Below are 124,141 nucleotides of genomic sequence, written 5' to 3' on the forward strand. Positions count from 1 at the left end.
CGTTCCACTCCTTGTGTTTTTCTTAGTTACTTTTCAACACAAAGTGCCTATATTTGTCTTGATCTGTCCATTTCTAAAACATATATTTCTCGTCATGTCAAATTTCTTGAAAACTCTTTTCCCTTTACCACTCACCAATCCCATCTAGCTCGTCCCACCTCAAATATCATTTCCAACTGGCTTTTCCCAGTCCAAACTCTACCCATGTCAACTGGCTCACTCAATACACCTCCACAAAGGGATTCCTCATGTCAACATTCGTCACAAAATGCCCAATCGGTCGACTACCCCTCCTCACCAATCGACCATTTACCACCAGAACCATAGAGTTTTGAGACCTCTTCTACTTCAACCACAACTCTATCCACCCATCCCATGACCACTAGAGCCAAAAACAACATTCATAGACCCCTAACCAAGATGAATCTCACTATTGTCCTTTCTCAACCATCAGACATTGAGTCTCATACTGTTAACCAAGCCCTAACCGATCCTAAATGGAGACAAGCTATGAATGATGAATTTGATGCTCTTGTTCGAAATGGAACTTGGGAGCTTGTTTCATCTACTTCTATGCAGAATCTTGTTGGATGTAAGTGGGTTTTTTTCGTATTAAACGGCTTCCTGATGGTTCTGTTGACAAGTACAAGTACGGCTTCCTGATGAATTTATACCATTCACTTATCTCACATTTTCTTATTTGTTTGGGTTTAGGTGAAAAATCTTGTGTAGATTCAAGAAGAGATCAAGATCGAGCTTAGTATAGACTCTAAGTACAAGCCATAAGATGAAGACATATTACTAAAATGAAAAGGTGTTAGTCAAGTAGTTTGTGAAGATTAGTGGACTTGAACTTAGTAAATCTTTGTATATATTAATTATTTTTCATAATGAAAACTTTTGATCATTGGCAAGCTTATAGTTTTTTTTTTTTAAGAGATTTTCCACATAAAAATCTAGTGTTATCGTCTCTCTTTTATTCTCCTCATTTGTTCATTTACATTTATTGATCTCAATTTTATGCTTAGGCATATATGTCAAATGGTGAAAAATGAGTTAAAATGAGTTTGATCATCCTTTAAAAATCTTATATAATTTTTTTGTTCAAGTTGATCATGATATCAAGTAATAATTGAAAATGCGTTAAAGAGTTTATTATTTTTGTGAATTTAGGTTGGGGAGTGTTGATTTATGTGTATGTGAAGTACATTTATAAATTATTAAAAGAGTATTATTGCATTCATGTTTGTGATTTTTATTTTTTATTGAAAAGTTGTTAGAAAATAAATAAATAAATAAATCTTGGAAAACGGTAAAAAATGATCGATTGTATGTGTCATAAGTAGTCTTAAAATTTGTTTGAAAACATCTCTTCAATGCCCTCTAAATATAACACATCATTGAGATTCAACGACGGGGTTCAATAAAATTAGTCAAAAATTAAGTAAAAATATATGAAATTTTAAGAAGTATTTTCAAAAACTGATCCACACGGGAGATATGGGCCATGACACATGCTAACTTTTTTTCCGTTTCACAGCATTAGACACCTCGATATTACGAACAATGGACCACCTGATTTTTGGGCCCGTTACTTTTTGTTTGATGGATTCCGATTCGGACCAATCTCCTAAATCCAAACCCGGCCGGTGGGTCCAAGAATTTGTGATTTAATCAAGCGGCCACTGCCTAAGGGGCCGGCCACAAAGAAGTATCAGACCACATCCCCTGCCGTGTATCAGATGGAATTGGCCGATTCTATCCTTCAAAAGTCGAGAATCTATGCTCTATTCAATTTGATGAGAAGAGAGCTCACCACCCAAAAAGTGGAAGTACTTTTTTTTGGTTGTAGTCCTCCAAAAGCTCCATGATAATCCCATATGCTGTTCTACGTCTAAAAGCTAGAAGAAAGAACTTTAACAGAAAAATGCTTGGAACCCTTAAACAACAAGACACTTCCATGATTCCATCGAAGATAATTTGGAATCATAAAATGGTCCACAGTAGAGTCCATATGGAGGAATACCCAAAAGCGAGGTCTATATATATACATACATATCCTTGTTTCCTGATCACACGCACTTCCTCAGATAGCTAGGTAGTTCTCCAAAGTAGTCCCTTGAAAAACATGCCTCGTAATTGGAACCCTTTTCCCAAAGATGAATGCAAGTGCACAGATATTCCCTACACTAAGCAGCAGTTACATGAATTCTTCAAACAACATGACAAAAACGGCAACAATTTGCTGAGCAAGGAAGAGCTGAAAAAGGCCTTCGACGATCTGCAGTCACGTAATCCTGGGTTTAGAGCATGGAGAGCAATGGGCAAAGCTGATGCGGATGGAGATCAGCACATCAGCCAGCAGGAGATGGAGGCTCTTCTGGATTACGCTGTGGGAATAAAATATCAGATCAAGGCATAACAACCTTTCACTTACGTGCTTTATAACAAGGGGTCAACTATATATGTATGATGCCCCATCTTATGAATGTTCTCTTTACTCGACTGGGAGCATATGTACTTTAGCTTTCTCTATTTACTAGATCAGTGTAAAAATGGGAGATGAAGCTCCGTACGTGCCTAGATTAAAGAATTTCCATTTGGGGATGCTTGGACTAAAATGAATCCTTCATCAGTGCTTGTTTTGATTTAATTTATAACCGTTACTTGACATTCAGAAACGAAACCTGTAGACCTTGTCCCGAAAGAACCTCCTCCTTTCTTTAGTCATTCCTCCCATCCATTATTGTCTTATAATAAAAAATATTTTTCAAAGGATGAAATAGTTTTCATATTTAAATAATAATAATATATTAAAAATTATATATATAATCTCATTTCCAAGATTTTTATTTTTAAACTTTTTATTTAAAAATTGTTTGGTAAGAAATAAAGATGAAAAAATTGTCAAAAGATGAAAGTTATTTTTTAATATAAGGATGACGATTATTCTTTGAAATTAGCATTTTCAATATAAAAATCATAACACATTTTAAACAATACAATACCGATGACATTTTTCCTTTTGGATGAATCTCAACCCTTCAATTTTAGATTAATAAGATTTTTTTTTAAAATATCATATTCATATTTTAAATGTTTGTCCGTTTTAAATTCAATTTTTGAGGATATGTTGAAATATATTTTTAAACTTGGTTTCTATTTTTGTAGAAATAACTTATGTATTTAGTAGTTCGCAATCACATCGAAATGAGGACTTTAGTGGATGACTATCATAAAAGAAGGAAACCAACACAAGAAATCAAGTACCCAGAGATTAAGAAGAGCCAATCTAAATGATCAAAACTATGACGGTTACATCGATGATAAAAAGTTTACTTCTATTTTTAATGATGGTCGGATGAGATGCATCATGGAAAAGTGTCAAGCAAACACAATAGCTTCAACTATGCCAAGATAGCTGGATTTTGCAACTTCAATTATGCAAGCAACATGGATTATTTATATATTGTTTGCTTATGATGGATCATTTTCATTATATTTGTAATATTGTGTGTATACATTTCCTCGTCTAAAGGATATCGTGTGGATTTGAGACATTTGGTTGAATATTATGTATGTACATTTCCTCATTTGAATGATATCGTGTGGATTTGAAACATTTGATTTGTTTCAAAAAATATTGTTATTGATTCATAAGTGTTTGATAAATCACGAACACCTAATTATGCGGTTTAATGTATCATGTTAGTCTATTTCTATGCATGATGGGTTTTTGGCTCTATGTTTTTTGTATGAGATTTTAAATTATTTGAAATTGTGTGATTGAGTGAGTATTCACGTGTGATTATGCACTCCAAGTAAGAGAATTGTTAAAATTTTGTATTAAGGTTCATCGGCTCAAATAAAATAGGATTTTCAGGAAAAATAATTAAAATGATTTTGTTAAAAATCAGAGGCAGTAATTAATTTCTTTCAATAAAATTGTTTATTTAAAAAGCCGGCAATTTTTTATATATATTATGACACGGGTCTTGGTAAATCCATCCAGACATCAAAGCCCAACCTCCAAACATGGGCTGGTGGAAGCAAAGGGCCCAAGGTGGAAAGGCCGTTGATGTCCGTAGTATCACGCCACACAAATGTGGCCACTCGCCACAGGAGGGTCCATCCTAAGATCTGATGAACAAATTTGAATTTGGAATTTTGGATCAGATCGGCCCCTTCCCCAAATCATATTATTTTTCAAACCAATCATTTAGAAGTCATATTTCAAAAATGAAATTTAGAGAAATAAATTTAGAAACCACAGATTTAAAATGCTACTAAAATTGTAATTTCAAAAATAGTTTCTAAATTTATACTGAAGTAGTTGCAATTTTGCAGAAGGCCTCCTGCTAAAAAGGCCCTTTATTTTTCTTTTCTTTTCTTTTCTTTAAAAAAAAAAAATATTGTTATAGATTTCCTTTTTAATTGATGACGTATTAATTTATGGCAAAATTAGATGATGTATTTATTTATTAGAAAATTGGGATAAGGTGTAATCAAATAAAAAAAACATGAAAAAAATTATGACTAAATTTTCTCTTTTTTTTTTTCTTTTTTCTTCTTTTTTGTTTAAAAGAATGTGTAAGTTGCTCTCCACATTCTTTTTTATCATGATTTTTTTTAAGGATGAAAGCATCCTTTAAAAAGACTAAAATACCCCTAAATTTTAATTCATATCCATTTTTCTCTTGTTTAATTTCTTTTCTTTAAACAACACAAGATCAACTGAAATGATTCAAACAATATGGTTACTCACCAAAACTACAAAAGAACGATGCGTACACAAAATGATGGTTTACCGCAAGTCCCTACACAAGAGCTTGTTGCTTGTAACACGGATGGTCATATTATACTGGTTGACTAGTGGCATAGTACACACAGAGCATCCTAAAAGAATTTAACACTCCAAAATGGTTCAAAGTCAAAGTCTTATAAAGTGTGAAGTCATCTTAAGATATAAGAATCAAGTACATAAATGGTATTTAGCCAATAAAAAATGGAATAAAATTACCAATAATCTAAGTCATCAATAGAGTTGATAAAAATGGTTTTCATATTTGAATTCTCAAATTAGATTTTATTTTATTTTTAAATAATTGATATTGTTCTTAAGAACCATTTTCAAAAACTTATTTTTAAAAATATTGTTAGACCCCTTGAGGACTTTTTTTTGAGATTGATAATAATACTCATATTAAAATTGTTTTATGGAATAAAATAATATATATTTTATCTCTTTAAAAATATTTATAATTTTATTTACAATTTTATGTTTTTCTTTTATTCAATTGTTATACGAAGAAAAATTACCATAACGGTTTTATATTTTTAATAATTAATTAAATCAAAATTTAAAATAAAATAATTAATAAAATTTTATTTAAAAATAAATTTAATTTTGCACATAAATATATAACAATGTTAGATTAAATTTTTATTTTAATATTTAGTTATTCATAAATATATTAAAGTGTTACTTAAAGATAACATGTACAAATATAAATAATAAGAATGAGTAGTCCAAATGATAAATTAGCTATCATTTTTTCTGTTAAAAAAATCAACAAAAATATGTATCATAATATCCTATACACACCCTGAGACATGAAAATATCAGCTAAAATTCGAAAAAACTGAAGTCAGTCAACTATCAAAGAGAGAATATGTCTTTGCATGGCATTGCTCCTTGTTAAAAGATGCGTCTTTTTTTCTTTGGATCCTCTCTACATTACTTTTCTTCTCCCTTGTTTCTGTTTCCCTCCACATAGCGCCTGTCTGATGAAATCGCATGGCAGCTTTAGTTGATGCCATCACCGGCCTTTTATCCTTCACCATTCAAGAGTTAGTGCATCTTTGACTGGCTTCCATGCTTTCCTCTGAACTACATTTCTAAAAGGCAAACCCACTTGTGATTTTGGAGCTTCTAAAACAGCTGAACTAAAAATGTTCGCTTCTCCGAGTCGATTTGATGGTAAATTTAAGGATGATATTTAATATTATTATAATGTTTCATTTTTTTATTACTGAACTTTGCGAGAACCCATTTCGAAGAATATGACAGGTGTACGAGGCAGAACAGGAAAATTTTATTTTAAGTATGTTTTTATGCACCAAAACTTTACCATCCTACGAATCCTTTGCATCCCCATTTTCTGTCCACGTAAGTTTTTGCCACCCGCTGTTGGGTTAGGATAATCATATTCAATGTTTTTCTCATGGTATCTTTTGACTGTGATATGTGGGGTGGGGAGGCATTCGACCCTCTTGTGACGACAGATCAATGACCTCATTAATTGTTGCTTCCATCTCGAACCTCGTGGCCTATTCAACCAGGTTCGAGTTTCTGATTGGGTTTTGCTGATCTTGTTTTGATTTGGTGAATTTGGAATTGTGTAGATCTATTTGGCCTGCCCAGGCTTATCAGGGAGGGTGGGATGGTGGGGCCTTACATAATTGAGATGGAATCTAAAAACGCTGTAGGATAATAATTCTATATAAACTCTATCATTCCCGTGTTGAAAATGAAGTGCAAGAGACTGAAGGACTAGCGTTTCCAAGCAACCCAAAATGTGTGCCGTGGTGCCAAGGGGTAAGATCACTGTACTACTAACGGAAGAGCAGATAAGGGGCATTTTCCGAAAATATGACAGAGATGGTGACCGTCGCCTCAGCAAGGCGGAGCTGAAGGAAGCCTTCAAGCATCTTGGTTCGCATTTCCCATGTTGGCGAGCCGCCCGGGCACTCAGCCGTGCTGATGCTAACAAAGATGGGTACATCAGCGAGGAGGAGTTGACCAGTCTCGTTAATTACGCTCTGAAATTTGGTTATAAAGTGTAAATTAGTGGGCGGAGCTTCTGTATATGTGTAAGTTTAATTAAGGACTGTGATATTGGGGTCATAAAACCTATCACCTCGTATCTTGTCTGATTTTCCTCCGTCTTCCTTTTTGGTTCTATAAAGTCTTGTTCTGAGCTTGTGGATAGTAAATGGAGGATATATTTTTAAGATTCCCAAAAGATAATTGCCAATTGACCTCAGTAAGTTCATCAAGGTCCACGCATTATATTGGATTTTTTTTTTCTTTGGTCATTTTCTCAAGTCAAGATTTACAAAACGAAGTGAAGAAATAGACTACCGCGGCATGATTCGATCACAGTTTTATTCGATTTCATGGGGGAGTGGACGGGATCGATGTGGGGTTTAACATAGACATGATCCGTAAGAATGGTTGGTCACTTTTCCCATTTCACAAAGGGGGCATACTAGTAGAATTTGGTTGAACCTTTTGAGTTTTGGCTCAACCCACTACGATCCAGCTCCTGTGTAAAGTATTTTGCCCACCTTTCGGGAAAGCAAAAAGAGATTCGCCTAACCTTCTAAGTTTTCCTTCCATGGTGTCATATATCTCTTTGTTGTCACCTTCAACCCATTACCCTGTTTGCTTTGAAAGAAAAAAAAAACAACAATTTAGAGAAAAAAAACACACAACAACAATATTTGCATAGCAAATATTAGGTTCACATGTTAAGAGAAAATGGAAGAATTAAATCTGAATAGAATTTAATATAACTTTAAATATAATTTAACATTATTAAATATTGAGTTATTTTTTTTTTTTTTTTATTTCTATTGGATATTAGGCGAATAAGGTGATATTGAAATTTTATTTTGATTGTTTGAAAAAAATTATTTTTAGAATTTAATAAAAAATTAAAATTTTTTTAAAAAAATTTAGTGAAATTTTTTTAGAAAATAAGTAATAACTAAAATAAAATTTTAAAATTTGAAATCAAATTACATTTAAGATTAAGTTAAAATAAAAAAGTAAACACTATGAACCAACCATTTGAAACTAGCTTGCTAAATTTTTCTTCGCATAAGAGTTGATGCAAAGAATTGAACATTTTTTAAATGCAATTTTCCTCCGTTTTCTTTGAAAATACAAATAAAGAAAATATCTTGCCTCTTAAATGAATTACCAAATCTAAAAAAAAAATTCTTGTTATGTTCTCAAGAGGCTTGTTAAAATAACTTCTTGAGTAGTTTTATAAAAAAGTTATTGTGTTCATTAATCCAATATTTGGTTCAGAAAAGATAAAAAAAAAAAAAAAAAAAAAAAGACAAAAAATAAAAATAAATAAATTTAAAGTTAATAGATTATTTTTATATTTCTTTTTTTATAAAAAGATTGAATAATATAAAATATATAAAATTTTAATTTTATTTTATATTTTTTATGGTCAATCATATATAAAAAATAAAATTTAATATTTTTTCCTTTTTTTACTTTCCTAAACCAAAAATTACCTAAAAGCAAAATTTCAACTAAGAAAAGGGCATGCAAAGATTTTGGTACTGGGGTCTACTTAAAAATGATAAACTGAGAGTTGGAAAGGAATATGTAGCTTTATGCTGTACGCTGCTTCTGCTTTTGTGGATTCGCATCGACTTTCTCCTGTGTTTATCCCAATTTTTTAAGCTCTGCAAGCAAGATATCATTCCACATACACTTGTAGATATCCAGACAAAATCTCTTGTATCTATTAAACTAAAGCCCTCCACACTTGGCTTCTTTTAGCATAGCTGATAATGGACGTTAAAGTGATGAATCATTAGAGAATTAAAAACAAAACAAGAACAATATTTTACTAGTCGCCAGCTCCACCTAACTAATGAAAAAAAGCTGGTCTTGATCTTCTTTAAGAAGCTTTGCCCTTTTAAATTTTTTTTTCTTTGATCTTTCTAGAGAATGATTGAACTGAAAAATAGTGGTGCTGCATTACAATTCAGAGAGAGACAGAGAGAAAAGGGAAGGAGCTTTAGTGAGGTTACGTAAGTTGTGTATGTGTCTCTGACTGAAAGCAAAAGTAGGGAGAAGATGATGGATTAGTTTTCTCTCAAAACCATCAATTTTGATCTATTAAATAATTGAGCTTTTAAGAATCATTGTCATCTTTGGGCTCTCAACAATGACAGCCCTCAGCCAAAAATAACTCACTTCATGATGGAAGATCTTTGGCCTTTGACTGATGATTAATCCAATCTCCACTGACCCTTGGTTTGTTTTTTTTGTATGACTAGACCGTTATCTTTATTTCGTTTTTGTGGATTGGCTAAGATAGGATCATCATGTTAACTTTTTCTAACGCACAATATCTATGGATTCTAATTTGTGGGAGTCATGGGACCCTCCAGTGACGGCACACATGTGACGTCATGCCATTGACATCATTGGTTCCTTCTATCTTGAGCCTTTCGCACCAGCCCCAAGTTGCCGACCTTTGGCACTTGGATGAATTTGGCCTGATAAATCAACTTTTTTACCTTAATTTGTACACAGATCCACATGCACCACTAACTTCTTTTAGAATATTAATTCTTTTGTTTTTATCTTTCATTCTTGATCCATTTGTCGCCTCTTGATTGCTTGGGATGATAATTGTTTGTAATGAAAGAATAATTTTTGAGGTTGTGACCATGTTATCGAAAACAAAACTATGTGATTGTGTTCTCAAGAATATAACTGTATGATCATGTTCTTAATAATATGGGTTTTATAAAGTCAATTTGTATTAGTGTCTCAAAACGGTTAACTAATGGTTCGATATACTTATTTTTGGTGTCCACTTCAATCATTGTGTCAATTTATCTTAATATTAATTATTCTAATGACATCAATGTTTCTTTTGAAAATGATTCTTCAATTAGAGAAATCATCTCTTCTTTTTTTTTTCTTTTTTGAAAAATTCAAAAGTGATACCCTTGTGTCTGTTAAAAAAAGGGCAAAAAGAGAAGTTAGTTTGAATAATCTAGTACTCCATTTTTCCATATTGTTTCTCTTTCTATTTAAGATCATAGGCAAGGAATAAAGAAATAGAGATTGGTATGGTTCCGCTGCAGTTGAATTTTGTCCTCATCGTGGGGTATTTCCATCAGACGTGGCCTCTTTTCGCAGAAAGGGCTGGACATGTACTTTGATGCATCCATAGGGGCCGAATATTCATAGAATTTGGTTCTATACAGTCTTGTACCTAGTGGAAAGTAAATGGAGATTTATTTTTAACATCCCCCAAAGACAGCCACCAATTGATGTCAGCAAGATCATCAAGACCCACGCATTAATTTGGATTGTTTTTTCTTTAGTCATTTTCTCTATTCAAGATTTACAAAACTAAGTAAAGAAATAGACGGCCACTGCAAGATTCGATTACAGTGACGTGGCGGAGTGGACTTGCTCGATGTGGGCTTGAACATAGATATGATCCGTAGAATGGTTGATCCAAACGCGGGTACTAGTGGAATTTGGTTGAACCTTCTGGCTCAACTCAGGACGATGGAATGGAGCTCGTGTTTCAAGTACTTTGGCCCAACCTTTTACAAAAGAAAAAGGACATTCAGCTAACCTTCTAAGTTTTTCTTCCATGGTGTCATATTTCCGGTTTCTTAGTACTTTAGGCATCTTTATCAACTTTGTTAATCAAATCATGTACACACATGAGTAGAAAATAAAAAAATATTAAAATATTAAAAAAAAAAGATAAGATTTTTAATGTGGTTCGATGATTAATGTAATCCTTATATTCACAGAATGCATCAATACTCAACAATCTACTAATAAAAAAGAAAGAGAAAAGTTATACCTGTGAAGTTTTCAAAAAAACCATCAACAATCCACTAATAAAAAAGAATGAGAAGAGTTATATTTGTGAAGTTCTTGAAAAACCCTCTTAATTGCGGTCCTACTCTCTAAAATTAAAACTTTAAACATAAAATGGTTAAATATATAATAAAAGCAAACTCGTCAATCATTACATAAAAAGAATTTCTAGAGGACATTGCTTCCTTCAACTCCCGACATCTTAAACAAAGTGCAATAAAATTAATTAAGACTTCACAATCATCCATTACCCTATTTGCTTTGAGAGAAAAAAGAATGACAATTTACAGAAAAAAAAAAAAAAATGCTCGCACAACATCGAGAACACAATAAATATTTGTTTCACATAGAAGTGGAGAAAGCTGTCTAGAATTAACTTATTAAAATTGTAGTTGGTAGTAATTTTAGGAAACATTTATAACATTTTTATTATATAAAAAAAATTATTAAAAGAAAAACACTTAGAATTATTGTCAAACAAATACTAAATTTTCCTTCGCATGAAAGTTTATAGATATGTATAAGAAGTTATAAAAAGTAATTAAAACATAGTCATGAGTTTTTTATTGTTATTTTCCTTCCTTTTCTTTCAATAAACGAATAAAGAAAATATCCCACTCTTCCTCAAATAAACAAATTTTAAAAACTTTAGAATACAATCAATAAAAATATTGTTACGTTTTTCAACAGCCTTATTAAAATACCTTCTTTTTAACTTTATGAAAACTACATAAATCTCAATTAATAAGAATTCAAAATTTTATTGTTTTCATTGATCATATTTTTCTTGTTCTTAAAATTTAAAAAAAAAAATAGGGAAAGAAAATACATTAAAAAATAAAATAAAAAAGAATTAAAAAAATAGATTTAAAATTGATAAATTATTTTTACATATTTCTTAAAATTTATTTTACTTTTTTATATAAAAAATAAATAATATTTCATTTATAAGTATATTCAATTAATTTTAATTATATTTAATTTCATTTCATAAATCATACATGAAATATAAAATTTAATAACTTTTTCCCACTTTTTAGGACTTTCCTAAATAAAAAATCACCTTACAGCAAAATTTCAAGCAAGAAAAGGGCAGACAACGAACTTTGGTACTGGGGTCTACTGAAAATTTGTAAACTGTGAGTTGATTAGAAATATGCAGCTTTATGCTCGACTGCTTTTGTGGATTCGATCACTTGGACTTTCTCCTGTGTTTATCCCAATTTTTTAAGCTCCTTAAGCAAGATATCATTCCAGGCAAACTTGTAGGTATCCAGATGAAACCTCCTGTATCTATTAAACTAAAGCCCACCACACTTCTTGTTTTAGCATAGCAGATAATGGACGTTAAAGTGATGAATCATTAGAGAATTAAAAACTAAACAAGATCAACATTTCACTGGTTGCCAACTCCACCTGACTAATGAAAATAAGTTGCTCTTGATCTTCTTTAAGAAGCTTTGCCTTTCTAATTTTTTTTTTCTCTTTCTTTGATCTTTCTAGAGAATGATTGAACTGAAAATACTGGTGCTGCATTAAGATTCAGAGAGAGAAAAGGGAAGGAGCTTTAGTGAGGTTGCCTAAGTTGTGTATGCGTTTCTCTTAGTGAAAGGCGCAATAGTAGTATTCATTGTGGGGAGAAGATTGATGGATTAGTTTTTTCTCAAAACCATCAATTTTGGTCTATTAAATAATTGAGCTTTTAAGAATCATTGTCATCTTTGGGCTCTCAACAATGACCACCGTACCCTCAGCCTAAACATGGCAGGCGACACCTTGACCGCTTAACTTTTAGATTAAGGAGAACACAGTCAATATCATGCTAATTCGTTTCCCATTACTTTCAACTTCTTTCGGAGTCAACCACTTCAGACTGTTATTTTTTATGAAACAGTTGAAAGTAATAAAAATAAATAAAAAATCATTTGAAAATAACTTCACTAGGATGCCGAAGGTCAAGCTCCCCATTGAGCTCCCGGTCCAAGGTTGAAGAAAGCAACGCCCCTTGATTTTTATTTTTATTTTATTTGATGAATGATGAGTTTGCCCTGGTTGTATATATAACCCTTTTATGATTTAGAATTTTGTTTTTTTAGAGAGCTTGATTGTAACCGTGTGGAAAGTGATTTTTATTATTAATCCCTTCTCTTTCATTTGATTAGTGAATTTTGGAATATTAATACATTTCATAAATGTAAGATCACATTCATTATTAAACCACAATAAACCTTATTTTTTTAAAAAAAATTCTTTTGGTTAATAACATTGAAACAGGAACAATTAAATACCAAGATGAATTGACACAATGATAGGTGTTAATCTTTTGGTAATGTTATAAACAAATCTGTCATTCTTTTTACATAAGTTCAAAACAAGGATAATGTTAAGAAAAATGAGAAAATAAAAATAAGAACACACTTAGATACCCTAGCTTTCTCTTAAAATACCAATAGAAAGTTGGAGCTAACTAGCAAGCCCTCAATCCATACACGTTACCATGTACTTCCATATATACTGAAAGTGCATGCTAAATGACACGTTTTTAATACATATGGTTACATATATAATTAGATATAGGGAACTCTACTTTACTTTGTATCCTTGTTTGAAAGCATATTTAACGAGATCATCCAACTCGCCTTCGCCGATGTATCCATCTCCATTAGCATCAGCGCGATGGAGTGCCCACCAGGCTCGCCAGCATGGGAGATGTGAATCCAGGCGTTGGAAGCCTGCGTTGAGCTCTTCCTTGCTCAGGCGACCGTCTCTGTCCCTATCACATCCTCTAAACGTTGCCTTTATTTGCTCTTTCGTGAAGGGCACATTTACCCTACACCTAGGCACGATATCAGGCATGCTTTCCTTAACAATTCTGTTTTTACGCTCTCTTTCACTCTATAATAGGGGGTTATAAAAACGTAGATTTATATATATAGTAATTTTCTTATGATGCCAACTCAGAAGATCTGTAAGGCCCCACAACTTGTGCTTAGCAGTTGAAGGCCTCCATTTTCACACGTCTGAATTCCTTTTCTGTTAAAAAGGTGTGCGTGGTGCATGTGGGTCTGGGTACAAATTGAAGTCAAAAGGTCGAAGATTTATCGGGCCAAATCCATCTAAGTGCCAAGGGTCGGCAAATTAGGGCTACTGCGAAAGGCTCAAGATAGAAGGGAACAATGACGTCAATGACATAGCGTCACATGTGTGTCGTTACTGGAGGGCCCCATGACTCCCACATCAGAATCCGCAAATGTTAGGCGTCAAGAAAAGGATACCAAAAAAAATGGGTCATTTGTTCACACTTCACAATCCAAGAGATGAGTTTTTGAAAATTCTTCAATTAGAGAGATCATATCTTTCCTTTTTTTTCATTGAAAAATTCGAAAGTGGTTTCCTTGTGTCTGTCAAAAATAAGGGGCAAAATGAGGGTGATTTTGAATCATCTAGGATTCCCCTTTTCCATTTTACATTTCTTTCTATTCAAGGCCTTGGGCAAGAAATAAATAAATTGAGTATGGTGTTGAATCTGTCCTCATCGTGGGGTATTTCTATCAGATGTGGCCTAGTGGCCTCTTTTTGCAGAATGTTGGACGGTACTTTGATGCGTCCATATTTGGGGCAGAATAAGCATAGAATTTGGGTCTGAACCAGTTTTTAAAATTAGCCACAGCAACCGAGCTATTCCAAAGAGAGTCGTGCTCCCGTGTTAGGTATTTTGGGCCAAGGGGACTCGGAGAAGCACCCATGAGTCCGTGACTGACCATCATACTTGTGTGGCTGTGCCTTGTTCAAACTCTGTAAACTTCGTTTCTTCACAATTTTTAAAAGAGGTTCGGCATAACCCTCCTTTTGACATTTATAATTTATTTATAATATGGTAGCAGGAATAAACCTATTCCTTTTTGTAAAGGAGGATTCGGCCTAACCCTCTTCTCATATGTTCTTATCTTCTTGCGAAAGAAATTGTGGATAAGACTTTTTCTTAGCACGGGAAAGCTCTACTTGGTTCACCTTGAGATGAGAAAACCCAAGTGTAGGGACAACACATGTAGCATTGGGACCGCATGTCGATTCATAACTGATCCTCGACCACCAAATGATCCAACCGGTTGGACCGGCCAGTCCGTCCAGTTCTGTAAGAATAGGATGAGTATTAGTTTGGCCCAAAATGCTAGAGGGTTTCCACTTAGGGCCAATGAGCAATTGGATCATCCAGATTGTAGCCCATTCCAACACTTTTGTTGCTTGCTGAGTTTCATTAGCTATTTATAGCAAATCACTAGGGCCTAATGGGCAATCGGGTCATCCAGACTGTAGCTTGTAGCCCATTCCACCAACCACTTGTTGCTTGTTGAGTTTCATTAGCTATTTATACACACAACTTTCCAATGTGGGATTAATTTTGAGAGACAAGGAAAGAGACATGTAGCAGGGGGAGGTATTTGAACCATGGACGTGCAAATGAAAAAAGAAAAGTTGAACCACTTACCTATACATCCCTTTGAAAATCATATCGTACAATAACATATATAAAAATACCATGTGTTTTTCAAATTTTTGCCATTAAGCAAATGCAAATATCTAGATTCATGTTTATTTTTATAATAAATATTAAATTATAAATATGTAAATAATATAAATTAATTTTTAAAATTTTAAATAATAAAATACATAGATATATTTAGGAGAATGTTATGATAGCTAGGCAACAACTTACACTTGTACATGTGATAGTTGAACCGTTGTGTTATCATGTGATGTAATTATTGAAGTGGGCACTATAGTAAATACAAACAACTAAAGGTTACTCATCTTTAGATACCAACACGAGTTCACTTGTTATAACTTATAACCGTGTTGTTTAGAATACGACTAATAGACTATGTTTTTAAGAACACAAACTCCTAATTGTGCCCTTGAGAACACAAACATTAGATCGTATTCATAAAAACACGGATCTAAGGTTGTACTCTTATAAATACAACAATATAGTTCTAGATAATGTTTTTCTATTAGGAATAATTACATCTTTAACTAATTAACATATGACACATAGACATATGGTTAAAGATAAAAACTAAGAAATGTTTTCAAACAATCTAAGAGAAAATTCAGTGTGACAACAATTATAACAAGAAGAAATATCATCTTGCTTATGTGTTTTGGCACCAAATTAAATCTTCATTTCTACCTTTATATATCCTTGTCCTAAACTTGTGTAAAGGAAAGAAGGTTTTATTTACAACATTCCCAAAATATTAGTACCTAACATTATTGTCACACTAAACTTTCACTTGAACTTCTTTTAGAATATTCTTTTGTTTTTATCTTTCATTGTTGATCCATGTGTCACCTCTTAATTGTTTGGGATGATAATTGTTTGTAACAGAAGAATAATTTTCGAGGTTATGTAACCGTGTTATCGAAAACACGGCTATGTGTGGTTGTGTTCTCAAGAATATAATTATATGACCATGTTCCTAATAACACGGCCTCCATAAAGTTAACTTGTGTTAATGTCTCAAGACGATTAATTAATGGTTCGATATACTTATTTTTGGTGTCCACTTCAATCATTGTGTCAATTTATCTTAGTATTAATTGTTCCAATAACATCAATGTTTCTTTTGAAAATGATTCTTCAATTAGAGAAATCATCTTTTTTTCTTTTTTTTTGAAAAATTCAAAAGTGATACACTTGTGCCCGTTAAAAAAACGGCAAAAAGAGAAGTTAGTTTGAATAATCTAGTACTCCATTTTTCCATTTTGTTTCTCTTTCTATGTAAGATCATAGGCAAGGAATAAAGAATAGAGATTGGTATGGTTCGTTGCAGTTGAATTTTGTCCTCATCGTGGGGTATTTCCATCAGACGTGGCCTCTTTTCGCAGAAAGGGCTGGACATGTACTTTGATGCGTCCATATTAGGGGCCGAATATTCATAGAATTTGGTTCTATACAGTCTTGTACCGAGTTAGTGGAAAGTAAATGGAGAGTTTATTTTTAACATTCCCCAAAGACAGCCACCAAATGATGTCAGCAAGATCATCAAGACCCACGCATTAATTTGGATTGTTTTTTCTTTAGTCATTTTCTCTATTCAAGATTTACAAAACTAAGTAAAGAAATAGACGGCCACTGCAAGATTCGATTACAGTTTTATTCATTGGCATGGCGGAGTGGACTTGCTCGATGTGGGCTTGAACATAGATATGATCTGTAGAATGGTGGGTCCAAACGGGGGTACTAGTGGAATTTGGTTGAACCTTCTGGCTCAACTCAGGACGATGGAGCTCGTGTTTCAAGTACTTTGGCCCAACCTTTTACAAAAGAAAAAAGACATTCATCTAACCTTCTAAGTTTTTCTTCCATGGTGTCATATTTCCAGTTTCTTAGTACTTTCAGTCTTTATCAACTTTGTTAATCAAACCATATGCACACATGAGTAGAAAATAAAAATAAAAATATTACAAAAAAAAAAACAAGATTTTTAATGTGGTTCGATGATGAATGTAATCCCTACATCCACAGAATGCATCAATACTCAACAATCTACTAATAAAAAACTAATGAGAAAAATTATAACTGTGAAGTTCTAAAAAAACCCTCTTAATTGTAGTCATACTCTCTAAAAATAAAACTTTAAACATAAAATTGTTAAATATATAATAAGAACAAACCCGTCAATCATCACATAAAAAAAAATTCTAGAGGACGCTGCTTCCTTCAACCCCCGACATCTTGAGGAAAACACCATAAAACTAATGAAGACTTCACAATCTAACAAACTTCAACCTATTACCCTATTTGTTTTAAGAGAAAAAAGAATGACAATTTACAGAGAAAAAAAAATGCTCACACAACATCAAGAACACAATAAATATTTGGTTCACAGAGAAGTGGAGAAAACTGTCTAGAATTAACTTATTAAGATTGTATTTGATAATTATTATAAGAAGTATTTATAACATCTTTATTATATAAAAAAAATATTAAAAGAAAAACACTTAAAGTCATTGTCAAACTAACTATAAATTTTCCTTCGCATGAAAGTTTATAGATATGTATAAAAAGTCACAAAAAGTAATTAAAACATAGTCATGAGTTTTTTATTGTTATTTTCCTTCATTTTCTTTCAATAAACAAATAAAGGAAATATCCCACTCCTCCTCCTCAAATAAACAAATTTTAAAAACTTTAGAATACAATCAATAAAAATATTGTTACGTTTTCAACAACCTTATTAAAATACCTTCTTTTTAGTTTTATGAAAACTACATAAATCTCAATTAATAAGAATTCAAAATTTTATTGTTTTCATTGATCATATTTTTCTTGTTCTTGAAAAAAAAAATTAAAATAAGGGAAAGAAAATAGATTTCAAAATAAAATAAAAAAGAGTTAAAAAATAAATTTAAAGTTGATAAATTATTTTTACATGTTTCTTAAAATTTATTTTACTTTTTTTTATATAAAAAATAAATAATATTTTATTTATAAATATATTCAATTAATTTTAATTATATTTCATTTCATTTCATGAATCATACATGAAAAATAAATTTTAATAATTTTTTCCCGCTTTTTAGGACTTTCCTAAATAAAAAAATCACCTCACAGCAAAATTTCAAGCAAGAAAAGGGAGACAAAGAACTTTGATACTTGGGTCTACTGAAAATTTGTTAACAGTGAGTTGATTAGAAATATGCAGCTTTATGCTCGACTGCTTTTGTGGATTCACTTGGACTTTCTCCTGTGTTTATCCCAATTTTTTAAGCTCCAAAAGCAAGATATCATTCCAGGCAAACGTAGGTATCCAGATGAAACCTCTTGTATCTATTAAACTAAAGCCCACCGCACTTCTTGTTTTAGCATAGCAGATAATGGACGTTAAAGTGATGAATCATTAGAGAATTAAAAACTAAACAAGATCAATATTTCACTGGTTGCCAACTCCACCTTAGGAATGGCAACGGGCGGGTTTGGGACGGGTCACCCCTATCCTATTCCCGTCCCAAAATATTTAGTTATTTCCCATCCCGTTCCAAACCCAGGACGGGGCATTCCCATCCCCGCTATAGAGTTAAAATTAAAATCCCATCCCCGGCCTGTCCCGACCCAGGTATGTGTTGGCGGGGCGGGGCGGGATGAGACGAGGCTGGGCTGGGCTGGGGTTATTGATGAAACCAAATAGTTGTAAAATATCTTTCTTTAACAAAAACAATTGTAGAGCATTTGAAGATACCCGTTAACACCAATGTCCTCCATGTTATGAATGCACCCACTACAAAGGCAATGAACAACCCAATAACAATAAAGAGCTCCAAAGCAAGTAAATTGCCAATAAAAGGCTTGATGATGATGAACAAAAAACCAAATGCCCATTATAAGCTATTCAAATCCAGATTATTTCTGGAAGCAAGTTCAAGGAATAATACAGAAATTTAGAAGTATGGCATCCACCTTAGCCTGTTTCTCAAACATTGATGTGGTCCTACACTCCTACCTATATAGTTCAGAGTTCTTGTACACATCGGTGAAGTTAATGCCTAGAGCTGCTTCTTGTGCTGCTGAAGTCACTTCCAACATCCAAGTTGCCGAATTGTAACCATCTTTTATCTTACTGACTCCATCAATTCCCTTCAGGACATGGCTTATTCCAGTAACAAGAGGCAAATATGGTGAATACCTAGAATCTCTTGTGTTTATTGACCTTACCTCAAAGTACCTAATCAGATGTGCAGAATGGTGTTCTAATGGGCTTGCATATATTTCCTCTCCTCCTCATTTCAAAAGAAATGGCTACAGTTTGACATTGAAATACTTAAACCTTGTATAAATCCAAGAAATGAAAACTAGTTATTGGTTCCATAACCATTAGAAAGATATCTTACCTCATCAAAAGCATCAAATATATCAATGCTTGGCTGGTGGATAGTGCACACCACAGTTCGTCCAAGGGCGCCCAGCTGCAATCTTGGCTTTCCTCCAAGGGCACAGCATACTGCGAAAAATATTGGAAGTTTTTAGAAAAGGAAAGTTAAAGTCCACAGATCTTAGACATGAGAGATATGGCCATAACTGAACCAGACAGTGTTCAATCAGATTAACAGTGAAAAATAAATTTTGAGAAGAGCTCTTGATTCTAGTAGTGTGGATAGATATTCCTCGTACTCATAATCGAACTTCCAGATAGAGCAATCTCTTTTTCATGAGCTTGTTGTATAACAATCTTTTCTCCAGCAATTCTAAAACATTCATGTATAGACACCCCAGAATCAGAAGCATCCATAGCTTCAGAAACATTGCTTTGGACAGATTGCAACATTGCATTTTGAATTATGCACCAATCAGTGTTCCCATTGAACTCCAAAGGCAACACAGATGATTCCATTCTTTTACAAATTTGATCAATTGGAGCCTAATAGAGCAGGCATCACCTCTATCTTCAAATATGGCATTACGAAAATGATAAAGGGAATTTTCCATTTAGTATCAGAATATCAGCATAAAAGAAAGTTCTTTTAAGCATCGGTTCAAGTTCAAAAAGGTAAAACTCATGCCACAAAAGGTTTAATGTGCACCAACTTCTACCAAACCTATAGAGAGTAAATTCTATTTACATTGTGGCATTCAAAAACCATGCATTCAGAAGCTAACTTCTCAACAGGGAAGACTCAAACATGAAGACAAAATGTTGATATATTATTGATATGAACGAACTCTCCATTCACAAAATGGAGATCTGTTTTTTTGTGAAGCAACTTTGGAAAATCAGCATTAAAGCACTCTCTTGGACATCACCAACATTAATATTCCACTTCTATTATCACATTAGACTAAAAATTCATTAAAAATCATTCTAAGAAGAATTTAGTGTCTAATTTCATCCACTTGATATATAGATACGTGCATATTTACATACATATATATAAAGAGCCAAACAGATATTCACAGTAGAGCACCTAAGTGAAATACAAATGTCCTATATACACTGATGTCATGTGTCTAGGCCTAATTTTTTGACTTTTTTTTTCTTTTTGAATTCCAACAATACTATATCTAAAAGAGATAAGAGATTTGAGGTTCTTAGATCTTCTACTTCCACACATGATTATTCACCTCAATGTCAAGAAAAAATCAGCCCACTGCAGTCATCGGAGCTTCTTAAATTAATTAATAGGTAGACTATGCCACTTCCCACACAAAAATTTCTTATTTGACTTAGGTATGTATATAACATATGAATGAAACTTCACCAGAAACATAGAAAACCCAACACACACTAGAAGCAAGAATACATATTAAAGAAAACAAATTTAAAAGAAGAACTCAATGCTTGAGACAAGAGAATAGTTAATCCTTAATAAAGTGTAAAACCCAAGAAATTTACAAAACATCCGGCACATTTGAGTTGGGTGCTTTTCATTTTCTTTTATTTTCCTTCATTTTCTCCAAGTAGGGAAAAGAAATGAAATGAAGAGTGGTTAGTTTGTGAGTATTACCTTAAGGGAAGTGACCATTTTGCAAGAAAAAACTTTTCCGTAGGAATAAGCATTAAAGCCATGTGAAAGAGAAACCCTAGAAAAATGCAACAAAGCGTTGACAACACAATACTTGCAACCTCGAGCTATCCGGCAAGGCAAACCTATGTAGTCCGCCAACTTCTGCATATGCGAAAACCTAGTACCTGTCAGTAATCAATTCCGAAAGAAACATGCTTTTTAGTAAACTATATATGTTGATGTCCCTACTCCTACAATTAATGGATAATCAAGCATGTCAACACATGCAGACACACATACAAAAAGGATATATTAACACAAAAAGCAAAAAAAAAAAAAAAAAAACCTACATAGTTAAAATGGGCACCAACACATTGCAAAGTTGGTTAACGTTATTTCCTAATACACAATGAGTGTTTTACTTTTTTGTGATTTACATTCTGATCAATTTAAATAACAGCACAAACATCTCTTCTTATAAAATTTCCTCAAGGAAAACCAAAAAAATTAAGCATAAGGGTGTTATTTTTGGTTAATAACCGATAGAATCATCTAGTCTAGCATTCATTAGCACTAAGATAACTGATAACCCTGCATTATGACTTGCTTGAAAGGCCAATGTCCCATCTAATGATCCTGACAGAATAAATGCAATGAGAAGGGATCATTTATATTAAAAGAAATGACAAACCCAATCTCTCCACAAACACCAGATAATAATATTAACACAATTGCAGAATTGGTTTTCCTATGGAAAATTCAGTATTCAAATAATCATCTTAATCAAGAAACTTTTTCTTTCTGATAAGCATGAAATATGACAAACATAACTGAAACAGTCAATAAAACCACATAAAAGGTTTTACAGGCTTACTTGCACATACCCATTCCCCTCACTAGAGATGCTCATTCCAATTTTTAGTCCTTGCTTTAGTTTAACCTAATTCACATTAAAAACACCGAAGAGTTCTATTTTATAAAAAGAAGGGCAAGAAATCCTTCCAAAAATACAAGATCTGATCAAAACTAAAAAAAATAAAAAATGGAAATAAACTAAGACATCAAAATACCATATTTAAATATGAGGTAGTACTGCAAATGCCATATTGGTTGATCAATTGTAGAAAGGCATGAACAGATACACAAATATGACATAATGATACACAAAGGAGGCAAACCATTTACAACTGCATAGTTGGTTTCTAAACAAGAATTATACTGATAAGACAGATACACGTACATGCTCACCAAAATTATATGTTCTGCATACTTCTGGACGAATAAATTGTCGGCCTTTGTGATTCTCTTTTAACCTCAACCAATCATCCCAATAAGTGAAGTTTTGTCAAAGAAAATTTGTAGGACTAATTAAAACTATTTTTTATTAGATGCACAAAAAAATAATTTAGACTATAAAGGATATGCTTTTGGCCACTTTGGTGATAGCTCATCCCATATAGATTTAGACAACATCCATCCGAGTCCAGGAAAGAAATCTGATCGATAAAGTGTATCTGCAGAAGGTATCATATATAGATAAGAGTTTTTAAAGCTTCTGTTTCAAAGACAAATAAAATTTTCATTAACAAAATCTCTGATGCATTAGTCAACTGTAGAGAGTGGTTTGTCAAGTCATATGTCTATAGCATAATTATGACTGAAATGAGGGTTGCTGGCAGAACTGGTAAATGAGGGTTGCCGAAGAGTTCTATTTTATAAAAAGAATGGCAAATTTCTCAAAAACAGAACATTTCTAGTTGTTCCTAATTGACAGGTTTGCAACCTGAGAAAACGTTTCAATTAAACCTCAAAAAGTTGAAATTTAAGAGATAAAGCACCAGGTTCCACAAAGTCTTATCCCTACCTAGCGCATGCATCAAATTCTTTTGTCCAAAGAGGGACTTGACAATGTATCTGTAGGTGTGATAGATGAGACATAGTCATGGAATTCTTTAGTCCAAACGGGGACTTGGCTATGTATCTCTAGATGTAATAGATGAGCCTTAGTCATCTCCCTATTCTAAGGTCCATCAAATTTACTTGACGACATTTGGAAATGTTGAGAAGAATGATATAGACAGATTGGTTGCAGCATCATACAAAGGAAAGAAAAATAAAAAAAACCAAAGGAACATGCTATCATGACACGGAGAATTTCTTACAGGGATCAAAATCGAGGAAAGACTGTTGACCAATTTTATATAGATGAGAACCATTTCAGACTGCTAACGAGTACCTACTTCATAGTTTAAGTATTCTGTAACACTAATGCTCTTCATCAATGTCCAGTTTTCTCCAGCTCCAATAAGTGTAGATGGGAACATCACCTGGAATTAAAAAATCAAGTAAAGGATCATGTGTAGGAACTAAATCCAACTCCAATTACAATAAAAAGAAATAATGAACTGTTTATTCAGGCATAGGAGATGAACTCTTACAGTGAGGAATGGCACATTATCCTTGCCCATAAACTAGTACAGATCCACATTTTTAGGGTTCTTCCACCACTTTTCCCACTCAGGTGTATAACATGCAGTGATTGAGACATAACCAATTGGTGCATCAAACCAGACATAGAAAACCTGTGATCAGAGTAGTATAAATTTTTTCAAACATTGTTTGCAAAAACCATATAGAACAAGAAATTTCTCTATAGAAAAAGAAGGGTCAATTCTACAAATTAAATCAAATGAAATTAAATCTTGTCCAACCTTGTCTTTATATTTTTCATGTGGAACAGGAACCCCCCACTTGAGATCCCTGGTAATACAGTGGGATCTAAGTCCTTCTTTAAGCCATGCATATGTAGCTTGGATAGCATTTTGGCTCCAGCATCCTACAATGGACATGTTATTGATATATTCTTCCAATTTATCCTTTAGCAATGAGAGCTCGAGAAACAAGTGGTATGTACCACGGATTTGTGGAGTGGATTGGCATACCTGTTGATCATACAATCTTTCAAGTGAGACAGAAAATTTGAAAAACAACTGGATGTTTTTTAACCCAGTAGGCAAATGAAAATTTTCAATGAAATGAAAAAGATGGTCACACCTTGCATCTAGGATTTTTCAGTTTAGTTGGATTCAATAGCTTTCCACACTTTTCGCACTGATCCCCACGAGTAGAGTCGTAATTACAATCTAGTGTTGGGCAGGTGCCTTCCACAAGTCGATCAGCTAAGAAACGTTGACATGTCTCGCAATAAACATGCATTAGTATTGAACCTCAAATTAATGAACAGATGGTGCAAAATTTACCAATGAGAATGCTTTCTTCATAAACAAATTTGATGATGAAAGTGACAATTAATGGAAACCATAATAACATGTAATTATGGTTTCCTTGTAAACATGAGAGTTGATTTTGATGAAGAAACTCACTTCTATAGGTGTTAAATGCCAATTGAAGGTTTATACACCTAACTAAAGATAAATAAAAATTCTTACCTTTGCAGTACCTAGTCTGCCTAGCTGTATAGCTAGATCAAATCTATAGTCAGGATCCGTGGCAACTTCCAATGCATCCTCCAGCATACCTCGAGCTTCCAAGAAACGAGCCACACTAGCAAGTAAAATACATCTTCATCACATCTCAGTCAAGTTTCAGAACTATGGAAAAAGGAATTGAAACAACAAGAATAAGTGGACAAAAAATGTGGTCACAACATAAGTATATACAGAATGCACTTCCTTTTCTACAATGCATTGACAGTATATGCAATATATGGACATGATAAGAGAAAAAAATGATAGGTGGATGAATGAAAAATCATAACATGAGATTGTTTGCAACTTAAAAGGTTAGAGCATAAGGTATACATACATAAATTAATATAATCTGAAAATCAACTACCTCTAACATATTAGCAGAGAAATTGAATACTGTAGGTAGTGCTCTGTCTCCTATATATGCTTCTACATCCACTATTATATGCTCAAACCAAACTTCAATGGTTGGAATATCAAGTCCAACTCTATTTTAGGCAATTAGAAACCAACATAAACACATGATACAAAAAGGCTTCATAGAAAAGAAGAAAAATAAAATGGCTCAGAATTCCTAAATCCCCTTTAACCAAGCTGAACTTAGAAGGCCTGTTAATGGCCTTTGGACTAGGCTGACTAGACCCACTTCCTATAACACAAGATGTCAATCAAAAATAAAAGACTAGGTTCATTTGAGAATTTGTACCTTCCTTCTCAAGGCATTGTTGGCTTCAATTAGCATATGTTCCTGCAGCCACATTTCCTATCAAGGACTCTACCTTGCAAGTCTTGAACTTGATTGTAAAGAATGTGGTTCTTAGTTACAACCATGGTAATTAACATCATATAAGACATGCCAAAATATAACATCCAAAATTAAAATATATCCATAAGCTTAACAACATTGAAAAAAAAAAAAGACATTACAAAGAAATTGTTAGCAAAAAATAAAGAAAAATGTCTCTAACATCATCTTAAGTAAAAAATCTAAAGCACAAGTAAATCATCATTTTCATTCATCATTGTGAGTTGGGGCTGTGAGTCATGAATTGATGAATCACCTAGTAAAAAAAAATACCAAAAAAAATATTAGAAAACTTTACTAAATATTTTAATAAAAAAACAATTCATAAAATTGATAATTATGCAAATCGGTTACCTTCTTTTTCCTTCCATAACCAACTTTGAGCACACATTAAGGCCTCCAAAGTATCTGGATGAAGCCTACTGCGATGTTTTGATACCACCCAACCACCCGTGCTAAAGGCTGACTCAGATGCAATTGTCGATACCGGAATAACATAGATATCACGAACAATCATCTACAAAGTCGGATACTTTATACCATTTGTCTTCCACCAACTTAAAACATCAAAATTTGAATTCCTTGGCAAAATAGACTCCTCTAAGTAATAATCTAACTCCGACTTCGTATGACTTTCTCCAATGGTACTATGAACAAATAAGTCAAACTTTGAAAAAGGATCTTGTTCATCATAGTTTAACTCCAAAAGAGTTGAACCTGACTAAATACCATAGGATGAAGTTTTTTGCCCCAAATAAGACTTTGATTGATACTTAGAAAGCAACTCATAACACATTCCACAGATTTTTTCTATCTCATTTGAAGCTTCAGACCCATACATTAGTGGAAAGTAAAACTCTAAAATCTTTATTTTGTATATTGGGTCAAATATAGCTGCTATTGTCATCACAATATGACACCCACTCCAATACTTGTCAAACTTTTGCAACATACTTGATGCCATTGTTTTCACAACATCATTTGAGCATATCAACCAATCATACAATGCCTATTTGAATTTGCACACTTTGATGAAGAAGGTATTTGCAATGGGATAATTTCCTCCTGAGAACAACTCTATTATGTTGTAAAATAATTTCAATCTTCCACATATTTCCTTTGCCATATTCCATTCTTCCTCTGATGGCACAACCATGTAGTATTTTTCACGTTGCTTCAAACGTGGGAACACATCTTTATATGTTATAGCAATTGATAACATCAAGTATGTGGAATTCCATTGTGTCTTACAATCAAGACTTAACTTCTTATTGCATGGAATACACAATTGGCGAGCTGCATCTTCAAACTTTTCCATTCTTAATGGGGTTGTTGACCAATATGCAACACTCTCACGAATTTTTTCAATTTCTACTTCAATGACATCCAAACCTTCCTTAACAATTAAGTTCAACACATGTGCCACACATCGCATGTGGAAAAATTTTCCATTCAATAAGAGTGAAACGCTCAAAGATAATTTCTCCACCAAGATATTGATCATTCCGTCATTACTTGAGCAATTATCCATAGTGACTATAGAAACTTTTCTATCCATATTCCAATCCAACAAGAAATCCATTAATACATCTGAAAGAACTTCTTTTGTGTGTGGGAGAGGCACACAAACAAACCTAAATTAAGAATAAATAATATAATTAACACAAAAAATATCATTAAAGGATCAAATAAAAAAACACTTTGGAAGTTAAAAAAGAAATAACATAACTAACCTTACAATATGACGGTGCAGTAACCAAAACTCATCAATGTAATGTACAGTGATAGCCATGTAGCCTTTCTTTTGATTTGATGTCCACATATCAGTTGTGATAGTAATTCTACTTTGAAGTTTCTCTAAGTAGCTAATCATCTTATCTTTCTCAACCTCATAAATCTTCATTATATCACCCTTAATCGTATTGCGGGAAACCATCTTAAACAAGGGTTGGAGACTAGTAGCAAATTCTCTAAACCCCACATGGTCAACGATTGAAAGTGGGTACTCATGCAATATACTTGCACGTGTAAGCTTCTCTCTTGAGATTTCTTTATCAAAGGTAAAACCACCAATTTGAACTTTTCCATGACCTTTTTCTCTCTACTGCCAATAATTGTTGCCTAATATCAACATTTCTTCGTTTCATGCACCTATCTATGTGTACATGTAAGTGTTTTGTCTCATTCTTACTATCGACCTTAAGCTTTCCTTTACAAATAGCATAATCTTGTCCATCTTCTATGATTTTATCAAAATCATTCCAAACAATCGAAGTCAACTTTCTTCTTTTAGATACCAAGGTTCCATCAGTAGTTGAAGTACTGCCTGTAATTGGAGTTGAACTCGCACTTGGCATGGAAAAGTTTTCCCCTTCTTCTGATGTCATTTTTCTTAATATAAAATAAAGCCTATAAGTAAAACATTCAAACCTAAATTAATAACCTAAAGCTTTGATAGGGCTTGAAGCAAGGGTTTAAAAGGCAAGATTGTATTTAGGTTAACCTCCAAGAATTGCAAGATGTCAACATAGTTTCCATTAATAGGAAAATAAATGTAATAGAAAAGCATCGAGGGCAGTGCAACCGAAAGACACATGCAGTTTATATAGACAACCCACAGGAAGTGAGAAGAAAATAAGACAAAAAAAAAAAAGACAGAAAACAAAGCAAACAAAAGCAAACAAAGAATATTCTAAAAAGTAATAACCAGAAAAAAAACAAAACCTTGAAATTAGAAATATTTAACCAATATCAAAACTATTAACGGACAAAATTTGCAAGTCAAATTCTCTAAAGACAAAAGAATTTTAGGGAAGAATAATTCTATATTGAATGGCACAATATGGAGACCACTAGCACAAAACACATACAACTGAAAAATATTGAATAGGATTTGACATGGAAGCAAAAGTGGCAGTTTCATAAAAATTAAAAAGGGCAAATGACTCATTTGTAATAGTTACTAGTAAAAAGCACATGAATATTAGTGTCATTAGATTGTATCTTAGTGTTACAATGAATTCTACATCTAGCCTGTCTTCCTTTTCTTAATAGGTAACCTTCTTTTACATGGAATTGAACTTAAAACTTTCCCTTCCTTCTTGTCACCCAAGCCAAGCCTTAGGAGACATTTTTATTTTCTTTTTGTGGAAGTATGGAGCTTATATACCTTTTATTTCCTTTTTATGGAAGTATCTACATGAATTTAATTAATGAGAAAAAAATAAGAGAATGATCACAAAAAAAACTACTACGGACTACAGGACTAGCATGTGCATGAATTAACAGCCACAAGAAAGGAAAAGATTCTAGAGAAGAATAAGTTAACTAACCAGGAGTTATTGTAGCACATTTCACAGCAACATTATACCTGCAGCATATACAGGGTTAAATGAATGGAAGAAGAATATGATGTATGCTTTAAAGGTTTAAGGACTTTGCTAGAACAAAGGAAGTATAAAAATGAACTTGGCCTTCTTACAATCCTAAACCATCCCATTTTTTTGTCTTTTGTCCACAAAACAAGTAATAGATTAACTTCAAAAGAGCAAAACCAAAGAGAAACAAAACAGCAACAACAATACAAAAATGACAAACCATGGAGCCATCAAATCTCAAATGAAAATCATCTTGAGAATGATTTCCCAACTAGAAGGCCTGCTTCTACCCTAGCAAATAGAAGATCATCCGTGAAGCACAAGTCTTGTGACATCCAAGACCATTTACCTCAAAAGTTTATATGTTATGGAGGCCTGGTAGAAATTCAGCAACTAAACATTCAAAGCCTTCTACAACTGAAACCACTAAATATTCATCCACAACATAAAAAATAATTTCAAATGTATCAATGGCCAAACATGATTGGATAAAAAATAGAAACACTAAAAAAGGACATAAATGATAGATTTTTTTTATCCACCACAAAAAAAAGGATATAAAACATATACATTTATGGATGAGAGCAGTTCACCAATTTTTTTAGACAAAACTGATAGTTGATGCAATTATAGTGAAAACCAGTGGCCTACAAGCTTTTGGAAGAAAACGATAACTAGAAATTCCACACAATCAAACCTAAAAATCTGATATGAACTAATCTTAAGTCTCTATATAAACACCCATAAGCCAACAGTAATCAAATTAAACCAAAAATAACCAAATTCAACTGCAAATGGCAATCAACACCAAGAAATAAATAACCTAAAGCGAAATAAAGAACTCAACAAGCCAAGCTACAAAATAATGCACGAATGAGAGGAATTAACTGAAAATTTTTCTTTTTGCAGAAAGATAAAATAATTGCTACACATTACAAAGTCAAAGGTTAGCAAGCAAAAATTAAAGAAACCCTAGAAACAATATGAAGGGAGTGGAAGCATTTGACGATAAGAGTTGCTTTGTCCCTATTAAGATTCGCAATAAACGGATTCAAAACCCTAAATAGCAACCCGAAAACTAATAGAAAAAAAAAATCCTTCAGTAATCTGAAACTGGAAATGGAAAAATCCTAAATCTCGTATCTCTTTCCCGAATTAGAAACAGAGTACAACGCCAAATCAAGGCATCATTCAACCAAAAAATCTTACCGGTTTGTAGATACGTGAAGATAATAGTTGTGATTCTTGTGAATATGGGATAAACAAGGATGAATCGAGAGGAGATGGAAGAAATGAGATTATTGAATGGATTTTTGAATGGATTATCTTATGGATTTCTCCATTGAGTGGGAGGAAAAACCCTAGCGTCGACATGAACAAGAACTGAGAGAAGAAGACCTTAAATGAGGAGAGGAAGCTAATATTTATAAGTAGGGTGTAAAGTTGTAATTTCATATTCGGGGCGAGGCGGGGCGGGTCAAATTATAACTACACCCGACCCCGCCCCGAACCCGATTCGGATTTTTAAAAAAAGCCTGAACCCGGCCCATCCCCGATTGCCATGTTCCTATACCAGTCCCAATAGGGGTGGGTCGAGGCGGGTGACCCGGGAAACCAGCGAAATTGCCATTCCTACTCAACCTGACTAATGAAAATAAGTTGGTCTTGATCTTCTTTAAGAAGCTTTGCCTTTTTATTTTTATTTTTTTCTTTTTCTTTGAACTTTCTAGAGAATGATTGAACTGAAAATACTGGTGCTGCATTAAGATTCAGAGAGAGAAAAGGGAAGGAGCTTTAGTAAGGTTACCTAAGTTGTGTATGCGTTTTTCTTACTGAAAGGTGCAATACTAATATTCATTGTGGGGAGAAGATTGATGGATTAGTTTTTTCTCAAAACCATCAATTTTGGTCTATTAAATAATTGAGCTTTTAAGAATCATTGTCATCTTTGGGCTCTCAACAATGACCACGCTCAGCCTAAACATGGTAGGCGACACCTTGACCGCTTAATTTTTAGATTAAGAGGAACACAATCAATATCATGCTAATTCGTTTCCCATTACTTTCAACTTCTTTCGGAGTCAACCACTCCAGATTGTTAATTTTTATGCCTATGAAATAGTTGAAAGTAATAAAAATATATAAAAAAAAATCATTTGAAAATATCTTCACTAGGATGTCGAAGGTCAAGTCCACGTTAAGCTCATGGGGATCAAACAGTCCAAGGTTGAAGAAAGCAACGTCCCTTGATTTTTTATTTGATGAATGATGAGTTTACCCCCATTGTATATATAACCCTTTCATGATTTAGGATTTTGTTTTTTTAGAGAGTGTGATTACAACTGTGTGAAAAGTGATTTTTATTATTATTCCCTTCTATTTCATTTGATTAGTAAATTTTGAAATGTTAATACATTTCATAAACGAATGATCACATTCATTATCAAACCACATTAAACTTGTTATTAAAAAAAAATTCTTTAGGTTAATAACATTGAAACAGGAACAAATAAATATCAAGACACAATGATAGGTGCTAGTCTTTTGGTAATGCTATAAACAAATCTGTCATTCCTTTAAAATTTGGGATGAAAGAAGAGAAAATCAAGAGGATATATATATATATATATATATATATATATATGTGTGTGTGTGTGTGTGTGCGCGCGCGCGGGCGTGTGTGCGCGTGTGGAGGAGAGAAAATAGATAAAGTAAGAGGTTCATACTTTAAAAAACCCCTTAGCTACTATACAAATCCCTAAAAACCACAAATGTTGCACTACAAGCTTTTCACGAAATAAACTTTGAGCCACCGGAGACTAACATATATATAAAAAGGCAAAAATGAAGATTTGGTACCAAAACACATATCAAGATGGTCTTTATTTCTTGTTATAATTGCATCACATGGTAGCACAGCGGTTCAACTCTCACATGTACAAGTGCTAGCTGTTGCTTAGCTACCCTAGCTTTCTCTTAAAATACCAATAGAAAGTTGGAGCTAACTAGCAAGCCCTCAATCCATACACGTTACCATATACTTCCATATATACTGAAAGTGCATGATAAATGACGTTTTTAATACATATGGTTACATATATAATTAGATATAGGGAACTCTACTTTACTTCGTATCCTTGTTTGAAAGCATATTTAACGAGATCATCCAACTCGCCTTCGCCGATGTATCCATCTCCATTAGCATCAGCGCGATGGAGTGCCCACCAGGCTCGCCAGCATGGGAGATGTGAATCCAGGCGTTGGAAGCCTGCGTTGAGCTCTTCCTTGCTCAGGCGACCGTCTCTGTCCCTATCACATCCTCTAAACGTTGCCTTTATTTGCTCTTTCGTGAAGGGCACATTTACCCTACACCTAGGCACGATATCAGGCATGCTTTCCTTAACAATTCTGTTTTTACGCTCTCTTTCACTCTATAATAGGGGGTTATAAAACCGTAGATTTATATTTATAGTAATTTTCTTATGATTCCAACTCAGAAGATCTGTAAGGCCCCACAACTTGTGCTTAGCAGTTGAAGGCCTCCATTTTCACACGTCTGAATTCCTTTTCTGTTAAAAAGGTGTGCGTGGTGCATGTGGGTCTGGGTACAAATTGAAGTCAAAAGGTCGAAGATTTATTCGGCAAATTGGGGCTACTGCGAAAGGCTCAAGATAGAAGGAAACAATGATGTCAATGACATAGCGTCACACGTGTGCTGTCACTGGAGGGCCCCATGACTCCCACGTCAGAATCCGCAAATATTAGGCGTCAAGAAAAGGATACCAAAAAAAATGGGTCAACTGTTCACACTTCACAATCCAAGAGATGAGTTTTTGAAAATTATTCAATTAGAGAGATCATATCTTTCCTTTTTTTTTTTCATTGAAAAATTCGAAAGTGGTTTTCTTGTGTCTGTCAAAAACAAGGGGCAAAATGAGGGTTATTTTGAATCATCTAGGATTCCCCTTTTCCATTTTGTATTTCTTTCTATTCAAGGCCTTGGGCAAGGAATAAAGAAATTGAGTATGGAGTTGAATCTGTCCTCATCGTGGGGTATTTCTATCAGATGTGGCCTAGTGGCCTCTTTTTGCAGAAGGTTGGACGGTACTTTGATGCGTCCATATTTGGGGCAGAATAAGCATAGGATTTGGGTCTGAACCAGTTTTTAAATTAGCCACAGCAACCGAGCTATTCCAAAGAGAGTCGTGCTCCCGTGTTAGGTATTTTGGGCCAAGGGGACTCGGAGAAGCACCCATGAGTCCGTGACTGACCATCATACTTGTGTGGCTGTGCCTTGCTCAAACTCTTTAAACTTCGTTTCTTCACAATTTTTAAAAGAGGTTCGGCATAACCCTCCTTTTGACATTTATAATTTATTTATAATATCGTAGCAGGAATAAACCTATTCCTTTTTGTAAAGGAGGATTCGGCCTAACCCTCTTCTCATATGTTCTTATCTTCTTGCGAAAGAAATTGTGGATAAGACTTTTTCTTAGCACGGGAAAACTCTACTTGGTTCACCTTGAGATGAGAAAACCCAAGTGTAGGGACAACACATGTAGCATTGGGACCGCATGTCGATTCATAACTGGTCCTCGACCACCAAATGATCCGACCGGCCAGTCCGTCCAGTGCTGTAAGAATAGGATGAGTATTAGTTTGGCCCGAAATACTAGAGGGTTTCCACTAAGAGCCAATGAGCAATTGGATCATCCAGATTGTAGCCCATTCCAACACTTTTGTTGCATACTGAGTTTCATTAGCTATTTATAGCTAATCACTAGGACCTAATGGGCAATCGGGTCATCCAGACTGTAGCTTGTAGCCCATTCCACCAACCACTTGTTGTTTGTTGAGTTTCATTAGCTATTTATACACACAACTTTCCAATATGGGATTAATTTTGAAAGACAAGGAAAGAGACATGTAGCAGGGGAGGTATTTGAACCATGGACGTGCAAATGGAAAAAGAAAAGTTGAACCACTTACCTATACATCTCTTTGAAAATCATATCATACAATAACATATATAAAAATACCATGTGTTTTTCAAATTTTTGCCATTAAGCAAATGCAAATATCTACATTCACATTTATTTTTATAATAACTATTAAATTATAAATATGAAAATAATATAAATTAATTTTTAAAATTTTAAATAATAAAATACATAGACATATAAATAAAATTAAATATTATATTTTTTTTCTATCTTAAATACGTCTTCAAACTAAAATATCATACATGTTATATTTAATAAAATCTAATACATTTACATTTATCTATAAGATATAATTTGATATATCAAATATAAAAAATAAAATATTATTAAAATTTTAATTATATAATTTTAAATTTATATAATATATAAATAATATATTTATGATATTATCGATTTGATCACGGTTCAATCATCGGTTCGATCGCAGTTCAAGTATTGATTCAACTACGATTCAATCACCGATCCGATCAATGAATAATAATTAGTCAAATTCTGAAAACATTAATCTAAAGTACTTGTATTCAATGATAGAATGTTATTCTCATATGCCACTTGTATAACAATAGTTATATGATGTATATTAAATGTAATTGGATGTCATCCTCATAATTATTATATAGCTAAGCCCTTACACCTAATTCAAGGAATATATGCATCATTTCCTAATAATGCATTAATGAGGTACGAACAAAGCTTCGATGTGTAACTAGCATGACTTGATCACAAAATCAATCCAACATGAACCCCTTATAAACGTATCAAATGGTTTTTCAAATTTCCTGCCTATCACTTATCCCACATGGGAAAGCTGTAGGGATGCCTAAAATGAATCACATGTGTAGCACAAGAACCACATGTTACATTAAGCCAAGGATGGTTCGTAATAGGCATCCATCCTACGATTGAGGAAATGTTCATCAAATTGCAAGACAATTGCTAAAGGACAATAATAACATTTAATGAGATAAGACACACATTCAATGGTTGAACATTGCTTCCATAGGTCCTTAAGTGGCAATAACCACATTTAATGATTTAAAAAGTATTAAATATGATTGGACATCATCCTCATAATTATATTACGACATATCTTAATCCTAAATCAAGGGAATCCTAATCATTTTCTAAATATAAGTTTCGATTATTTATCGGTTGATATCACCAACCCACCAAACCAACCAAATCCTAGACTTCCTATAAAACCTGCAACAATTTAATAGAAAATGTATGCTTTCACTCTTTTTATATATTTCCCTCTCTCCTAAAATGTTTTTAGGAGAATTGTACTTTGAGGTTAATTGAGCATGATAATTGGCACAAGGTCCTCTATCACTTATATTTGAACTCAAAATCTAATGAAAGAATAAAAATTGAGATGAAGGATATTTGTTAAATAAAAAAGCTAACCAACCACTCTCACCTTTCTCATTCCTTTTTCCACTCTCTTTCTCATTTAATAAATTTATTTTAAAATTTTTATAACTTTTTTATTTCATATTTATTCGGTTTATAAAATAAAATATTCTTGGTATTAAATAACTTCATTATGAAATCTTTCTTTTTAAACTAATTTTTTTATCCTTAGTTATTTCATGAAAAAAGAAAAAAAAAGTATACCTTAATTTATTTATGAGAATTACATAAATCAAAATGCATTTTTAATTGATGGATATTGAAATTGAATTTTTTATTAATATAATAAAATTAGATTTCAAAATAAACTCAACTTCCTTAGTTTATAAGAACGATTTTTTTTAAATAGTTGATAAAAAAAACTAAAAACCATTTGATATATATACATATAAATTATTATTATATATTTTTATACAATATTGATATAAAAATAAAAATGAAGATCATAATACATTATTTTTATTTATTATAAATTACATATCTTAATAATATAAAATATCATTACTTAATTATTACTAAATTTGCATTCTCTAGAATTCAATCCTCCAACAAGATATTAGTAGCAAGTTTTTTTCCAATTCAAATCAATGGTCATGATTAAATACGTAAATCCAATGGTCAAAAATCTAATTTCGGTACACCATTTAGGAACTAGTTCTCCCTAAAAAGCCACAACCACTCTTAAAATAAGTGTTAGTCATGTTAGCCTATATTACTATTTTAATGGATATTTTGGTCTATTCATATTTTATATCATTTTTATCAATTATACAAGTTATAAGGAATTTTGGTCCATTATTAATAAATGGACTCCCTCATGATTTTCGTAACTAAATTATTAGAGAACCATCAGCCAAACCGACCTCCCCAATCTATTCGATCCCAATCTGTTTTACACAAAGGAAGTGATTCCCTTGAAATAGGAGAAGAGGGCACAAGACTAAGTTTTAAGAGTTCTTCACTTTTAATTGGTTGGCACTTAATTTAGTGAAAAAGCAAAAAAACTTATGAGGAGTGCCTTTCTAGGGCTATTAAAATTAATTTAGTTTGAAAAGGGGAAAAATATCTTAAACAAGCCTTAATCTACTTACAGAATTCCTCTTATACATTCAAATGCTTTAGGATTCGTTTAGCTCCGGTCCAAATGGATTGTCTAATAAACAACTACGTACGTCTTATGACTAGTTTATAAAATTAACCTTTTAGTCCCTCAATTTTCCTCTTTTTTAGTTATGGGCATGCATGGCTGATACCAAATTATCAAGAGAGATTAGCTTGCTTCCTTTATGATAGGTGATTAATTGGTACTTAGTATGATTGTAAGAGATGTGCATTTTATTGTCACAGTCGCAAATTCTCACGTGTTTATTTATACATCTGTCTTGAGTCTCAGTCCTCACAGACACGACACGACACCAAGGCATGGAATCACAAAAAGATGTACAGGAAGGGTAAACAAATCTTTATAAATCCCTACAAGCCCCAGCTCTAAGTACCTCCAAACCTCATTTACTACCTCTGCAAAGATGCCTATTTTCTTGCCTAAGGACATACCAAGCAAGTCGCCCCTACCTGAGCAGCAGTTGAAGGAAATTTTCAAACATCATGACACCAACGGGGATGGTCAGCTCAACAAGGCAGAGCTGAAGCAAGCCTTCCAACATCTCGGTGCGCTTATTCCCGGCTGGCGAGCACACCGGGCTCTCCACCACGCTGATGCCGATGGAGATGGATGCATCAGCGAGAAGGAGATGAAGGATCTTGTTGAATATGCTGCCAAGTTTGGGTATACCATAAATTAATATTAAGCTTATAGCTACCCCTTTTTATACTGGGCTTCTTACTCTTACCTTAAAGCTGCAGCTTTCTATTAAGTATTGGAAAACCATTCCCCCTGCTGTGTGATGTTTCTCATGCACGTCAGGTACCGTGCACGCAGCGCCGGTATCTCTTCTGTCACTTGTAGATGATGTGCCCGCAATAATAATAATATCTACTATATGTCTTGTGTGTCCCCTGAATTGTTCAAATCATTATATTTTGGCTTTATTCCTTTGAATTGGACTAAACATCGATCCTTTTTTTTTTTTTTTTTTTTAAATCTAATTTATTTGAAGATTTATGTAAGGAAGTGAAGAACTAGATTGCTGCTATGTAGTTTCTTTGGCATGGCTGGTGAAGTCGCCCACTACACAGATCATAGTTCAAAGTCGCGGTATCGGTCATTGACTCGGGAGGTCCTGAGGCACATCGGTATCGGTATCTCGGATCGGTATCGGGTGATATGCAAAAAATTCTAATTTAAGAGCTCAAAATAATTTTAAAAAATTATGAAAATTATTAAAAAATTAAATACAAATAAGTAGAGTAAAAAATTAATAAAATAAACTTTTATTATATTAAAATTATTCAAATTATAATAAAAACATATTTTTGGGATGATTTATAATAATATTAAAAATCTTTAAAAATATTTTAATTTAATCACTTGATGATAAATATTTCTTATTGAAGATGAAAATAATAAAAAGTAAATTTTTTTAATAAAAAATTATTTAAATTAAATATTTTGAATTTTTTTAAAAATATTTTCAATTATTAAAAAAAATAAAACCATAATTCATCTTTAAAAAAATAAATATAATTTTTCTTATAAAATATATTCATTAATTTTAATTTGTATTTCTTATTTATTTGATATAAGTCTATTATTTATTATTTATTTTTTATCATTATAATTTTTATCAAATTATTTAATGCCCATATCCCCACCAAATACTCATAATCTAATTAAAAAATAAAAACATATTATTTAAAACCTAAATCCTCATCACAGATACCCATAACCCTCGGTCATCAAAGATACCCATTTCATTGAGAGGCGGCGTCAATGGCTGAGCTCCTAGCGCGACTGGGTGAGTCGCAGGTGGTGCAGGCGATTGGGGCGCGAGCGGGCACGAGGTCCGGGGCTGCGTCACGCCTGACGCCAGGCCGCTAACACCGCGAACGGGTTCGGCAAGGCCAAGCTGGGCCTGAATGGTGGGCGACGGTGGCGGCATTGCTGAACATCGATGATAACAGCAGTCCGGCGACTCTGCTCTTGATGTTGCTCAGTTCCATCTCCGGCAGGAACTTGGGCGATCCGAACAAGCAGGCGTGCTTCTTCGACCTCGCCGACAACTCCAAGATGCAGGATTCTAACTCTGTATTTTTCATTTTCGTGGGTTTTGATCCTCTCATCTGATCTTCTCCACAATTTCTACTCCAACTCGGGTATCGGTCCGGTACCGGCCATGGTCGAGGCGGATATGACTCGGCCGAGTCGTACCGGTCTCGACCGAGATTTTGAACCCTGACACAGATGGGTGTAGCCGGTGATGGATATGGATTATCTGGGGATGATGATGCCTTTGGTCTGATGGAAATTAATTAAGCCACGAGAAATGAAAGATAATTTTATTTTATTGTTAAAGAGCATCTCATTATTTGGTCTACGTATGGAGTATAACAAACAATGTCCCCACAAAATAGCTAAAAGATTAAGTAAAATAAAGTACAAACTTGGAATAAAGGGGTCTTCAGGGAATCAGGAATGTAGAGATGCAAGGGTTGTGCCTTAGATCATATCAACTATCAGGACGAAAAGGAGAGGAAAGGACCGGCCACTTTCCCTAGAAGGTAGGGAATTTAGAAGGGCTCACTATGTATGATCATTGGGGTATTTAATTTAGAGGGAACTCTTTAAGGGAAAAATCAAGGATGGAAGGTGTAATTGAAGTTAAAGAAATATGATAAAAATGTGACATTTTTTCATAAAATGGTTAATATTCAACGTTTATAGAAGAAATCTCGTAAGGAGAATTAAGGGTAAATAGAGAGTGGGTGTCAAAAGAAGATGTAAATTATTTTTAACTATCATTATCGGATTTAGAGTGTGGTGGAGATTGAATATAAATGATATATCTTTTAAGACCTTGAGCAACGAGAACTCTTATAAGTTACAAGAGATATTCACTAAAGAGGAGTTACAGAATACTCTTAAAGGACTCCTCAGACCTAATAACTTTTACTTCATTCACTTAGAAATGAAAGATAATTTAAATTTTTTGTTTTTACGTTTTAAATTAAAAATAAAAAAATAAAAAAACATGGATATTACAATTTGGTTTATACACATAGACTAACAAAATATTTTCCTATCATTAAAAGATTAATGATTTATATTTGTTAGGAAGTATCTCAAATTCCTAATTAATGTAGATTCTTTTTTGTAAAAAATATTATATAAAATATTTCATAAGTTAATATATTATTATAATATTAGATTTTTTTATAAAATAAAGAAAGTTATCGAAAATATCTCTATAAATATTTTAGGTTATTAGGAGAAATAGTCCTAGAGATGGACGGACATGTAGAGACTATAAAAAGTGGATAGAAGTACTTATTGGGGCGAGAAGGCTCATAGTAGAGTATGAATTCAAAAAGTGAGAAAACATGAAATATTTCGAGAACCCAATAAATGTATCTAGTTCTTTTCTTTGTAATATTCTCTATTATATAGCGGAATAATTCTCTCATTCATGGATATAAGCATAGTTGGTCAAACTATGTTAAAATCTCGTGCATCTTTGTTTCTTGAACTAACATTATTGGAATTGAAGCTTCTGTTAGTACAACAATATTCAATCTCCACCCCTCTCTAAATCTGATAATGACAATTAAAATTAATTTACATCTTCTCCTAACACCCACTCTTCATTTACTCATGATTTTCCTTATGAAAAATTCTTCTATGGATGTTGAATATGAACTATTTCCCAAAAATACAAAAAATAAAAAAAGTACTAGATTTTCATTGTTCTTCAAATTCTCTCCATTTTCTTGCCTAAAAAAAATTATTTTCTCATTTCTTGACAGATGGAATGTATCAAATTCATAATTTAAGTAAATATTTCTTCCCATAAACAATACAACATATAAATATTTCATAATCCAGTAAGTTTAGATTCTTTAATACCTTCATCACAACTTCTTCAATTGGAAGATGATAGTTGCATGAACACACATCAACTTGTATTACAACTTATTTACTCTTAAGGACCCTGTTATAACGCAGTGAGGACCAATTCGTTTGTGCCCTGCCATCCAAAAAGGGGTCAAAATTAGGAAAGATAAAATTCCAATAAAAAGGAAATTTGAAAATGGTTAGGCCACGGAACAATTGTAAACCATCAAGCAATTGGGAATATGTAGCTCTGTGATTTTCCATTGCCTTTAATGGATTCGCCTCAACCTTTTCTACCGTTATTCCATTAGAATCCCCTTTCCACGGCATTCTCCCAATTAGACTAGCCGCACCTACTATCAACCAGGTCATTAGCTATGGCCTTTTATGATTAAAATTTGAATAAGAATATTTTTATCATTTGTAAAGTCCTTCAATCACATTAGCCACACCTTCTCCATTCAAAATGCTGGCAGGCAGTGGCGTAGAAAGTCATACAATTAGTGTTATATATAAAAAGAAACTAAAAAGAATATTTCACTACTTGCTGACTCCTCCCAAATGAAGAAATTACAAAGCCACTTATTAAAAATAGTCATATAACTATATGGGTATTAATATTTATTCATATTTGTGCTTCATGGAGGCCATGATCAAATTGCCCATTTCACGAGTAGGCTGCCTTTTATTATTTTTATCTTCTTTCGAGGGACATAAAGGGCCAACATTTTGAGAAGGCTCCTCTCACGTTCGCCATCCAAGTCGAACTTTCCGAACATGTTATGTTTGGCATCCACAAATATTCCAATCTCTTCTTTGCTTGTTCAATTTTTTCATAAACAAAGAATTTTTTACTTTCAAAGATGGATCAAATTAAGCCTAATTCAACTTATGCTTAACTTAGCCAATAGAACCATAGTAAACTCGTTTTCAATGGGCTTTTACTCCGGGATAAGGATTTTATTACTTTTAGAAAGATATAGAATACGGAGAATTTTTCATGACGGCCATTAGAGTGTTTGGATTCTCCGAGATCCAAAAGGAAGTTGGAAGATAAAGAAAGAAAAAATAATTCAATATGAAAGGGAAACTTTCACATTGGTTACGCTACTAAATAATTGAATGGCATGGATTGAGAGATGTATATCTTTTTGTGACTTCCATTGCTTTGCCCCACTTGCACTCCATATTTGAAAATGAAACTTCATTTATTACCGAATTTGAGTTGAACGACAAGAATATTTCACTGCTGGCCAAATTCCACCTAACCAAAGAAAGCAATTTTTTCCATTTTCTTCTTTTTCCTAGTCTCCTTCACAACGACAAACCAAACATGAAAATCTTTTGCTTTGTTGTTCTCTTCCTGAAAGTCTCTGCCATCCACTTAGACCGGCTTAGCTGAGTACGAATCTTATTCCACATGGAACCCAACAGCTTAATTTAATATGATTCTTATTCCATACGCAAAACAAAGGGCGGGACATTGTATAAATTTGAGAGGCCTGTGAATGGTTTTGGTGCATTAGCTTCAAGTCTCTAACGAATCGGAATGGCCATTAAGACGTATTATCGCTGCCTCTCAGGCAATGGAGAGCGTGAAATGACCATGCAGGAGTTCAAAAAGTGGCTAAAGAAATATGATGCTGACAAGGATGGGAGAATAAGCAAGGACGAACTCCGGGACGCGATTCGGGCCACTGGCGGGTGGTTCACCAGGTGGAAGAGCAGGAAAGGGGTGCGGTCCGCGGATGTGAATGGCGACGGCTTCATCGACGTCCACGAGATTGAAAACCTTGTGGAGTTTGCGAAGACGCATTTGCGTGTTAAGATCGTGGAATTCTAGATTTACCATCCTTTTTTACCACCAAAGCCCAAGGAATTGAGCTTTCAAATAAGAAAAATGAGTGTGGTATGTAATTATAAAAAGGAAAAAGGAAAAAATTTATATGTTTCATAAGATAGTGAAATGAAATATCATGTGTTATGTTGATTTTGCTGAATAAATTTTCTGTAGATAAAAAAGATTTCTTTTATTTTTATATTTTTTTCTATTTTTCATTTTCAATGAATGAAAAACTTTCATTTTCATCCATCCCTTTCAAAAACTCCTTTCAAAAACTTCATTCCATAATATTAGTAATATTGTTTTTGGTTATTTGATATAAATTTATGACGATGACTTAAATTTATTTTTATTTAAAGTAAAGGTTTATTATACTTTACCCTTCAATCTATATTGTATTTTTCATATTACCTCATCTAATTTAAAATGGAGTAATGTATCTTACATATTTTATAATTATATGCAATTTATATTTTTGAAGTAATAGTATTATATTTTTTGACAAAAGGCGCATTGTGTTCTCCACATGACCGGTTTAAGTGAGGGCAAAAGGGTAATTTTATTTTAAAACTCCTTCTACCCTTCTTTCCCTTATGCTTAATCCTCTAATTATAATCGAAACCCTAAAATCCAAATGAAGTTAATACACTCATCAAAGGGCTGACATCGAAGAGAAGATATGGAGTTCAAAGGTATGTTTTTTGTCTTGCAATTTCTTTAATAACTAAAAAAATATCGGCAAAGAGGGTTAGGGTTAAGGTTAGGGTTTTGTTTTGATGTTTCAAAAAATTTAGGGAAAATTTAAGGGAAATTTGGGGAAACTTATTTGCATTTTGTTATGACATTTTTTTTCCTTTTAATTAATGTGGCATTATTGATTTACCCAATGTTGATTTACCTAATTAATGTTACTTCAATTTTATTTTATTTTTTCCTTTTAAATTTTTACTTATCTATATTTATAATGTATTATATGATGTGTAGAAATTAACGAAGAAGAAAGGAGGTTGATATTAGTTTATTTCTTTGTAGGTTTGCATAGTTTTCAATTGTTTTTGCATCCATTAAGTGATTTTTTTTTACTTAATGATTGGCGTTTGGTTTAATTCTGTCTTTGTTTCTATTGGACATCTTTATTTTTCATTAATTGCTTCCATAGTCTCTTACAATTTTGATTGCTCTCGGTTTCATTTGGATTTGTATTTTGTTTTGATAGAAAATATTTTTAGACATACATTATAAGGATTTTCCATTTTTTTTATTCAAGGGTCCAGGTTTCTAGATTGTGAAAGGTTTTCTAAAAATGTATTTTCTGTCAAACAATCAATGGAACCTTTTCTAACTTCTTGCTTGCCCCGTCCATTGAACCCCTAATTGATATGTGATTATTGTTACAGGATTTAATTTGTAAAGACAAAGCAATTGTAGTTAATTTTGATGGCATCCCCTAGTAATAGTATTTCAAATGATCTAGTTTACTTGATATCATAGTTCCTAGACGAGGAGAAATACAAAAAAAAACAATTAAGTTCTACATATCATTTTTTTCTTCTTCAGTTATCACCTAAAATTTTTTACTTACCTAACTAATGTTGAAAAATTATCCTTTTGCCCTCACTTAAATAGGTCACGTGGAGAGCACATGTACCTTTCATCCAAAAATGTAATACCGTCACTCCAAAAATATACATTGAATGTAATTATAAAGTATGGATAATACATTACTCGATTTTAAACTTGATGGGACAATGTGAAAAAAAACGGTATAGGTTTGAGGGTAAAGTGTAATAAACCCTTAAAACAATTATTGTTGTATGTATGCATAATTAATATATATTAAGTTTTATTATAGAAACCCATTTTTAAAAAAAATTACAAAAAGAAAATATAAGATTAAAAAAATAAAATATAGAATTCAACCTTTTAAAGTGCTATTAGCTTTTTAAATTAAAAATAAAAATTTTTCAAACTATATAAATTTTAAATAATTTTACTATATTTTATTTTCATTATAATTAAACAAGAAAATGTTACATAATTTTTTATTATTATTTCAGTAGTTTTTCAATTCGGTTTTAAGATTAAATCATAATAGATTAAAATTGCAGTGTTTTTAGTGAAAGTGTTTTTCAAACAATCACCTATCAAGTGATTCTTCAAAAAAATATTACAAATGATTTTCAACACGTTTTTTCAAATTTTTAGAAGTATTTTTTAAATTTTACCAAACACCTAATTTTTTTTCAAAAACATTTTTAAAGCTAAAAGAGCTTCTTAGAATCGCTACCTAACAAACTTTAAAAGTGTGCTTGATAGTGACTTTAAAAAACATTTTTAATATTTCTAATACTTGAAAATTTTAATATTTTAAATATTAAAAATGTTAAAAACACTTTCTAAAATCAACATCAAATAGAAGAATGCATTTAGTAGCAATTCTATAATACGTTTATAATCTTTCTAATACTTGAATGATAAAAAATTTCAAATATTAAAAATGTTATAAACGTTTCTTAAAATCACTATCAAACGAGCTCTAGATTAAATTAATTATGTCATTTATAAAAATAATAAAATAAGGATACTTTAATCATCATCCTTGAATAGAAGTAATTAATCTACTGAAATGAAATAAAACTTGTTTTAATCTTTTTGAAGTGAAAAAGCAAAGAATTATACAAAAAATTTCAAATATTTTGATCCTGTTACATCTTTTCCCAACTTCTCTCCTATTCTTTCTTTGGTTGGCCCCAAGTGGGGGCTATGAGAAATAACTGCATGTGAAAACAGTCATATATTAATGCTTTCAGGGCCTATTTTCCCATAAAATTCAAATAAATGCTTACACAGAAAATTTGCAGTGTTCATGGAATCACATGAACACAGTATACACATTTACAAAATTAGAACTATGATTCTGAAGCAGGGTACAGCTGCAGCGGACCTACATCTTTGTAGACAATCTATAGCCAACTTCTTTCTCAGTGCCAGTGAAGAACTTTTGCTGTTAAAAGCTGCAGCCACAGACAAGTGTAAACCTGTATTATGTTGAAAGGAGGATTTCTATTGAACATGCTCACTGCTGGTCAATTCTGAGATTTGTACCAGTGACCTGAAACCAAATCTTGCCTTCAACAATACTGGGGCTATAGCTGTGGAGAGCGCTATGCTCTTTGCTAAACTTCAAAGGACCCCAAAATTTCCATGCCGAGCGGAAATCAGATTTACCTGAATAGTTCCAGAACAAGCATACTCGAAAACTGGTCCATCTCTGAATCCAGAGGATTGTGCGATAATTTCCTGCTGACTTCTTCAAATATCAACAATGGGAGGTGGCAGTCTCCAGTAGTTCCATGAATTAAAATCCTCCTGGAATTAAGGGAAAGAAAAGGTTGGACAAAAATAAGAATAACTAGACCTGGGAATTCAGAAAATTTGCTTGAATGGATGGGACACACAAGGCTAGCTCAGCTGGTCCCAAGTCTGGAAGGAGGTCATAGGAGATAGACAAGCAATGTAAAACATACAGTTTAACCTTATTGATGGAAAAGGGCAGCTAGATCAAAACCTGCTCAGAAGAGGATGTGGATGGAAACATGCCATTCACAAGAGTGTGAAGAGAAGTATATGATTTTGTGTCCACACGGCGGTTCACAGCAACCTCGCCCTGCAGACTCAAAATGGTCAGAAGAGAAGTTTTCACAAATTATACCAGTGCACATAGTTTTCTGTTACACCTGTATAGAAGTCTGCAGGTTACCTTAGGATTAATGATGAATATTTTGCCTTTTGGAATTCCAACCTTAAGGTAGCTAAACTCATCAGTGTCCCGGTTTCCAAAACCAGCATAGAATGGATTGCAATCAGAAGGAAATAATGCCTTGATATCCTGAAAATTGGGGAACTAAAAGCATTATTAGCTACCTTTTTTCATCCTTAACCTTCCACTCATCCAACAAATGATCCGGGCATGCACAAAGACCATACACTGATGAATTATCAAGAGAATCCAAAAAAACCCCCTTTGGTTATTTCCATGATTGACAGCACATTAAATCAATTAGTGAATCTTTTGAAGACATTTGGGCATCCCACCAAAATGGACGAGTCTGTTGTCTTTTAGATAGCATTTTAATATATAAATTTATCAGTGTAGTTGCATTTTTATTACCAATTCATTCAAAGCAATAAACAAGAATCCAAATCGTTTTAAATATATCCAAAAAAAAAATCTAAATTGTGTTATGAGGGAGGAAGAACATGGGAGACAGAAAGGGCATTTCAACATCCTGTGAAAACCAATCATTCTATCACCTTTTAAGATGTCATTTCAATATGCAAATTGGAGGGTAACAAAGTCATGTTACCATAATCACCAATTATAACAGAAACAAGATCATCTGTCAAAACCTAGAATATCCTTTCTCTAAAATATTGCCAAGAAAAATTATAGGCTATTAGATCTTAGTGTATGCACTTCAAATAGAATGTAGGACACAATGGGTCCATATGATTTGCATGGGACACCCAAAATGCCTTTAATTCTCCTACTAGCAGCACAGATCTCAAATATGATAAGGGTCAAAACAACAAATAGGAAATACTACATCAGAGTGGTGAAAATATATTAGATATATCTAGATACATTTCTAATAGTTGGGAACTAACCTCCAAGCAAGCAATCTTGAATTCATGAGGAGCTCTTCTAATAACTGAGGAAAATAAGAGGTAAGTGAATTCTCTCAGAACATACAGCAAAACAAAAAAACATAAGAAAAGAAAAGAAATGAGCAGTGACATAAATAAATTTCAAGATATGTTCACAGAGCTGGTAAGCTCCATTCAAACATTAAATATGTGCAGTTTGAATGATTATAAACAGTTAGCACTAGTATAGTGCACACAATAAGACACTCCAGGTAAGTTTAGTGATTCTAACAGGCTCATCACATTTAGCCAATCTGTCCATTTGCATGTAGAGGAAAGTTTACCGCCACATTATTGATCAGGTGGTTTGCCAAGATAAGGAATTATCTCAGGATTTGTGCAGCATTGGCAAACCCTAAGGACAAATATGATGCTTCCATTTTTTTTTTCTTTTTTTTTTTTTTCTTTTTTTGAATAAGCAAAAACTAATTCAGTACCACCTATCAAAAGGAGCACAACAAAGTAAATGGGTCGCATATAACGGTGCCAAAGGCAAAAGAAAAAATAGAGAAAAAGCAGTAAACCCTTTCCATACAAAGTTAATGGCAGATTGATAAATAAATGGAATTTATGTGTGAGATCTGAGAAACAGTGCATATACACCAAATACCTTCTCGAAAGAGAGAAGGAAAAAGTCCATCAGGGGAAATAACAACTGGCCCATCTGGCAAAGCCTTTCCATCCTGAAAATATGAAAAATGATATTCTTTAAAAGAAAGGAATAAATAATAAAATAAATAAAACATTCAGGGTTCCTAAATTTTGATTTCTCACTTCAAATCAAGAAGTAAAAACAATTCTCCCTCACCTGCTTAAGATTGAATAAAAATTGCCTAGTGTGATAGGCCTGAGAAATTGCTCGTGCACTAAGGAAAAGCAATTGATATCCATTTTCCTGCAAAACATGCAAGAATAGAATAGGTTTTTGAAAGACAAATTCTGTTGTAACTTGTCATGAATTATGTTGTATACAATGAATAGAAACTGCATACCAAAACCAGAAGCAAAAGGGAAATAATGAGTAAAAAAAAATCATAGCCAATAGCACAAATTCCATTTGAGGAATGATGGTTACCATACAACTGAACAGTTTTCTAGGTAAAAAGTGGGACCTGTCCATTAGATTATCTATGTGCACTAAAGAAGGAAATTTGCAATATAAAATACTTCCTTAAGTGATAAACATGATTTGAAAATTTTCCTAATTATAAGAACATATGAGGAAACACAACAAACCTTAATAGCAGAAAATAGATGTGCTACACCTGTCTGTGACCAATCTACTCCAACCATAGGCATGAACTGCCCTAGAACATCTGACCTGTAATAAGAATGCAAGACAAAAGGAGTCAGATGGGTCCAAGCAAGAATATATGATCTACTGGTGCTTGTATCAACCAAACTATAATAGAAGTGAAATTCAATCCAAAAACATCTAACATACAAGGTATCAATTTTTAACCTTAGAAAAAGATTTGAGTACCCTTACTTGGTAATTGTCCCATCAACATCTGAGATTACTATGCGAGTGTTCCATTTCCACAAATAAATGCTGGCATCAACCTGTTAACAAGTATTTCAATAAAGCATGGTAACAAGGAAAAACAGAGAGGAAAAGATGTGTGTGTGTGTGAGAGAGAGAGAGAGCTAGAAAAAGAAATTGAAAAATGAAGCAACAAGTGACCTGCTGCTCCCCCAGCATTGCAGTTGAGAATGTAAAGGTTATCGTATTCCTTCCTTCCTTCAGATTCAAGGATGCCAGCTGTTCAGACGTTGGAGTAATTACTCGTACCTTCTTTTTTGTCAGCTTGGGTTTACACACATTATCATTCCCATCTGTGCCAGCAGTCATCTCTGAAGCATTCTCAGCATCAGATTGTCTGGTGTTATTGATAACTGGCTGGACAGATGAGATGGCTCTTGATCTTCTAAAAGGCCAAAGCCTCCAGCTTCCACCAGAGGCAACAATGGCTTTCGCTGGATCCCCTTCAAGAGTTTTCTCAACTTGGTCAACAGCTATCATGCCTTTCAATTCAAGTATTTGTTCCTTTCCCAATGAAAGCATTCCTAAAACAATAGGTGCAGCTGCATCCCATGGGAAGTAATGGCCACTAATTCTGACGACAAGGTTATCTTTTTTCAACACATCAGGACCCAGAGAGGCAAATTTATCCATATCCAATTTCTCAGCATCAAAGGCCTGAGAAGCAGCAGCAGCCCCCATCCCTTCATATAACAAATGTTTGCAAAGAGATATTTCTGCAGTAAAGTACAGGACATAAGTGACTTTGTGAAGTTCATAGCTTCAGGGAGTGTTGTGCACAGGATACTTCTCCACACGTCTATTGTTCAAAGTGGAGTTATTAATAAAGAAAACAGAGTCATCCCATAATTGGAGTTATCATCACAAATGTCATAAAAGAAATGGAACTCACATCATTTATTGAAATCGAAAAAAGAAATCATCTTTACATACTATGAGAAATAAAACTGACTTAATTTCAGATCTTACATAAAAGTAATGTGATTGATTTCATTTCAGTATGCCAAACACCTTGAAATTATGTAAATCCTTGAAATATAAATGAGAAAATAGTCAATTTCTCTTACCAACAGCAGGGTCTGCAAGAACATTTATGAGCTCCCTTGAAATTTGAGTATCCTCAAGTGAAGGCTGTTCTTGTACTAATATGTGTTTATTGTCTGCATTCAACTTTGTTAAGGTTGAGATGTTGTTCCTAAGCAATGCCCATCCCAAGGATTTGGAATTTGAATCCAGAGAAAGGCTTATAGGATGATGAAGTTTGTGTGCATCCAGATCATCACCAAGAGGGCCCATATTAGGTAAAGATTCGGCCAGCCGCTCAACTTCCTCACAAGTGACCTTGATACTTGAAGGAATACTAATAGAACTTGATACTACCCTTGACTTATCTATCAAGTTGTCCAAATCATTTGGTGGATTCTCTTGAACAGAGCTGTCTGGAGATGAATATGACACATAATTTGCATCAAATAAATCTTCTACTGCTTCATTGCTATCCAGTTTAAGTGAGGGACAGTTTTCTTTCTCCACAGGATCCAGAGAAATCAAGTCCAATGATCGAACTTCAGAATGCTTGAAATCATCGAGGTCACTGAAAGGGAATTGTTCGTCATCTGAACTCTCTGGTGGCGAAATTCTTATCACTTTTGTTGGGACATAATCACCATCAAACTCTTGAGAATCTCCAATAGACTCCAAAGAACGTTGGAGTTCACTGTTTTTTTTTTCATCCCTGATATTTTCCTTACATTGGACTTGATGACCTGAATCACTGAAACTGGAAATGGTGAAACTGCCATGTGACATGGTTTCTTCAACTGAATTGTCTACTCTGACCATTTCAGTATAGGATTCCTGCATCACGAGTGGCTCTTCAAGACCTGCCTCACCATTGGCAGGCATGCAAGAATAAGATAGACTACCATGTTGAGAATGATTTTCAGGAACCTTTTTGGCTTCTGACTTAATATCCTCAGCAAGTCTCTCGGTAACTGTATCCTGATGAATAATTTCTAATACCTGAGTCTTCAAGAAAATTAGAAGCCATTTAGAATATATCAATTGAAGATAGGGATTCAACTACAACTTATTTCTAACAGAGTTCATGGAAGTTCTCACTTTCAAGAATCTTTGCATTATTAAAGAAGTTTCAACTATCATTATCTCCTAAAAATCCTAGATTGTTTGAAGATACTTTTGCCAGTAATACCAGATTCTAGTAGAGAGTTTACCTCAGATATTAGCTCAGAAGTCTCATGTAGAGTTTTGTCATGAACATGAACTTCCCCACTTCCTCCACAGGCAAGGTACAGAATCTCTTGGGTTTCTTTGATAGAATCATCTAACCCTACTGTTGAGCTACCTGATGTTTCACAATATATAAAGGATTGAACTCCGTCCTGTTCATTCTCCTCCTCCAAAACATCATGACCTGATAAAACAGCATCCCTTTCATCAAATGCCTCTTCTTCATTGAACTGCTTGCAAGGACTGACTTCAAGCTCCGCAGTCTGTGGAATTTGTGACTCAGAACCGGTGATGCTAGAGGTGACACTTTTCACATTATCATGATGATCAGCATCTCCTACACTGACTTCATTAATCACTCTTAATATTTCAGAAAGCTCCTGTGTTTCTCCCAAATCAGTTTCATTTAAAGAAGATGTTTCAACAGGGGTGCCTAAGCATGACATTTCTAAACCAGTTTCCCCAACAGAACATTCTGAATTATGAAATCCAGATTGAGAATTGTTGCTCATTTCCCCATCGCAGAAACCATTTTCTTCCTGTAACTGGGAAGGGTTTGAACCATTTTCCGTGTCCTCATTCACACATAAGGCTGTCTGGCTTTTTCCATCATTATCAGCCTCAGTGTCCAACCTATCTTCACCAGAAATTTGTGAAGCTTTATCTTTCTTTGGCTTCTTGGTGGCAAGACTGGTAGTCCACCTGACCTCCAAGAGGTTAGCCGCAATTTCCGCCCTCTCCAATGAACTTACCCTGGTCACGTCAGCACCACTTTCCTTCTCCCTAAAACTCTCCTGCTTCATTGACTTTCGTCCAAAAACAAGCCCCAAAAATCGGCCCCGCCGGGAGGTAGTCCTAGGCACAATCTTTCCAGTGCTCAAATCAATAGGAGCAACTGGCTTCTGTCCATTTGCATCAAAATTGCAACTTTTGGACTTCATAGGCCTCCTATCATTGGATTCCTCATCCCTCTCATCCCCAGAAGATAGGGAGGAAGGGTACAACATGGATTCCCCTTCTTCGACATCCACCTCCTTGAGAAAGAAGGCTTCCCCCTTATGATCCAAATACATGTGGAAATTGGCTTCGACTCCATTAACACTTATGTTAACTACCTTTTCCCTCGTCTTCAAAACCCCTTGAAATTTGCCAAATCGAACATACCAGGGCGAAGACTTAAAACTCCCATCTTGCTGTTCAACAACGATAATGTCCACTGCCCCACCAAATGGATGAAAAGGGCCAGAAACGGTGTAGACGCCCCGAGATATGTAGCTACTCAGTCTCTCCACCGCATACATCCTCCGAAAATTCAAATTCCCAGACCACCTTGATCACGAAATCTCAAAATCCCATCCAATTAAGAAACCAATTGATCTCTATATAACTGCTTTCTAGTTCGAAACTGTCACCTTTTAAATCAGGGGCCTTTAAAACCGCTGTAATTTCATCCAAAAATTCCAATCTAGGACGAACCCAGATCACAAAATCTAAAAATCCAATTGATCACCCCGCGAAAACTATGAGGGCAGTTCGCTCGAAAGAAACACATAACTCAGGCAAAACAAGAGTCAAAACTGATCAAAACCAATTAGGCAAAAAGAAAAACCCAAATTGATGAGATTGTTGAATTGCCCAGCAACTAAATCCAGAAACAAACGAGAAAATCCTGAAGAGAAAGCAAACCCAGCTCAGAAACTCCCCACTTTGAAAGACAGCCCATATGGAAAAGGCCTTTCAACCACCCGTAATAAAAACGAAGCGCGAAGAACAGTTGGGGTCGATAAAAGCATATTCGCATTAAATTATTCGAATGTGCCAAACCCGTCATCCACTAAATCCAAAACGAAACGACATCGTATAGCGTTTCGGATATGATAGAAGGATTCAGGAAAGAAAATTCCACAAAACAAAAAAGGGTTGGAGGCATTGATAGATACAAGTAACCTGGGAGAGAAGAAAGCTGGGTTTACGAGCAACGGCCCAAACAGTTTTCGCGATCTCTGTAGACAGCGCGAGAAAGAGAGGAGAGAGAAGAAAGAAGGTGAGATTTAGATGTTTTTCTAGGAAATATCGACGGGAGAGAGGGAGAGGCGACACGTAAGCAATGTTATGAGAATGGTGTCTAGTTAGGTATGCAGTTTTATTAGGTGGGCCAGGCAGCTCCCTGCTTTGTACAATCTTCATCAAAGATGGTCTGGAACATGGACTCGCGTGGCCTCCTCCCCACCCTTTTACCCCCCAGTTCCACCTCATCCCCCCCACCTGAACTTTGCTGTTGGGTTGTGTGGAGTTCAATTTCAACCACTCTTTTCATGATCGGATAGAACATTAAACCAAAAAAAAGTTATCGTATTTAGATCGGACTGAAGTTTCAACGCAATCGAATCGATCATATAATAAATATATATTTTATATATTATTAAAATTAATAAACCTTACCCAAATTTTTTTATCAAATTATAAATAAAAATAACAATTTTAATTACCATTCATCAATAAAAAATATATCATCAAACACCATAATAATTTAAACAATCAAACCTAAATTTTACTTTAAAATAAAAATTTATTTAAAATTTAAAAATTAGAAATTTAGAATTATTTAAAAAGGGAACACAATGTTTAATTTATTGATTGTTTTCAAAAATTTATTGTATTTTCTAATATTTTTTAATGATTTTATTAATTTATTTAAACTCAAATTAGATATTTTAAAAATCAAAATAAAATAAAAATAAACTAATAAAGTAAATAAATATATAAAATCTAAACAAATGATTCAATTATTTAAATGAAATTTCGATGAATAATGAGATTCTACTTCAATAAATTGAGATAAAATAAAATTATAAATATTAAATATTAAAAAAAATTTGCAAGATTCCAAAGTCTGAGATTTCATATTTGGAATGTAGTGGGCATGAGAGGCGGCAACAACTCCAACATGGTTACTGGGTGGAGAGGGAGCAGACAAGGGGGGAGGGGGGCTAGGATTGCTAGGAGAGGGGGGAGGGTTAAAAAAAAGTTTATATAAAGATAAAAATGACATTGTTTTGATGGAAAAAATAAAAAATAAAATAAAAATTATGAATAGTTGGATTTAAAAAAAACCATCTGATTCAATCAATTTGAAGCCGGTTCAATTTTTGGAAGGTTCAAATAATCAAATCGAATCAGAATAGTGATCAATCAATTCAATCCAATTTTAAAAATCGTGATTTCAACTGAAAGCTAAATTTGATTTTTCAAGTGACATGTCAGGATATTGGCAAAGTCACATATGAATCTTTTCTCAATTAGACAAAAATTGTATAGGTGAAGCTTTGGATTCATATAGAGAGAGGATAGGTGAAAGCATAACAGCGTGTCAACTTTGATCATGATTATGATGGGAAATGTGGGGTTAAAGTAATACGTAGAAACGTCCAATAATTCAGCTTATGCATACTCCAGCCTCTGGGGACCACTACAAGATGGTTGGATGTGTACATGTGACGAGTTCACTCCCCCCCTACAAAACTAAAATCCCATTCAATTTTTCCTTCCACTACCCAAGTCGTTTTCTGCCCTACTATTCATTAGTGCACTTCCCTTCCTTCGTGTATTCCACATCTGAATTTTGCTTCGGCTGTAGTTTCTTTTCACGCGTCATTGTCATATTTTTAATTATTGGTTTTATTTTTTAAAAAATATTACAGTTAAATGTACGGTTTGCCATGTTGGACTTGGATAAGGGCTTGGGTTTTTGGGTTTGGGGGTCTGTTACAGAAACACGGGCCGCAGCTAGGTACAGGCTGTACAGCTATGGTGAGGGCGATCGCTCCGTCCACCATTCCAAGGGCCTTCCTAAAAAGACTGGCCGTTGGGAGTGGTTGGGGCGCACGTGGCATGTCTTATCTTATCTTAAACGTTTTAATGTTCATTGAATTCTCCTTTTGTTCCTGGAAATTCATTTAATTTTGGGAAAGATATTTTTCTAGCCCAAAATTCATACTGGGATCGAGCCGATCCGCCCAAGGTAAGCTGGGTGGGAGGATTTTAGGCCCAAATGTACAAAACACCGGATATCAGACTCGTCCAGCCCAACACAAAGCCCTAGGGCGTGCACTGCTGGATAAACTGTCAAAGTTACAAATAGTGGGCCGTAGAGTATAGCCTGCCTGGGTTAATAAGTTGAGCAGAGAGCGACACACGTTACCCATCCTCAACCAGGCCGAGTTTGCCCAGCCACCGAGGACCTCATTCCTACAGATGGATGCATTTCTCATTCGATTGGAGAAGTTGGATTCAATAATTATTGTTCGCCATTTATATAATCGGATTCTGCAGTTAAAGGAAGTGTGCAAAGATTCACAGGGAAGCCAAGATTGTAAGATTTTTCCATCTCTAAATACGCGAATTAGGGTTTTTCGTAATTTCAAACCTATTTTACTTAGGGCTCGTTTGATTGCGTTTCGTATTTTTCTCCATTTTCCTGTGGAATCATTAAAAGCAGCGTGAAAATCTGCTTTAAAGAATACGAGAAAATTGACAACACACTTTGGCGGTGAGAGCGAACGTATGAATGGCGGTGTGGTGGTGATGGCGATGCCATATGGTGGTCCCCTTGACGAGTAAATCTGAATGGATTTGCCTCACGAGGAGATGTATCATGCTCGACTCGAGTACTTTTTGTTTTTTTATGCTTTTCATTTAATACTCGCAAACACATACATAGACAAATTCAAGCATGCTTGACCAGTTGTTGTAAATATCCTATGTATTTGGGCTTGCATTCTCTGGATTTTTCTGGCCAAATTATTAAATCTCCCTATCTTCCTTAAAACTATGTCAATTGTGGCTTGAAAGTTTAGAAATTTCAAATTCAGCGTCACATATTCAGAGCTGCATATAATTATTAGAATGAAGTCTACTGTTCTGCCTTACTATTAGATCTTTGTCTGTTTAGTTCTGACAAATTATGAGAGAAAAGAAAAAGACCGAATTAGAAGAAAAAGGGAAGGAAGATAAAATAGAAGTTTTGAGTTTGTCGGAATATCCTCCGTTCTTCCTTGAGTTATTTTCATGTTTTTCTTTTTAAACTGAAAATCAAAACTAGAAGTTTCAAGGTATAAATTCCCCTCTCCCCATTTTCACAGTGTTTTCTTTTTGTTTCTACCAGAGCCAAATCACAAATTGTTATCTTTCTTATTTCTTTCCTTTACTCTTATTGCTTTCAAGATCCAATTGCAAATTGGTTTGGGCCTGTTGGACAACATTTTCAAAAATTGTTTTTTAGAAATATTCTTGGAAACAATTCTCAATTGTTTTCAAGAATAAAACTCCGATTGGTATCTCGAATATGAAAAACAATTTTCTCAACTTATTCTTCATAAAGATACTGTACATAACGTATAATGCGGAAGTTTTCAAAGTATTATCTATCTTTTTAATTGTTACTCAAGAAACAACTGAAAATACCTTAAAATTGTCCTAAAAAACGACTTATTTTCAAAGTAGTTTCTTAAAAAAAAACTATTTTTTTGTCAAAAGTTTATCAAAGGTGTTTTCTAAGTTAGAAGAATAGAAAATTATTTTTAAGAACAGTTACCAGATAAGAATATTCCAAATGTGGATTTCTTGTTAGAATTTAATCTTCTTGAGATTACTGGAATTTGATATATAGTGAATTATAACATATGGAAGTGTCTTCTTAAATCACTGCCATATTTCCTAATTATTCTCATTCAATATTCTGCATATGGGGCACTGGCATTTGTCCTAACTTGAAACTAATTGTTAACAGTGAACGCACGCAAGCCTTAATCGTTCCCTTTGTCATACCTAATATCCAGGGTTGATACTGGCAGTATTTGTTATCCTTGTGGCTCTCTTATATAATCCTTGTCGGCAAACAGTTAAACCTTATTTATCTCTAAAATTCAAATCTTCGGGACCTTTTGACAGATTTGCATGGCAACACCTTGCCAGACCTTTTTATTAAAAAAATAATTCAATAATAATATAATTGTAATTATACTAGTTATAGTAATTAAAAGCATGGTTTTTTGTCTTTCCTTGCATCTATCATCTTTATATGCAGATTAGTTAAAACTTAGGATGATAAAGCTACTTTATGAAGACTTTCTTTTGGATGGCATAACTTTCCTTGGTATATGCATATTGCCATCTCTTTGTGTTAAGTTCCTTGGTTACACTAAACAGAGGATGTGCATATTCTACACAAAAGCCAATCTCACAAGGAACTGCTAATTTTGCTTTGAAAGTTCAAAATCTGTACCACTGGTTTCCAAATATGCATATTTCTTTACAAATTTTCCAGTTCGAGCAAGGATATTTATATTTGGTTTCTACATATCATGGTGCATATGACCCTACTGTTCAGAAGCAAAATCTATCCCTTGAATGAGGATAAATAATGTTACTCTGTTGTCAGACTGCTAACATTTTCCTAGAAAGTAAAAGGTATATTAACCTTTATTCCTTTGTTCCTACTCTCCCAACAAGTGTGTTTTTATTTTTATTATATAGTTAATATCTAGCGTATCTGAATGACACGACTTTCTTCAAGACTGGAGTTCAACTGTGAACCTGCATCAGATGTGTGAGCAACCAACCACACATTCACAGGATAATCCTTTGGAATTGCCCCACATCATAAAAAGGCAAATGGCCTGCATGTGACCACTTAAGTTGACTGAGGATCACGTGTGAGCCATGTGGTAGCGTGTTTTATGTTTTCTTATTAAATGACCCTCTTAACCTTGACTACAATTTTTTCATGCGAATGGTATGCCATATTCTTAGCATAGGAAGAAAGAAGTTGGGAACAACTTTAGTTATCTAGTAATAGGGAAAAAATTTAATCAAATGTGTGTTGCTGAAGCCATGTTCTGAGATTTTTCTCTTTCTTTTGGAGATTAAATGTGAAAGAAGTGCAATAAGAGAACAGATGGTATGCATTTGGCAAGGTCAGAAGCTGCAAGGATGAGAGGGAAAATGTGGAATAGAATGAAATAGATTACTTGGTAACCAAACTTGGAGATAAATTTGCTTTTCTTGTTCTCACAAGTATTTGTATGTGAGTGACTATCTGTTAAAAACCTTGACTGCACTGCAATGATGAAGGTTTTGTAGAGAAATGCTGTTTTCCTTACTTTGTCTTCTATTAATGTGCATCCTTTTAAAGTTCATTTGATAAGGGCATTCGTTTTCTTCCTGCAATTTGTTTGCCATAGGATGGACTAGTTTCAAATTAACTCTTTAGTCTATAGCATATTTCCCTAAACTGCCTCTGGTTCTTATGTTTCATGGAAGATGCTTGTTACTTGATCAATTGTGATTCTTTCTTCATAAGTACCCTAATTGTATTGTCTCATTAATCCATATGAATTTATTTCCTTTTTCTTTCTTTATTTTACTTGTCATTGGATAATCTCCTGCTACTTGTTATTTTGATTCATTATGGCAATCTGAAAAAGGATAAGAACACTGGAACCATCTTACTTCTACAGCATTTTGTGTTAACTCTGTTTATTAGTGTTATAATATGGACATATGTACATCATTTGTAGGTCTGTCCAAATGGGCATGTTCTCCTTGCACCTGTAGTTTGTTACAGCTTGGGTGAGGCCTGTGAAAAAGTTCTTTTGGTGTTCAAATATTAGCAGTCTGTACCAATATCCTCTTACTCTGTCATTAAAGCACCACCTTCCATTCCTTTACCAGCATCTAGCCTGCCAAGACAAACTCTTCCAAACTTTTTAAATTCAATATTTTCTGAAAATGTGGAAACTAAGGGTACGTCTATTAACATTCTTGAAGATAGTTATCAAAAACAAGGGACTGTTTGAAATTGGTCTTGAAAACAATTTTGTGTTCTTTAGAACAAAAGACAGGTTTCTAAAGAAACACGTTTGGGCAAATTTTTATGACAAAACAGTTTTTTTAGAATTTGTTCCGAAAACAAACTGATTTTTAAAATAATAATTTTCTTTTGAGAATTTGTTCTAAAAACAAGCTGCTGTTTATGATAAATTTGAGATCTTTTTCAGTTGCATTTTTGTAAAGTGTTGTGAAAAATAATTGAAAACAGAGATAATATTTTGAAAACTTTTGCATTGTAAGTGTATCGCATTTCATGGAAAGTAAGTTGAGAAAATTGTTTGTAGTTCCCAAATAGAATTTTGTTCATAAAAACAATTGAAAACTATTTTTAAGAACAATTGTCAAAAATTGTTATTTGAGAACTATTTTTAAACACGTCACTAAATGGACCCAAAGACAGTGTAAAAAATATGGAAGAATTGAAAACAAAAAGTTGCAGCCACCGGTCCTCCATATATCAAAGTGATCTTGCGTCTTTTGAGTCCCCACCTAAATGATTGATGGATGAAGGGTATACCACACATTGGCTCTACTTGTTGTGTAATGTTGACCACTGTTTGGTATTTGAATTTGGTTTTCAAGTTACCCACACAACACTTGGGCTAGGGATTTTTATTTTTATTTTTTGCCTAAAAAAATGAAGATATTGTTTGTGGATCATACAGTTGTTGAAGGCAACTCTTATCCCGTGATAATTGTGAATTTTTCTGTCAATTTCATTCTTTTCATATTTTCTTGGCTGTGTTGAGGAAAAGATATTATCTTATGCTTTCAAGATTAGGACTGATCATCTATTATTGTTTGTAGTGGACATGATTGCTTAGACTTCTAATATTGAGATATGGTTTTCAGTGACCCCAACAGCCATGAGCCCTTTTGTGGGGCTTCTTTGGTGGTTGAAGATGGATTTAATTATCAATTGTGATGCTTTTGATAGGAATTGGGCATTGCATCTGCGGTCTATAGATTGTTCAACTGTGTTTGCACACATTCCCATGGAGCATCATTTTAACTGGACTGGTGCTTGATTATTGTGCTCTTTTTCTCTTCTTGTGGCTTTAGTTTGATGGTTAAAAAGATTGAAACCACTTTTGTGTGGTGTAGGGAGGGCGATGCATGCATAATTATAAAGATGGTCAAGGGATAGGGAAAAAAAATAGCCACTCAGTCGATTGCCCACATCATTACTAAGTTTATCATTATCTGGTTTTAAACTAAAAAGCATAGCTCTCAATAACTCATGCTATTGATATGTCAAGGTAGATCAAAGTACCTTCTGCATTATTGTCACCATTCATTGTTGTTGTACTTGGTCTTTTATAAAATCCCATAGCCATCAACTCACTGAGACCCACAGCCATTAAGCCCCATTGACACCATCACCTTTTAACTTGCCCGTCCCACGACCAGGAATGGCTTGGGTCCTTTTTCATAGCCTTTTCCCGTGGGGGGTGGGGACTAAAGGTTATGTTACTCTTTTCTTTTTAGCTCTACTTTTCTCTTGTTAATTATCTAGTTGCAGTCAGTACTTTAGAAACTAGATGCAAAGTGGATGGCTTACCTCACCTCATTTTATAGTTAAGATTCTTTTTAACATTGATCGGTCGATGATCCTTCCTCAAATTTTAAGTGTTATTTTGAAGGCCTTTCAATAACATGGGTTTCTGTTCTCTGGACAGCAGATGGTGAACAATGACCATAGAACCTGCTTATTCCATTAGAAGGTGCTCACAATTGGACCCCAGTATCCACGGCGCTAGTCTCGCTCAGAATGTGCAGACACAATTTTATGGCTCAAGATGAAGATATGGTAAGAGAAAAGAAAAGGGGGGGCTGGGGCTGTCCGGCCATGATTGGTTTTTGATTGAATTCAATGTTCCACCGTTAGGAAGGACACTTCCTAGAAACACACACGCTCTCTCACACTCCCACCTTGTGGTTATGTGGACGCCATGCACTGAACTTAAATTATTGTTGCTTGCCCCTCTAGAGTTTTGCTGCCACCAGCCCTTGGCCCATAACGAGGGAAGAGTAATCAACCTTTTCTTAAACTTTTGTCCTGACCTGGATTCCTTCCTCCCCCTTTTCTGCATTTCACTTTTTCTTTAAGATGAGAGGTACTATGGAGTGGAGCATTTTTATTCTCACTTGGAAAGATGCCTTTTGTGCAATTTCCATTTTTAATGGGGAGAGAAATGACATGTAATTATCTCACAGTCGTGGTGCTGTAAATATGGAGGGATTTTCCTGGTCATTGAAAAAATGTGTATATACTGACATATTCTTTTAAAAGCTTTTGTTATGAGCATGATGATATGATCTCGTCATATGTATGTGGTTGTCTGATACTGTTTACTCGCAATAACAGTACTCAGTGATGAAATCAAATGAAAGTCAGTGTTCAAACTCCTGAAAATGCCTTTATTATCCCTTTTAAGGAAGAATCAATCTGCCAGATAAGCTTACATTGGATTCATTTGAAAACACTATTATTTCAGTCAGTTTCAATGGAGACTCCAAGTGTACCAAGACAGACAATTATTCAACACTCCCCCACAACAATGAAAAAGAAATGAACAGTCATCTTCAAAATGGAGGACGAAGAGCTAGAAAATGCAAATTCATTCTGGAATTCCCATCATCATTTTCCACTCATTTGGTACATCTTTATATATGGATTTATTATTTTATACACAAGGAAATAAATATGTAAAATAAAGTGCAAAGTGAGAAAGAAAAAATGGGAAAGTTTGAAACTTGCAGGAACCTAGTCTTTGCATTTGAGTTTCTCTTCCACAGCAATGGAGTTCTTGCAATGAGCAATTGCAGCTTGGATTGCAGCCTGCAACTCTTCCATGGTGCTGTCGCTTGTAGAAGAAGGAAGAGTTGCAGTTGCCACGAGAAGGCCACTGTTTGTTGGAGATGTCCTCATCGACGCCGGAGCTGAGAATTCCCCTCGCCTTCCTCTCAGCTCCTGTTTACCCCTCAAGCTTAAATTCCCTGAAAACGAATAAGGCTGCCTCCGGAATTGGATGTTGTCCCTCCTCCCTCTGAAGAACAAGAGGGGTCGAACCATTCTCACGTACCTTTTCAGTACATGGCTTACATCGAATCTCAGCTTTCTCTTCTGTTTCTCCTTCTCTTCTTTGTCTCCAATCTCACAGCCTTTTCGCCATCGCCCAAACAGGGAGAAGGACTTGGACTTGTTTCTTTCCTTTGTCTCGCTGCTGTTGCTTTGTTGATGGCGTCTGTTGCTGCTGCTGCTGATGTTGTTCTCGCTATTGCAGCTTCTCTTGATGTTCTGGCTATTGCTGCTGCTGCTGCAGTTGCTGCCATTGTTCTCGGGTTTTTGATCTTCTAGCAATTCTCTAATGGGGAGAGTGAAACTGTCCAAGGAATTGGTGGAGGAGCGAGGAGATACAGGAAGATGAGAAAGTAGGTGGAGGGGTAGCAAGTGACCGTGGAAGAAAATATCATCGGCCGGAGATAAATCTATGGCAAAGGTCGAAGTCTGCGCCTTAGCTTTATCTGGGATTGTGGTGGAGGAGGGGTGGAGAGAGATTGTGAAGGAGAATTCATGAGAAGGAGATGAAGAAGCCGAAGGTGGTGAGGCAGTGAATGGCGGCTGCTGTTGCTGCTTTACTGAGTGCCCTTCCTTCCCCTCCTGCCTCTCTCCAACTCTCTCTCTGCTCTTCTGCTGCTGTACGGTATCCATAACCCAAAACAAAAAGAGATGTCTGATACTGAGAAGATCTGGTTCAGTGTCTGGAGCTCTCTCTCAAACTCCTCAGTTTATGGGGATGCAAGGAAAGCCCATAGGGGTGAGGGATAAGGGGATTAGAAAGCAGTGGAGAGAGAGCCAGAGTCTTGTCAATCTTGTAGTTGAGCTTAGCGTGTCTTTTGTTTATATATATATATATTTTTGTTTTTAATGTTACCATTATTTTCCTTTTATGTATATAGAAAGAGAGAGAGAAAGAGTATGGTTGCAATGAAGCCGTGAAATATTCGGTGTGTGTCTTGAGGGTAGTGGGTCCTTGTCAAATCTAACACCTACAGGAGTGCTGACTCCGGAGAACGGAATCACAAGCTCCCAAGTTCTCACAGATGGATAACCAAACCACCCAATCACACCAATTTTGGGTATGCGTCTTTGTGCAGGAGAATGTGGACGTGCCATACGCTCGGGAAACTCCTCTACCAATAATAGCCTTGTAGTTTTTATTTTATACATGGAATTATACAATATCTCTGTTTTTGTGTCGAAGGGAGTATTGTACAATGTGGTGAGATGACGTCAGTCAAAGGACACACACACTAAGGGAGAAGATAAGGTTTCCAAATTTATGGTGGTAAGTCCAAGTCATCCTTCCTATTCGACCTATATTTCTATTATGCGGATTTGAATTTACATTGTTGAAATTCATGGTAGATATGCTGAATTTGACACTCACCTTTTTATCTTTTCAAATTTTGTTGTCCAAATCGTTTGACAATTGATGACCAACATTAAACTAGGTCCTAGGAACCTTTGGGATTGGCAGTAGCATGGCCCAATTCCTTTTTAAAGTTCCCCAACCACTTACCAAAGTTGGGACCAAATCACCTACAAACCACCTTTGATGCTTCACTTGAATTATAAAAGCCATTACCAGTTCTAATTTGGTGAAGCCACACTCGTTATTGGTGGTGGTTGATGTTAGTCGCCCCGTGATTATATTTCCCAGCCATACCAACAAGATTTCTCACGGATTGTTTTCAAACAACGCTATTTTTAATTTCTTCAGAGCTGAGGTAGGTTGGTTTCCCAAAAAAATCAAATGGGAAAAAAGATTTGAAAATGGGGTTGTGTACTTTGAAAGATATTTTTGATGGCATTTGCTGGCAGAGGTTGTTGTGTTGATGTTATGGAGAGAGAGAGAGAATGAGAGTGTGTGTGAGGTACTTCGTGGTATAATATTAATAACAACATTTATAGATGAAGAGGATTCAATGTTTGTTGGAGGCGATGGTCCCCCCATGATTTGAAAATATAAGGTCTACATACAGGACACTGTCACACTGAGAGCAGTCGGTTCCAAACTTAAAATCTCCCCATCAGTAGATGTTAAGACTTAAGACTTAAGACTTAAGAGAGAAGGAAAAGAAAGAAAAGGGTTTTAGAGAGATTAGAGGGTGAGTCATGTGAGCGATGTTAGTAAATTGAGAATGGAGACTTTGGGGGTTGCATTTGGACGGCCATGAATGATGAAACACTATGCAGATGCAGGAGGGGCACGTGGGGTGGGAGGGCCCACACGCACACGTGTACAATGTGGTCCATGATGACCCCATACAGAGCAGGGCATAGAGGAATTTTGTTGGTATAGTTGAGGTCAACATCTCAATCATGGAGGCATTATTTTGGTGGACACACTCATCTTCACTACTAAGCCACTCGAAAATAAAATAAAATCAATATTCTATTTTATCACCTCTTTACTCTTTAGTCTTCGGTCTTATAGATAAAGGACGGAAAGATGGGAGAGAAGCAAACATTGCATAAAACAAAGATTTCACACTCATCCACCTCGTCCTTTTTGGGTGGGAAAGCCTTTTTGCTTTTCTACTTTTAAAACCTTATTCTTTCAAGCTAACGTGCTATCAAACAAAAGTTTTTGCTCTCTCTCTCTCATTTTATGAGATTGAATCCTTGTTTTATCACACAATCAATTTGGGGAGGAAAAAGGAGGGACTTGAATTTTACAATTTTTTTTAGTAATTTATTTCATTTTATGTAACTTACTGTTTCTTCACTTTTATAAAGAACTCATCAAATACACCACCACTCTTTGCCCTTTCAACCGTGCCATGTCTAAGTAAAGGTCCCCACAAAACTGGCCCAAGCATGTGCATTGAGACCAATTCTCTGTCCTGGGGTACACTCACCCTAAGCCAAGAGCACTAAAACTATATAATAAAAACAAAAAAAAAAAAAAAAACATAAAAGAAATGTAATCTTTTACAGACTAAAAATGACAGCCCATGTAACAAAAGAAATCAACAAAGAGTCAGCATTTCCACTGTAGGGCAGGGAAAGAAGAAACTGAGTAACAAAGACTAAAAACTTTGTTTTTGCAAATAAACAAATTTCCAATTCTCCTATTTACCCTTAACCTCATCAAAGGAAACATCAAATCAATAACACATGAACAAATTCAATTCTGAAAGCTGATCGCACGAGTTTTTCCAGAGATCGGAATGAATCCGTGTTAGAGTTCTTATAGAAACTCTCTACATAGAGTAATAAAATACTGAAGGCTGATTGCATTCACTGTTAGCTCTATGAAATGGAAGAACCAGTATACAATGGAATGGATACAGAACTAAATATTTATCACCTCAAGTGCCTTTTAGTGCAGTGGTGAGTTGTTCAAGACTTTCCACACATCTTTCAAAGGGGCCTAGGCAGAATGTGTTGTCGCTTCCCAAGTTGGAAACAGATTCTCAGACAACAAATAACCAGCTCTAACTCCAGTTTTCTGGCTCAGCTTGGAAACATTAGAAAGAGATCTTGATGGTTGCTGAAATAGAATATCAAAATGAATCCAAATGCTCGAATCCCTCAAAAGGAAATGGAGGGGAAAGAGAGGTCCCTGTTTCCGATTTAAGCTATTAAATAAATAATTGTTAGTGCTCGTGGAATGCAAATGTAGTTGAGGAGGATTGGCTAGTCACTTCCACTACTATATCTAGATCCATCTGAAATCAAACATAACCAACCAAGAAGGTTTTCCCGCATTAGAGTTAATCAATCTGTGAAGAGAGAGAAGAGAGATAGAGAGAGTGAGAGAGGAGTTGGCATACCTCCTCTTCTCCCTTCCATGGCTTCTTTCTTCTCCTGGCAACTTGAGCAAAGGAAGGGGCCATCCCAGGGGCGTAATTTTCCTGCATTAGATGAACCAGCGTGTATAGATATACCCTCTCCAGGTTTCATCTCTACTTGACAAACTGCACACATGAACAACTTAAACACGTTGCATATCGGGTATTTCGCATCTAGCCTGCAATCAATCACCACAAACATATGTCAAAGAACTACAAACCTGCTTGACCTTTTTAATCATATAGGCCACGCAGAAAAAGAATGAGGGGGAGGGGAGGAGAGGGGAGGGAAGTGCAGAAGAAGAATTAAGAATGGAAAAAAACACATGGTGGTAGCATATTTTCTGATCCTGGAGAAAAGAAGCTTTTTGGTAAATGGATTATTTTGCATGGTCCAAACCTTTCGGCAAGCATAGCAGATCCTTCCTCAAATAACTCCTCCACCACATCTGGTTCACTATATTCTTTGTCAACATGAGAAGATGACTCTGATGGCTTCTTGCGAAACATGGACTTGAAAACCCCTTTTCCCTGCTTCTTTGGTGGTGGCAAAGGAGCAGCAGGTACCTTTTCTGGTGGTTGTATATCAATCACAATGGAAGTTGTATCATCTCGCAGTCCCTTTACATGTAAAGCTTCCTGAAAATTGAACATCAGGGGTAACCAAGATATAGTCATACAGCAATAAGCAACAGATACTACAAAGAAAGGGCCTGTTTGGTGATTCTTTTTAAAACAGTTTTTTGTTCTTTACCAACTTCAAAAACATGTTTGACAAATTAACCGAAAATAATTTTTTGAGAATTTGATTTGAAGACGGTAATTTTTTAGAACAAATTTAAGATGTTTTCAAGTGTTTTTCCAATACTGTTCTAAGAATGGGCCGGGAGCATTGCATTATGTACAAGAGCAAAGTGCCTTCACAATGAATACACTGAGAAAACTTGTTTTTAGAATTGAGTTTCCAAACAAAATTTTGAAAAATAATTTTTAAGATCTGTTTTAAAAAAATAATTTTTGAAAATGTTGCCAAATAAATACTAAAAAGTTGTTCATTGCACACCTTAACAACTTGAGTAGCTGCTGCATCTGCCGGCATCCCACGACAACAATCAAAAGCCATTTCAGGTGATAAAGCATCCCAGACACCATCACTTGAAATTATGAGCCTACCACCAGCAGTAGACAACTGCAGCAATAGTATTATGAGAGTTGTGTTAGAGTTCCTTTAATAGAACAATAAGATGATTAGGGCAGTATTCAACAAAAGAAAATTAAGGCTCAGATTAATAACAAAAATTCATGCTGTAAAGCTGCACTGAGAGCAGTGCCATAATAAGATGGAAGCATGATTCATAGTAACAAACGTTTCCTCAACCTCTTTCAACCATGTTGAAATTTCTTCAGTAAAATGGAAGTAACAGGACGGTACGCCAATGCAAGAGGCCAAATTACTTAAAGAAGCATCTCAATTATAAACTAAGATTGTGTTTATTTCATAATCAAGGAGATTATTAGTTGACATCTGAATTTCCATTTTTTACCCTCATTTTGTGGGATATGATATCTGCATCCTAGGATATGTCTCCTAATATTAATTATAGACACAAACAAATAGAAGTAAAAGGCAATTTAAATCCACAGTTCAAGTTCTAAGCGTTGCAAATAATTCCTCAGAAAAATGGTAGTGTGTACAAGAATGTGCTGGCAGTTGTTCCTCATTTACCACTTCTCTTGCTGTGCTAACAGACCAAGGTTGACGGAGATCTGTCCAAACCCCACATTAATTGCTCAAATTTTACTCATAAAAGGTTCCATCACAAAGGACTTTATCCCTTTATAAAACAAATTTGAAATCTTAAGCCAACCATGATCAATTTTGTATCAATGGCCCAAATAATGAGATTTTCCTCACAAGAACCAAATATTCAAAATAGAGAAACCAAAAATCACCTAAAATGCTTCAATTTGAATGGAAAAGAAATGTTTTGCATTAAAGCATAAATCCTTGTCTGCTAGCTCAGTTAAACTCCATAAGCAGATTTGAACATTTGGCCCTTGAGCCCAAATCCCATCTACCATAGAAAATGATACTACCAACAGCCTCAAGAGGTCACCTAATTTTAATAAAAAATCCCTAAGAAATTTAAAGACCCAAGGAGTTTGTGCTAGGGTCAACAAATTCAACAAAGGTCATCCTAATCATTTGGGGATATTAGCCACATGAAACCTATTTTGCATGTATCTTTTATAGGCATCAACGTCCAAAGCTAAATAGGGATGAAAATAGGCAAAGAATAAGGCCTTTTTTGGTCTTTGAGAAATTGAAGAAGAAAAAGGAAAGAAATCAAATTTTAGAACCAAAGGGTCTGCTTGGAAATTGTTGTTGAAAGCAATTTTCTAACCTACAAAAAACATAGTTTTTTTTAAAAAATCTTCTGAATTTTTTTAGAATAAATTTGAGATGTTTTAAAGTGTTATTTGTAGAATGTTTTGAGAAATACTTGAAAATATGGAGAATAATTTGAGAACATTTGTATTGTGCATAAGTGCACAGTACCTTCACAGAGAATAAGCCAAGAAAACTATTTTCCATATTTGAGAACCAAAACAGAATTTAAAACAACTGATAACTTTTTAAAAAAATTGTTCTAAAAAACTGTTCTTGAAAACCTTGCCAAACTGACCCTAAAAGTTATAGTTCATGGCCCTAATAGAAACAATACTGAACCCAATAAAACCAAAATCCTGACTTCTTTTCCAGCCCTTTTTGAGCAATCAACTGATGGCAAAGGAAATTTATCCAAAAAAGAATTGTTCCAATTCTTCTAAACAAATTGGAATAAAAATGTTGCAGAATCCCACAAAATCAAACTTTTATAAATATTTCTTCTCTCTCTCTCTCTCTCTCTTTTCCACGGAAACCTGAATTTTTAAAATCATTTGGCTACTGTCTTGAAGCAACAGTTAGGATAGAAGTGGTAATATCAAAGTAAAGATTTGCAAGAAAAATCATTCATAAGATATTTTTCTGGAGTGAAGTCTATCCACAATGCTATAGCTTATAGCTGAAAAAGCTAACAAGAAATGTGTAACAAGGGCCAGATGTAGTCACATAAATAACAATTGAGCAGGCAATGGGAAGAAGCAGGGAAAAACAACATCACTAACACATAATAAATATAAGATATATGTAACAAAATGGCTAACAAACCTTCACTTGCTTTACATAAGGAACCGGAACAATGAACTCTCCAACATCCATATCACCAATGGATCGGGAAAGGCACAAACCACCAGGCCAGCATCTCAAAGGACCAATCTGCAGGAGAATTAGTGTACTAGTTATTCAGCCTGTTTTAAACCTAACAACAAACCTGATACAATTTCATCTGAATAGGGTTGGATGGGAGAAAGTCACAGTCCATAGGAGAAGAACCAAGTTATGACAGGAAAAAGAATCTATTGACAGAAAGAATACAGATACAATTTCATCTGAATAGGGTTGGATGGGAGAAAGTCACAGTCCATAGGAGAAGAACCAAGTTATGACAGGAAAAAGAATCTATTGACAGAAAGAATACAGTGTTTATAGTTCCTCTATTATCACACCACAGACAACTTTGAAATTTTCATTTGCTCCACAGATAATGATCCATCAACATTATAACAAATATGCACAAATTGGTATTATCAATTTCAGAATTTATATCTAAACTAAAAGAATTTTAGCAAAAATGACTATTTCTTATCTTAATTGTTAGTTTGAACATTTGTACTACTTTTGGCTAAGCACCAGAATCTTAGTTAGAACTTGGTTTTACACTTCATATAGGTTCTTAATACAAATTATCTGATCCCTCTTAAGAAAATTCTTCAAAATATCATTAAATAATTAAATTGCATAAAATCTTTTGCAGGCACTTCCCCAAGTAATGCATTCATGATTTGAGTTTGGCCAGCCTTCAAGTCTTAGAAAATTCTTCAAATTTTCATTAAATAATTAAATTGCATAAAATCCTTTGCAGGCACTTTCCCATGCAATGCATTCATGATTTGAGTGTGGCCTCAAAGTCCAGCATATTTACAGGGATATCCATATATATTTAATTTAAGCTTCAAACAAGAAACTCACCGAGCAACTAGAGAGGTTCAAGAAATAAATTATTCAACTACTAAAAGAACAATTATGAAAGATAATTACCTCTGCACCACCACCTGTATTCAGTCGACCGACCTCACCCCCACTTGCAGTGATACGATCTCTCCTGATTAAACATTGAAAATAAGCTTTAATAAACAGCTAATTATTAAGTGAGCCACCAAACGCATTACACAAACAACTTACTCCTCTTCATTGCATTCAAGTCTATGGTCTGCTGACAAATGGTATATATCACCTTCAGCAGATTCAAGTATGCACCGTGAATCACCAACGGAAGCAACAGTTACCACCCATCCTTCTATTATAACAAAGGTAACAGTTGTTCCTGAAGTTCGTGCTGAAAAAGTAGCCATATCAAATTTTCAAGTCACATTTAAATGAGATGAAAAGACTCTTAAAAAAAGGAGAATGCAGCAGCATGCAGAGAGAAAATCAAGTTCATAGCAAAGAAGAAGAAAAAATGCATGTACAGAGTAGTGAGTAAACCATGACAATTGAAAGTGTCAAACATTGATAAATGCCAGGTACTAACATGGATACCAAAGCTAAAATAACTCTCCTTTACATAGAAAAAAAGAGATCCATCAAAACCATGCAAGCTAAAACATATAAAAAGGTTCAGCCATGTCCCAGCAATCGTTGGTTAGAGCATTGTTATACTTTTAGGATCCATGCCATAAAGCCAATTATCCTAATACAATCATCTAACTTAAATGTTTACTAAAAGATAAACAATGTGCAACAGATATTATAGGATAGTTTCATGCATTATGATCGTGGTTAGATAAACATGTCCCAATTTTTTAAATAAAGGCATAGAAGTGTGTAGTATTGGTAAAAAGAGATACCTTTAGCCCATTAGCAGCAATTACCTTTGCAGGAGTTCAATAATTCAAATAGAAGTTTGAGAAAAATATGTATTGAAGAAATATGATTTTAAGACACATTAGACTTTGATGATAAAAGAACTATCATGATATAGATCCATGTAAGACCATAGAAGCATATCCTGATCATGCATTAAAATAAACTCAGATGATCAATCTTGTAACAAGATAACCCTACACATTAAAAACTCAGGTAGCAATTCCATTATGACAAAAACTTTGTGGTTCTAATTGAGTTATATGACATTTCCCTATTTGGACCATGGGGTAACTATACTACATGTGCTACATTAGTACAAGTTACCATGAAAATTATTCATACCTTTCTCTTGGAAATCTATATCTGTCTTAACAAACCCTGCAACCAAAGCCCTAGGTAAGGCAGCTACCCACTCATCTCTGCTAAGTTCTGGAGGAATAGCAGCTAAAACATTGTTTAGAAGATTCTCTTTTGAGTATATAGCAGCTGCAGATCCATTATGTCCATCAAATAGCTGCAAAAAAAGGTTTAGTAAGATCCACCTACCAAAAATACACATATATATTATCATATAGAAACTGTTGTGTAAATATGAGATATAAGCAACAATAGATAGTTTAGCAGATGGAAGGCAGTCACCAATTCTTTAGAGGTTCACATCCCTTAAAGCGATCATGCAAGTAATGGAAGGCAGAAGAACAAGAATCAGGCTGATGAAAAGCAATTATCATACCATGGACTAAATAGAAAATTCATATAAATAGATAACTTTTCACAATGTTAAAACAAAACAAAATTTACCAGTGAAAAGAGGAAAAAAAAAGGTACAAGATGGGAGGTTTCTCACAGAGAGGAGAAAGTAATAGAATATAAATGAAATACAAAAGTCTGTAAAACAAGAAAATATGAAAGAATGCAATAACAAAGCCCAAAAATGTTCAAAGCAAAGAGGGAATGAAGTATCTAATCAAGAATTCGAAATCACAAACTTCAGTTTCAATTTATAGCAGGAATCAACTGGTGCAAATGACAGATGAAATGAACAAGTTAAAGCCACGGTTCTCCAATCTCTAATAAACTAATAATTATTTTTCACAATGTTAGAACAAAAATGAATGGTACTAGTGAAGAGAAAAAAGAACAAGGTGAGGAGGTTTTCTCACAAACACAAGGAAGTAATAGAATATAAAAGAAGTACAGAAGTGTGAAAAACAAGAAAATAAAGAAAATGAAAGAACAAAGGCCAAAAGAGTTGCAAAGAGGAAGGGATGTATCCGATCAAGAATTTCCAACTTGCAGACAATCTTCAATTTCAATTTAATAGGGAGAACCAACTGGTGCAAACAGCCCCATGGAATGTAGAAGATAAAGCCAAAGTTCTCCAACCTCTAATAACCTGAGATATTCATAAACCTCAGAACTTGTAAAAACAGAGGCCAAAAAAAGGCATCTTGATCCTATCCAAATAAAACCCAAGAATCTGAAAGAGGATGCAAATATCTCCTATACATTCCACCAAATATGCCAAAAGGATGGAAAATATTTTCAATAATTTGCAAGTTGTCCAATGAAAAATCATAGACATTAACTGAAAAAAACAACACCCAATCCTCCACAATTCAAAATATAAATATAACTAGTTTCATTTTAAAATAGCATTTTTCTTTTGGTAGATATATAATCCTACCGAAAGATTTGAAAAACACAGGATGGGATCCAAATACATGTGAAGTATTCGGACTGGATTCATAAAAAATGCGGTCCCTCATTTCATCCAAAGAAAATTCCGATTCTTCAACAATTTACTTGTTCCGCTTTTCAACAGGATAATACCTTCCATTTGCTTTTACCATTTCATTCTTTTATATATATATATATATATATAAAAGGCTAATACCTTCCTTCCCAATCCTAAAATGGAAGCAAGCCATAGAATATGTTAGAACATTCTTAGCATAAAAGTGGGAGAAGATCATCAAAAAAAGGAAAAAGGGATAACAAAGATAGAGATGAGAAGAAGACAAAGACAAGACACAGAATATGTTAGAACATAATTAGCCATAAAAGGCTGGAGAGGATCATCAGTTGTCTTTTGATAAGAAAGGAAAATGATGACAGAGATGGAGACCAGAAGGACAAGAAAGACAAATTTATATATTCCGCTCAAATCACACCTATGCAGTTGTTGTGGTGATATATCAAAATACTAACATGCATTTAATCATGAGTGATGCAGGCATCCATCAAAACCAGTTATTCACATTCAGAAGTATTGAGATATGGATGGCATTGTTCTCTTTGTTGACCGATAATTTTGATAACTTATCAACTTTTTCCCAGTTCCCATACATAAATCTCAAGGCTCCCATATCCCCATGACTTCCCTCCTTTCATAGTTGCCAACTCCAACTTCAAATTGCCTTCCAAGTCACCAACCCTCGCACTATCTCTTGAAAGCATCAAGAACAAAGAAAACTTGAATAATTTAAAAAGTAAGCCATTTCTAAAATTCTTTTCTTCCTTTTATTCAACTAGAGAAGCAAAATGGCTTGTGTTATTCAGAAAATCATATAAGAATTGCTCAAGCTCTAACCAGAGACAACAAGAATTCCACATTAAAAAGAACCAAGACAAAAATCCATACCCCAAAAACCGAGTATGTAGAAACCCCATCTCCAACCACCCTTTGGCATTCGGTCTTGAGTAAAGTGAAGTCCTCCCCTTTCTTGCTTTGGCTGGCCTGTCCATGTATAATATCAGGTTTCTCAATCTTCTCACTGGCCAATTCCCGCTTCAACAGCACCGAGAGCGGGACAGTTTGATGTTCACTCCTGGTGGACATTGTTCACCACCACCTCTCCTCAAATCGTCAAGACAGATTCCTCAAAACCAGAATGTATCATCCACTACCTCTAGTCTTCCATGTATTGTCAATCAAAATCCTGAACCAACCAACCAAATAACCGCAAATTAATTTAAGCACTCATCCAATAAAATTACCAATTACAATGAAAACCTTAACTGAATGCACATGAAATTCAAAAGCGTATCGAGATCTTCGATCGTTAAATAAAATTAAGAAAAACAATCACAAAATCAAATGCCAGAGAATCCTTACAACAAACACACACCAAATCAACCCAATTGGAAACATATATCACAAAATGAAAGACCAAACTTTAAATAGAGTCTCCTCAATCCATGTGTAGATTTCTACAGTACCTTATAATTTATACCAATAATAAAACGAATAAATTAAGAAGATGGACACAACAAGAAGAGGCAAATGATGGAAAACAACAGAAAAAGAAAAGGAAAATTACAGGGAGAGAGAAATGCAAAGTTGGTGATGGGTTAGAGGAGGAGAAGATAACCAATTGGATTGGTTGCTGTGATCGAGAAACGCGGATCCCGGCGTTATGCAATATTCCATACAGCAATCCAATTCCAATTCCAAGAGAGAATGAGAAAAGGAGAGAAAAAAGGGAAGAAAAGGAGAGAGGCGCAAATGGAGCTGTTCGTGTTTTTTCTTTCTTTCTTTTTTAATGTTTTTGCCCCTCGGAAAGGGGTGAGGGTTGACATGACAAGAACGCACCGTTGGGGAGTTCGGCGTTCTCTAGCCGACTTAGAGAAGAGCCAGTGTTTATCGTGCGCCTCGGGCTACCACTCTACTGGCTTACGCTTGTGGGCGCGTGGTTCACTTCCGCAACTTGTCTCGTCATCCAACGGCTTCAAAGAGATGCGAGTCCTCTCCAAAGCCGATCAGCATTTTACGTGTGGCCCACGAGCATAAGCTCCTCTGGATTACCCTTTTTTTTTGGTTCTCCTGATTTAGCAAGGCGCCGGTTGAGCGAACAAACGCGAGGGGGCTCTCGATAGCGAAAGAGGGGAAGAAAGGAAAATAAAAAGGACCGAGTCAAAACAACCCTCACGGGACGGAGAGACATGAAAAAATAAACGCTTAGCCGGTTATAGAAAAAAGTTATTGAATATTATATTGGCAATAATGCCGTTCTAAATGTCACGTAGCTACGGGCCTTTTCTGCAGCTGCGTGGGGCCCCAAATTTAGGGGGCATAGGCCCATTTGTCTACCTCGCACCTAATGCTTTTGACGTCCATCTTTCCTAGAGTCACCCTCCCCGAAATTCTCGGCGCCAATTTTCTATATTGAGAATTGATCGTCTCATAAAAGCATCCTAGGAAAAGGATAACAAACAAGATATAATGAGTGTAATTTTTATACCTTTGAAGAAATGGAGCAATTGATCAGGTCGTTGGCTGAGTAGCTTAATTAATTAATTAAAAAGCATTGAAATTCCTCCCCCCCACCCCCCCAAAAAGGCTCCACAACACTGGATCACATATTCTATGAATTTTGTTCTTGTGCTGTTGACGGTTGACAAATCAAAAGAGTCCATTGCAAGGGGTAAGGTAAGATGAGAGCATGTTCCATTTTCTTTCTTGCCTTGCAAGCTGGATCGGGTCCAGCTGCCACCAACTGTTGCCATTTAACAACCTGTCCTCCAGTACAGCCCACAACATCACATTCGCCAGGGTCATTTCATACATGCATATGATACAATAAAATATAATAAATATGATAATTGCAGCTAATTATCTTTGTACTTTGGGGGAAATGCAATACAGTTTATGATCCTGATTGGCTCAGATTTTGGGGATGCTGGATTCTGGACAAGGCTCCAACTAAGGTCCTGACCCTGCCGGATATTGATTGCTAGGCACGAGGCTGAATTGAAACATCACCTCAAACTAGACCTGCTGGTCTATCAATCTTCAAACAAGATGCATTAAGCTGTCTTCAAAGCGAGAAAGCAACAACAAACATTAAACATAAATGCCCATTGGGATCCTATAAATTCACAAGCTGGAAGAAATAGGATTGCCTCATGGCAAGGAACTACAGTGGATTTACAAAAATAGAGGAAATGAAAGGGGAAAAAAAGTTGTGCTAGAACCTAATACTGATATGTTCTAAGAATAAGAATGCATTTTTATACGAAACTCAGGACAAAATGACCCGTCTCTCTACTGCCAACTTGCTATCTGCAACAAATTGTAGTGTCAGTAAGAAGCAAAATCAAAATAAACAAAAACATACTAATACTGTTTAGAAGGGAAAACTAGTAGTATAGAGAATAAATGACCAGAAAACTTCAAATTAGAAGCTCAACAGTAATGGAAAAAGGAATAAATTGACACGGCATGATATACATCACCAATTCTTAGAGGCACTGAAAAATGAACAGAACCCAATTGCAACAGGAAAATGAAAAAAAAAATGCCTTTCTTATTAAGAAATCCATTAATTAAGACCACACCCAGAAAAAGTAAAGGCATCCAAATTACATATCTGTAAATAAATAAATAAATAAATAATTGAATGATCATAGACACCAACTTAGATGTAGAGCTGGAGAATGTTGTGCATTGTTAAACTGAATAATATATCTTCATAGATTCTAAAGCACAGTAGCTAGCAAGTGTTATGTATGCCTATGCCGCCCCTGGTTATTGTATATGCAAGTGGTTCTAAACATGGAAGTCAGGCATGTCAAAATATGCTGTTGCTTAAGGGACCACATGCAGTAGGGAAATATTTGCTGGAATGTAATACTTGGGGCCACACCTGACCAGATGCCTTGCCAGCAGAAGCTGGCATGATGGGCTGAGCCAGATGAAACCCCCATGGATATGTAGTGTTTGAGAAGATTGTTAAGAATCTGCTTGCAGATCTAGGAAGGGGTGCATGACGGCAAGGAAGTTAAATGTACCTTACTGTGTGACACTGTCATATTCCTAATCACAATTTGGAATATGTTCATCGCTTCATGCAGTATCCTAGAGAAGCACAATGGGGAGCAATCCGTCTCATGATATGTAAGAGAAGCTCAAAACAGAGGCCTAGGACTGATCTTCCACTCATCTTGATGCTGTGGACTCCTCTGATGCGGATGAGCTGGAGACCATTTGAATGAAAGATCTTTTCCAGGTTACTGCACCTTTATTAGTGGCAATATGGCTGCCCCAAATGTAGAGGGCAGAATATTCTCGCTAGATTGATTGCAGAGGCAGCAATATCATCGCTGCTACACATGATATTGCTCACCCCCATTTCTTGTAGTGGAGATTTAACCCATGTTATAGACATGCTATAAAGTTGAAGACAGGTCTAACTCTCATGCTATAAAGTTGAAGACAGGTCTAACTCTCATGCAGTCATATTCAAGGGATCACATTTCTGGAGTTCAATCAGCCATGGGTGGGTCTGGATCTCAAAGGCCAACAAACTGCATAACAAATTGTACATATGCTATTTTTGGAATATAATGCTGACAGTTATGATGTAAGTTGTTCATATTGCAAATTCTCCAAGGTTGGTAATAACAAGAAGCAACAAAAATTCAACAAAAAGAATTATATCTAACATATTAATAAACATACTGAAAACCAGAACCAAACAGCAATGAGAAATCACAATCCAGCATCTCCAAGTATTTGGAAGGAACCCAAAATTGTTACCTGAATTGACTAACATTCACTTGTGTAAGATTTAGCACTTGTTTCCCTCTTCAAAACTACTTACTCTTACAATGTACACCTGAAACAAGCAGATAAGCAAATATAAATCTGTTCAAAGAATCAGAAGTACTCCATGGTGGGGATAATGAAGGTGCTTAGTCTGCAGTGCAGTTCAATGATCACCTTGAATTTTGTAGGCCTGACTAATTGGAAAACCAATGCATCCCCATCTACTAATTTATGAGCAACAGAAAATCTTTTCCATCCACCGCTAAGTCCAGATTTCCGGGCCAAGAATACTGTCGGATACTCATCACCCTCTTCACCCACCAGATTCATTATCACATCGGATTTTGGAAGGGTCGTCTTGCAAAAGTGCACAGGAAGGCCCTGTTGTCAAAATTGTCCAATGTAACTGCTCCAAAGGTGGAAGAAGTAATACATAGCATTCAAAAAAAAAAGGGAGCAGATAAACCAAGTTACTAACCAGCCAGAATCCACCAGTGACATGTGATTGGAGCATTGACTTCAAGAAGCTAGGATACTGGGGTTCTAGACTAGCCTGCAATTCTTCAGCTCTCTCCATGGCGCATGTTCTAGCTTCCTCCGAAGCATATACTCGGTTGGACAAATCCCTTCCCTTAGAATGAATCCTATATACAACACAAAATGCCAATCAAGTATATGACACAGCGCCAATAAATAAAAATTTCAAATCAATATACCTTTCAGATACCACAACTCTAGGTATCACCACTTTAGGGGTCACCACTGCAGGTATCACCACTGGTTCAGAAATCTGTCAGGAGTAATAAAGCATTATATTTCTAATTTTCTAATAATCAAACCCAAATCTAACAAAAAGAAAAGCATACTTATTAACATAATGAATCATTTATTTACGGAATCAAGAAGCATACAAAAATTTCAAAGATTACAATCTTCCGTAAGGCTATGAACTGTAAAACGAAAAACAAGCTGATTTCGAAATGAGGTCCAATACCGAATGAAAACAGAAAATAGATTAGGAAGAACTCACTTCCTTTTGAGCCTGGTAAGCCTTGTTTGCAACGCGACTGGACCTTCTCAGTGGGACCTGTTGCTCGCGAACTCTGCGTGGTTTAGAGTTCTTCGCCTGGGGATTGAATATGAAACAGAGTGAGTGGTTTTACACTTTCTACTGAGTGAGATTGAGAGATATCGAATGAGGAAGAGAGAAAATCACCGGGGAAGACTTCGGGGTGAGAGATTCTCGGAGAGCTTGAGAAAGGAGGGGAAGGTTGAGGGCTTGAAGCCTTTTATTGTTCTCCTCTAATCGCTTGCGACGGCATTCCTCGTATGTTAGCTTCGCCGCCACCATTTTCCCAGTAACCAAACAAAACTTGTATGCCTCACCAACCAACCTCCACGACAATGAATAACAGAGACTGGGAAGGGCACTCTCCAGTCTCCACTCGACCGTTATGAATCCCACCTCGCTTTGAGTAATGATTGCATCACTCTTGGTGATGCAGTTGGCTCACAGGTGGAATTCATTGGGGCTCTCCACCGCTCTCCGGGCTATGTCACGGCTGCTGAGCCACCGTCAAATCAAAATCTAATCAAACGGTTTAAAATTCAAAATGATTTGAAACGTGGTATTATGCGATCCTTTGGCACAAATATTTCAAATATAAAATGTGCTGAGGCTGAATTTTGCGCCCATATAATAATATCATTTGAAAAAAAAAAAGGTATTTATACATTCAGTTCTAAAATGATTGCCAATGTAAAGGTACAAATTACAAGTTACAAGTAGTTGGATAGATTTTTTTTTCATTTGAACTTTTTCTGAAAATCTATCATTTTTAATTTAGTAAAAATTAAAACCGCAGCCCCGTTCTAATGGAAACATAGTAAAAGAGAGTTTGTCATAAAATTAATTATTTTGGAAAAAATTTATAAATCCGGATCCCTTTCCTACATGTTTAGCCAACTGAAAAAAACATTCGAATACTTAAGCAATGGAAAACGGAAAGCCACTAATTTGGTGAATATTTTGTGGAGGCACCTAGATTAAAGATTTATAAAGAAAAATTGCTGTTGATTATTCTTCTGCCATAGCGGAAGCAAATACATTTATTTCATGGAAAGAAAACAAAGCATAGTCTCAGACATGCTGAACTTTCCAATTGATATCACCATCTGCAGACCTCATATATTTCTGGACACCATATTGACATCAGAAACAACACAACCATCAGCAAGTTGCTCTCCTCCTCCATTCAATAATCTATAGAGCCCAAGGTCTTCAACCAGGCAAGTACCTCCGCCAGACCTTCTTTTAAGCTTCTAGGGTTATAACCCAGCTCCACTTTAGCCTTCTCACAAGAATACGCCCACTGATGTCTCAGAACTTGCACAGTCTGCTCCAAATGGTACATGAAGGAATTGTAAGACGAAAATTATAATTTAAAGAAAAAAAGAAACCCACAAGAAAGGTAAAAAAAAAAGAAAAAGGGAAATGTGACAGAATGACAGTTGGGAGAAAGGCCCAGGGTGCGAAAAGAGGGGTTAGAGCATCCAGCACACAACCTGGTGATGAGATCTTGTATGACAAAGTCCAACCAGTTTGCATTATCAAAATAATCAAAATAGTTATCATCAGATCCAAAGTTTGGATTTGATATGTGAATTTCACCCGGAAGTCAAGATTTTGGAATTTAGGAGCAGCAGTTTCTCTGTGGGCATTTGGAGATGGGTCAGGAGGTGATGGTGGCAATGGTAGAGCTGTGGTATCAATAGTGGAGGCGGTGCCACAATGTTAGTGTGATGGAGGTTTGTGCAGGAAGAATGGAGCATACCGGGGGGCTGATCAGAGGAAGCTTTCCTGTTATTCTAGCGAAAAGAACCGATGCCCATCCATAAACATCAATCACCCATATGGGAATGTTAAACCAAGGCTTCTTTGTTCCAGTGATGACAGCAGCTAAGTCGAAAACAAGCTTGAAAGATGCATTTTCTCCTGTAAGTAAGTATCTTTCACCCAGTCGACCTTTGTTCATTGCTGCTATTTGCCCCTCCACTACATCATCAACATGACTAAAAGAACATTTATCATTTCCATATCCAACATAACCTGGTAGTCGCCCATTAAAGCGTTCAATCAGCTGAAAGGACAGAACATAACCAACTTTTAATGAGCAAAAGTATAGCATTTGCAATATTCAGATATACGCTCTTCCTAAGTGGCAGCAATAATTCAATCTTTAAATCTATCCAGCATCAGATAATTACATTCCTGTTATACCAAATGGAAAATGGAAACACAAAGAAAAACCAAGAGTTACTCAGCTAGCATAGCTCTGGAAGAGTAACACCAATGATAGAACAGATTTTTTTTTCTCCCCAACCCCCCTGAATTAAAGTGAGTGGGAAAAAAATGAATATGATTGCTCTAACAGGGTAACTACCCCTTGAAAATTTTACTTGAACATTCTTGAAGATATATTCATTCAAATATGGACTAAATCAGGTTACCAGGATTCAATAGAAAACGGTATAAATTCCAAAATCCACCACTGAGAAAACACTACTTTTTCAGATACGTATCACAAACAACTAGCGAAACACCTTCAAAGAAATGAAGAAAAAGAAGAGGAAGGAAAAGCATTTCAGCATTTGGTGATTCTGAACAAATGCTACAACATGGCAAGCCACTAATATGTATAAACAGATAAATTGAGTATGTAAAGAGAAAATAACATTTTTGTGATCTTGTTGAGAACCAGAATTTTTTTTTTCTTCATTAAAAACAAAGGCATCTCTAAACTTCAATCTAATTTTTCCATACTATAAACCAGGGGGTAGCAAAAAAATTGAAAGTCACAGTAGTGGACTTAGTGCTGGAAGCAACTACCTCTGTGTAGCACTCATCATAATTATAATGGAGGAATGATTAAAAGTAACTAATTCATAAACAGATAAAGAACATTTTATAGCAGCAGAAGCTGAAGGGAGAAAAACAACAAACAAATAACACTATAGGGAGGGAGTGCATCTGTGTTGAAGCCACGACCTCCAAAGAACAACCAAATAATTTTCACTATACTTATTTGTTCCTCCCTGAACCATCAACCTCTACTACTTTTGCAAAAAAAACCTCAGTCAGCACCTGTTTTAGCCACTAGCCGTGTTTTCTGTAAAAGGAAAAATCTATCAAGAATTTTGAAAATTAATTTGTATCGCAACAATTTACAATTTACTGAAATATAACTAGTCATTGACCATGTTGAAAACCAGCATCTATCGTCCATTGCTTGTAAACCATGGTTAATGGAAGAAAATAGAGATATTAGCGACTTCTAACTCCAATTGCAAACCCTTCACTGTTGTAAATCACAAGGCCAAGAGCCAATCCTAATTTCATATAACACATTCTCCAATTCCATCGTCAATTGCCATTAATTTCAAAATAAACTGTTGCCACTGATTTCTACTGTTATGATCCAACTTAAGCAAAAAGTCTTAAGTCTTACCATTCGAGCAACAATGTTGCCGGCTGTAACCTTGCCTGGACCATATATAACTCCCGGATAAACCACGACTATTGGTGACCCCTCTACTGCAGCTTGAAGAGCAATCTTATCTGCCACTACCTTTGACCTCTCATACTCCGTGCAGAAAAACTTCTCAGGATGGATCTGTCACCACAGTTTTGAATTTAAGGAAGATATTATGACAAGCCAGCAACATCATATTGAACTGCAAAAAATTTAAAGAAAAATGAATTGATCTGTATACTTGACTCTCATCTGCCACATATCCGTCGGTCGATCCAAGAGCAAAGAATGACGAGGTATATATTAGCTTCTCTACTGTCTTCGTCTCTTTAACCGCTTGCAGCACATTCTTTAAACCTCCAACATTAACCTAATACAACGAACATAATTTTGTTTGATTTTTATTTTCAAACAATTGTATCAAAATCCTTTATGCCCCGTTTGGTTTCTGAGAAAAATTATGGAAAGAAGATAAATTCAAATTCTGAATCTTCGGGTCCCATTGAATTTCGAAAATATGAAATAAAAACGTGAAAATGATCGAAAATTATACTAAAACGGATTCTTTCCTTTCCTAATCCGAATATAAAAAATGTAGACCTAAAGAATTTATTTAACCCTACAGTTCATCTAACCCTACAGTTCTACTTCAACTAATTGGCTTCGCTGAGGTGGTCAGTTTCATCGCTCAGAGCCATAGCAATTCAATAAAAATTTATTTCCTCCTTTTTTCCAAAATTTTCCCAGCAACCAAAGGCAGACGGGATTGTGCACCTACTGATAAAAATCTGGAAGGATCGGGAAGCCAAGGCTCGACTAGGGCGGCGACATGGAAGACGACTTGACAGCCGTCGCAGGCGGCCAAGACGGCTCGGTACTCGGTCACATCTCCATAAGCAAGCTCCAGAGCTCCATCGTCTCCGCCACCAACCGGAGGAAGGCAGGAGAGGTCGCTAGATCGCCGGACAAACGCCCGGACAACGTGGCCGTGTCTGAGCAAGGCATGACAAAGCCTCCCTCCTAAATAACCGGATGCACCGGTCACCAGTACCTTCATACTCACACTCTCCCTCCCAAGTAAATGACGCCAACAACCAGCAAGACCTAATTATTACCATCTTCCAAAGGTGTTTTAGTTTATTTTAGGGAAATTTTATTAAATTGGAAATAAATAGATGATAATGATGGAAAAGGCTTACAAATACAAACCTTAAAATTTCCCTCTTTCCTTAATAAAATCAAATTTAGGTCATCTATAATAATGATTTTCAAAAACTATTTTAGAAAATAGTTTTTAAAAATTATTGTTCATGTTTTGCACAACAAAAAATTGTTTGAAAACCTGAAATATTTTTAACCAATTTTTAATATTTTTAAATATATTTTAAAAATAATTTTGATATCTAATGCTTTAATTTTAATTATTTTATATTTTTATATAATTATTTTTTCAAAAACAATCCTAAAATAATAAGTGAAAACAATTAAAAAGATGTTTGAAAACATTTGTTTTGTTTCAAAAAATAAAAAACTGTTCCCAAAAAAAATTACTAAACAAATTCTTAGCATTTCAAAAACAATCTTTTACTCATTTCCTTCATCTTCATTTTTCAAGTATTTTTTTTCACTCTAAAAATTCTTGTTTTGTATGTGATTTAAAAGCAATTTTCTATTTTTAAAAATAGAAAACTGTTTTTAAAAATTCTTAACATGGTTTTACTATTATTCTTTGAAAATATTTTTTAAATTCTATTATCTATATATATTTCATTCTTCAATACTTCCTTCTTAAATTTTCAGCATTATTTTAAATTTTACAAGCATTTAATTCATCTCCATAATTGGTATTACGACCCTATCGCTCATAAAAAATGATTATACATATTGAAAAATAAGAATGGCTTAATTTTTTAAATTAAACTTAATATTCTAAGAGGACATTATAATTTTAGACTCTTGATTATAGATATTGAAAAATAAAAATGACTTAAAAATTTTAAATTAATTAATTACGATTTATGACAAAAATTGAAAAAAAATTTGTTCTCTATAAATAACAAAAATAAAATAAAGTGAATAAAAACCTCAATTAAATGTTATAGTAACATGTTATCTTCACAAGACTTGGCAAAAAAATTTGAGGGATTATTTGAAATTATTCATGAAGGAATTAACAAATTAAATGAGTCAAAAATCAATGTTTTTGTGCACAAAAATTATTTAATACAAAAAGAAACAAAATGGAGTTTGAAGACTAATTAAGTCGTATGTGTAAACTGGAAAAAGAAATAAGCCGAATAAATTATTCACTACTTACATTTAACTTATTTGTAAACAACTTCGACTTATATAAAGCATTTGTAAAGAGTAAAATTGAATATTCTTCCATTTATTAGATATTTGAATTAAGTTAATTATAAATAAAAATATTAAATATTTATAATTAAGTAAAATTGTGACCAATTAAAAATAATTACGTAACATAAACTTTTTGAAGAGTATTTGCGGGAGGGTGAAACTTAACATTCTCCAATATCATAAACTCAAATTATGTTAATTATAAATAAAAAAATCAAATATTTATAATTAATTTAAATTATGACCAATTAAAATTCATTACATAACATAAATTTTTTATCAATAAAATAATATTTTGCGTAACATGAACCCATGATCAAAAGAAAAGATAAATGGTCATTGATAATCAAAGCATAATTGTTAGAACTAATAAATTTTGATAATTAAAAAATAATAATTATAAAATTTAATAGAATAAAACATCCAAATCTTCAAATTAGGAAAACATGTGTTTTTCTTTGTATTCCATCCTTGTTACTTCGTTTAACAAACTGCCCATTAATTTTTTTTTTTTATAAATTTTAGGGACAAAACATTAAGTAAAATACCAAATATAATATTTCAAATCTTCTTAAATATTATTTTTACTTAAAAAATTACAAAGTCACATCAAAGAAGTCAAGGCCAAATCAAACTAAAACTTACGCCACACAAAAGCTGAAGCCAAACCGGATCATAATTTCGCCAAAGTCGAACTCAAGCCAAAGCTCAAGTCTAGCCAGGGGCTAGGAGATGAATTAAGAATCTTCAGATGACATGGTGAAAATGAAGGAGCTGTAGTGAATGTTGGCGATACACTTGCATTGTATTTCGCAAACATATGATGGGCAATCCTATGAGTGGACGTTACATTTCACACCTCCCTCTTATTCTACTCTCCTTTAATTGTTCTCCAGTAAAGTTACTGTACATTATCATGTCAGAAAGAAGGTCCATCACCTCAATTTCAAACCATGCCAATCTGCCCTTCATTGTTCCACACACTACAAAAACATCAAAACTTGGAAAGCTCCTCTTCATCTCCAGCTAAAGTCTTCAGCTTCCCATCTGATGATGTTCCAGGGTACGTATTGCTTTGGAGGACATGCCAAAATCAAATGACAAGCTTTATTCAACTTTGTAACAAGTACAGCCTCTATAATCTTGAGCGTCGTATACATCTAATGGGGTTGAAAGGGGCGTGCCTCCGTGTCCGAGCAGATGCAGGTGCATTTGAGGAGCCTGATGACCTTATATCCCAATCTTCAACGTCTTTGGGAACGCAGACATCAAAAAGGATTTGACCAAAAACTCCATGGGCGTTGATGCTTGGCAGGCTTGACAGATGGATCAAACCTTCCTTGTGTTCATTTCGCACCGACCCAACATTTCTACCCTCCTGATACTCCAATGAGCTAGGTGAGATGAAGTGATCATTCAACTCCAGTGCAACCCTCCCAAAGCACTCATTTGAGCTTGTTGTTGCTTTCTTTGGCTGGCAAATGGGGCTGGATGTCTCATCATGTACTTCCAAGCTCATCCTTTCTGCTTCTAGTCTGCGAATTCTTTGGGAATATATTATAGCTGCCTTTTCAAGAAGCTCAGTCACTGCAGCCTTGTAGTCAATCATATGATACCGATAATGATCTGCAACAGCATTTAACCATGGGAATATGATTATCATGTATTGTGGTTTACAGAGAATTCAGAAATGAAGATAATTAGGAAAGCTTTATAAACCCAGCCCCTTACTAGGCATAGAAACAGTTGTATATGATATGACACCAAATCCCATAAACCAATTTGACATGAGATGACTAAGTTTTGGCCTCTCACGTTAAGCAACCTTGAGAATCCCCGTTCTCTCCTCCCTTCCACCACCCAACAAGTACAATACCATAACATGAGATTAAGCTCCCTGCAAAATCTGAATCCCACCACCACCCACAATGTAACAACCTGCCCTCAACTGTATAAATATTGTTTATTTTGAGTCTAAAAGGTTCTCATGGCTTTAAAACATGATTACAAGGTTAAGAAGAGTTTAAACATATACAGTGTCAAAAACTTTTTCCTTTATCTGATATGGGATATCACAATTCACACACTACCCCAAAAACACCCTTAGATGGGGGTCCATAAAGAGGATGAAACTCGTAAATCTTCCATTCCTCAACCACCATGGTACAATGGCTTTGCCTGTTTATGTACAAAAGGCACATTAATACAAAGTTTTTATCCCTCCCACACTTGAGTAGAAAAGGAACTTGATCCACAAATTTTAAGGGCATCAAGGGCATTGAGGTGGGTAAAAAAGATGCTTGTGGCAGGTTTCCCTTTTTCATCCCAAAATACAATACATTTCTCAAATAAGATTAGATCTAGGAAGCTCAGTTTCATATAAGCATTTACAATATACCAAATCACATGTGACATACCTCAGAATTTCTTTTATTGCCTAAACATTTGATTGGAAAGGACATTCACTCTCACAACTATTACCAGGGAAGGAGGAGGGAAGAAATGGAGGATTTGGTGGGTTTCTTTACAATAAACCAAATCACATGCAATAGACCTCAGAATTTCTTTTATTGCCTAAACGTTTGATTGGAAAGGACATTCAATCTCACAACTATTACCAGGGAAGGAGGAGGGAGAAATGGAGGATGTGGTAGGTTTCTTTTTTCTTTTATTTATTTATTTATTTTTTATTTTTATTTGCCCTTCAAAAGTGTAATAGATCTCAGGGATAAAATCAAATTTATGAAAGCTTGTTGCTGGGTAGCATTTAACTATATATCCTTTGGATTTAATGTGATGTTCTGCAGGTGTCAGAGCTCCATAAAAGTAGTGTTGGCCATATTTATCATATGGACTGTAGCAAAAAAACCAGGGCAATTTAAGTTTAGGAGCAGACCTACATGAGGAGAGCTGTTCCATTTCACCAGCTTCACGTCACCCCCAAGTTCTTGTAATCGCTGAGCAAAATTGCAGATAATTTGATAGGGAGCAAGGTCATCATCCTCTGAGCATAAAATGAGATATGGGGCCCCCATGAACTGCAAAAGAATGATATTAAATGAACAAAGCAGACAACAAAATTGTTGGCTTTGAATGGCAATAGATCTGATAGATACATACAATAGAGGAGTACAGAGTTTGCCAGTATTCAGCACGCTGTGATTCAAACCGATTGAGGAAGAGCGCATCCAGACTAGAAGCAATACCATTTGCAATCCATGATACTAGTCTAGGAGGATGGGGCACTTTGAGAACAGTTGGTTTAAGGAGAAATCGAGTACCCACATCGCTGGTAAAATCTGTTGGACAAGAGTCATAGATGTGGCCAGCAACACAGTCTCTAACAAGCCGATATTCATCCTTCATTGGAAATAAAAACAAATGAATAACGATCCTGTTTTGAACTTCTCAAATTTATATAAATGCTAGCCAAATGATTGTCTACATCTTTAGCCAAAGGAGACAATAACCACGGTATCTTAATTAGCTCAAAGTATGTGTATACATTAACAACTTCAAAGAACCATATCAACAGAACAAGGTGATCAATGATCAAACACAATCATGTAACTGAAGTATAAAAATTGAATTTTATTAGCTGAAGTATAAAAAGTACCGGATTGAGTTGTGCTTCACACTTTCCCTCGATTATCTGAAACAAAGAGAGAAAAATTATTCATATTGATGTAAGCATTCAAGTTCCTGATCTCTGGGGTGCAAAATTCACTAGGAAAGTAAAAGAAAGTTAACTTAACACTTGCACATACTGACATATAGAATGGTGAGTCAAAAGGAGAAGAAGGAAAAGAGAGAGAGAGAGAGACAGAGAGAGAGAGAGAGAGGTCACCTGAAGAACCTTGTACATGCAGGCTTTTGGACCACCAGAAAAAGATGCAAAGACAACTGGGCATGGCCTAGTCTTTAGCTCCTTCATATCCAATGAAAAGAAAATGATATCAGTTAACCTTACTCTATGCGTAAGTTTTCTCCAAAAGAAAATCCTAAGCTTGAGGATAGATATGTTTTGACTAATAAAAAAGAGAAGATTACACTGAAAAAATTTATTTAACATATTGCATCACGGCAGATCAAGGAAGTTGTTTTCTCATCGGAGTCCCACAATATGGGAACAGAATTGACAAAGCTATGCTAATTTTCAACTCCCAATTTTTTATTTGCCATTTGTGAGGATTCCCACCCATATTTTCACGGTTTTTCAAACTTGAGGAGGCCTTGTAACAGATCATAACCCTATAGACATTCATTCAGAATATCATCTAGGCAAACTAAATATAAAGACATCAATTTGTAGTTGGTGATATAACAGCACTAACCTTAACAAGCTCATTAAGAATGTCAGACGCCAGGGATGTGGCCTTCTCAGGAAAGAATCTGCACATCTTAGAAATTATACTCATCAAATCCAAATTAAACCACAAAGAAAAACAGAGAAGAAAAGAAAATACAACTATGATAACTGGATTTGTTTGGATGGGTGAATCCTGGAAATATTGAAAAAGTGCCAATTATTTGTGCTCTTTCAGTATAACACTAGCAACTTCTGAGTTATGATCATGAGTATGCACTTTTCCAAACAATTCATGATGGATTCCATTTTTCTTTTTTGGAATGACACTTTCCCAGTAAAATGCTGCACATAACATCCAGCTGTCATTCTAACATTTCATCAATAATATAGCTCACTAACCTTACAATCTTAATGATGATAAGCTTCGCCCATCAATATAACACAATTGTTTTCTGATTTGATCTGATAAAAACCGTGGGACTTTAATGGTCTTAGCAATCAATTTATGTCAAAGAATTTAGCATACAAATGAGAGTCACAAGATAAACCCAAGAATATTAGTCATTGGGAGACGTCCTGTAACAAGCCCACTTAATCATTCACTCCATGGTATGTTCTATGCTGAAAGGATCCATCTCAGGATCAATAGAAACCAATAATCTTCTCAACAGCAAGAGTTCAATGCACTCAAATATTAACTGTTGTTCTTCCTTGCTGGACGTCAGATTATAGGATCTCAAGTTGGTCAGTGCTTCCATTCCATCCACTTGAATTATAGTTATGTGGTATGCTTCTATAACACCCCAATTGTTAGTTCTTTACTGGCAACAGTTTTGGACCATGTTGGGGAATGCTTCCAGTGCACTTTTAGTTAAAATTCTAGAAAGGAGAAAAATATAAGTAGATGCTTCATTGTGAATAGTAAATATATTATTGCCCATCCATGATGGCACAATTTATCCACTTTAAGCTATCATATTATAAGTAATGCACATTCCTTAGTTAAACTACACTAGTGGATTCAGATTTCATTGACACACTGGAATTCTTGTTTTTGATCTTAATTAACAACTATAAGAACATTATGCATCTATCTTTCTACCCGATACATGATTCTTATAACAGTCTACTGAGACTGCATCAATCTGTCAACCATGAACCCAGATTTCAGTCACTGTCTTTCAAGAAACAGACCTGGGCTTATAAACTGTCCCCATTACAGCATTTTCAATGCAGAAAACAATTCCTATTCTTTATAAACAACTACAAGAACATTATGCATCTTTCTACCCAATACATGATTCTGTATAACAGTCTAGTGAGACTGCATCAATCTGTCAACCATGAACCCAGATTTCAGTCACTGTCTTTCAAGATTGTTTCAAGAAACAGACTTGGGCTTATAAACTGTCCCCATTGCAGCATTTTCAACGCAGAATGCAATTCCTATTCTTCAACAGTTTTCTTAGATTAAAAGTGATTGTTTGTTACCAGAACTCATAGATTAAAAGTTATTGTTTCTTACCAGAACTCATCAATCTTAGCAACGAGTCAAACTAACTTATGGCTCAACGTCAAAAGGTACATTCCATTGAAGTCTTTTACATCACAACATCTTAAAGAAACTAAAATTTACAGTACCGTGACTACAAGCTAGCTAGTATGGAAGTACCATTCATCATCCGCACCCTTTTAAATTTCACCAGAAATCAGATTTCTGAGAAACCCAACAGAGAAGGAAAATTAAATTACAAATTCGGAAACTCAGAGCGACCCTATTTTTGGCAACTGAGTCAGACCCAAGGGAGACAACAAATATCAGATAATGAAACCTAACTCCTGTATTACCAATCAAAGCATCAAACAGTCAAACCTACAGAAAAAATTTGAGGATCGGAGGAAAAAATACCAAATTGAGGATAAGTGGACATACACATTGAGAAATTCTGGATGGCAAATGAGGGAATTCCAACCCAGAGACGAGTAGAGCTGCACATAGTTCTTCAAGTGCTTCTCCTGACTCGACATCCATGCGAATACCACCACGATTCCTTCAATCTTCCCAGCCGTCTCATTTCTTCCCCAATAAAACTTACCCCCAAACCCCCACATCTCCTCCTTATTTTCCCCAGGAAAAAAAAAATCAGGAAAAATTTTGGGGACTTAAGAATAAGACTCCAACCAAGAACAATGACTCGCGCTTGACCAGGGAATTTCCTAGAATTGCCAATGGGCGAAATACGGAGGGGTTAAAGGCGCAAAGCCTCTTCCTTATTTTGTCTCGAATGAACTTGCAGTTGTTCATACCACTTTTGGACAATTGGACGGATTTTCTGCCGTCGTAAATTGTAAAAGCCTAAAATCTGTCCCACCACCTACTTGTGGCCGTGAAAGGTGTGCCACATCCAGCGTGGGGTCTTGGTTATGGCTGTCCAGATCGACTATCCATGTACGACAATGCCCCCTCTGATTTTCTTTGCGTGACGTGTCAATTTCCCATCGGTAGTTGATGTCTTTATTGCAGGTGACTAAAAATGTTATGATTGTAGACGATTAAAATCCTCCTAAAACGCCTTTGAATGATCGGACTTCGTGATTTGTCACGTTCTTATCTTTCCAAAAATCCTCATAATCTATGGGTAAAAGATCAACTCAGATGAACATAGACCAAGTATTTTCAAGGACTAAATATTAAATGATTCTTATTGGATAAGTCTAACAAAGGATTAGAGTACCTTTAAGGAGAGGTCCTACCTCCTACCAAATAAGTAATCAAGGCTGGGCTTGCATTATTTGATGTCGCTATCGCGTGCCATACCATATACGGCCTATCCAAATGCAGTAGATGCATCATTTTCTGGCGCAACGAAACTCCTTACACCTCCACCAAACTGTCTTCCCTTTCCTTCTGAGCTGACGTATTAATCAGGTGAAAAAGACCCTTCATTTAAATAAATAAAAAATCGATGCGTGAGCTAGATCCATTTATGCCCCACCTTGACCTAAATTTTTCCATTTTTTTCTGTAAAAAAATTTAATGAGCTTGCGTGGGATTGCAAAAGACTACTAAAAATAATCAGTTTATAAAGACAAATAAGGAACACAAGACTTTTAAACAAGTTCATGGCTCCTCGACCCAGATGCAAGTAGGTAGATCATTGATCCTGAATCCATTCAACTTTCCTAACTCCTCCTGGGATGCTTTCTTTAAACCTATCTAAATTCTTAACAATTCAAAAATGGTCAATGGAATATATACCATCTGACGGTGATTGTATCTGATCAATGGCAGTAAATCCAAATTAGGGGCAAATTAGTTTTCAGTAAGCACAAATAGCAAGGGCCACTTGTCCTCTCATGGAGCCGGACCTTCAATAAGTTAAGGTTCACCAACTTGTGGCACATAACAAAATATTTTAAAGGCTCCGAGTTCAAACGTAGTTAACCATCTCTTGCATTGCATATGACCGCCCGTTCCAGCTCACAGAATTCACTGGTGTTTGCCTCCCCATCCAATCAGCAACAAGAAGTTGAAAGCCCGGTTGTTACTAATGATCATATTAATCAGGGGATCACATTCTGAACTTTCCAGAGAAGTAATGTCCAAAAGCGTGCCATTTGCTCCTCCTATTTTCTCAACCACTTGTTGGTTCTGCGGCTAAAATATAACATTCTGTGTATGATCAACAAAATTTTGCAGCATCCAAGAGATGTTGATGGACACAATCCCAGCACACCTTATTCAAGCACATTGTTGAGAACAGTGAAAATGATTATAGGACTGGTACAAAACCACCGGCATTGCCAATCTGATTTGAAGATGATGGTCTATTGGTAGAGATTAGGAATTGGGGCTAAAAGCAACACAACCTTGAACCACAATCCCATGTTTGATATTTGATGAGGCTGGCAAGACATTCTTTATGGAAGCCATGGTAGCAACAGGCCAAATAAATACTATTGACTGATATCTTGCAGAAGTTTTTCAAGCGCTTCAGTTGCAAGAGGGATGTACAAGCAGTCCTGACCATCAGAATGTCTCCTGGTTTTGATCAACTCATGATCTTTGAATTCTGTCAAATGAGAGTTCAGTGTAATCTGGCTACTCACCAGAAAGCGCTCTCGACAGATACTGTACAAATTGTTGACAGGCATCCCTGAAGAAAAATGTAACAAGATATGAGGAATCTGAGACAGAAAGATAATGCTATGAAGTATGTGTAGCTACTTGCCCTCTTCATCAGGATGTGCCAGTTGATGTTCTGCAAGAACTTTGAATACACTCTGGGCATTGGGCGTCAAACTCTGAAGAACTATTGCAGCTGTTTTGGCACTTTGGGCAGTGCCTCCATGAGCAAGAATCAAAGGGTAGAATATTCCCTCAGCCTTGTATGGCACAAAGGTAGGGACATGATACCAGCACCAGTTGAACTGTGTATGAACCATCTTCTTGTCCCATACTACCAGCAAACACAAATATGGTGTTAATAGATATAAACTTTGTTAAGGAAATATAGATGTTCCATAATGTTAGACATTGCTGCTTATCATGAAATATTGCCCAAGTAGCTTTCAAGAAAAAGAAAAGAGGAGAAAGAAATTCCCACGGCTAGAATTAACAATCAAATATGAAAATGTCATTCAACAGAAGCTATGCAAAACGCAATGGCATAGTAGGAAACTGAACATTGCTTATTCTCTATGAAATGATAACGGCTTGCAAGAAAATACTTACATAGAGGTGCGTTCACATGGTCAATAGAAGCAACCATACGGATGTGGGAACAAGCAGCAACACGTGCAAGGTATTGTTGAGTATCAGAGTCTCGTAATCCAGGTCCATCAATGTTGTGAATGACAACACAAACAAAACAATCATTTTTCTCCGAGTGTGACCCATCCATAAAAGCAAGAAGATCATCCATGGATCGAGAATTAAATGGCTGTTGAACTTTTGGGAAATCCCCTGAAGGAGTGCGTCTGGTTTTCAATTGATCCCATAGAGCTTCAGCTATGGCTGTCACAGCCTACCATGCAAAATGATAGTGATTTAATTGAATGTGAAGTGGACAAATAGTCAATATAATTAACTTGAATGATGACCCAAGCAAATGCTTATACTGTGTGGTACATAGGTTAAAGAAATGACTGGAGGAAATATGTGTAGCATACAGGTTAAACTACAAGTTATTAAACCACTACATATAAAAATGCAGATACATGGTTGGGTCAATGATTGAAGGCAAATTCCATGCAATTGGTTAATATAGTGATAAAACAATTCACTTGAGTCTAGCAACAGGAAAATATTTGAACTAAGCTAGTTATTAGATGCGAGCATATTCAGCACAGGAAAGAGAATCCCATTTCAAGAGAAAGGTAAATGCAAAAGATCCAGTTCTATATAAAAAAAAAAAAACAGGAAAAAAAAACCACCATCTTGTAATTAATATGAAATTAGGAATATCAATGCCTACCAAACCAATTAGATGGCTCTCTATTCCAAATTATGATAGCTTCACTCAATAATGTGTGGCAATTAAAAGTCTAAACATTACTTAATCCCTGGCTGAAAAACGAAGCCAACCTTGTTTTCATACTCTAACGTGAACAAAAGGCTATTAGCGCCTTAGTTACATTCTTCCTTGCATGGCATTGTGACACCAATAGCACTAGATCATTGACTTGAACAGGAGAAAAAAAATACAAAAACCCAGTGAAGACTATAAGTGGCATAAGAGAAACAAAAGTACAAAGAAACCCAAATAAGTTACAATCTCAACTAATTTGACACAAATAATATCAACTTTCTTGCTTTTTTTCCCAACAACAGTAGAGTTGCAGGTTAGGGGCATTTAAGCCTTGACAAAAACTCCATGCCCAGTTATAATCATAATCATTGGAAAAACAATAATTGTGTCAAATATATTATTCTGGAAAGTCAATTCTGCTAATAGGGCATTCAAGATTAGCTAATATCAACTTTCTTGCTCTATCTTTCAGTTAATATCTTGCTACCTTAGCAAGAACCGCAGCAAGAGAAACTAAATCTAATAAACAATAAATGGACATTTTAGTAAATTTAAAGGAACTAATCTACTGAATTCTTATCAACCTTAACAAAAATCATTTTAGTAAATGCATCAGATGAATAGCCATATTCACCATCATAACACTACTACTAGCCCTGTCACGAAGACTAACATTCTCAACATCACTATTCGCACACTCCTATCATCGACACAATCACCAAATCAACCTTGCGCCTCTGCATATCGTGTTCACACATTAAATTTTCCTGCCCATTTGAGTCTGTATAGAAAACCTAATATAACCTCTTTGTTATGGCCTTCCTCATACACAAAACTCTTTTCTGGACATGTTCCTATTATAGTCCACAAGATGTGCACACTAGTAAAAACAATGGCAGTACAAAAGCTCAAGGATATGAGCATTGGCTGTAACTTTACTTTGGTGTGTCCAATGTACAGAGCCGATATGTTTTTTAACGATGTCTACCATTGCAACTAAACTTATAATCCTAGAAAAATGCAAAAAGGCAAGAGAAACGCGTACCACTATAAAATAGAATCCAAGTAGCAATACCTGTTTTATATTGATTGACTGAAGATACCCATTGATTACCAGAACAGCACATTCAGTAAGTGCTGTTGAAGCAAAATCCTCGATCAAGGCCTTCTTAGATCCAAATCCATACATCAAAAGACCAAATCCACACCTGAAATTTTGTTAAAAATAATATGATAAGAATAAACACATGTAAAGATATGCTTTTAAAAAAAAATGTAGAATGTAATTAGACCTCAATCTCTGTAAAGATATGCTTTTAAAAGACTTTAGAATGTAATTAGACCTCAATCTCTACTATATGCATGTCATACATGTCAATCAATCAAGAACGTTGAATTAGGAACCTACACTCCACAAATCAGCCTGATCAGATGACATGAAGGATAGATCCAAATGACTTGTCAAAAAAAAGAAATGATGAATCCAAATTAATTATAGCAACAGCAGTTAAACAATTTTCCATTCTTCTGCAGACAATAACAGGGAACCATATTTCCATATGACATTGCTCCTAATCTTCCCTCATCTAGGTCAAATAACTCAATCATAACAAATCTCTTTTGTGATGATGAATATCCAACAAGCAACATATAGTAGTAAGTAATAACATCCAATTTGTTACATGCGTAAGTGCACAACTAAATTGGCAGAACTCCAAGAATTCAGAAGAAACCTTCCTATGAAGTATCAACACTCAAATTATTAGTAAAAACCTCATTTCAATGTCCTCAGACGATCAAACGCTCAAAAAATCACTAGCAAAAATTAGCTACATCAGGAGTCCAGATAAATACAGCAAAGGCAATTCTAACACTTCTAAATTCCCATCCACCGACAACAAGGTCCGTACCTTAGCTCAAATACCCATTTAGGGTATAAACTTTTATAACTGTTCAACAAAGAGCCGATCTCCTTTTCATGTTTGGATTCAATACTACGTGCTGCTGCTCTTAGCTCCTGCACTCAGTAATAAAAAAATGCCATTTACATTTAGGCTCTGTTTGGTTGCCCCAAACAATGAAAAAAGACTGAGAAGAAGGAAAGTGAATTTTTTTGAAACTTTGGGATAGTACATAAGAAACCGCAGCCCAAAGTTAACTCAGTCAAGCAAAAGAACAAAATTCAACGAAATTGATCTTTTCGTTTCCTTGATTAAGCCTAAAAATTCTCTTTTTTTTTTTTTTTTTTTTCCCTCCTTCGGACTTAATTCTAATTTTATTTTCCTTTCTACTTACTCCATTTTCAGCTTCTCGTAATACCAAAATAACGGAGAAAAAAATGTCCCATTCTCATTTCCTTTTCTTTTCTCCTCTATTTCTCAGCAACCAAATGAACAATAAAAAATAAATAAATAGAGGACCTGTTCGTCAACGAGCTCGATGTCAGATAGCTTCCGGGATGATTTCTTTCCAGATCCACCCAACTCTTTGGCGATAAAATAGTTTCTAGCGAATCCGAATTCCTCATCTTCGCCGTAGTTTCCCTCCATGATTCCTATTCCAACTGCCAAACAGATCGTAAGCCCTAATCACTGGATGGAAATAAAGCGGAGAGACCAAATAAAATTTTTCTCGCAATGCAGAACCCCTAGTATGTTTCCCGCGCTTTTTCCTTTCTTATGAAGTCAGTTCCTCTGCAATGTAATATTTCTACGGTATTGCATTAAGTCAAGGGTTTAGATACTCTACATCGCACTGATGTGTTTTGACGCGCCCATTTGGAAATGATTCAAATTTCAAGCACCTTCCTTTCAATTTTCACGGGAAAAAGATCAAACTCCTAATTATTTTTATGCAAGTGTATTAAATTTTAAATTTTCATTTTATTATTATTATTATTAAAAAATAGCGTATCAAAACACATATTTTCAAATTACTTCCTTAATTCAAAGTTAATCCTTCAATATAATTTAAACCTTAATTCAATCCTGATATAAGGTTATAATTAAGGCATATTCAAACAAGTTGTTTTTTAAAATTAGAAAATATTAACAATATTTACATAATATATAATAACTTTTAAATATTTATATTAAAAAATGGTCATTTTTAAAACTATTTAAAAAAATTAAAATGCAAAAAAAAATTATTTCCTCAAAATTTAATTTTTCTAGAGAGTGATTTTTTAAATATATCATAAATTTGTGATTTTTATAAATAATGTTTTGTTTTTCTATATTTTTTTCATTTTAAAAATAAAAAACACAAATAATATAAACTAACATTTAAGGTTTATTTTACAACTGTTTTTGAAAACAATTTTCTATTATTAAAAATTAGAAGATATGAAAACAAGTTTAATAATTAATAAACTATTTTATGTTATCCATTTTTAAGAATAGAAAACATGATATTTTCAAAAAATATTTTTTTAATATTTTTTACTTTTTTTTGGAATTATTTAAAAATAGTAATTATAAATAATTAAAATTAAAACATTAAATATATAAATTATTTTTAAAACATATTTTAAAATATTAAAAAATTTTCACTTTCAAATATACTTTTGTTTTATAAAGCATCGTGGGATAATTTTCAAAAATTAATTTTTTAAAATAATTATCGAGCCTTATTTTTTCTCTTTTTTCTCCTCTAACATATTTTTATTTATTTATTAACAATGCAACAATAAAAAATTTGAAGTGCGAGAATCATTGTTCGTTCGAATTTTATATTCTACTCAAAATATTCGATTGCAATTAATTAAATATAGCATCGTATCAATTCTAATATTTTAGAATTTGATCCACTTCTTTAAAATTTAGTAATCTCATGGCTGATAGTGTAGCGCATGGTACACAGGCGTTATTTTAGAAGAAAAAAATCTGCCCCCTACATACTCTTCAGTCTTCACTGTCCATTCGATCCGGCCTCTCGTGTATTTATGGAAAGCACGTGACCCAACTTGCTTCACTAATGGCAATTGGCAGTAGCCGTCCCCACAAGCGAGCACGAGTCTTCCCCCGAGACACAAGAATAATGGTAATAATATATTGTTTTCGAAATAGGATCCAACGGATGAAGGAAAGCACACGTGGCATAAGTCGATTTAATTTTAATTGGTTAAATAAAAATAATTTTTAGAACGGTTTTTATTTAATTTTTATTTTATAACTAATTTTTTGTTATGACATTAATTTTGAATCCCCTTGATTCAGAATAAATAATATTTGTAAGATTAAGTGTGATATCATTACAAATTTATTCAAAAAAATAAAATAAAAAATATAAAAAATAGACATGTTTAAAAAGCAGAAAAATTCGTTCGATTCAGAATAAATAAAATTTACAAGATTAAATGTGATATTATTACAAATTTATCCAAATTAAAAATCATATTTTTCATACAAAATAAAAGTAAAAATATAGAAAGTAGAGCCTGCATAAAGGACTTTATTAATGGCATGGTAGTCAATTAATTACGGTATGAATTTACGATACATTTAAACTCCTCGTACATTTATTCGGTTTAAAGGAACTTATCAAGGAATTAAATGGAGGCAATAATTCAAATTAGCAAATTTTATATTATATTTTAATATTTTAATTTGGACAGAAGCAAAATACCAAAAATACCCATCAAAATACGGGCGGTCATCCCAAGGTCGTACGGTACGCTTAATCCAATGGGACAGAGATTCCACCAATGCACAGCGTTACACCCTAGCGCACGTTAGCACCAGGTTGGTCCGTTTCGCTTGACCCTTGGCTTAGTCTAGCTCCACCTCCTTTAATGATTGACCACCGAGATGGTGAAAACTAGGGCCACCCAATTAACTCCCGCACAAACCGCGGTACACGTTAGCACAGAACGCCGTCACTAAACAGCGCATTAAGAGTCTACGACCTTAATACACGACACATTAAGCGACTTCACCACCACCACAACTACTTTTACTGTCGGTTTTCAGAGCGTCCATTGGCCCCGGAAGCAAAAGCGATTGGGAAACTTCTCTTGTTTTGTGTCGAGAAAAAGGGCGCGTTTGGTTGTAAAGATCGATCCATCGATCCGTTTCCTGGAATATAGATTCTTGAGAAAATCTTGCAATAGAGAGAGAAAGATGATGATGGGATGAAGGTGAGGGAGGAGGGAGATGGCGAGAATAGAGTGGGGATTTCAGGGGAGAGGGAAGTGGTGTTCGTACAAGAGAACCACTCTAATTATCTGTTCCATCAACATTGCTGTAGCTCTTTATGTTCTTCACTCTCTTTATAACTCTATTTACATATCCTCCAATATCGATTCGCAAAGCGGTAAGGCTCTAATTCAAACTTGGTTGATTCCAGAATGCAGTGCTTTTTTTTTTTTTTTGAGCTGTAGTTGGATTGTAGGAAAATCCACCTGGCATTTGGGGTTCCTGTGAAAACCCAATTACGATTTATTCTCTTTTTACCGTGTTCAGTGATTGTTGATTGTTTCTTTGTATTCAGCTGTCAAGTACACCCCAGATCAGATTAGGAAAATGGAAGAATCAATTCGGATCCGAAGAGCGTCCGAGCCTGTAGAACTTGTTAAATTGGTAAACCCTCATTCTCATGGTTGCTTTCTTGGTTTTTATTAGTCGTATTGTTGGGGTTTCACAAGATTTGTTTTCTTGGAATTCTTGGGGGTTGGGCGTTTGGTTGGTTGATTGAGCTGGATTAGTTTAATGGGAACTTTGTTGTTGTGGGCATTAGGTGAAGGAAGTAGAAAAAGAGTTATCTAGAGAAGCATCTGAGGTAGAATTGCCACAGCCCATTAAACAAAAGATAACTGATGAGATTCTTCAGAGGTTGAAAAGCCTTGACCATAACTCCAATGTGAGTGTGCAGAGAGGTAGGTGCACCTTAATTTCCTTGCAGTTTTACCAATTTTGTGTCAATTACCCATTATTTGTCCATGTGATAGAAGAATTTTTGATATAATATTGCATCATCTTTTCAAGGGCTGTTGTATGCCAAAGGAAGCAAGTTCAAGTTTCATTACAAACACAGGTTTTAAACATTGAATTTTTTAGTCATTCCCTGCTATATTTTCAGTCAAAGCTATTGTTGAAATCAAAAGAAACTTAAAACCAACTTTTGCAAAGAGTTTGGGGACATTATTTTTGCTAATAAACATGAAGGAGAGAGACTCATTATTGCCAACATGCATTTACTACACGCAAATTTGGTAGTGATTGTAATCATTGATATATTGCATCATGAATCAAAAGGTATAAGAAGGATAGAATATCCTTCTAGGCATAAGAATAAAGAGATATGGGGGGATCTTATACTAGAGCCTACTAGAATAGCCAATACAAACATCATGTAGCAAAAGAAGACAAAAGAGCACAATGATACAATTTAGCAACGGATAAAATCCCCAACAAAAACCGCTAAGCGACTGATACTGAGCTTGGCCAAGGAATCAGCTTGGCGGTTAGCGGAGCAGGGGAACCACTGAAAAGAACACCCCATCTCTATAAACAAGTCTGAATCCTGCCAATATTGAATCCAATTTGCAAAAGCCTCTCTGTGTGTGACACCCAGGCTATTTCTGTCGCTATATGGCTCTCCACTACAAAGTTGATGGAGCCACAGGGCATTTGCTTGAGTCAATCCTTCAAGTAGTGCTCACATCTCGGCCTTTATTGCCAATCCTGTCCCAGTCAGCATGGGAAAACCTCTGATTAACTCTCCTCCATGATCACTTATAGGTCCACCAATGCCTATGTGTCGTGGATTTTATATATGAGGTCTACCTGCTAGGCATGTAAAATGTATAATAGCACAAAATTGAACCTGTTCTAAATATGATGACGTAAAGCACTTGGCAATACCAATATTTGATTGATATTAGCAATAATGATAACGCGAACTACTTGTATGAAACAAAAAATTGCACTTATGGTTTAAATCAAGTTGGATGATTACCCATTATTACAAATCACTTTAATGAAATGAAAATTTGCAATTATGATTCAAATTGAGCTGGATGATTACCCGTTATTTTCTATGTAAATGAAAAATTATATAAAAAAGTTCATGATGAAAAAGGGGATGCAACTTAAATAACCTTTAAAATCTTATGTTGAAATTAAGCCAAAGTTCTCTTATCCCTGAGTGGTAAGTTGCTTGTTGCAAACCTTTTCTTTTTCTTTTGGAAATGATGGAACATCTCTAATATTTTGGTATTGAATGTGGAAATATTTGTAGAATTTTTAGGAAAAGGATTTCCAAATGTTTCTGTAGCCTTTAGCTTACATTAATTATGTTTAGAATCTACATAATATTTTCAACAACAGCAACAATGACATAGCTGTAAATCCTGCCTATTGGTTGGCTACATGAATTTTGTCTACCTTTTAACTCTATTTGGAGCCAGTCTTCGATCATGACTTCTCTTACTGCCTTGACTCTGGTTTTTTGGTCTCCCTTCTGTTGTGTAAGCATCATTGACTTGAATCAAATCAGTTCATAGTTCTTATTGCTGTATCTGTTAGTTTTTATTGCTTAAGTACGAACCATCTTAAACAATCTTTCCTCATCTTGTTTTCAATTGGTGTTACTTCTCACCTAAGCGTAGTTATTTCCTAATCTTGATGGTTATTTCCTAATTTTTTCTTATTTCGCCACTTGTTCATAGCGGCATCTTGTTTCTGTGAGACTCATTTTTCAGATATGTTGTTTCTTCTTGCCCAACATTTTGACCTAAAAGTTTCCTGGAGAAAAACTTTTGTCTACAGATGTGTTCTCTTTACTTTCTTCTTAGATTTCCCAAACATCTCCTAATTGTTTCCTCTATCACACTACTTGTATTGTTTGGTTTATGCTTCCTACTTCCTTTTCCATCTCATCTCATATTTCCATTTCCTAATCTAAATTATGCAATTATTAGAATTTAGAACTACCATAAAATTATCTACAAAAATTATTAAAAAGCTATTAAAATTTTTAGAAATTGTGACTAATTTGTGGGAGCTACTAAATCTTTTACCACCTAGGCAATTTGAAATTAGAAATTGGGTGTAGTAAATAAGAAATTGATGAATTATATGTATCTATTAAAAAAAGAAATTGATGATTTATACGTCTATCCATATAAAGCTGGGGGACTGGTGGGACCAGTGGCTCCACTTTGCCATATTATTTTTCACTTATACATGAAGGTGAAAAAGGCCCTTCATTTGCTGGTTTAGAGTCCAGACTGTTCAGGCTTTTTCTTTGTTGCAAAAGCAATCATAAAATTTCAAGGAATAACATTTAAACTTTGTGCCACTTATTTGAAGAAAATGGATTGTTATTATTATTGTCATTTTTCTGGGGTTTTGACTTGGGGCAATGAACCCTATTTTTATTTTTAAAATTTAGAATTCTATATTGTACACACAGTGTGCTTGAACAACAATAAGAAGGAAAGAAAGTAAAATAAAACAAAATAAAAGAGAAAAGAAAAAAATTAAGTTTGTGCTTCCCTGAGATGTGTATTCTATGAATAGCATATGAGCTCAGCTTTCTTTGTTTTTCTGTTTTAAGTTAAAATTTGATCTCTCTATATGCGTATATACTTTTTAGTCCATATGTTTAGCTGTGTTGGAAAGTTTTAGTGGTCTGTTGCGCACTGTCTTTTTATGACATATATGACTTGAGAGTTGATGGTAATTGGCCCTTTTTAACTATCATGGAATTTGGATTTTTCTATTTTTCCTTAGATCTCCTTGGATTGAGCCGGGACTGACTTCTCACATTTGGATTTTATAGGGGGACTGGGTCAAGGTTGGGATGTCTGGCCTTTGTATTTGTGTTTATTTCCTCTTTCTCTTTTGGGGCTCTCTATATACTTCTGGTATACTTGGATTGTACCTTTTTTTGTTGAGGTGTTTCTCAATATTGTGTCTCAACCTTATCTATCAAAAAAAAAAAAAAAAATCCTGTCTCAACCTTAGCCTTCTCTAACTCGATCCATTGCTAGTTTTGGTCATATCTAGTACTTATAGCTAACTGTATTTTGCTGATCCAATTTTAGTAAACGTTATCTATTTCCAAGTTCTTATTGAGAAGGGAGGAATTTAGGATGTGAAAAATGGAATTGGACTTTTGAATTCCATCTCCCTTTTAGAAGAATGGTAATGTAATTTTTATGCCATCCTCTAGGAATTAGAGCATTACCTAAACTTCCTCACTTACACTTCCATCGTAAGCTTGTCACACCATAGCCATTGCTTCCTTAACGTCTCTATAGTACCACTAGCATTACATTATTACTATCACCAACTCCACTTATGCGAGCATATTTTGCTAGGTTAAGGGTTTTTTTTTTTTTTTTTTAGGTGGGATAGGTGAACTAAGATGCAACAAAATGCACCTAGAAAAAAGGGGGCACCCTATATACACAAGGGGTATAGAAGATGCACCAAGGAATAAATTATAAAAAGGAGAAAAACAACATAAGATACAGCAACATAGAGCGATGTAGCTTTATTTAAAGTTTTAAACTATCAATTAAATCTAATAATGATTAGTTGGATATAACAGTCCTTTCACTACTTCATGAGGGACTTGATTAAAATCTCCTTCAAATTTCAATTCAAAAGCTCCTCCTCGGTAAAGGTCTAGCTATTGTGTTCTCTCCAAGTGCATCAAAACAAACAGAGGGGAGCTATTCAATATACTTTCTTTCACAACACAACCATGAGGAAGCTCTTTTTTTTTTTTTTTTTGATGAGTAAAGCAATAGAGTATTAAAAAAAAAAGAGCTCCAAAACAGTGCTCTGAAGTGGACAGGAAGATCTATTAACTCTAGAAAGATCCATCACATTTCGAATATAGCAAAAAAAAAAAAAAAAAGGTTTAATAGCAGCCAGGTTTCATCAAAGTAAATGAGAATGTGATTTACTAATTTGTTACTTGACTTAAAAATAATACATCTATTCACCAATGACCAATCCTGGGTGGGTTTGTATTTGAATTGGGTAATAGTTCTTTTTGAAAAATTTTGCTTTACCAATGGACAATTTTAAGAACCTAATAATCATGTAATAAGGAAGATAACTACAAAGCAATAAAGAGATAGGGAGAGAAAATCTTAACTAGATATAAAATGGTTTGGTGCAATCCTGCCTACTTCTACGATCCTCAAACTCCACCAACTCGTAAGGTTGCTCCATTATCACAAAAGGATCCTCCAAATGCAAGGCTCTGTTTGAGTATGATTGATTTCCGAGGGACAAATCAACCTTACAATGTTTGACAAGTGAAAAACACTCACTTAAACCATTCTCTCTCAGAGTGAACTTACAATGAATAAGAATTAACTGAAGACCTAGCTTGAAACAATAAGACATATGAATGAAAGTCACTAAGCTCTAAGGTGCAGTCAATAAGAGTATGCAAGTTTGGTGGAAATTGAACTAAAGGTGTGTTTAAGGCTTACAAGGATTGGCAAGAATGATTTTCAGGCATTAGAAGTGCCTCAATTGAGGTTCAAAAGTCTTTTACACCAAGAATTTGAAAGAAATAATGATTAGGTAGCAATTTCTGCTCAATCTGTCAATTGGCAGGTTCACCAGTTAATTAGCCGTTGGCAACTAATGCACCTTGCAAGTGACCTTGATGATTATAGAGGCAAACAAATTGAGTGGTTTTTTTATAGCTTAGTTGTCTGGAGCCTTTTTTTTTTTTTTTTTTTTGATAGGAAACGGCATAGGAATATATTGATAAAAAGAAGGTACAATTAGAAGGATGAGGAATCCTCCCAACAAAGAAAAACAAGACTACAAGTAATCAAATATAAGAAAGTACAAAAAGAGAAAAGTAGACACTCTAGTTACACGCCGCTAACCAATCAAGTTGTAATATGTTAAGAGGAATCCCCTTAAAAACCTTAGAACAAAAAGCCCAAAAAGAGGTAAGAAAACAAATAGAATCCCAAAGAAACTCAGAATTCCTTGCTTTGTCCTCAAAAATCCTTGCATTTCTTTCCCGCCACACCACCCACATTAACGCGATGCACGCGTTTTGCCATAAAACAATCTCTCTTTTGGAAGATCCAAAACCATTAAAATTACTAGATAACATGTCAAAGATGCTCCTTGGGGAAACCCAATCCATCTTTGCTGATTGAAATAATCTGTGCCACAACCCTATCGTCAAAGAGCAATGAAGGAAAAGGTGATCTACTGTTTCTCCATGATTCATGCACAACTTACATATGTCAGGGCTAAGTGCTTTGTAGGGTCTTCTCAATTGCAGTAAGTCATTAGTATTAACCTTCTTGTGAGCCACCAACCAGACAAAGGACTTGACTTTGAAAAGAACTTGAGCATTCCAGACAAACTTGGTAGGGAAAACTGGAGGCGACTCAGAATATTGGGATAAGGCCAGAAAGAAAGATTTGACTGTGAAAAGACCTGAAGGAGATAAGGACCAAGATCTCTTATCTGGAACCGAAGGTGATATGTGTAGACGATCAAAAGACTGCATAAGGCCCTCTAAATCTTCTATCTCAGAATCAAAAAGATTTCGGCGAAAATTGAAATTCCAAGAGAAGGGGTGGGTATATCCAAGAATTGATGAAATAGGAGCATTTTTATCCGTGACTACGCTAAGTAATCTTGGATATTGGACACCCAAAGGTTGTTCCCCCCACCACAAGTCATCCCAGAACCGAATTCTATCCCCATTACCTACCACAAACCGAGTAAACTTGGAAAACTCTTGGTAGACTAGTGCAATGGCCTTCCAAGGACAACGATGAGACCATCTAACTATGTTGTTGACATCCCAGCCATTGGAGTGTGATCCATAAATGCTTAAAATAACCTAATGCCACAGAGCTGAACCCTCCCTAGGATATCTCCATAACCACTTCCCTAAAAGAGCGACATTCCTTATAGATATCTTTCCAAAACCCAATCCCCCTCTCGATTTCGGCTTACACACTACGTCCCAATTAACCAAATGGTCTCTTTTGCCTTCCCCTACGTCTGACCATAAAAAATCTCTTTGCATTCTCTCAATTTTTGCTGCCACAGAGGCAGGAATCTTAAACAAGGAAAGAAAGTAACATGGCATATGGGTGAGACAAGATTGAATGAGGGTTATTCTACCTCCAAAAGATAAATATGCCTTCTGCCACTCATCTAATCTCCTTGATATCCTCTCAATCACAGGATCCCAAAAGCCACTTGCCTTAGGATTCCCTTCCAGAGGAAGACTCAGGTAAAGTATAGGCCACCCAGAAGCCTTGCAATCAAGCATCTCGGCCAACCTAGAAAGGTGATTCTGCTCAAGATTAATACCATAGATATTGCTTTTGTCAAGATTAACTTTCAAACCGGAAATATGCCCAAACACTAGCAGGACATTCTTAAGGGTCATCATATCCTCCTCCCGAGAGCTGGAAAAGAAAATGGTATCATCTGCAAATTGTAAGTGGGAAACCCTTGTTCTATTCCTGCCCACCCTGAAACCCTCCAAGACGTTTCTCTCCTCAGCTTTCAATAACATCCTACTCAATACATCTGCCACTATAGTGAACAAGAACGGTGATAAAGGGTCTCCTTGTCTTAAACCTCTAGATGCCTTAACCCACCCTTTCGCATTACCGTTCACCAAGACTGCAAAAGAAACCGAGGACAAGCAACCTCTCATCCATTTCCTCCATCTAAGACCAAACCCTTTCATCTCCAACACATGATCCAAAAAATCCCAACTCACATGATCATAGGCCTTTTCAAAGTCAATTTTGAATACAACTCCTTCCTCCCCTGATCTTCTTTTCTCATCCACTATCTCATTGGCTATGAGAACTGCATCCAAAATTTGTCTCCCTTGAACGAAGGCTCCTTGAGTAGAATGGATGGTCTCGTGAAGTACCCCTCTTATGCGCCCTGCTAACACTTTGGCTATTATCTTGTAAAGACTAGTGATCAAGCTAATAGGTCTAAAGTCTGAGATTCGCCTTGACATGCTTTTTTTAGGTAACAGAACTATAAAGGAAGCATTGGTGCTTTGATTAATAATTCCGCTCCTATGAAATTCTGCAAACACTTTCACTAGATCCTCCTTTATCACTTTCCAACAATCTTGAAACACTGCAATGGTAAAGCCATCCGGCCTCGGAGTCTTATCCCTATCCATCTGATAAATAGCCTTAAAAATCTCTTCTTCAGTAAAGGGGGATTCCAACCTAAACGCACTCTCACCAGATATAGGGGACCAATCTAAGTCTTCCACTCTCCAAGGCTCTCCAGAAGGACTCGTGTAGAGCTTTTCAAAATACCTTAAAATCTCCTCTTTTATGCTCTCTGAATTATTCATCATTAGGCCATTTTCATTCTCTAACTCCTTAATAAATTTTCTATTTCGCCTGCCATTGGCCACCTTATGAAAAAATTTTGAGTTACAATCCCCTTCTTTTACCCATTTCACCCTAGCTTTTTGTCTCCAATGTATTTCTTCCCTCAAAATCAACTCCTCTAGCTCCCCTTTTCTTAAAGCTCTTTGGGCTAAAAGTTCATGGGATAGGCCCCCTTCTTGCTCCAAGGAATCAAAGTTAACTAAATCAGATAAGATATCTTTTTTCCTTTTACTTAGCTCTCCAAAAGAAGCCTTATTCCACTCTTTCAATTTGGCTTTAACGAACTGTAATTTCCTCATGAACTTGTGCCCTTCCCACCCATTTCCTTGAAACTCCCTCCACCATCTTCCAAAACTCTCTTTAAAACTAGGATGTTGCAACCACATATTTTCAAACTTGAACGGCGTTGGACCCCACTTGAACGGATTAGTTTCCAAGACAATCGGCCAATGATCCGATGTCCATCTTGGCAGTACTCCTTGAATACTTTGAGGAAATGCTTGTTCCCACTCAGTTGAGTATAGGAAACGATCTAATCTCTTGCAAACTGGATTCTCTTGCATGTTTGACCAAGTAAATGATGCACTCCTTAAAGGTAAATCTATCAATTCGCAATCTCTTATGAAATCATCAAAATCCTTCATGCTTGGGGTTAATCTAGAATCGCCCAATTTTTCTGAACTTCTCCTTATGACATTAAAGTCACCGCCCACACACCAACGCGGATAAGCAAGCCCAACAATGTCTGAAAGCTCCACCCAAAAATCCTTCCTGAGAGCTGAGTTGTTTGGGCCATAAACTACAGATATCCACAGAGATTCGCAACCGTCCAATGCGAAATTGATTGAGACCGAAAAAGAACCTAACACTACCTCCTCCCTGCACAATTTTTTAGCGTCCCATATGATCAAAATCCCACCCGAAGCCCCACATGCCGGAAGGGCTGCCCAATCCTTATTTCTAGCTGTCTAAACACTACCCACGAATCTTCTATCACACTCCTCCTTTTTTGTTTCCTGAATCATCACTACATCTTCTTTTCTGATCTCAGAAAATCCTTAACCACCCTTCTCTTTTTCTTTGAACCCAAACCCCTGGTATTCCAATTGATTATCTTCATGTGAAACTCTGTGACCCTAATCTCCGAACCAAAACCAATTAGTCTCACAATCCTGTGGAGCATCTACTCTTCCTCCTGGAATATACCTTGATATCCAGAGTAGTCGTCTGGAGCCTTGTCAGCTAGTCACTGCCAAAGGGGTTGATTTTGGAGGACAACCAACCCATTAGCCAGTCAATTGCCTGGTTGACCATCTAGGAACTTCCAAAAGTCAATCCTTTGAGGGTCTTAAGCAGCCTTAACTTGTATGGCATTGGTTGCAATATTTTGAAAAACCTTACTGAGTTATATGAGTTTCAAAAATGTCTCAAATTTTTATTTTAACGAGATAGACTTAATTTGGAAAATAATTTCACGAAGTGAAGATTTAGATCTTTCAAAAAATAAAATTTTCCAATTGTACTTCAATAATTGATTTGCATGGTACTACTTCGATTGCACCTAGGCCTAACGTTACAAGGAAAACTAAAGCTATAAAATATGATCTTCCTTTGAGCTTCTTCATTTTTGGTCATTGAGCTCTTCCCTTTTCCTTGAAATTATAAATAATTGCACTTTGAATTTTAAGACTGGCATTAACTTGAGGGAAATGATTAAACACCAATTTTTGTTTTATCATTATCAGATTTGGATGAGAACCCTTGCAAAAACCTTGCACTAATAGACCTACTGAATAAAAAAAAGAAACCTTGGGCCAGCAGTCTAGGGTTAAAATTTTGCCTCACACCAGGCAAAGAAGCACACTCTCAGGGAAGCATAAGTGCCTCAATTCTCCATCCGAAGGAAAGTTTCATCATGCATAAGGACTTAAAAACAACTTTCACTTGGAACCTCCTCCACTTCCCTTCCTTCCACCAAAGGTTGTTGCCCATTTGACACATAATTTCACCTCATCAATGTAGGGCCTTATATCAGCCCACCTCTAGCACCCAATATTGGAAATGCTTCTGAAAGCTAGGGCAGCAATGACCTGCTTCCTCTCCAACCTCTCACAAATGGGTAGCTCTTGCATCTTTGGCATGGGCTATTTTAAGTTGTTTTGAATTTGACAAGCAAAGTAGGATTCTTAATACTGTCTATTGGTTGCTAAACAGGGGCTAAATCCCAGAACTTTTTTGATTCACATATTCAGATTACGTGCAAGTGGCTTATTAGAGCTCAGAGATCAGACTGTAAAATATGATATTGCATGTAAAAATAACCAACACACACTGCATATAACTGCACTGCCTGAGCAAGTATTGGGGTTTGACCAGATAGATAAATTCAGCTTTGTGGCTGAACTGTAAGCTAGAGTTCAGAATCAGGTTTGTATCAGCTTGCTCTGATCTAGGGATGAATACCTTTAACTAAAGCAGGCACTCCTGATTGCGGCCTAACCACATGCCATCCATCAAAACAATGTCACTCATTACTACCTTCTCTAGTACTTCTTCACTTTCATCATTGTCACATCCACTACACCATGTCTGTTATTGTTTCTACCCCAATTCCACTTCTATTGTCCCTAACCACCTTGCAACAAATGTTGTTGCTGCATCCACCATCACTTCATCTGTCTATGTGACCATAATTGCTGTGAATTTGTTATTGCGCCCACTTCCTCCACCACATCATTGGTAATGACACCAATACCATCGCCACCAAAGCTGTTATGGTTGCCTGCATCATTAGTATGTTCCTACCCTATTGGCACCAACCCCTACAGAATCACTAATATACCTTGCTTGTTGCTACTGCTGCGTTGTTGTCACCACCACTGCCCCCTTATTGCTGACTACTCACAATACTGTTATTTCATCACCATTCCTGTCAACTTGTTGGATGAGTCCAATTTCCTTCTATGGTAGTTGTTTTTTCAGTTCACCTTATATGACATCTAGTTGAGGCATTATCAATGAAGATGGATAGTGAACCGATGTGAAGTGATTAAGCGAAGGTGATGTGGATATGGTTAAAGGAGAAAATTTTTGTTGAATAAATTATAAAAGTTCGTAATTCAAACCAAAGCCCCTGTTATGGAATGGAGCGAGGTCATTACTTTTCTTTTCTTTATACCTTAGGGGGTATATAAGTTGGCCAGGTTTGAAGGTGTCTTGATATGGTTGCTTATCTCAAAATTGGTCTTAGCTTGTGAAGTTTGAAGAGGGAAAACATTAAGAAGTTCATATTTGATTCCCAAAGGGATGATGTTCTGGTGTTTGTCCTCACCTTGAGGATGGGACATGGAAGTGGCTTTAAGTTATTGGATTTTCATTTTGGAAATATTATTCTATCTTTCTTGGTTTTCATGTTACTATACGAGGGTTTTCTGCATTTGAAAACGTGGGTGTTAATTTTTCACTTGTCTTATTATACTTTCAACAAATTCCAAATCCTTTTGAGACATTCAGGCCTTAATCTTGGGAGCATTGATTGCTAACATGAGCAACTTCACTTGGATTTCTAATGTGAGATAGATCATTAAATATGGAAGCAAATAGCTTTATTGGATTTTAATTTTGTATCATCTAGGCCTTTACTTATTTTTTTCGACATCATTAATTTTGCTAATTGTTCCATAAGTTTATTTTATTTGTTTTAGAAGTAGCACTACTTGTTTTGTGATTTTGTTTTTCACCTACACCTGTTATCACAATCTGAAATTGATGCTATAAACTGTGTAAAATTTTGGGATATCTATGTTTGATTTTGGTCCATGTCTTGCCACTTATCTTGTTAATGCTATTTCTGATGGACAGAAGCAGTTGAAAGCTGGCGGAAGGAAAAAATAGAAGAAGTCAAGAAGTCTATGAATTCAACTATTTCACCTGAAGAAGCTGGTATATTTGTATTCTCTTCTAGAGGATGTGTTTTTTTGGTAACTTATAAGTTTGTCATATTTAAGATCCATTACATATCCTTCGTTGCTACAAAATTATGTGGGTCAATTCCTTGTCCTTATTGTTCTGAGTTAACCTGGTTGCAGGGATGCTAGTGAGAGCCTTGGAGTCCAATTGGGCTGTGCTATTTGAGGAAATTGGACTTTGGATGCCAACTGAAGTCATTTACAAGGAACATGATGATAAACCTGAGGGTGAAGAAGAGTTTGGTAATGAACCAGTTTTCCCATATTTTTTCCTCTTGATTTCTTTAACATTTCTCAACCACACCTGGCTGCCAAAAGACTCACTTTTTAATTAATCTTACAAGTCTTATGTGTTGCTTCCTCCTCCACCCCTCCTTGGAGGATGAACTGTGGCAAAACAGGACAACTAGATTTTGAAAATGGTAAGTGAACTAACCAATAACTGTCTCTCCAGATGATGGAATTATACCTGGCAGACCAGTTCCACCTGAATGCCATGCGGAGATTCATACAGATTATGATGGTGCTGCTGTCAGATGGGGCCTTACCCACCATAAAGATAGTGCAGCAGATTGTTGCCAGGCGTGTTTTGATCAAGCTAACCATGCCAAGCCAGGTGAAAAGAAATGCAATATATGGGTGTATTGCCCATCCGAGACAGGGTGCTTTTCTCCAGACATTTATGAACACAAAAATGGGGAGTGCTGGCTGAAATATGTAAGCTTCAGCTTATTTTTCCATTAAGTTGGAACTTCATCGTCCTTCTTTCACTTCCAATGATCTATTGGAATATTTGCTTAAATTTTCATTAGGGTTCGGCTCAGTCTAATATTCTTGTTTTTTCAATTTTGAAAAACAGGCAGAGAAACCCAGACTAAATTTTAAGGACAAGTATTCTGAATCATATAGAAATGCCCACCCATCAGCGCCATTGTTTGTTCCCTGGGTCTCTGGAGTTGCTAGTGCATGATTGGTTTTTCCAGCAAATGGGCCACCAATTTGACGAGATACTGAAGCTACAAACACTACCCAGAAGTGGAAAATTTTCAAACCCACATAGAGCAAACCTCTACTGGAATCTCTACCATTCAATCTTTATGTCGGTTGGGTTTGCTTTCTTTTTGCATCTGTTGTTTTTCCAAGGAGAGAAATGGCGAGTGGAGTTGGGTTTGAAGGTGATGTTAGATAGTAGTGTAGCCATGACATTTTTTCTGTAATAGAGTGAGGTGGGGATGGGGGGAGTCTTAGCCCCTGTGCTGATATGGAAGTGTGGTGCAGAGGGTGGGGGATGCAAAAGGTAGTAACACATGTGGGGTTGTATTCTGAGAAAATTGTTCATTACAAGGGGATGTGAATTGTTTAGCACCATTTATTTTTAACTGGCTTTTAGACTATTTTTGAGTTTCTTAAGCTGTGATTGTGCATGGTGGTGGGTCCTTTCTCTACTTGTTACTTGCTAGGAGTATGATGATTTTTCCATGATAAATTTCCAGCCATTAGAAACTAACTTCACTCTGCAACTGCGGACAACTGCAGAGGCAGCTTAAGCCTCCATACTCGATCTCCATTCTGCTCTATGTATATATAAATAAATACCTTGCAGGGAAGCTTTTTAAAGCTCCATAAAAAGGTGAAAACTTGTTCACTTGAATTAGGTGTTGAAAAAAGAGAAGGTCACAACTCACAAGTTAAAGGAAAATTTAAAAACAAGATTGGCAAAGAAACTTCCGAGTTACATATGTTCCTTAGCTGCTTGAGCATTTGGCTCATTCCAAATGATAGAAGTTTTGGCGGGGATTTGGGAATCTTTTACGGTTAAATAACTGTAGGGATCTTAAGCTCCGTTCCAGTGACTTTGATTCCACTTCCATGGGTAATGAATTAAAATGCGCCTCTTGGCTGCCTTCTTTGTAATTTCTAATCCTTGAAAATAGTGAAATGAAGCAATTATTAAAACACAATGCAAAAAAGAAAGACAAAAAGGGCACGGTTTGCGCCCATTTGGAGATTATCGAAATCTACCTTTAAAACGCATCGTTTTAGACAAAGCAGGGAGTGGAATCTCGGTTAAATTTCAGAATTTGGAGAGATAGGTATATGCGTTTTCTCTGTTTTTCATCTTCTTCTTATCATGATTATGGTTGAAATGGAATCAGGGCCTTATCATTATTCTTGTTCAAAGGAAATTAGGTTCTTACTTCGGTTTCTTCTGCTACCAAATGATTCTATCACTTGTTTTAGGGTTTATTGGGTGCCAGTCTAAACACGTCGAATTATCATCAATTCATGTACAAAATCCTTCGCCGGAAATGCTTTAGTACCCACCAAACCCAATTGTAGGTAATTCTCTGCTGCCACTTTCTTCAATTGCTTGCCTGATGAGTTCACTTGTAGTTGTTTGTGATAATAATTCTATAATACAAGGGTTTGTGTGGTTGGGTTCTCACCCGGGATCCCAGGTACAATTAGAGATGGGTTCTGGAGAAGAAAACCCTCCGTGGAGTGTATTCGATCGAGTAAAGAATATCCCATCAATGCCGGAAACTCTCATGGCGGAGATCAATGCAGCCATCACTGCATTAGAGTGTGCCCGTGCTACAACTCTCCTCGATTCTCCATCTTCTTCCCTTCCTAAGAATACGAGATCCGCTGCAAACAAGAAGCCTCACTATGATGCTCGAATGGCGGACGAAGCTTACAAGGCAGGATGTGCAGCCTTGGCTGCAGGCAAGCTCGATGAGGCTCTTCACTCTTTGAATCTTGCTCTCTCTAAATGTCCACCTGATAAGACGTCTGCTGTTGCTAAGCTTCAGTCTCTCATATCTCTCACATCTCAACAACTTAAGAAACCTCTCAACTGACTTTAGAACCAACAACTTTCTACTCTTTAACTTCTGGTAATTTGCTTACTTCCCAGTCACAATTCGATTTGAAAACTGCTTGGTGTTGCATGACATGTTTCTTTAATCCAGTAAGCAAACTAATCAAACATTTTGTATTTCTGGCATCTTGATGGAGTCTTTATAATGCGATGTTTTCTGTTTCAATATCACACATTCATTCTTCTGATGGAAAAGCTAATATTATCCAAAAACAAAAAGGAAAATGAATAGGGGCAACAAAGTACGATTGATCTTGGGGGTTTTATCTGCTACAAAATCCCTCATCATTGAAGTGAATAGCATGATTGAAATCTTACTTTTGATATGTCATTTTTAAGTTTAAGCATGACATGACTATCCAAGCTCAGTTGTGATTTCAACTCAACCAACTCAACTCAAGAAAAAACCTTATCTCTAATACTGGGATTGACCAAATGAATCATTTTTCTCGCTAACTGGCTTTAATTAGAGTCATTATCTTCCATTGGATCTTGGGGTAATGAACTGTTTCTCTGCCATGACACATATTGTTTTGGCTTAGCTCTTGGACTCATAGGCGTTGCAATTGCCCTAAACCATTGATAAATTTGATTGCTCTTTGAAACTAGGAAGTGCAAGATTTCGTCAAAAACTAAATTTCATGGCCAGAGTTTGTGCCACTAGGACCTAGCTGTAATCTCTTTGCCGTGGTTGGTTTGGAGCTAGAGTGAAATAAGAATGCTTCCTTCTCCCAAGATCAGTAGCCTATTCACACATGCTTGTTTGTTTCCCTCGCTAATGGAAGCATGCCTTTGTTTCTTATTTTGATTTAGATGTGAAAAAGAAAGAAAACATGCACTCAATGGGCATATTCAGATTAATTTCTAGTGCTACTACACGACATGCTAGAAGTTGCTTCGAAACATGGTCTTGCAGGTGGTTTTTGGCCTGACCTTGTTTGTGGTTCAAGGTCATCATAATGACCAAAAATAATGCATTCAGCTGAAAATAATGCAGTATTTGGTCACCATTCAAGGCAATGTTGCCCCAGAGTGGAGGCCTAGAAGAAAGAAAAATGCAAGGACCAAGAAGGCAGCATAGCATGTTCAAGGAAATTCATGACAAACTAGGGCTTACGAAGTAGAACTCAGGGTTTAAGGTTGACGAAGTTGACTAGAAAAATCCAATCACTCACAAGTTCCAGCATTGGAGTGCAAAAGGCAGTTGCCGTCCACCCTTTTGGTTGTGGGCCTCCTCTTGCCCTGATGTTACCCACTTATGGATAGCTAAACTTCATCGCACCTCCTAAATCATTTTCATACAAGAAAATTAGGGAATGAGTCCAATAATATTCATGGATGGAGTGTAATTCTTGGAAATTTTGTCAGGTAGCGGTCACGGTAGGTATCTTGTCCCATTTTACCATTTCCTTAAGCTTGAAGTGAAACTGGGAAATTGCAAATTTGGAAACAGTCATGGGTTATATTTGTAAATTAAAAGAACCAAATAAAATTTTGACATAATTCATAGGGATTTGTCAGTGTCCATGTCAGATGTCATCGGATGGTGTGATCACAACTCACAAGATATTATGGAATATGAAGGGTCATCAGATAAACTGTCCAATGTTGTTTTAACTTAGTCTTTACCCCAAAGAATAGAAAAGCCAAGCATTTAAGAAGCTGCAAGGCCACCATCACAGAAGCAGTTCAATGTAAACATCAACCCATGTTGGAATTATAAATATCAGTGGTTGTGTGCCTATCCTTTAATCTTGAATTAACCAGCCAATTCCCAGCTCAAGAGCGCCTAGCATCATGTTTTACAACGAAGACCAACCAAATCCCTCAAAGAGATGCAAATGCCTCGCAGCAGCCCTCAAGGAGGCTTTTTCTAATTGCCATGCTTTTGGTGGGAAGCTTCCTTCTGCAAGCCCAGATGAGGAAAATCCACCGAGTGACGTTGATGATGAGGAGGAAGTACTCGCTAATCAGACATATGTTTCATAGTTTCAATCTCTTATTGTCTTCCATTCTGGCTGTTTATTCTTATGTTTGATTTCTTTCTCCCCTTTGTTTTATTGATCAGGTGGTTGTCTCAGCAATTCGAAGTAAAGCCAGAGAAGCAAAGTTGAGGCGTAAGACCAGCCTTCTATCGGATAGCTTTAAGTTAGATAGCTTCTCCCGGGTCTTCTCTCCCAGGACAGGAGAATTGTTCGCAACCCCAAAGGAACTGCAGCAGAGGGAAGATGACGATGATGATGAAGAAAGGGAGGATTATTTCTCTGTTAGGAGCTATTTGTCCCGTGCTTCAAGTGTAGCAAGTAGGGAGGCCTTCCTGTCTGTTAAGACAAACTTCTCCCGCAGTTCGAGCTTGAGTGGGATTGATTTTTACGAGTTTCGGAGGCCGTCCATAATTGAGGAGTTATGCCACTGTGAGGGGTGGCCTTTTGGTCTCTGCAGGAGGGCCATGTTGCTTCCACCTCTGCCCAAGTCCCCATCCGAGTCCTGGTCATGGCGTAAAGGCACAAGAGTAGTTAAAATGAATTAACGCATGGGACTTTTTCTTTTCGCTGCAAGCCTGCAATGCAAATTTAATTTCATTTTACAAATAAAAATTTAGGGGATACTTTGGGCTCCTTTCAGAATCTCAAATTGCTCAACTCATAAGTAATCACCCCACTTTCGTTGATTACTTGTGAATGGGGAAAATGAGGGGCGGGCATCATATTCTTGACTTCTTAATGTTCCAATCGATGAAGCTCTTTCTTCTATTACCAGAACATATGCTTTCTTTTCTTTTTCGGAAGCTTTCCGCTCCTTTCATGTATCATGCTATGTTCTTTGTAGAAGAATGAGTATCCAAGTTCAGAAGAATCTTTCCCATAAATATTTTTTTTAATGTCTTTTAGGCTGTGTTTAATTGTTAGAAAATGATGTGGAAGTTTTCTTTTGAGAAAAATTATTTATATTTGGATGACACCAAAAAAAAGTGATTAAAAAAATTACCAAGGAAAAGATGGAAGGTGGGAAATATTAAAAATCTTTGCTCTTTCATTTTCCAAAGAAAAAGGTGGGAAATACGTTTCTATGAACAAATAGGAAAAAAATTCATAATTTTTTCTTGCATTTTTCTTTCTTTTTTTTTTTTTTTAATTTTTTTTATTTTTTTATTTTTTATAGTTTTCCCATCTATTTTCTTTCTCCTGCATTTTACAAAAATCAAACACACGTTTAATCTTTTCCTCAAAAGTGTAATGACAAAAGACTAATTTTATCAGTGTCCTCAAGACCAAGTAAAACACATAGGATCCCAGGAGAGATGAAGACCGTGATGCTATATTTATTGTCCAATACTTTGTAGTTCACAAAGATAACCTCATTATTAACTGCAATGCAACTGTGCTCAAGAGGGTTAACTTGGAGCAAATATACCATGCTGTCTCCAAGTATTTAAAAAGAAAGAAAAAAAAGAAAAAAACATGAACCTAAACACAACACAGCTCAGTCTGACACGAGACCTTCCAAAAAAACTACGGGGCTCTTTGCTCAACATAAGACCCAGAAAGCCCTGATGTCCCAAGAAGAGTCACCTGAAATCCAAAACCAAACAATTTAAAGGATTTCTTTGGACAATAATTCTTGCATTCATTTAAAGAATTAAACAATGAATTGTTGCAAACCTATGCTTTCCTAAAATTTATGAGCTAACCAAATTGTCAAGGAGTCAGGAAGCCATCTCTTATCCCAGTGCCAGATATAAAAAATGCAGAAATGAGTAAGTTTTGAGTTGAACAAATACTGGTTTTTTTTTTTTCCCCTTTTTTTTAAGCAGACCGCTTAACCAAATGACAACTGCAAAGGATGCAGAATCTACAAACTATACATAAGTTCTCTGAACAGGTTTATCTTTTGCCAAGAATAATCCTAGGAGGGACCAAATAAACAGCATATGGTTGATATGCAACATGAACAGATCAGGAAGGATTAAAGAGAAGTCAGCTACGCAACCCTCTCAGAAAATACATGGATGTATCTATTGTCATGAAATTGGTTAGGTGTCCCTAAAGTAGCATAATGCCTGCATGCCAGGCCACATACTGTCATTTGAAGTACATAGATTGCTGATCCAACTTCAAATGCAATCTAGCTAGATGAGGGCAGTATGCAATGCAAGGTGTAACTGTGCAAAGACCAAGCAAACACTACTATACCTTTCCCCACTCAGCACCAAGGTCACTGCACCTCAGCTTTAAGTGTATCATCTTTGTTCCCAACTCCATCTCCACTTTCTTCCGCAAAAAGGCTTCATCAGGCCCAAATGAATCCAAATAGGTAGTGTAACGCTTGAAAACCGTAACCAGAGCATTTACAAACTCATCTGGCAAAGGCTTTACATTCTACATGGAAGAAAAAAGATGTAATATTAATTATATTATAAAACTAGATAGAGAAAAATCAAGTCTTCAATCCCATAAAAGTAATACTACCTCGCCACTGATACCAACGAGGTCATCAATTTCCATCCTTAAAGTTACAAGAATCCCACCAAACTCCACAGCTGCCTCAGCTGCACGGAAAACATTTGCCAAGGCCTCCTGGCCAGCCTTGTCGTCTGTATTTTTGGACAGGACCTTATTTGCACTACTAATGACAGAATCTGGCAGCTCATCCCAACTTGCAGCCATTAAATCCTTGAAAACGGTCTGAATTTCAGGATCTTTTATGACAGGCAGGTGAGATACATCTTCACTAAAAGACCGTGTACTTCCAATAGACACTGCAAAAGGAGTCCTGCAGTCTGTGGGTTTGCAGTATGAGTTCCACGCTCATGCAGGCAGTTATTATAGATAACGAGAAACAAGACTTTTTTACCATTGCACCAGAAAATCCACTTATAATAAATTATGTCCTATTATTTAATTAGTTCTTTTTCTTTTCTTTTTTTTCTCTTGTTGATAACATTTTCAGGAAAACCTTTTCTGATCCAGCAAGTTCAAATGTGATCAACAAGAACAATTCCATAAATATGATGAAACAGGGAAGGCTGCCTAGAAACTAATTGAGTTGTCAATTGTAATCTAGAAAGCGCATATGGAAAGGGACAAACATGACTTACAAGTGTGTGTGCGTGCAATGGTGCATATGTGCTCCTAAGACACTACACATGATGCACTATAATTAAGGACAGCGGTGTGTTTCCAGGTCTTGTGTATCTGTATGAGGAGCACAGATACAATCATACAAGATGCATATGGCAAAAGAAAAGGATAGCTTTGCAGAAACCATAGCAACTAGTCATTTTGCTTTGCAGGAAGCTGAAGTGTTAGCCTTCAATGGGAGAAAAGATACTGGTGGAAAAGCAACCAGTTGGCACCTTCTTCTCAATTTAACAGGAATTGATAAATGGAAGAGTCTAAGGAGCCACTATTTTATTTTCCTCCTAAATATTAAGGCTCTGTTTTGAACATTGATAGTACTATAGAAAGGAAAAAATATACAAAGGAATCCTAAATTCTTTTGTTTGGTATATCACTGACAGTATGGTATTTCTACAATCTCAGTCTGGGTATAAGCCCACCAAATGGTAAACCCTATGAATGAGTAGGCTTAAGTTAAATCATTCTTAAATTGTCAATTTAAAAATTATTACCTAAATTTTACTTTAAGTAATAAGATTGTTTGGTCAAATTAATTTAAATTTTTTTATAAATTTTCAAATTGATAAATTTACCCTCATTAATTTTAACAAATATTTATTCTCATTAATTTTAACTAATATATTTAGTTGTTAAACATCCATATTAAAAGTATTATAGAGATAAAATTATATAAAATAACTCCAAAATATTAACTATAAAAAATGAGTTATGATTCTGGAGTTGTTGATGTAAAAGAGATTCCCACTAGATGTAGACAAATTGGGCAAAAGAGATTGAGAATGCATAATAAGATAATTATTTTGATTTAATACTTAAAATTATTTTTAACTTTAGATGTGACATTAAGTGCTTGTTTGGTAGTGATTCTATGAAACATTTCCAACATTTTTAGCACTTGAAAACAACTCTTTTAACAAAAAATTTTAAGTGTTACAAAGGTTAGAAGAGCTTCCTAGAATCACAACCAAATGGATTCTAAGTTATTTTACCAAACATAATTAATCTATTTAATGAATTAAATTAAATTATTAAGTCATTAAATTGATTTATCAAACACCCTCTTAGCACAATTGAACTTAAAGTCATATTAAGTTATTAACCATTAAGTATCAAATTTTACCAAACACCCACTAAGACAGTATTAAGTAAAATTGGAGATAAATGAAACATGAGGGAACCATAGTGGTAAGCGAAAGACCTTCAAACAAATTGAACTGGGAAGAAGATCAATAAGGAAAAAAATAAAATAAAATCAGTAATTAAACCCCATAATCAATCTATGAAAATCTCAGATGCACAGTTGACTGGCTGAAACTTTAATGGTCCATTTGGATCTAAAAATGTATTAGGAATGAGAAAAAGGGGGAAGGGATCCGAAATTCAATTATTTGATTTGTTATCTAAAATATGAAGGTGAATGAAAAAAGATAGGAATTGTTTAAAAGCATTTGCATTTTCAAATTTTTTATTCTCTAAATAAAAACAGAATAAAATTGGCAAATGATGGAGAAAAATTTATCAAGCTCAAACTTATTTTTTCAATTCGCTTCATTTTTTGATTCCTTTCCCTTACTTTTTCTCGGATTCACATAGACTGAACTTCTAAAATTGGCTGCCTTTAAATAAGTTGGTTCCTTCTACAGCTATGATGACTGATCAGGAAGTGCAAATTGAAACGCAAATGAAGAAATATAGAACAATCACCTGAAATGGGTCATCAATCTCCAAAAAATCCCCTTACTTAGAATCTCCCAATTTTATCTCACTCGTCGTGTGTAACATCTTTTACTAAGTAATTCCCAGCCAGTTTTAGCTCTTGGGAAATGCCTCTTTAATATAAACTTCAAAACAAAAGAATACGAAGAACAAAAGCTATCTATCAAATTTACAACCTTTTTGATCAGCTGATCCATTGAACGAGAAAGGACAAAATTTTCAAGTGATATCCATTATACAATATAAGGAAACCAAATACAGCTAAAAATCAACAGTGAACACGAGTCAAGAATTTGCAGGAAAGGTGGAAATTCTCGTATAAGCATACATATGATGTGCAGAGAAACGCAGAATTTAAAACCAAAACATCTAAGGTTAAGCTAATGCAGCCCAAGACCCTACACTATCCACGGTAAATTCAAGCAGCTGAATCTCCCAATTAATGCCCAATTGATTTTAGGGTTTAACCTCTGAATCATTTGAAAATTTGATTTTAAAGCAAACAGATTCACACCGATCAAAACAGAAAATGAAAAAGAAAAAAGAAAAAAAAAATCAAACGTCTCTATCCAAGTCCACTTTTCAGAATATTTTTTTTTTCGATCCACTGCAATAAGAGAAGAACACTTCGAGAAGAAAGTACCAGAAGGGAGGGCTTGCCGGGAAGCAATGGCAGTAGGGGCGAATAGATTGAATAAGCTCCGAGAAGAAGCGTAGTGGCGGAGCTGTTGGTGGTGGTTGACGACAGCAGAGAAACGGCAAGATCTGAAAGCCGCCGAACGGAATAGGGATCTCAGCAGCACCATCCTCTCCATTTCAGTCTCTCTCTCACAACTTCGCCACAAAAAGCAGAGGAATTAGAAAATGTATCGACTGCAGCGAAGGTGGGCTACTTAGGCTATTTTCAAGGGTTTGATATTGCCAAGGATGATAAAAATTAGAATTACTTTCTTTGAAACCTTTTTGTGAATTTATTTATTTATTTATTTTTAAATCATGTTTTCAAAAATTTATTAAAAATAAGAAAATTATTTTTGAAAATGGTTTTAAGTATATTTTTGAAAATTTATTTTAAGGTTTCGAAATATGATTTTAGAACCATTTGATCTCGAATCATAAATCTTTATGTTATATTTGGCTTTAGAGAGTATTAGAAAAAAAAAGAAAAAAATATTAAAATAAATTATTTTTCCATCTTTGTTATTATTATGAAAAATATAGGAAAGAAAACCAAATCCATTAAAATTAGTTCAAGATTTATATTTTTAAAATTGTTTGAAAAAGGGTTAAAATAATTTAAATAAATTTAAAATGATATATAAAAATAATTTAAATAAATTTAAATTTATTTTTTATTTTCTTTTATTTTTTAAATATTCTTTTCTTCACATTTTTCTTTTAATATTTTTTTGAGAATAAAATGTAGGTTAAAGTTATCTTTTATTCTGAAAAATACTAAAAAAAAAAAGTTCAATATGCCTGGTTTCAAGAAAGTATCCAAACAAAGTAAAAAAATATTTAAAAATAATAATTTTATTAATTTTGATTATATTAAAAAATACAAAAAAAAAGCAAATATAATTAAAATTAGTTTAAAATTTATATACTTTAAAATCATTAAATTTTAATATTATTAAAATAAATGAAATGAGTTTGAAGTAAAATATAAAAATTATTTATTAACTTTATTTTATTTACTTTTTTTTTTTTTTTTTTACATTAATTCTTCATCTTATTTCCTTATAATTTTTCATTAATTTTTTCAAGTACCAAACTTATTAAGGAAAATTATTTCTATTATATATATCTAAAATATCAATTAAAAAATTATATATTTTTAAATTATTTAATCTTTATATATAAGAAAAAAAAGACATGAAAAGAAATATTATGTCAAAATATTTTATTAATTTTAAATATTTATTTTCTATTTTTTAATTTTCCTTTCTTTATATTTTCTGTTATGTTGAGATATTAGAATGCTTTCCTTATATCATTCTTTCCTTATATCATTCAGTGTTGTGATATTAGGAATGTTTAGATATTAGGAATATTGAGATATTAAGAATATTAAGATATTAGGAAAGTTGAGATATTAAGATATTATTTGTTTTTTCCTTATATTATTCTTTTCTTATATCATCCTTTCTCATTCTTAGAATGGTGATTACCCTCTATATATACTCTGTACATGAATGAATGAAAGTATGAATGAAAAACTACCATTCATCAATTTGAAGATGGTATCAGAGCCATGGAACTATTGTTTTTCAATCTGAAGGTACTTTCAATCCATGAATTAGTTTGACTGAATCAAACTATGACGTTTGGTCACAACTCGTGGAGATGCATATTGCCGAACGGGAAAAACTTTCCTACATTCGAGGTAAGACAAATCTACCAAAAGAGTCAGAAGATGGATATGAAAAATGGTATGCTGAGAATCAAAAGGTGAAGAGATGGTTGTTAATGTCCATGAGTCCAGAAATTATGAAGCGTTACTTACGCTTAACCACCGCTCAAGAAATTTGGAGTGCATTATCAAAGGCCTTCTATGATGGAAGTGATGAATTACAAGTTTTCACTTTGAATCAAAAAGCTTTCACTGCTAAACAAAACGGCAGGTCTCTTTCTGAATATTATGGAGAGTTAATTGAAATTTTTTGCGAATTGGATCATCAGGATAAGGTAGTCATGAAAGACCCTGAGGACATTGCAGCATACCGAAAATCCATTGAACGACAATGGGTGCACATCTTTCTTGCTGGATTGGGTGGTGACTTTGAGCAGGTTCGAGGAGAGATTCTACGCAAAGATCCTTTTCCCAATTTGGAAGAATGCTATGCATTGATTCGACGAGAGGCAGTACGTCATGCTAGTATGAAAGCAGAATCTGACAACCCTGACACCTCGGCTATGGTAGTCCAACAACAATCAACCCGAAATTGGCAGGACCAATCCAAGACCAACCATCCTAAGACAGACCCTACTATTGATAAGTCAACCTTCAAATGCACTCACTGCAATAAGACTGGTCATACCAAGAGTTGTTGCTTTGAAATTGTGGGATATCCAGACTGGTGGGATCACAATCGTGATCAACGGAAGAAGGATTCCAAGAAAACCTCGACTGTAGTTGTTGCCGAAATAAAAACAGAGGCTAATGTTGATGAGAAAGCCTCTGCATTGGTAGCCGCTATAGATTATGGTGGTAAGTTTTTAAATACTTCTACACCTGTTATTAATAGTGCATGGATAATTGATTCTGGTGCTACAGATCATATGACTTTTGATTCTAGATAGGTCTAACCTTTTAGACCTTCCTCACAAAAAATTGTTTCCACAGCCAATGGTAACACAACCCAAGTTATTGGGGAAG

At 35.1% G+C, this 124,141-nt stretch overlaps 11 protein-coding genes across 23 annotated transcripts; 3 read left to right on the forward strand and 8 right to left on the reverse strand.

Annotated features, from left to right (window-relative positions):
• The first annotated feature begins 41,763 nt into the window (after window positions 1-41,763).
• Window positions 41,764-42,253, forward strand: LOC100260805 (calcium-binding protein CML37-like). Its single transcript, XM_002282638.4, has one exon. The coding sequence runs from the start codon at window positions 41,813-41,815 to the stop codon at window positions 42,104-42,106; it is 294 nt and encodes a 97-aa protein (XP_002282674.1). The 5' UTR covers window positions 41,764-41,812; the 3' UTR covers window positions 42,107-42,253.
• A 2,628-nt stretch (window positions 42,254-44,881) lies between these two features.
• LOC100266011 (phosphatidate phosphatase PAH2) lies at window positions 44,882-52,882 on the reverse strand. Of its 4 annotated transcripts, none has more exons than XR_009464893.1 (12): window positions 50,591-52,844; window positions 49,424-50,378; window positions 48,498-49,072; window positions 48,303-48,376; window positions 48,050-48,134; window positions 47,622-47,708; window positions 47,424-47,496; window positions 46,775-46,818; window positions 45,867-45,995; window positions 45,675-45,773; window positions 45,335-45,475; window positions 44,882-45,218 (listed from the first exon to the last, which is right to left on the reverse strand). XR_009464893.1 is itself a non-coding variant. In XM_010666274.3 (11 exons), exons 1-11 carry the CDS (start codon window positions 51,905-51,907, stop codon window positions 45,419-45,421), a joined length of 3,501 nt encoding a protein of 1,166 aa, XP_010664576.1. In that variant the 5' UTR covers window positions 51,908-52,882; the 3' UTR covers window positions 44,882-45,418. The 4 variants fall into 4 exon arrangements, 2 of the variants coding, with proteins under 2 accessions (XP_010664576.1, XP_010664577.1); XR_788273.3 differs by having other exon boundaries at window positions 49,424-50,384; XM_010666274.3 differs by having other exon boundaries at window positions 44,882-45,475; window positions 49,424-50,384; window positions 50,591-52,882.
• An 8,221-nt stretch (window positions 52,883-61,103) lies between these two features.
• On the reverse strand, window positions 61,104-62,469 carry LOC100243702 (BRI1 kinase inhibitor 1). Its single transcript, XM_002284610.4, has one exon. It carries the CDS (start codon window positions 62,209-62,211, stop codon window positions 61,264-61,266), a length of 948 nt encoding a protein of 315 aa, XP_002284646.1. The 5' UTR covers window positions 62,212-62,469; the 3' UTR covers window positions 61,104-61,263.
• A 2,204-nt stretch (window positions 62,470-64,673) lies between these two features.
• Window positions 64,674-74,350, reverse strand: LOC100260807 (probable protein phosphatase 2C 12). 8 transcript variants are annotated; one of them, XM_010666277.3, is made up of 10 exons: window positions 73,988-74,350; window positions 73,037-73,334; window positions 70,735-70,906; window positions 69,709-69,862; window positions 69,565-69,628; window positions 68,575-68,682; window positions 66,424-66,549; window positions 65,761-65,999; window positions 65,343-65,539; window positions 64,674-65,237 (listed from the first exon to the last, which is right to left on the reverse strand). In XM_010666277.3, the coding sequence occupies exons 2-10, from the start codon at window positions 73,232-73,234 to the stop codon at window positions 65,206-65,208; spliced, it is 1,290 nt and encodes a 429-aa protein (XP_010664579.1). In that variant the 5' UTR covers window positions 73,235-73,334; window positions 73,988-74,350; the 3' UTR covers window positions 64,674-65,205. The 8 variants fall into 8 exon arrangements, with proteins under 8 accessions (XP_010664579.1, XP_002284640.1, XP_010664578.1 ...); XM_002284604.4 differs by having other exon boundaries at window positions 73,767-74,318; XM_010666276.3 differs by having other exon boundaries at window positions 73,716-74,318.
• A 584-nt stretch (window positions 74,351-74,934) lies between these two features.
• Window positions 74,935-78,527, reverse strand: LOC100248836 (B3 domain-containing protein At5g42700). Its single transcript, XM_010666279.3, has 7 exons — window positions 78,159-78,527; window positions 77,973-78,068; window positions 77,659-77,732; window positions 77,421-77,586; window positions 77,117-77,323; window positions 76,934-77,012; window positions 74,935-75,457 (listed from the first exon to the last, which is right to left on the reverse strand). The coding sequence occupies exons 1-6, from the start codon at window positions 78,291-78,293 to the stop codon at window positions 76,965-76,967; spliced, it is 726 nt and encodes a 241-aa protein (XP_010664581.1). The 5' UTR covers window positions 78,294-78,527; the 3' UTR covers window positions 74,935-75,457; window positions 76,934-76,964.
• A 431-nt stretch (window positions 78,528-78,958) lies between these two features.
• LOC100266013 (uncharacterized) lies at window positions 78,959-82,612 on the reverse strand. Its single transcript, XM_002284600.5, has 5 exons — window positions 82,253-82,612; window positions 81,716-81,844; window positions 81,451-81,615; window positions 79,777-80,082; window positions 78,959-79,338 (listed from the first exon to the last, which is right to left on the reverse strand). Exons 1-5 carry the CDS (start codon window positions 82,529-82,531, stop codon window positions 79,198-79,200), a joined length of 1,020 nt encoding a protein of 339 aa, XP_002284636.1. The 5' UTR covers window positions 82,532-82,612; the 3' UTR covers window positions 78,959-79,197.
• A 1,878-nt stretch (window positions 82,613-84,490) lies between these two features.
• On the reverse strand, window positions 84,491-90,794 carry LOC100243704 (uncharacterized). The gene is made up of 7 exons (XM_002284589.4): window positions 90,075-90,794; window positions 88,167-88,224; window positions 87,680-87,760; window positions 87,449-87,484; window positions 86,953-87,192; window positions 86,729-86,870; window positions 84,491-85,458 (listed from the first exon to the last, which is right to left on the reverse strand). The coding sequence occupies exons 1-7, from the start codon at window positions 90,251-90,253 to the stop codon at window positions 84,968-84,970; spliced, it is 1,227 nt and encodes a 408-aa protein (XP_002284625.1). The 5' UTR covers window positions 90,254-90,794; the 3' UTR covers window positions 84,491-84,967.
• A 380-nt stretch (window positions 90,795-91,174) lies between these two features.
• LOC100253929 (origin of replication complex subunit 2) lies at window positions 91,175-96,372 on the reverse strand. Its single transcript, XM_002282600.3, has 6 exons — window positions 96,093-96,372; window positions 95,583-95,689; window positions 94,748-94,880; window positions 92,877-93,168; window positions 92,374-92,601; window positions 91,175-92,298 (listed from the first exon to the last, which is right to left on the reverse strand). Exons 1-6 carry the CDS (start codon window positions 96,219-96,221, stop codon window positions 92,099-92,101), a joined length of 1,089 nt encoding a protein of 362 aa, XP_002282636.1. The 5' UTR covers window positions 96,222-96,372; the 3' UTR covers window positions 91,175-92,098.
• Window positions 96,373-98,497: 2,125 nt separating this feature from the next.
• Window positions 98,498-112,418, forward strand: LOC100248838 (uncharacterized). The gene is made up of 7 exons (XM_002284574.5): window positions 98,498-98,985; window positions 99,163-99,251; window positions 99,409-99,547; window positions 110,918-110,998; window positions 111,145-111,267; window positions 111,479-111,741; window positions 111,884-112,418. The coding sequence occupies exons 1-7, from the start codon at window positions 98,826-98,828 to the stop codon at window positions 111,992-111,994; spliced, it is 966 nt and encodes a 321-aa protein (XP_002284610.1). The 5' UTR covers window positions 98,498-98,825; the 3' UTR covers window positions 111,995-112,418.
• A 705-nt stretch (window positions 112,419-113,123) lies between these two features.
• Window positions 113,124-116,774, forward strand: LOC100259068 (uncharacterized). Of its 3 annotated transcripts, none has more exons than XM_010666280.3 (3): window positions 113,124-113,364; window positions 113,484-115,864; window positions 115,974-116,774. In XM_010666280.3, the coding sequence occupies exons 2-3, from the start codon at window positions 115,703-115,705 to the stop codon at window positions 116,433-116,435; spliced, it is 624 nt and encodes a 207-aa protein (XP_010664582.2). In that variant the 5' UTR covers window positions 113,124-113,364; window positions 113,484-115,702; the 3' UTR covers window positions 116,436-116,774. The 3 variants fall into 3 exon arrangements, with proteins under 3 accessions (XP_010664582.2, XP_059590859.1, XP_019072090.1); XM_059734876.1 differs by having other exon boundaries at window positions 113,124-113,360; window positions 113,449-115,864; XM_019216545.2 differs by having other exon boundaries at window positions 113,124-113,360.
• A 429-nt stretch (window positions 116,775-117,203) lies between these two features.
• On the reverse strand, window positions 117,204-121,696 carry LOC100253931 (succinate dehydrogenase subunit 5, mitochondrial). The gene is made up of 4 exons (XM_002284555.5): window positions 121,406-121,696; window positions 118,375-118,685; window positions 118,099-118,284; window positions 117,204-117,477 (listed from the first exon to the last, which is right to left on the reverse strand). Exons 1-4 carry the CDS (start codon window positions 121,575-121,577, stop codon window positions 117,418-117,420), a joined length of 729 nt encoding a protein of 242 aa, XP_002284591.1. The 5' UTR covers window positions 121,578-121,696; the 3' UTR covers window positions 117,204-117,417.
• Window positions 121,697-124,141: the final 2,445 nt, after the last annotated feature.

The sequence above is a fragment of the Vitis vinifera genome, chromosome 18 (genome assembly GCF_030704535.1).
Source record: "Vitis vinifera cultivar Pinot Noir 40024 chromosome 18, ASM3070453v1".
NCBI classification, from domain to species: Eukaryota; Viridiplantae; Streptophyta; class Magnoliopsida; order Vitales; family Vitaceae; genus Vitis; species Vitis vinifera.

What these genes read in the sequence shown, in the direction of transcription:
- LOC100260805 (XM_002282638.4), top strand. Translation starts at nt 41,813, where the DNA reads ATGGCCATTAAGACGTATTATCGCTGCCTCTCAGGCAATGGAGAGCGT.
- LOC100266011 (XM_010666274.3), bottom strand. Translation starts at nt 51,907, where the DNA reads ATGTATGCGGTGGAGAGACTGAGTAGCTACATATCTCGGGGCGTCTAC. An exon ending in TCTTGCAGACCCTGCTGTTG is followed by an intron (nt 49,073 to 49,423) that starts GTAAGAGAAATT and finishes ACTTTACTGCAG; the next exon opens with AAATATCTCTTTGCAAACAT. An exon ending in TCCTTCTCTCTTTCGAGAAG is followed by an intron (nt 46,819 to 47,423) that starts GTATTTGGTGTA and finishes TATTTTCCTCAG; the next exon opens with TTATTAGAAGAGCTCCTCAT.
- LOC100243702 (XM_002284610.4), bottom strand. Translation starts at nt 62,211, where the DNA reads ATGGATACCGTACAGCAGCAGAAGAGCAGAGAGAGAGTTGGAGAGAGG.
- LOC100260807 (XM_059734456.1), bottom strand. Translation starts at nt 73,234, where the DNA reads ATGTCCACCAGGAGTGAACATCAAACTGTCCCGCTCTCGGTGCTGTTG. An exon ending in CAGCTACTCAAGTTGTTAAG is followed by an intron (nt 66,000 to 66,423) that starts GTGTGCAATGAA and finishes TTCAATTTTCAG; the next exon opens with GAAGCTTTACATGTAAAGGG. An exon ending in TCTGCTATGCTTGCCGAAAG is followed by an intron (nt 65,540 to 65,760) that starts GTTTGGACCATG and finishes GATTGATTGCAG; the next exon opens with GCTAGATGCGAAATACCCGA.
- LOC100248836 (XM_010666279.3), bottom strand. Translation starts at nt 78,293, where the DNA reads ATGGTGGCGGCGAAGCTAACATACGAGGAATGCCGTCGCAAGCGATTA. An exon ending in CTTACCAGGCTCAAAAGGAA is followed by an intron (nt 77,733 to 77,972) that starts GTGAGTTCTTCC and finishes TACTCCTGACAG; the next exon opens with ATTTCTGAACCAGTGGTGAT. An exon ending in AGAGTTGTGGTATCTGAAAG is followed by an intron (nt 77,587 to 77,658) that starts GTATATTGATTT and finishes TGTTGTATATAG; the next exon opens with GATTCATTCTAAGGGAAGGG.
- LOC100266013 (XM_002284600.5), bottom strand. Translation starts at nt 82,531, where the DNA reads ATGAAGGTACTGGTGACCGGTGCATCCGGTTATTTAGGAGGGAGGCTT. An exon ending in ATGTGGCAGATGAGAGTCAA is followed by an intron (nt 81,616 to 81,715) that starts GTATACAGATCA and finishes CTGTGGTGACAG; the next exon opens with ATCCATCCTGAGAAGTTTTT. An exon ending in GCAACATTGTTGCTCGAATG is followed by an intron (nt 80,083 to 81,450) that starts GTAAGACTTAAG and finishes CTGTCCTTTCAG; the next exon opens with CTGATTGAACGCTTTAATGG.
- LOC100243704 (XM_002284589.4), bottom strand. Translation starts at nt 90,253, where the DNA reads ATGTGGGGGTTTGGGGGTAAGTTTTATTGGGGAAGAAATGAGACGGCT. An exon ending in CATCCAGAATTTCTCAATGT is followed by an intron (nt 88,225 to 90,074) that starts GTATGTCCACTT and finishes TAAGATGTGCAG; the next exon opens with ATTCTTTCCTGAGAAGGCCA. An exon ending in GCATGTACAAGGTTCTTCAG is followed by an intron (nt 87,485 to 87,679) that starts GTGACCTCTCTC and finishes TCTTTGTTTCAG; the next exon opens with ATAATCGAGGGAAAGTGTGA.
- LOC100253929 (XM_002282600.3), bottom strand. Translation starts at nt 96,221, where the DNA reads ATGGAGGGAAACTACGGCGAAGATGAGGAATTCGGATTCGCTAGAAAC. An exon ending in CCATGTGAACGCACCTCTAT is followed by an intron (nt 92,602 to 92,876) that starts GTAAGTATTTTC and finishes GTTTGCTGGTAG; the next exon opens with TATGGGACAAGAAGATGGTT. An exon ending in GGCACATCCTGATGAAGAGG is followed by an intron (nt 92,299 to 92,373) that starts GCAAGTAGCTAC and finishes ATTTTTCTTCAG; the next exon opens with GGATGCCTGTCAACAATTTG.
- LOC100248838 (XM_002284574.5), top strand. Translation starts at nt 98,826, where the DNA reads ATGGCGAGAATAGAGTGGGGATTTCAGGGGAGAGGGAAGTGGTGTTCG. An exon ending in CAATATCGATTCGCAAAGCG is followed by an intron (nt 98,986 to 99,162) that starts GTAAGGCTCTAA and finishes CTTTGTATTCAG; the next exon opens with CTGTCAAGTACACCCCAGAT. An exon ending in GGGAGTGCTGGCTGAAATAT is followed by an intron (nt 111,742 to 111,883) that starts GTAAGCTTCAGC and finishes TTTGAAAAACAG; the next exon opens with GCAGAGAAACCCAGACTAAA.
- LOC100259068 (XM_010666280.3), top strand. Translation starts at nt 115,703, where the DNA reads ATGTTTTACAACGAAGACCAACCAAATCCCTCAAAGAGATGCAAATGC. An exon ending in ACGTTGATGATGAGGAGGAA is followed by an intron (nt 115,865 to 115,973) that starts GTACTCGCTAAT and finishes TTTATTGATCAG; the next exon opens with GTGGTTGTCTCAGCAATTCG.
- LOC100253931 (XM_002284555.5), bottom strand. Translation starts at nt 121,577, where the DNA reads ATGGAGAGGATGGTGCTGCTGAGATCCCTATTCCGTTCGGCGGCTTTC. An exon ending in TCGTTGGTATCAGTGGCGAG is followed by an intron (nt 118,285 to 118,374) that starts GTAGTATTACTT and finishes TCTTCCATGTAG; the next exon opens with AATGTAAAGCCTTTGCCAGA. An exon ending in TTGGTGCTGAGTGGGGAAAG is followed by an intron (nt 117,478 to 118,098) that starts GTATAGTAGTGT and finishes TTTGGATTTCAG; the next exon opens with GTGACTCTTCTTGGGACATC.